The sequence below is a fragment of the Odocoileus virginianus genome, chromosome 6 (assembly GCF_023699985.2).
Source record: "Odocoileus virginianus isolate 20LAN1187 ecotype Illinois chromosome 6, Ovbor_1.2, whole genome shotgun sequence".
Lineage (NCBI taxonomy): Eukaryota > Metazoa > Chordata > Mammalia > Artiodactyla > Cervidae > Odocoileus > Odocoileus virginianus.
This window is the reverse complement of record NC_069679.1, coordinates 75,678,099-75,816,983: the sequence shown is the minus strand read 5'-3', so window position 1 is coordinate 75,816,983 and position 138,885 is coordinate 75,678,099. Positions and strand designations below refer to the sequence as shown.

The 138,885-nt window shown below is 41.9% G+C and overlaps 2 protein-coding genes and 1 pseudogene across 2 annotated transcripts; 1 reads left to right on the top strand and 2 right to left on the bottom strand.

Moving 5' to 3' along the window:
- The first annotated feature begins 32,030 nt into the window (after positions 1-32,030).
- Positions 32,031-138,530, top strand: SPTLC2 (serine palmitoyltransferase long chain base subunit 2). Its single transcript, XM_020902653.2, has 12 exons — positions 32,031-32,354; positions 56,116-56,310; positions 70,810-70,964; positions 72,684-72,832; positions 74,542-74,666; positions 75,715-75,808; positions 79,017-79,122; positions 79,818-80,037; positions 83,344-83,470; positions 121,928-122,063; positions 124,047-124,176; positions 133,406-138,530. The coding sequence occupies exons 1-12, from the start codon at positions 32,223-32,225 to the stop codon at positions 133,523-133,525; spliced, it is 1,689 nt and encodes a 562-aa protein (XP_020758312.1). The 5' UTR covers positions 32,031-32,222; the 3' UTR covers positions 133,526-138,530.
- Positions 45,362-50,832, bottom strand: LOC110143100 (protein transport protein Sec24C pseudogene; annotated as a pseudogene).
- LOC139035461 (small ubiquitin-related modifier 1-like) lies at positions 96,571-100,252 on the bottom strand. The gene is made up of 2 exons (XM_070468485.1): positions 99,936-100,252; positions 96,571-96,583 (listed from the first exon to the last, which is right to left on the bottom strand). The coding sequence occupies exons 1-2, from the start codon at positions 100,250-100,252 to the stop codon at positions 96,571-96,573; spliced, it is 330 nt and encodes a 109-aa protein (XP_070324586.1).
- Positions 138,531-138,885: the final 355 nt, after the last annotated feature.

Genomic DNA, 138,885 nt, shown 5'->3' with positions numbered 1-138,885 from the left:
AGTGTGTTTTGTATGTGCACAAAAAGGGCTGGAGGGTTATAATATATCTTAGAAATTTTCTACAGCCAGCATGAATCGCTCTTTTGAAGGAGGCTTTGTGATGCTTTTTGAAAAGGGGCCGGTAAGGCTCACAGTGCACCCAGCAGCAGCAGCTTTGTAAAGTGTCTGCTTGCTAACTGCCCTCATCAGCTCCATTCCAGTCAGGCTCAGATGGATCCATCAGGCTCAGAGGGATCTTCTCACTACTCTTTGCTTATTATTTCAGGAGAGACTCTGTTTCCAGCACCCTTCATCAGGTTTTTCCTGAAGGCGCTCAGGCCCACAGTGAGACAGAGATAAGTTCAACAGACAGACTCAGCAAGACTTGGCTTGCCATGTTCTGATTTTCCCAATTTTTCACTAAAGTGAAAGTGAAAGTGAAAGTCTCTCAGTCATGTCCAACTCTTTGTGACCACACGGACTATACAGTCCATGGAATTCTCCAGGCCAGAATACTGGAGTGGGTAGCCTTTCTCTTCTCCAGCGGATCTTCCTGACCCAAGAATTGAACCAGCATCTACTGCATTGCAGGCGGATTCTTTACCAGCTGAGTTTTCAGGGAAGCCCATTTTTCACTAAGGTGGACGGTAAAGAATCTGCCTGCAATGCAGGAGACCTGGGTTCGCTCCCTGGGTCAGGAAGATCCCCTGGAGAAGGGAATGGTTGCCCACTCCAGTATTGCCTGGAGAATTTCATGGCCAGAGAAACCTGGCAGGCTACAATCCATGGGGTCGTGAAGAGCTGGACACAACTGAGCCAACTAACACTTTGCTTTCAAGCTAGTCTTAAGCCCTTTTCTGTTTTCACTTAATCTAAAAGGTTGGTTTATTAGAGCAGGGGAAAAAAAGAAAAACCCTAATACCCTAGGTATATTCTACTAAGGCAAATTAGACTGGTAATGAGGTGGAAAGGAGTCCGAGGAATGGTTATTGATCTCAGTGTGAGTGAAGGGTTGGCAGACATCAGTAGGAAAGACACCTCACCTGTTTCCTCTGCTTCAAAGATTACAGTGGAAAAAGCAATGCAAATCTAGTTTTTCAGCCTGGGTAGTAAATGTTTATTGACATTGCTTTTGATTAACTATCCTATCCAAACTTGAGCCCTTGTGAAGATGAATTTGTTGGCTGTCAGTTTTATTGGTAAAACAAATTTCTGACTCTATCAGTCAATCCTAAGGGAAATCAGTCCTGAATATTCATTGGAAGGACTGATGCTGAAGCTGAAGCTCCAATACTTTGGCCACCTGACAAGAACTGACTCGTTGGAAAAGACACTGATGCTGGGAAAGATTGAGGGCAGGAGGAGAAGGGGATGACAGAGGATGAGATGGTTGGATGGCATCACCGACTCAATGGACATGAGTCTGAGCAAACTCCGGGAGATGGTGAAGGACAGAGGAACCTGATGTACTGCCTTCCATGGGGTCGCAAAGAGTTGGACACAACTGAGCAACTGAACAATAACAATGAAACCACCTGAGTGAGGCCTGCCTTCACTACCCTATTCAAAGTCTCAGCCCCACTGGTGTTCCTCATTTTCTTTACAACACTCGATAGCATTTATGACATACAACTGCATTATAAGAAATGAGGAAATGATAATATTGCTCCCCCCAGACTAGATTCTGAGCGCCCTGAGCAGACGCGCCCTAGTTCTCTAGAAGAGTGGCTGGCACATAGTAGTTTCTCACTGTGCATCAGTATCTGTTGACTGAATGGATGCCCAGTGTTGACGGGGTGTGTGAGAATGAGCTTGCATACACTGCTGTAGTATAAATTGATAAACCATTATATCATCAGTGTTTCACTCAATTTTGACCCAGCACTTCTAGGTACCTTCCCTAGAGAAATGCCTGTCCAGAACACAAAATGATACATGTAAAAAGATGTTCATTCCAGTGTTCATAATAGTGGAAAACTGGAAACAACCCAAATGTTAATCAGTAGGGAAAGAGTTGTTTGGATTATGGTTCATACACACTATGGAATATTAATACTATGGAGCCCTTTGCAAGAATATACTGACATGAAAAGGGCTCTAAGATACAGTGGATATCTTGGTTATTGAAATTTTCAATAACTTTCAATTGGTTATTGAAAAGCATGAAATGGTAGAATTCTATGTACAGTGCATGAACTAATATGTAAAAACTAAACAAGATTATTATCTGTAGATACATGTACCTGTGTGTAAAGTTGGGGAAAAAAGATACATCGAAATGTAATGGAAGGAGGAGGATGGGAAGGGACTTTTTACTCTCTAGGTTTTGTGTGTAGTCTGATTTTTTTTAATATAAAAACATATTTATGCACGACATATAATTTTTTAAATTATATAGCAAACCCTGTAAAGAATTGTATGCAGTAATTATATGAAAAACAGAGGAAATTCATCTTTTTTTCCCCCAGACTCTCTGTAAGTTTCCTCTTATAAATAAGAACAGGTACTCTGTTAAGTGGGCTTCCCAGGTGGTTCTAGTGGTAAAGAACCTGCCTGCCAATGCAGAGACTCGGGTTCAATCCCTGGGTCGGGAAGATAGATCCCCTGGAGGAGGGCATAGCAACTCACTCCAGTATTCTTGCCTGGGGAATCTCATGAAACAAGGAGCCTTGAGGGCTACAGTCCACAGGGTTGCAGAGAGTCAGACACGACTGAATCGACTTAGCATGCACACACTCTGTTAAGTGATGCAGAAAGCACAGAGTTTCAGCTACTCCCACAAAGCTTTCTGGGTTGGGTTCTCCAGGGGCTGACTAGGGAATGTATGATTCTATCCATCCAGGCAAGAGAACCAGCCTCCACCATGTTTGGGTCTACCCTGAGCTCGGGTGGCTCACTGCACCTGGAGACCTTGTTCTCCATCCACCGTGGAAACACCAACGGGGGCTTCGGTTGCTAGGGCAGTAAATAGTCAGCCTTAAGGTTGAACCAACTGGTGAGGGCCACAGTTATCCTCTGAAAAGGATTACTATATTCTAGGGATGTTACTGGACAGATAAAATTGAAGTCTACAGAGCCCTAAATTTATTATCTGTTAGCTCTGTGGTGAGGGAAAGCAGGAGGAGAGACAAAATCTGTTTGGGGCACACTGGTGCATCCTCATGCATGTCTACTTTTCCTGGGCATAGCACGTGTTCCCTTTTGTTAGGTGTTAACTGTCCTATCCCCAAAGTGACATTAGGCCTGAATGTGTGCCCAGCCGCTGTCAGGCTGTTCCCACTGCTCCCATCAAAAGGAATCAAGCACTTCCTGGGAGTTACCAGTTAGAGGCCCTACACACTTTGCTTCTTCATTTTTCAGAGGTGCTCAACACAAAGGCTGTGGTCTCAACAGCTGGAAAACAGTCAACTAACCACCTTGCCTGGGTTCTGGCCATCGATGATTCTTCTCTTCTCTCTGAAGACAACCATGCCATGTCTGTGTCGTTATCCAACTAGTCCTGCCTTTGGAGGCATCACGTGGTGGCAGAACTGCCTACAGGAGTTGAAGGAACATCAGCATTGCTGCTGTCAGGCAGGCAGCAGCAGCCCTTGTTATTTATTAATCCAGCATCTCTGCAGCGTGAGTCACTGTGTTTTGTGAACGTGATGGGCACTGTTTCTGCCCTCGGGTCTACAGTGAGTGGGAAAAACACCTCCATGAACAGGTAATAAAATATGCTGTGACGAGCCAAGAAAAAGGTGCAGCCGGAGGGGCATCTAACAGAGAGCTGGGAGGAAAAGGCTTCCTACAGAAAGGGACATAATAGCTGGCAAAGAATGAGCTGGCCACAGCTTCACTACCCTCCCGTGTGGCTAAAGACCTTTTATTATCTCTACTGTTTCTTTGGTCTTATGGGAATAAAAGCATCTGGGAACTTTTGAGGATCTTTTCAAATCTTAATAGTTTATGATTCAGTACAATTCATTCATTCTATTCACAGCCCTTAGCAATGTCTGCTCTCATACCTTTTGTTCTATTATGTGGGTCCTCCAAAGAAAAATCTAAGAGCAGGCTTTCCTCTGTGTTGTTCACTGGTAATTCCCCGACATCTAGAATACTGCTTGTCTGTGCATGTGTGCTGAGTCACTTCAGTGGTGTCTGATTCTTTGCCACCCCATGGACTGTAGCCTGCTAGGCTCCTTTGTCCATGGGATTCTCCAGGTAAGAATACTGGAGTGGGTTGCCATGCCCTGCTCCAGGGGATCTTCCCCACATAGGGATGGAACCCAAGTCTCTAAAGAGAGTCCCTTGGACTGCGAGGAGATCCAACCAGTCCATCCTAAAGGAAATCAGTCCTGAATATTCATTGGAAGGACTGATGCTGAAGCTGAAACTACAATACTTTGGCCACCTGATGTGAAGAACTGACTCATTGGAAAAGACCCTGATGCTGGGAAAAATTGAAGGTGGGAGGAGAAGGGGACGACAGAGGATGAGATGGTTGGATGGCATCACCAACTCAATGTTATCATGAGTTTGAGTAAACTCCGGAAGTTGGTGATGGACAGGGAGGCCTGGCATGCCTGCAGTCCATGGTCAAAAAGAGTCGGACATGACTGAGCAACTGAACTGAACTGAACTGAGCACCACCTGGGAAGCCCACTGCTTGTACGCAGCTGCTCAATAAAATACTGTTGAATGATGGAAGAAAATTTTCCCAGGCAGTCTTTTGTGAGGGATTTACTGCTTATCCTGAGCAGAAATGTGGCTAGCAAAGGCACTTCCAGTGTCATCAGCCTAACCCTATCCAAGTGCTCCTCATGCCTTAATGAGGAGCCCTTCCCCTGTAAGACAGAAGCCTATCAAATTACAAAAAGGACCCGTGGGCAGGAAATGCAGAGCCTCCCTGAGAACTAGAGGCCGAAAGTCCCCTGGACCACAGCAGCTCCCATACTTCCCCCACCCCCTCCCTCCCTAGTCTCTGCCTGTGTCTGCTTCCTGGGACTGCAGACCCTTTTCTGATTTTCCTTACACAAAGCTGCTCCTGAAGTTGCCCCTTCAGCCTTCCAGGTCGGGTGCAAATAGGTAATTAACCCGGATCCAAACTGCTGGAAGAAAATCTGCTTGGTAATTCTTCTGGTCCCTCATGTTCCCTGGTCTGGTCAGCAGCGGTCAGAGATGCAAGGACACTTTCCTCATCAAAATCAAAGGAAGGATACAGGACTGCCCTGGTGGCCCAGTGGTTAAAGAACCTGCCTTGTAATGCAGGGGACACGGGTTCAATTCCTGGTCGGGAACTAGGATTCTGCATGCTGAGGAGCAACCAAGCCCATAGGCCACAACTACTAAGCCCGGGCGTCCTAGAGCCCTTGCTCTGCAACGAGAGAAACCGCTGCCATGGGAAGCCCGAACACTGCAACTAGAGAAAGCGCATGCACGCCAAAGAAGAGCCAGCACAGTCAGAGATTAATTAATTAATTTAATACATACACACACACACACACATATATATATATATATATTTTTTTTTTTTTTTAAGAAATCAAAGGAAGGATAATGGGTGGAAGGAAAGGAAATGATTAGTGGAAGAAATGATTGGCATCTCTACTGACATGCATCGTATAAATTTCCTTCTAGAATGAAGTGCTGGAGAAGGTTAACCCCAGATCACTAGACTGGGAGATAATAGAAGGGGGAACCTATCCATGGCTTTGCCCAAGCCCCTTCGCCAGAGGGCATACTCCCAGGGCTCCCCCAGACAACATTCATCAGTTGCCCCTGTGACATCCCCCAGGCTTGTCACCCCTTGGGCTTTGTTGAAAGGTTGGAGATGGGGGTGAGTCATCTGCTTCCCCCGCAGCCCCATTGCTTGGGAGACCAGAGGCGACTGAGGCGCTTTCAGCCAGAAAAATATAATTTAAGGGCTTGGCATCTGGCTGGGAGCAGAGAGCTGTGTTGCCATGGCAATGCCTCGCTTCATTTAACAGCAGCATATCCCTGAGTTTGGTCACATCCACACTTAGGCACATACAGCTCCCTGTCAGCGGCCCCCACGATGTGCACACACATACCTCTGGCAGAAATTCCTCTGCAGAAGCGAAACCCATTCCTGAGCCTGCCTCCCCGTCATAGACACCCACGCCCATACCCTTTCCTGCAACACCTCGGTCAATCGCGTGGGCTGCAAAAGCACCCCCAGACAGCACGGAGCCCCCCAGGGAATTTAGATGAGTGCAGAGCCCATGACAGGTCCACGCAGAAGCCTGCCGGGGTCCATATGCTTTCTGGCCTTCCTAACATACATCCGTCTTCCATTATAAATCTCCTTTATGCATCTACAACACTTTGTAAATCTCTAACCCTTTAATGGTGCCCAAGAGCATAGGAAAGAGAGGAATAGTGGCGTCTGGTGCACAAATGCTTCTTTATTTTCTAAAGAGGAAAGAGGTTAAGCCAAAACCCTGCAAGTACTTATCCAGAGACCCCTAAGCACCTGCTAAGCTTCTGTTTCTGCCCCTCCCTTAACTCAGGCAGCAGTGGACAGGATAGATCAGGGCAGGGAGACCTGGAAGTGCGAGGATGTTCATAGCAATGCTATTTGTGGCAGTGAACAACAGAAACAGACTAAACGTCCTTTCACAAGGAATAGGTAAATAAATTTAGAGAAAGAGCAGAGAAAGAAACTATAGATATTTCACCAGATTCCTAGTGATAAGAAATAAAATGCCATCAGACTTGGAAATAGCTGCAAATGTGAAATACATGTGCATATTATTACTGAGCTATCAAAATGGATGACGAAGATTGTCTGTTCTCTTCTGGATCTCTGCCATTGCTTGCTGATCATTAAGTAATTTTCAGAACCACATTTCCACCCATAAAATGTAATGATTCTCCTTGATGAGGTCTTTGTGAAAAAAATAAAGGGTGATGATTTCACATTTACACAATATTCCTGCAAAGACGGTGTGGTCCAAAGGCATTGATGATTTAATAAAACAGTGCCCACAAAGGCAAAGGAAAAAAAGGTGAACTAAAGAGAAAACAGAACACCTCCGTTTTCACATGGCAAGTTTGAAGCATCACGATTCCCAACGTGTCTTGTTATGTGCAGAGCATGGTGCAAAGTGTCAAGTTCCCGGGACACAACAGGGAAAAGCAGAAAAAGAACTAAGACTATTAGAAAGATGCCAGCGATGAGATGTCACCTGCGGTGCCAAACCCCCAGGGAATAAAGGGATCCCAGGTCACATGCCTGGGATAGGACCACACACAAGTGGAAGGGAAGACTATGGGGAAGGGGACTTCTTCCTCACTCCTGACATTTCCTTCCAGAGAAGGAAGCTTAACTAGTGGAGCTTCTGGAACTCTCTCTGCCCCACTGCTCCAGTGACTTGCTGTTAACTTTGGAAAGAGTACCTGGGCACCCTTGACTCAGCCCACATCTTGTTTCTCTTGGGTAACTCTTCTCCCCACCTTCTTGCTTTTACTCTTTTTTTTTTTTTCTTTAAGGAGTACGCATTTTATTTATTTCAGAACAATAAAGACCTTTATTACATGAACTGAGATTGGAGGGAAGAGGGTTTATTTTTGGGTATTTATTTATTCTGTTTTTTGGCCCCGCCGTGAGACTTGCAGGATCTCAGTTCCCCAACCAGGGACTGAACCTGTGTCCCCTGCATTGGGAGTGCCGAGTCTTAACCACTGGACCACCAGGGGAGTCCTTGCTTTTACCCTTAAAGGGCAGGAGGTCTGTCTCCAGTCAGTGTTGGGACCCAGTGGGCAGGTCTGCTTAAATTCTGGGGCTCGGTATTAGCAAACTCCATTGGCTAAAGAATGATCTCTGACCACCAATAGGGGTACTATTTCACCTTCCATACTTTTGTTTTATTCCTTGACTTATGCAAAACTCAGGTGGAAATAAGAATGCTAACATTTGAGAGCCACTTGAAGCCTGTCGCGGTTATCCGCCGCGGCATAACTCCCTGCAGACTTTGTAACTTAAAATGACAAGTGCGTTTTATCTCACACTGTTTCCCGGGGGCGGCTTAGCGGAATGGTCATGAGGCTGCAGGTCAGGCTGCTGTGGTCTGAAGCTTGTTCAGAGCCAGAGCATTGGCTTCCAGCGTGGCTGTTGGCCGGAGGCCTCAGCTCCTCCCTCCGCGACCTCTCCACAGGGCTCCCTGCAGGGCCCCTGACAGGGGAGGGCTCCTCCAGGGCAGTGATCTAACTGACAAAGGAGGGGATGGCACCCTGCCTGTATAACCTAGCTTCCAAAGTCAAACGCCATCACTTTTCTCTGTATTCTTTAGGAGGGAGTCCAGCCCAGAAGGGGAATTCAGCTCCATCTCTCCAGAAGAGGGTCAAAGAACTCAGGGATCGTTCTTAAAACCACAGAGTCCTGGACAGAGGAAAAGCGACTCTGCTCTCTCACGTAAGAAGCCAGGCAAGAGCTGGAGAAGGAGACGCCATTCATTCAAGCACCATTTTTTTTTTGGGGGGGGGGGGGCGGCTGAGCCTGCCTGGTGGCATGTGGGATCGTTGTTCCCTGACCAGGGATCAAACCTGTGCCCCCGGCACTGGAAGTGCGGAGTCTTCACCACTGGACTGCCAGGGAATTCCCCATTCAAACAGCTTTTATTGCCCATTAGCTTGTGGGCTTCAAGCTGGATATCACGTGGAAAGACCCTTCGCTGAGTATCTGGGTAAAACTGAACACTTCTTTGACTCCCTTCTTTGACCACGTCCCTCCCCGAAAGGCGACTCATTCACAGGCCCTGCGGAGGGGCCTACCTAGCCAGAGCACTAGACCCTTTTCTAGACTATGCTCTGAGCACCCAAGACCCCCAAATGCTCTTCCCAAATGGCCCAAGCCTCCTCCTGCATCTTGCAGCCCTCATCCTCAGGGTCATTTTCCCACCCATGTATTCACCCCCAGCCCACAGGCTACTTGGTGGGGTGTGGATGAAGCTTGGTCATGCAGACTGGGGTGTCCTTTACGCATGGTCTGGAGGTGAGGAAGAGACAAGAAGAGAAAGAGGATGGGCCGGAGGGTGAGGAGCGGTGGCCAGACGAGAGGTCAGTTGCTAGATGCATGCAGGTCAACGTGCCCACAGCACACCAGGGCCGTTCCTTTTCTTCCTAGTTTGCCGGTGGCCTTGTCTATCATCTAGCAAGCTTGTCTCAGCCGAGGGCCGATGTGGGTTGGAGTTTCGCTCCCTCGGAGGCGCCCCTTTGAGGCCAGGGACCAGCAGAGCGTCAACAGGAGCAGCGAGGCGGCACTTCTGAGCCCAGGTCGCCCTCTAGTGACCAGTCCGGGGACAACAGCGAGAGGCTCCTGCTCTCTCTTCTGAGTGGATGCCCCTTCCAGAACCTGCTTTCCAAAAATGCTATCTGATCCTGTGGTGCCTGGCTTAGAAACCTCAAAAACGAAGCAACATTTCTCAAGCTCCCCGGCCCCCGCGTTGGTCTTCGAGGGAAAAGCAAAGCCCACGCCTCTGTCGGGTGGACGAGGTCCTTCCCGACGGTAAGCCGGCCTGCCTTCCCAGAGCCAGCCGCCCCCCGCCGCCTGCCCGCCTTCCACGCCACCACCTCCCCAACCTCTGGGCCCGCGCGGCACGCTCCCCTGCGCGTCGGTCAGGCCCGGGGGCTCGCTTCCCCCGCGCACCTGTGCTTTCGAGCCTCTCTTCCTTTGCTGGCAGTAAACGGCCCACCTCTGCTCGTCAAACAGACTCTTACTCCCCCCAGAAGACCCACTTTGCTTCTCTGCGGCTCCTGGGGGAGGATTCTCGGCCCCTCAGAGGGTCTCTTGGAGCGCTTTTCCACGGAACGACGGCTAACGCGGACTGAGCAGTGATGCAGTCCAGCGCGGAGGCCTCGAGTGACATTGTGGCGTTGGAGCCTCACTAGAGCCCCAAAGCCAGGAGCTGCGAGCACCCGCATTTCACAGACCGGGAAACTGACGGGAGCGGCGTTAATCAGACGCCAGCGGACACACGAGCAGCTCGTGAGGGTCATGTTCCCGTGGACACACCAACAGCCGCAGTGCTCTCTTGAGCTCCAAGCCGCCGCCTCCGACCGTGGCCTGTGCATGGGACGTGAGGGCCCCTGTGACCCGCGCCTGGAAAGGCCTCAACCTAGTTTCTGAACCAGTGGCAGACAGGAAGGGTTGCCTTTGCTTCTCTTTTTCTCAGGTCCTCTGGTTCTCTGAACCTTGATTCTGAATCTCCCATCTTGTTCCGGACTCAGAGCCCGTCACGCATTGTTAATAAGGAAGGGCAGAGTCATGGGCATAGTTTGCAGTCTAAAGATTAACTAAGAATGAGAAACAGGGTGTAACTTTGAGCTGGCTGCCAGAACAACTGAGTCTTAATTCCCATCTCTAAATGAATAAACCCAGCCAGGACCGTCAGGGTTTGTGCAGTCAGTTGCTCCCACGGGAGGGCTGTCCAAGGTCCCCACTGTCCCCCTCCCCTGGCAGGACCAGCCTGTGTCCTGACCCCTCCTGCCCCATCTTCCTCCCAGCGGCCTTCTCTGCTCTCTGTCCTCTAATTTAGGCAACAAGCATTAGAGAAACACTTTTTTGTCCACCCGAAGTACTCAAGTTACTAGGTTGTTACCATGTCTTCCTTTTGTTTCTTCAAAATGAAAACACAGGGTGTTGTTTAAAAATTCTTACTGATTATGAAAGTAATACAGTCTGGTGAAAAATACAAGCACACACATGTTTACAGTAGGAAGTGAAAGTTGTCAGCCATTCCACCAGAACAAGATAATCACTGTTTTCAGTTTAGTTTCTAGCATTCCAGGTGTGTGTGTGTGTGTGTGTGTGTGTGTGTGTGTGATTCCGTATTAATCTGAGTTGTAGATGAAGACTTTTCTCATCACAATTTCATTCCAGCAGTCCTGGGTTGAAGTGATGCTGCTGCTATAAGATCCAGGTCAAGAACCATCCAGATTCACCCAAACAGAATTCTCCAGCTTCCGTCGGGGAGGGTTAAGAAGAGGGAAACTTTGGTTCCAGAAGATTCCTGAGGTCCTTATACCAATTGGTCATAAAAGGTCTGTATATAAAGTGACCTTTACTAAAGCCATAGATAGGAAGGCTTTCTTACACTATTTCCTCCGAGCCAAGCTCCTACTTACTCATACCACCAAAACTAAGGGAGCCCACTGATGCGGTATTTCCCTTCACAGTAGTGAAACTCTGCTCCCCATGGTAATTTGCTCTCTTTTCTTTAGAATTCAGCCTAGGATGGCACAGCTTTCATACATGGTTCCTGCCCAGAGGAGCTCACAAGCTGCGGGAATAGTCCTCCCCCCGCCAGGGCAGGAGGCAAATTTATCTACAAACAGAAAAATGCCAGGCTGTGTAAAGCAGGACTCATGCTCCAATGGCTGACTCACGTCACCAAACCCCAAGAGACCTAAGCCTAAAGCCAGAAAAGCAGTTTAATCATTTTCTAATAAGAAGTAGTCCCTGTAAACGGATTGATAGGCTACTTGTGTTTGCTGACCAGCAGTTTCTCTCCCTGTGAGCTTATGATTACAAATGAAAATAAAAATAGAAAAATGGTCACGATAACAGTTCCATTTACTCTGTTGAGTGCCTACTGCGTGCTAGGTACTGCGCTGAGCACTTTATCTTCATCTTCTTAAATTAGTCTCTCTACAACACTATACAGCATCACCAACTCAATGGGCATGAGTTTGAGTAAGCTCCGGGAGTTGGTGATGGACAGGGAGGCCTGGCGTGCTGCAGTCCATGGGGTCACAAGAGTCAGACGACTGAGCGATTGAACTGAACAGAACAACACTGTACAGTGGGCACTATTTTTATCCCCACATTGCAGCGGGGTTCAGAAATGTTTACAGCAAATAAGTAGTGGACCCACGATTCAAACCCCATTCTTCGTGTTCCTGAGACCCAAGCTCTGAATTTCCCACCCACCTGGCCTCTCCTCCCCTTCTGGGAAACTGGATTGCAATCTGGACTCAGAACAAGAGGGCGTTGTGCACAGACTAGAACACAACTCAAATGTAATGGGCCTCTTCAGAGCCGTCTCAACCCAGTGGTGTACAGGGTCTGCATCCCACATACAGAGCGTCCACTGCACTAGCCATCGTCCATGGAGGACTTGAGCATCCTCGGATTTAGGAACCCACAGGGGTCCTGGAACCAAGGAACCACTGTACAAAGAAAGCACAGATCTGACTCCAAAATCGCCAATGCAGAAGGTCCATTTTCCTGAAAAGAAAAAAGAAAGTGAAGTCGCTCAGTCATGTCCGACTCTTTGCGGCCCCATGGACTGTAGCCTACCAGGTTCCTTCGTCCACGGGATTTTCCAGGCAGGAGTACTGGAGTGGGCTGTTATGTCCTTCCCCAGGGGACCCAGGGTCTCCTGCATTGTAGGCAGACATTTTACCGTCTGAGCCACCAGAGGTTTTATGAAAAGAAGAGCGAAGAGTTTACATACCATGAAACTTTCTAAATATTCCGTCTCAACATCTCTGCCTTTTTTCCATGTGCCTCTCTCTCCCTCTATGGCTTCCCAGGGCTCAGTGGTGAAGAAATGGCCTGCCAAAGCAGGAGAGGCTGGTTTGAACCCTGGGTTGGGAAGATCCCCTTGGAGGAGGGCATGGCAACCCACTCCAGTATTCTTGCCAGGAGAAGCCCATGGACAGAGGAGCCTGGAGGGCTTCAGTCCTCAGGGCTGCAATGAGTCGGACACGACTGAGCAACTGGGCGGGCTCTCCCTCCAGGAGCGGTCCACATCCCTTCCCTCCTGCTCTGCTCCATCCCTCATTCCGTCTCCTGGGACTCCTCCTTGACTTCCCTCCAGATTTCTCCTCCCTCTTCCAAATCTCTATCCTGGTTTCCTACCTCAGAGATGACAGATTGAGCGCTCCAAGCAGAGCCTCCAAAAGTGTTTTGACTGACTCACACAGTTGTTCAAAAGTTTGAATTAGTGAGAAGATTTAAAATTAGCAGGTTTCACACTTAAATTTAATTTGCAACTTTAAAAGAAAAGGTTTGCTCTTTTCTTCCCTATGGAGATACCACTGGTTGGAGCCGAGCAGCAACTATTTTTTCTAGAAGCTCAGATTCTTCCCTTTATCAGTCTCCTTCCTTCCCCCCAGCCTACTGACAATAAGTTTGAAGGTCAAGTGCTCTTTGTCATCATTTCCATCAATTAAGTTATTGCCTGACCTTCTCGGGTATTCAATTTTCAAATCCCATCTATTTGTTTATTTGGATACCACAGCCTGGTAACTAGCACAGCTAGACTTCACAGCAGTCCTTGGGAGGGGTTTTCCTGGCATGTCTATGAGTACGCTTGAGCACCTTGTAAATGGGGCAATGACTGAAGTTCTGTGAGTGTGTGTGCTCAGTCGCTCAGTTGTGTCCAACTCACTGTGACCCCAGGCACTGTAGCCCACCAGGTTCCTCTGTCCATGGCATTTTCCAGGCAAGAATACTGGAGCGAATTGTCATTACCTACCCCCGGGGATCTTCCCAAACCAGGGATCGAACCCACGTCTCTTGTGCCTCCTGCATTGGCGGGTGGATTCTTCACCACTGAGAAGCCCCTCCAAAGACACTCTCCACAGATGAAAAGGCAACCCATAGAACAGGAGAAAACATTTGCAAATTCCTGATAAGGGATTAACGCTCAATATCCAGAGAGCTCCTGCATATTCAACAACAATGTTCAACAACGAAGAGGCAACTAACCGGAATGATAAATGGCCATGGCTGCTCATGGGAAATCATCCAGTGTGTACACCCAAGGAGAACATGCCCTCTGCACTCAATTGAATGCAGAACAAAGGTCAGGCGTATCTCCTAGAGACTTGCTCTTATCACAGGGTAAAAGTCAGTTGGGCAATAAAAAGTGAATGCGTAAGGTACCAGATGGTGATAACATAATATAAAGAGTTTAATATTTGTTCTAAGATGGGTGCTTCTAGTCTGACTTTTATACTGATGATAAGAATAAGCTTAGTGCCTAGTGATTCATCTTTGAAATAAACTTTCTCATTTTTACCTCAAGCTTGGGGATTCATTTAATGATAATCCTTGAAGTTGTCAGTTGAACTTTTATTGTTTCTAATGAATCCAGCTTCTATAGTGTCTTCAGGTGGTAGATTGTATTGTTGTTTCAGAGTACTCACTGTTTCTCCCTTGGATAAGATTGTATTTCCTCGCCTTGTTGACATCAGGCTTGCCCTTGTGATTTGTTTGGGGCAATAAAATGTGAGGGGAAGTGATCTGTGTCACCTCTATAGCTAGCAGTTGCTTGTCATTGTTCTTTCTTCCCTGGACCATAGTGAGGAGAGCCAGGCTCTAGGGTGAGGGCAACATGGAACAGAGCCTACTCCCTGCTGGATAAAGAGCCTGCATGAGAAATAAACCTCTGTCACATGCCACTGAGATGTCAGGACTGCTTGTTACAGCAGCATAATCCAACCTATCCTGACCAAAACATGGGCAAATGAACCAAAAATACTAACTCTGATAACACAATAGATTGCAAAGTTGTCCATTTTTCTCCTATGTATCAAAATGATTTATATTTTCTCATTCATTAAGAAGTAAATACCATAAGTTTAAACTCATAAAGTAATTACATACTCATAAAATGCTCTATATAATGATAAATAAAATTACAGCTATATATATCAGATACACACAAATCACCCTCCCAGGACAAAGCTTAGACAGGAAACTGTCAACATTTGATTTTTTGCAATTCCCCTTTTAAGCACCCATTGCTGAATATACCCCTTTCCAACAGACATATTCTTTCTTGAAAGAGGCCAATGGCTTTAATCAGGCTATTGTGTCAGGTTCTGCTAACTTAGAAGGCATTCTGCCTCTTAAGGTGGCTGTGTATGTCTCAAGTCAAATCCGTTATGATTGAAATATTTTCAAGGTATTGCCATAATACAGGTACCTGGAAAAATAAAATGCTAGAGTAGCAAATGATAAGTAAATTCTCCCCTGCTGCCCCAATCCCCAGTACCACTCTTCAGAAGTAATCCTGTTAGGAGTGTCTTATCAAGGCCAGCTTCCAGGGTATACTATCCCCGTAGTCACCCAGACCTCTATGCTTAGTATTCTGAACTTGGTTTAATGCTCTGCCATTACCATCTGAAATTCCTAATCAGTTTTGAGCAAGGGCCTAGCATTTTCATTTTGCACTGGGCCTCCAAATTATGTTGCTGGTCCTGCTTATGTATATCCTTCAGAAACATTTCCATGAATGTACAAGCATATGTTTGCTTTTTTTTTTTTTTTAAACCCAGTAGTTCATCAAGTCCTTTTCTTCTTCCCAGGCCTGCAGAAAGACCTCATTTCTCAGCCTCACTTGCAGTTAAGTTGGAACTCTGTGACTAAGCTCTGGCCAGTGGAAGGTAGGCGGAAGTAAGGATCACGACCTCCAGAAGGATCCCCTAAAGGGACGTACCCACTCTTCTGCACAGTCCTTCTCTCATGAGGACGGCTCTCGATATTTGCATGGGAATGAAGGACTCTAAAAGCGTACCATCATGTGAGAGGAGGATTCCATCATGAGTCATCCCTGAAGGGCGAGCCACTTGGGAAAACCTCTAACCCACATGAGATTGCTATTCTGTCAGGCTGTGGCCTCTTTGGGGTGGTTTATTACAGCAGTTGTAGTGTTAATTACTGTAAGACATACACAAATAAGATCATGCTCTCTGTGTGTGTACATATTATGTGTGCATGCATGCTAAGTCACTTCAGTTGTGTAAGACTCTTTGAGACCCTATGGACTGTAGCCCACCAGACTCACCTATCCATAGGATTCTCCAAACAAGAATACTGGAATGGTTTCATATGCCCTCCTCCAGGAAATCTTCCTGACCCAGAAATCCAAGCCATATCTCTTATGTCTTCTGCATTGGCAGGCAGGTTCTTTACCATTAATGGCACCTGGAAAGCCCATATATTACATATATATTTTTATTTATATATAAAATATATATCATATACTTATATATATTATATATTTATATATTATATAATATTTTATATTATAAAATATTATATAAAATATTATATAATATTATATAATATATTATATATAATATAAATTTAATATAATGTTTACATAATTAATATTTAATTAATTAATTAATATTTAATTAATATTTAAATATTTAAATATTCTAATAATTAATAAATTTAATATATTTTATAATATAAAATATATATTTATATTTATAAAATATAAAATAATATAAAATATATAAAATATAATTATATGAAATATAATTATATAATTATATATTTAATATATTTTATATAATATCTATATATTTAATATATTTATATTTATTATAAATTATAATTTATAAACATATAAATTTATAATATATTAAAAATAATTTTAATTATAAATAAAATAAAAATATTTTAAAATATTAAAAATTATAAATAAATTTATAAATATATAAATTATATATATTTAATATATATTATATATATAATAAATATATCATTGAAATAAATATATATCTAATATATAAATATTATATATAAATTTATATATTATTATATATAAATTTATATATAATTATATATAAATTATATAAATTATATAATTATATAAAATATATTTATATATTATATATATATTTAAATATATATAACTATCATATGTCTTTAATATATAAATATTTTCAATTTATAATTTAAAATAATTTAATATATAAATATATATGTATATGTAAATGTCTTTGGCACCTTTGGCTTCCCTGGTAGCTCAGCTGGTAAAGAATCCACTTGCAATGAAGGAGACCCTGGTTCAATTCCTGGGTCGGGAAGATCCCCTGGAGAAAGGATAGGCTACCCACTCCAATATTCTTGAGCTTCCCTAGTGACTTAGACGATAAAGAATCTGTGTGAAATGCAGGAGACCTGGGTTTGAGCCCTGGGTTGGGAAGGTCCCTGCAGGAGGGCATGGCAACCCACTCCAGTATCCTTGCCTGGAGAATTCCATGGACAGAGGAGCCTGGTGGGCTACAGTCCATGGGATCGCAAAGAGCTGGACATGACTGAGTGAAGTGCTTCTGTCATATTTATGTAGAATTTATACTAATTCATTGTGAGTTCTTGATAGGCAATTCACCACAGCTCTGAGTAATGACAACCTAAGCGATGTGTGTCAAGCACAGAGCAGGAGAATTTCTACGAAACCCTTTGGTTCAGATCTATTTACCTTTTCTCCTTGCTCTGTGTCAAAGCAGAACTGACACCTGTAGACTGCACTTCTTGAGCCAGCTGGCTTCCCGTTGGGCCTGGCCAATGGAAGACAAGAAATTAGGACATGGGAGAAAGGGAAAGGCCAGAGTGTTTTCTACTTTTCTCATTGCCTCGATGCATCTTTAGCAGCTGCTGCATGTTTTTGGTACCTCTAGCTCTTACTGGACAGGCCCTCCAGAGTTCTGCCTAAAACTAATTGATCCTGGCCCTGGGCTCCATAACACCATCTCCCTTCTTCATTATCGACTGAATGGCTGTGTCCCCACCCACCCACCCAAATCCGTATGTTGAAGCCCTAAACCTCACTGTAGCTGTACTTGGAGATACGTCCTTTACGGAGGTGATTACGGTTAAATATGGTCATCAGGGTCCTGGTCCTTATAAGGAAACACACCAGAGAGCTCTCTCTCTCTCCCTTCCCCCTTTCTCTGCCCCCTCACGCACAGCACAGTGAGATGGCAGCTGCCTAGAGAAGCGACCTCAGAATGAACCCTACCTTGCTGGCACCTTGATCCTGGACTTACTAGCCTCTAGAACTCTGAGAAATAAAGTTCTGTTGTGTGAACCACCCAGTCCACAGTATTTTCTTAGAGCGTCTCGAGCAGAGGAAGACACCGTTCCAGCGGAGCAGCAGGGTAGCTGCCTGGCATCGCTCATTTCTGAGCTGCCTTACTGCTCCCCTTCAGGCCGCTCAGCTTCTGTCACTAGTCGTCTGAGTTGAACTCCCTTTGTCTCAAGGACTCTCCGTGGTTTCCTTTCTCCGGGCCAGACCTTGAATGACTCACTCCCATCCTGCTCAAAGACATTGCGTGGACTCAGACATATCCAACTCCCTTCACTGACAGCACAGTATGCTGCTTAAGAAAGATCTTAGCGGGCCTTCCCCGGTGGCTCAGTGGTAAAGAATCTGCCTGCCAATGCAGGAGATGCGTCTGGGTGGGGAAGACCCCACTTGGCACAGAGCACCTGGCGTGGTGGCCCACAAGTCTTAAACACGTGCTCTGGAGCCCAGGAGCCACAGCTACGAGGCCCACGTGCCTCGCAAAATCCTTGAAATCCTTGTGCCCTGGAGCCCATGCTCCACAAGAGAGGCCCCCACAATGAGGAGCCACACACCCCAATAGAGAGTACCCCCTGCTCACCACAGCTAGAGAAAAGCCTGCCCAAAGCAACGAAGACCCAGGACAGCCAAAAAGGAATTTGAAAAAAAATTTTTTTAAGACAGTATCAAATCCGACTGGCCTGAGTTTGAATCCTGACCCCACCCACTTCCTGGTTTAGTCACCAGTGTCACCTTAGTCTCACTAAGGTTCGGTTTCCTCATCTGCAGAATGGTGATAAAAATACATAGCTAAAGTCTAGCTCATGGAGCTAGACTTTCAAGCTAATGCTTGAAAGGGGCCCGAGCATAGTCGCTGACAAGCAGGACGTGTTCAGTAAGTGTTAGCTAATACAGCCGGAGGAGGGACAGGGCTTGGTGAGAAGCTGACATCGCTGGGCATAATTGCCAAAATCTTCTTGTAATTTGCAATGTGTAGTCAGTCTCCTAATAGCATGGGGAGCCTCTTGTGCAGCATCCTAGGAACTTGTTTATAATCCCTTATTTATAATCAGGGTCCAGAACACATTATGGGAGAGTCTCAGAAAGTCTGGTTGATCCTGATTTCCTAATTACCACAGAGCACCTTACATTGGCCCTGTCTTCTTTCTTGTCCTGCCTACAGCTGGCCCTGAACTTGCCCTGAGTTTCTGGGCCTTTAACCAAAGAACCCCAATATCTGCAGTCCTCTTTCCCTTCACCTCTCACTCCTTCACATACCCCAGTCAGACCCCAGCATCTGAGGCTTCCGAAGTCATGGAAAACCTAAGGAACTGCTGAGAATTCCCAACCTGGAGTCAGCAAGCTTTTTCTGTAAAGAGACAGATAGTAAATATTCCAGGGTTTGTTTGCAGACTGCTTACAGTTTATGTGCTAACTACTCAGTTCCACCTTTTTAGTGTGAATGCAGCTGTAAGTGAATGGGCGTGGCTGTGTACCCACCAAACTATGTTTATAGACACTGACAGTTGGATTTCATATAATTTTTACCTGTCAAAAAATATGATTTTTCTTTTGATAATTATTAAATAAGTTATATTTTTTAACTACCTAAAATATAAAAAAATATTCTCAGCTCCCAAGCTGTACAAAAAACAGACAGCAAGCAGAATTTGGCCTGCAGACCAGAGCTTTCTGATGGCTCTACTCAAACTCCTGTGCCTTTTTAGTCGTGGCCCTCCTTCTTTCCTTCTTTGCTGTGTGACACTGGCTAAGTCACTTAGCCTCTCTGAGCCTCAGTGGTTGTTTTTCTTTGCACTAAATTTATTTTTAAGTTTTATGAGATATAACTGGCCTTCAATACTGTATATGTTTAAGGTGGACAGCAGAATGACTTGACTTACATATGTCTTGAAAGGATTACCACAATAATTTTAGTTCACATCCATCTGGGCTTTAGCTGTTTTATTAGTAAGCAGAGTAGCAGTAGATGAATGTTGATTAAAACCAGTTCTTCACTGAGGATGGGGCAGGAGAGCAGTTGTTGGCTTTGCTGTTACTGTTTTCAACCTTTTTGTTTGTTTAGGCTTCCAGGTAAAAAAATTTCATTTCAACAGAAAGTTCCCCTGGAATTAATCTGGGAAATTACGAAATGATCCAGTGGTTCCAGATCTTTTTCCTACCTCCTCATTCTTTACCCGCACAAAACAAATCCAGATTTCAGAGTAAAGAGGATTTGGCATAAAAGTTTACTTTCCTCCCTTGAGCACTCCCTTATTAGAGGATCGGTATGTTTGTTCATCATGGATGGAGGAGCCTAGCGGGCTGCAGACCGTAGCATCGCACAGTCGGACACGAAGCGACTTAGCACGCACGCATGTTTGTTTATGACCTGTTTATATATTTGTTCTAGGCACAGAGTTCCATACACTCAAAAAAATACGTGTGGATCTCCCCCTATGTGCAGAGCACACACTGGATGTTCTGACTTCTCAGGGAGAAGCCCAGTGATGAAACAGGGGTGGGGAGCGGGGGAGGGGGGCTGAGTGCGGGGCGGACGGACCACGTAGGAATGCGGAGGAACAGGGAGGGGCAGTTAGTCACCCTGGCTTCTGGGTTCCCAGAACCGTCCCCACTCTCACTCCAAACCCCCTGCTATCTTGCCTTCCCGATTTCCTTCCGGTGCTTTTGCCAAACACAGGCTTCAGTCTCCCCGGCCAGCGCATCCCTTCCGCCGCTGGTCCTTTCCCAGAGCGCAGGGGGAGAGGGCAAAGAGCTTGGGCATCACACCCTTCTCCCCCGCGCGCCCCCTCCCTCGCCCTCCTTCTCGGAAACGCCCCCCGCCCGGCTCGCAGCCGCAGCCCCCACCGCTGCCCTTTATCAGTTCAGGACTCGTGGGAGCCCGGCCACCCTCGGACCTCCCCGCAGTGTTCCGATCTCCGTAGGGAAACCGAATCAAGACAGACCCCAATCTGTTTCTGTGACCTTTTCTGCAGAGAAACGCAGCGGCCTGCGATTGCTAGGGAACGCAGGCAAACACACGTTCCCTGTGGGCTTTCGGCCTAGAAAAACCTCCAGTCCGGGCTTTCACTTTTGTGGGGTAGGTGGGGCTGGGGGGTTAGAAGAGACGTCTAACCCCACCTTCTTGGTTTTGTCAGGGACAGCTTTGGTTTTCTCCAGGGCCAGTCCTTTCTGCCCTTCTTAGTTCTTTACTCACCTCTCTTCCCCACTCCTGATTGAAGAAAAGTCCTTACAAGATCGAATTCTGATCCTCTTCTGAGGAATTTTCAGCAACCCCGGGGGAAAGCTGTTACCTCGCTCAGGTTTTCACCTGCTCTTGGAATCTGTTCATTTCTCTCTGGCTGACTGGCCCCTTCTCACCCACTCCTTGACAGACTTAACCTGATTTTTAATCTCCCTTCTTCTCTTCCTGACCCAGTAGGATAGACTACTTCGGGGTGGCTTTTAGCCCATGCCTGTCCCTTCTCTGAGGATTTCACACAGAGAGAGAATTAGATTTCTGGGTGCACCCTCCACAGCCATGTTTGAGTTTAAGCACTTAAACGGGATCTTTACCTCCATGGTGTTAACTGGACCAGAAAGTACGGGACTAACAACTGGGCCAAGCCTATTCTTTCGTCTAGACTTTGGAATTGAGCTGAAGATGCTAACTGCAACCTGAGCTGATTGATCTCTTAGGTGCAGGAGATGCAGGCTTTGCCACGTGAATGTTGAATCAGTGAAAACTGGTCTGTAAAGAAGAAAGGACACAGATTCTCAGAGAGAAGGAGAGATGAAGCTGGAAGAGTAACTCCCTAAGGGTGCGACAGTTTTCTTCTTCCTGCTTCCTGACTTTGGAGAGCAGCTGCCTTTGGCTTCCTGGAGACCCACAATAAATGTGGTATGTAAGTCTGCATGAGATAGGATGCATTGACTGCAAATGGCTTCGATGGTGAAGAATCTGCCAGTATCTACGGTGAAGATAAGGATGTTATTTAGTTGTGGTGCAAGGAAGCCCCCCCCCAAAAGCCATTTTAAAGAAAGTTATTTTGTATAAGAATATGTAGCATTGTCAAGTGAGCATAAAGAGAGTGATGGGAAAGACAGCAAAATCTTTGAAGAGTTCTATATACAAGTGGAAAAGAAATTGCTGCCTCACAGAAACAAATTCTGTTTAAATATGTAAACATCATTGCCCCATAGAATACACATGCCACATTGTCTAGGGATGAATGACTCTTAATTTGTGTCATTTTTCTTTTAACTATTTTTTAAATTGAGGTATGATTTACATAGAGTACAATTCAATTTATGTCATTTAAATCAACAATACGTAGCATTCAGAGCTGGTATGGTCGTCTATGAGTCCTTTGTCACAATTAATGCTCTCTTAAAGAGTAAATTCTATCTGTAGAGATGGTACTTCTATTTTTCTTATACACCTCAAACATTTATTAATTGCTTTGAGATGACAATTTGATAAATACGATATTCATTTTAATCAAACATAAATTTGGGGTAAATTTTGTATGTTAGATTTGATGAAGAGAGAGCATCTAAAACCTGTATGTCTTATAACATTGTCTGAAAGTGTTGAGAGTCTCCTAAGCATCCCTACCTTTCGCTTCTTGTCATTATATTTAACATGAGCAGTATAAGGGACATCTGTCACTTATACATGCCCAACACCCCTTTTTCTGCTAAGAGCACCCATCTCTTCCATTTGGAAAGTTATTGGTCTCTCATTCTTAGATTCTGTGGCTCAGAATTGGAGGAGTGGGTGGGCACAAGATTCTTGCCTGACCAATCAACTCACCATTCACCTGAGACATGTGACCTGAGCTGGGCCAGTGGGAGCTTCGCCAGGAATCTCACTGAGAGCCCGGAAAAGAGGCATTCTCTCTCAGTTGAGATTTTAAAGCCGGTGGAAGGCAAGCTTGCCGTCAGCCATGCACCATCTGTATATCACATGGTGGCCCGCTATCCGGGAATGAAGCCAGCTCAAAGGGACACTAAACCAGAGATGGAGACAGATTCTTGATCACAACAGATCCAGTCGGATCTACTCTTCCTCTTGTCTTTTTGGTTATGTGAGCCAAACCTCCTCTATGCTTAATCGAACTTGAACTCAGTTTCAAAACTCACAAGGCAGAGTCTTGAGTAATACCATCAGCATCATCATAGTTGCTTATATGCAGCACCACCCCTCCTTCCTGGAGCCAGAAGCAAAAGTCCAGGTCCTGAAGCAGAGCCTCAGATGATTATCATAATCAGCGGACTGAGTGCCCTTGGGAAGTGTGTGTGTGGGGCGGCAGTTCAGGTATTGTGGTTGAGAAGTACAGAGGAGACACCAGGCAGAGAATTGCTTCTAGGGCAGAGGAAACACAAGGCAGAGTTCTGCCATTGAGACAGGCTCCAGCTGCCTGCTCCCTGAAATCTCATGTCTCATTTCCGAGTGGTGACTGCAAATGCCTTGTAGCGTGGGTGTTCATTCGGTCAGCTGTTTGACTCTTAGTGACCCAACACACATTTTTTGGTTGGTTGTTTGCCACCACCCCCGTGGACCAATGTGACCCAAACTCAGCCAGTCAGATACTCTCTCCCATGACTGACTCAGGTAAGTGACTCAAGGATGAACAGCTCATTAGAGCTCATTTATCTCAGTGGTGGTACGCTCACCAGCTTCTGTCACAAACCCTTGCTAAGGCCCTTGCTGCCTAGCCCTCTGGCTCTCCTCTGGCTCCTGAGTTTTTCCAAGCCTGGCCCCCCAGTCTTCAGCCAGGTCTCTAAGCTGCAGATAACCTTCCAATGAATTTCCACCTGTGCTAGTCAGTTCAGTTCCGTTCAGTTCAGTCTCTCAGTCGTGTCTGACTCTTTTTGACCCCATGAACTGCAGCATGCCAGACCTCCCTGTCCATCACCAACTCCTGGAGCTTACTCAAACTCATGTCCATTGAGTCAGTGATGTCATCCAACCATCTCATCGTCTGTTGTCCCCTTCTCTTCCCGCCTTCAATCTTTCCCAGCTTCAGGGGCTTTTCAAATGAGTCAGCTCTTCGCATCAGGTGGCCAAAGTATTAGAGTTTCAGCTTTACCATCAGTCCTTCCAATGAACACCCAGGACCGATCTCCTTTAGGATGGACTGGTTGGACCTCCTTGCAGTCCAAGGGACTCTCAAGAGTCTTCTCCAACACCACAGTTCAAAAGCATCAATTCTTTGGTGCTCAGCTTTCTTTATAGTCCAACTCTCAAATCCATCCATGACTACTGGAAAAACCATAGCTTTGACAAGACGGACTTTTGTTGGCAAAGTAATGTCTCTGCTTTTTAATATGCTATCTAGGTTGGTCATAACTTTTCTTCCAAGGAGCAAGCTTCTTTTAATTTCATGGCTGCAGTCAGCATCTGCAGTGATTTTGGAGCCCAGAAAAATAAAGTCAGCCACTGTTTCTACAGTGCAAGTCAGGCAGCATTAACTTGTGTTGTGTGCAAACGAGACACCTCTTTGACATTGCAGGTCAGCTGCTCCTCCAATGATACAGCCTAGTTCCTCTGACTTTATTTCTCTTCCTAGGCTGCAGTCCTGCATGGCCCTTTTTAATGTGCTTTACTGGAGGCCTCCTCCAAACCATTGTTATTTGTCCTTTTCATTCTCATTCCTTGTAGTGGATAATGATAGGGTTATTCTTTCTCTGCAGTGAATCCTCCTCTGTAACTGATTCCTCACCTCCAACAGCTTGAACTTGGGCTTTGGCCATCATTGATTGCTCAAGCATTAGATCTCTTATGCTGGGCCAATCAGGGTTCTGTCTTCCAGGAGTTATAAACATGACCTAGGGAATGTGAAAGTTGTGGGTGACTACAGTTAAGCCTCAGAAGTGAGGTTCTAAGGGAAAGGTCTATAGTTTTTTGCTGCTGAGGTTTGGGAATTTTTTCTGGATCCCAACATTTACTATCTTGAGGAGAGATCTAATAAATATGCACTTCTTGATTTTTGTTGTTCAGTCGCTCAGTGGTGTTCGACTATTTATGATCCCATGGACTGCAGCACGCCAGGCTTCCCTGTTGTTAACCATTTCCCAGAGCTTGCTCAAACTCATGTCCATTGAGTCGGTGATGCCATCCAACCATCTCGCCTTCTGTTGTCCCCTTCTCCTCCTGCCTTCAATTTTCCCAGCATCAGGGTCTTTTCTAGTGAGTCTGCTCTTCACATCAGATGGCCAAAGTATTGGAGCTCAGCTTCAGCATCAGTCCTTCTAATAAATATTCAGGATTGATTTCCTTTAGGGTTGACTGGTTTGATGTCCTTGCAGTCCAGGGGACTCTTAAGAACCTTCTCCACCACCACAATTCAAAAGCATCAGTTCTTTGGTATTCAGCCTTCTTTATGGTCCAACTCTCACATCCATACATGACTACTGGAAAAAACGATACCTTTGACTATATGTTGGTAATGTCTCTGCTTTTTAATACACTGTCAATGTTTGTTACAGCATTTTTTCCAAGGAGTAAGTGTCTTTTAATTTCATGGCTTCAGTCACCATCTGCAATGATTTTGGAGCCCCCCAAAATAAACTCAGCCACTGTTTCCATTGTTTCCCCATCTATTTGCCATGAAGTGATGGGACCAGATGCCATGATCTTAGTTTTCTGAATGTTGAGTTTTGAGCCAAGTTTTTCACTGTCCTCTTTCACCTTCATCAAGAGGCTCTTTAGTTCCTCTTTGCTTTCTGCCATAAGGGTGGTGCCATCTGCATATTTGAGGTTATTGATATTTCTCCTGGCAATCTTGACTCCAGCTTGTCCTTCATCCAGCCCAGCATTTCGCATGACACACTCTGCATATAAGTTAATTAAGCAGGATGATAATATACAGCCTTGACATACTCCTTTCCCAACTTGGAACCAGTCCATTGTTCCATGTCTGGTTCTAACTATTGCTTCTTGACCTGCACACAGATTTCTCAGGAGGCAGGTAAGGTGGTCTGGTGTTCCCGTCTCTTTAAGAATTTTCCACAGTTTGTTGTGATCCATGTGAGGCTGCCAGGGTTAATACCATGACAGGCGGCCTGGACCTAAGTTTTGGCTTCCCCTGAAATGATAAGATTCCCTACCCCCATCAGGTAACCTGGAGCCAGCCAATATGCGCCCAGTAAGAAACAAAGGAAGAGCTGAAAAGCCCGCGAATGCCCAGGTTTGAAAAAGCCCGCGAAAGTTTGTACCAATAAAATTGCTTTGCAAACATGTAACCAATCCGCTTAAGCCAGCTACTAACCGCTTATGCATACCTTATAAATTTGGATAACACTAAAAAAAAAAAAAAAAAAATTTGGATAACAGCCTCTGCTCAAGGCTTTTCTGACCTTGCGCCACTGTGTTGGTTGCAGCAGAAAGCCCTGACTTGAGTCAGTAATAAAACTTCCCTTTTTGTAAATTGCATTGTCTTGGAAGTTCTCTCTTCCCGCTCAGGGATTCGGACATCGGGCAGAACAATCCACACAGTCAAAGACTTTAGTGTGGTCGATGAAGCACAAGTAGATGTTTTACTAGAATTCTCTTGCTTTTTATATGATCCAATGGATGTTGGCAATTTGATCTCTGGTTCCTCTGCCTTTCCTAAATCCACCTTGAACATCTTGAAGTTCTCAGTTCACATACTGTTGAAGCCTCGCTTGAAGAATTTTGAGCATTACTTTGCTAGCGTGTGAAATGAGTGCAATTATGTGATAGTTTGAATATTCTTTAGCATTGCCTTTCTTTGGGATTGGAATGAAAACTGACCTTTTCTAGTCCTGTGGCTACTGCTGCATTTTCCAAACTTGCTGGCATATTCAGTGCAGCATTTTCACAGCATCATCTTTTAGGATTTGAAATAGCTTAGCTGGAATTCCATCATCTCCACTAGCTTTGTTTGTAGTGATGCTTCCTAAGGCCCACTTGACTTCACATTCCAGGATGTCTGACTCTAGGTGAGTGATCACCCCATCGTGGTTATCTGAGTCATTAAGATCTCTTTTGTATAGCTCTTCTGTGTATTCTTGCCACCTCCTCTTAATATCTTCTGCTTCTGTTAGGCCCGTACTTTCTTGATTAAGTTTTCTAATATTGGCTTTGTTTTTGTTGTTTAGTTGCCCAGTTGTGTCGATTCTTTTGCCACCCCATGGACTGTAGCCCCACCAGGCTCCTCTGTCCCTGAGATTTCCTAGGCAAAAATACTTGAGTGAGTTGCCGTTTTCTCCAGGGGATCTTCCCGACTGAGATATTGGACCCAGGGATCAAACCCACATCCCCTGCCCATGTCTTCTGCATGGCAGGTAAATTCTTTACTGCTGAGCTACTGGGGAGGGCCTCTTATCTGCAGTCAAAACAACCTTAATTCATAGTCTCCACGGCATGATATAAGGCTCCTTGGAGGTAGGACCAGGTTTTCATTCATTCATCCATTTATTCATTGATAAAACATTTATTGGACACTTACTGTGTTTCAGGCACTGTGGTAGGTGCTTAGCACACAAAGATAAATTAGACAAATACCTGAATTCAAGGAGCCTGCTCTCTGTGTAGTTTGGGTGTAAATGTCTTCAGTCAATCATTCATTCAGTTAACAAATAGTTCATTTATTCTAATGAACTAATCGTCACCAGCACTTATTTACGTGACAGGCCCGAGTACTAAATGCTTTTCTTTTTTTTCCTTTATATTATAGTCCAAAATATGTTGTCAAAATCAAAATTAATAAAATATCTAAAAAATTTTGGAAGACAATTTTAATGCAAATGTATCTAAATTTTTTGAAAAATATCCTATTACCTTGAACATTCATCTACAGGGAAATGTTTTCCTAGGCTCTGGCTACATGACCACTGGTGAACTGGGTCCAAGGTGAAAAACTAATTGAACAATTCAGCCAGTCTGTTTTGCTGGGGCAGTTTAATACATCACAGTGTCAGGACTAGTACTTCTAGTTCCCTACTGCTGCATACAAGCATATAGATGAGTCATGATGCGTTGTGCCAAGGCAGACTTTTCTGATTCTCAGAAATATAGGCAAATACAGATTGAAAGCAAACACAGTAGCTTCAGAGTCAATGGAAGTGGATTTCCTGTTGTACTTTTTGAGTTAGATTTAGTAATATTTATATTCGGTAGTTTCGGGTGATCATCTTGACACTTTTAAACAAATTTATTTTTTTATAGATAAAAAAAAAAGAAAACAAAGTCTAATGTAATGGGTTTTAGTTGGACCATAAAGCAAGAACATTGCAAAGAAGATTTAATCATCATATCCTAGTATAATATACATAAACTTTGACTGGTATGCTCATGCCTGGCATTCAGCCTCAGGATAGTATCTTAAGAAAAGGACTAAGAGTCCAATAGCACAGATTAATTTCAAATGAATTGCCTAGTAGTAATAGAAACTAATGAAACTCGAACTAAATGCTTGTCTTATTTAATTTTCATAACAACTCTATGAGATATGTCCCAATTTGCAGATGAAGGAACTGAGTCACAGAGAGGTTGTGCAGCTTTGCCAAAGTCATGTAACTTCTAGGTGCTGGAGATGGGTCTCCAATCCTGTCTGACTACAGGGTTCTTGCTTCTAATCATTGTGTAACCTCCCTGTCAAAGAATCCCAAAGCAATGTATCATATATTTACAGAGGTGTGTATAAAGTTCTCAGGGAAGAAAGTGACTAATTTTGCTAGGAGACTGGAGTTCAAGAAAGGTTTCACAGCCGAAGAGATTTGAGCAGTCTTGGAGGATAAAAGAGTTGTAAGCCTGGCTGGTACCTTGCACAGAACTTTGCATATGAACTCAATAAAGTGATGATAAGGCTGCTTAAGCCTGTGGAAGGAGTGGTTTTGCTGTTTGCATAGAGCCTGGGGGTGTTTCCTACTACCTTCTGAGGCATGCTTTTTGTGATTTAGCAATGGTGGGCATGATCATTAGATCATTTGCCTATTATTTCATCCCCTGGTGGCTCAGTGGTGAAAAGGCCTGCCAATACAGGAGACTCAGGAGATACGGGCTTTGATTCCTGGGTGGGGAAGATCCCCTGGAGAAATAAGTGGCAATACATTCCAGTATTCTTGCCTGGGGGAGCCTACAGACGGAGAGGCCTGGTGGGCTCTAGTCCATGGTGTTGCAAAGAGTGAGACACGACTTAGTGACTAAACAACAATAAAGACAAAATCATTTACGCTCACAAAAACTTTGTGAAGTAAGTAGTGTGGGTATTAGCTTTGGGAGATGGATGAGGAAACAAAGGCTGATGTTGCATGTTGCGTAACTTGGTAATGATGTGGCACACATGGTAAGTAAGTGGCAGAACAAGACAAGGACCTGGTGTCTTACCCTCTGGAGGGTGGGACTGGCTAGCAGGATTCCTTAATCTAGCCAGCTTCCTTAACCCTTACTCTCCTGTTCAAGGCTTTGTGTTTCCAACCTCTATACCTGAGCTTCTGAAGGGTCCCTCTTCTAGGAACACCTACTCCTTCCTCCTCACTTGCAGCTCTCCAAATTCTACTCATCTTTCAAGATCAAGCTCCTTTGACTTCTCTGGTGGCCCAGTGGTTAGGAGTTCACCTGCCAATGTGGGGGACAGAGCTTTGATCTCTGGTCTGGGAAGAAACTCCCATACTCTAGCCACCTGATGCAAAGAGCCCAGGCACTGGGAAAGACCCTTATTCTGGGAAAGATTGAGGGCAGGAGAAGGGGGTGACAGAGGGTGAGATGGTTGGATGGCATCACCGATTCAATGGACATGAACTTGAGAAAACTTCACGAGAGAGTAAAGGACAGGCAAGGCTATCACGCTGTAATCCATGGGGTTGCAAAGAGTTGGGCATGACTTAGCCACTGAACAACAACGACAACTGGGAGGATTCCACATGCCTTGGGGCAATTGAGCTCAGAGGCTACAACTAATGAGCCTGCATGCCCTAGAGCCTGTGCTCTGCAACAAGAGAAGTGTGGTGAAGTGAAGGTCGCTCTGTCGTGTCCAACTCTTTGGGACCCCATGGACTGTACTGTCCATGGAATTTTCCAGGCCAGAATACTGGAGTGGGTAGCCTTTCCCTTCTCCAGGGGATCTTTCCAACCCAGGGATCGAACCCAGGTCTCCTACATTGCAGGCGGATTCTTTACCAGCTGAGCCAAAAGGGAAGCCCAAGAATACTGGAGTGGGTAGTCTATCCCTTCTCCCATAGATATACCCAATCCAGGAATTGAACTGGGGTCTCCTGCATTGCAGGTGGATTCTTTATCAACTGAGCTATCAGGGAAGCCAGAAGCCCAGGCACTGTAACTAGAGAGTAGCCCCCGTTCACCACAACTAGAAAAAGCCCAATGAGGCAATGATGACCCAGCACAACCAAAAATAAAAAGTAAAAATTAAAAAATATAACTACCATGTTGTTCAGTTGCTAAGTCATATCTGTCTGCAATCCCATGGACTGTAGCACGTCAGGCTTCCCTGTCCTTCGCTGTCTCCTGGAATTTGCTCAAACTCACGTCCATTGAGTTGGTGATGCCATCCAATAATCTTCTCTGTCGCCCTTTCTCTTCCTGCCTTCAATCTTTCCCAGCATCAGGGTCTTTTCCAGTGAGTCAGCTCGTCGCATCAGGAGGCCAGAGTGTTGGAGCTTTAGCTTCAGCATCAATCCTTCCAATGACTCTTCAGGGTTGATTTGCTTCAGGACTGACTGGTTTGATCTTTTCGCTATCCAAGGGACTCTCAAGAGTCTTTCCCAGCACTACAATTTTAAAGTATCAATTCTTTGGCGCTCAGTTGTCTTTATGGTTCAATTTTGCTCACAAAATTCTGTATAGTCAAAGCTATGGTTTTTCCAGTAGTCATGTACGGATGTGAGAGTTGGACCATAAAGAAGAACCACCACAGGACCCAGCAACTCCACTCATGGTTATACATCTAAACAGACAAAGAAAAGATATATGCACCCCAATGTTCATTAAAAAAGAAAAAAAGATCAAGCTCACTCCACATCTTCCTCCCAAGCCTTCTCCAAGTTTATTCAGCCCACTGTATAAGCTCCAATTAAATCCCTTACCCCTGCTTCCAATCAGATTCCTGCCCTGAAAACTTCCTATATAGAAAGTCTAGACTTGTCACAGCCAACCAGCCTTCCTCATCAGAACTCCTCTTACCTAATCACTCCAGCCTTTGGTCAGCCTTTCGTCTTTGTTTACTTCATGTATGTACATCTTTTCTCTTGTAGAATGTGAGAGGAAAACCATAAACTTTTTTTAGCATCATACATGTATTGACCTCCCTGGTAGCTCAGGTGGTAAAGAACCTCCCTGCAGTGCAGGAGACCTGGGTTTGATCCCCAGGTCAGGAAGATGCCCTGGAGAAGGAAACGGCAAGCCACTCCAGTATGCTTGCCTGGAAAATCCCATGGACAGAGGGATCTGGTAGGCTACAGTCCATCGGGTTGCAAGAGTCCAACACAATTTAGTGACTAAACCACCATTTCCTCTCTAATAACTATGGGGATATAGATGAAAATAGGAGAAAAATAATGTATATAAATATATATAAAATGCTTCTAGTATGAGCTGGGTATTGTGATAGGTGCAAATTGGCTCATTAATAGAATTCTTGGAATGAGTATTAAACAGGACGTATTCACTCCATTTTGAAGAATTTGGCTCCCAAAGTGGTTAAATACTCAAGGTTTAGCTTTTGGTTACTGGCAGACCTGGAACAAGACCAAGTTTCTTGACTCTCTGTACAAAAGAAATTGTACAGAAAACCCTGAAACTGAACAGATGTGAAGGGCAAAGAGACATGTGAATTATTACTTTAAATGTGTTAATGTACGATGAGCATTGAAGAATGGTGAGGGAATGTTAAAAAAAAAAAAGGTATCGTGTAAAAAAATAAATAGATAATTAAATAGAAGGCTGGGGACTCAAACCGACCACTTCCCCGGAGGCAAAGGCAGAGACGGCGCCACCGGTCCAGGAGAACCGGGAACCCGGTCTAGAGACTTGGGCTCAGTCTAGTTCCCAGTTCCAGGCTGTCCGCCTCCGGCAAACCCTTCTGACATACCCGCGGGGGCCGCGCCGTTCTAGCCCGTGATTGGCCAGGCGGAGCGAGGGTACGCCTCCTCTCCCGCTCCTGATTGGCCAGCGGCCCCCTCAGGAGCACGCCACTCCTGCACGCTCCGCCCCCCCCAGGCCGGGTCTCGGGCTCCCGGGGGCCCCGCCTTGGGCGCGCCGCAGGCTTCGGCTGGAGCGGGCCCCGCCCCCGCGTGACGGCCCCGCAGGGAAGCGGCGGCGGCGTGCAGCCATTTCCGGTTTCGGGGAGGCGGGAGGGGCGCGGAGCGGGACTTTGGGGCAGCCGCTCCCTCGGCCGCCGCCTACAGAGAGCGTCTGCCTGTGGCCGCCTAGGTGCCGCTGGGACGATGCGGCCGGATCCCGGAGGCTGCTTCTGCTGCCGTCGCCCGGTGCGGGCGAACAGCTGCGTGGCGAACGGGGAGGTGCGGAACGGGTACGTGAGGAGCAGCGCCGCGGCCGCCGCAGCCGCTGCCGGCCAGGTACGGAGGGACCGGGCGGCCGGGGACCTGGGGGCCCGGTGCCCGCGAGCCGGCGCCCGTCAGAAGAGGCGGCGGGGAGGTCGCGGTGGCCGTCCGCGGGGCTCCGGAGTGTCGGCTGCCGCGTCGTGGCGCTGACCTGGCCTTCCCGCGGCCGGGAAGCTCAAGGGCGGCCGCTGGGGCTCCCCTATCTCTCTGCGCCTGAGGTCTTCCCCCCCACTTCACCCCACCCCACCCTGGAGGTCTGGCTCTGCTTCTGTTACCCGATCCCGCCAGAAGTGGGTGCTGCCGCTCTGGGGAGGCAAGGCGTGCCCCCCCGCCCCTCGAAGCCCGGGAGGGGCCACTCGTGGGCTCTTGGTTTTTTGGTTGTTTTTTTTCCCCCTCTGGAGGCTCCCTCCTCTAGCCCCTTCAGGGGGTTTTGCTTCCTTCTAGAAGCTCTGAAACTCTCTAGGGAAAACCACACTTAGAATCCCCAGGAGGTAAAGAAAAGTAAGGAGGTGGTACCAGTTGGAAACGCACCCAGTCTCTTTCTTACCCCTTTCTGCAGAGCAAGACTTTGGACCACAAACCTGGCAGTGAACCCAGTCCAGAGGCTTAAAATTAAGCACTATGGTCTTGGTCCTAAAAGCACGATTGTCTTGGTCCTAGGTGAGAATCCTACCCGCTCCCTACCATCCCGGGCTCCAGGTTGAGTTAGGTGGTCGTTTTGACCCCGTGCAGGGGTGCTATCACGCAAGGGAATTTTTTAGACTTGTGATGGGGGAAGTTCAGGTGGGTCAGCAGTAGAGTATCCGCCTGCCAATGCAGGAGACACAAGAGACTCGGGCTCCATCCCTGGTTTGGGAAGATCCCCCTGAAGAAGGAAATGGCAACCAAAACCAGTAGTCTTGCCAAAATAATCTCTTGGGACAGAGAAGCCCAGAGGGCTAACAGTCCATGGGGTTGCAAAGAGTCAGACGACATTGAGCCCGAGCACACAACTTGCCATGAGTCTTGTCTAATTCACCAAGGCTGAGTCACCAACCAAGCCCTGGCAGTTCTGAAATATTTTGAAAAGTTCTGAATTCAAAGCAGTAATGACTGTCAGCTTTCTAGTTCTGTGGACTGACAGGTATTCTGAAATGTGTTTTTAAAGAGGAGCTGGTTAAAAAGATGAAAGGTCAGTGTTGGCGGAAGAGTGTTGTGATATTTGCGGTTGACTTTAATACTGAAAAATCTCATTAAGAAATTAAGGAAATCATTTTTTTCCCCCAGAAGTAGTCTGTTCCCCTTAGCAGGAAATGTGACTGTTGTAATTTGGTATTACCATAAATATGTGCCAGCCTTCTCCCCCATTGGTACTATCTGGCGTGAAACAGGAAATAGGTGTTTCTCCAGGTCTTGTTGAGATATTAGCGTTAGAGGGGAAATACATAAAAGAGACTTGACCTCCCCTTATGTCTTTTAAGGCATAAGACAACATGATAGACAGACTCAAAAATTCTGTTTCCATTTTTGAAGAAATAATTGTATGAGACAGGAAGTGATAAGAATCAGCTCATTATAAGCCCATTGAAAAGGTTGTTTTCCTAGCAATGGCTAGTAAGATAAAATTACTGTGGTAGAGACTGTAACAGGGAAACCTAATGGTGGAAATCGGAAAATACATTGCAGGCCAACAAGTGCATGATGATTTCTAAGAGCGAGGAGGAAACCGAGAGAAAAGTGTTCACACGTTAGAGGTGCTTTGTGTCTGAGTGCTCTTTTCGCTTAACACACTTGTGGTCGGAGTCAGTGTTCATAGTAAATAAGATTTCTCCCTCCCATAATCCTGAATTGTTCAGCACTGGTGGGCATGGCATTTCTTCAGAGTTTGCTGACTGATACACTGAAGAAATATTAAGCTGCTGAAATGAAATTTAAAAATCTGTATAACTGGAAACCTTGACTTTTTCTATTTCTAATATATCTTAGGGAAAAATTTCACTCAAGACACACTGGTGGCATTTGGAAGAATGGTTTGGTGGAGTGCGCCCAAAGAATATTTAGGGCTGCACTATCCCTTCTAGAAAACAATTTCTCATGAGTCTTTTTTTTTTTTTTTAAGACAAAGACTTTAGGTACTAACTTTTATACTAATAGGAGGACTTGGCTGTGGAGTGTTGTTTTTCCCCCTTTTTTCTCCACCCCCCCCCTTTTTTCTTAAGCAAAAGAAGTTTCATGAGAGCAAGAATATCTTTAAAATATTTTTAAAGTTGTGTTTAACTAAAGGGATGTGCTATGGTACTCCAGAGGACTCTAGTGCTCTGTGTATTTTCCCCCAGTTTTTAGGGAAATATGGCAAATTATGCCATAAAAATACACCTAAGATGTTAAGTGCACAGGCTTGTGTCTTGCTTTTACTGAAGAGAGAATGTAATGTGGTTTTTAAATCTGAGATACAAGTTCATTTCCTCACATATTCCACTCTTGTTTTTTGGCTGTGCCCTGAGTCATGTGGAATCTTAGTTCCCTGACCAGGAATCGACCTGAGCCCTCTGCATTGGAAGCATGGAATCTTAACCACTGGGCTGTCAGGGACGTCCCCTATTTGTCTTTTAATGAACAGAAGAGAAGTTAGAAACTTTCTAAGATCCCTCTATGCTCTCAGGAGTCTACGTTTCTGTGTTTGAAGGGATGAATGTGTATGCTGGCCTCTTTGTTGGATTTGGGTTTATCGTTTGAATAAATATCAGTAGATGCTGTGGTAGAAAGGGCATTATGAAACAACCAGATATTATTGTTTGGTTTTGTGTTCTGTTTTCCAATGTTTTTTTTTTAACTGTGGTAAAATACACGTAACATAAAATTTACCATCTTAACCATTTATAAGTGTCTCATTCAGTGGACTTAAATACATTCACAGTGTTGTGCAACCATCCACACCATCCATGTCCATAACTCTTCTCATCATGTAAATCTGAAACTCTGTACCCATTAAACAGTATCTCCACATTCTCTCCTCCTTCTAGTCCCTGGTCACCACCATTCCACGTTCCACTTTTTTGTCTTTTGGTGACTGACTTCTCTTTTTAGCATAGCATCCTCATGATTCACGTTTGTTGTAGCATGTATCAGAATTTCCTTTCTTTCTAAAGGCCAGATAGTATTCCGCTGTCTGTACATACACCACATTTTGCATAGCCATTCATCTCTCAGTGTACACTGCAGTTGCTTCCATGCTGCAGTTGTGAATGACGCCATTGTCAGCAAGTAACTCTTAAACCGTGCTTTCAGTTCTTTCAGGTGTAGACGTGAAATTGTTGGATGATATGGTGTGTTTAATTTTTTTGAGGAAACATGCTACTGTCGTACCACTTTTCCTTTCCATCAGCAGTGCGCAAGGGTTCCAGTTTGTCCACATGCTCACCAACACTTGTTATTTTCGTTTTTTTTTTTTTAAACATTATATGTGAGATTTATAGGAGAAAAATACGTATATATCTACCCCCACTCCTGTGTAATTTCCTAAGTGATAAAAGTCCTGGGAGCATCTTTTGTTCTAATATTTGGTCTTTGACCTTCAGTTTCTGACTCAGTTTCACATTTCCTGGATAATAGAAACATCTTTTGTTCTAATGAGCTGACTCTCATTCGGCTCCTAAATGGGAGCCCCGGTCACCAAAAAGATGAAGTCATGATTCGAAGCTTGGGATTTGGGACTTCCCTGGTAGTCCAGTGGTTAACGTCTGCCTTGTAATGCACGGGACACGGGTTCAGTCCCCGGCCGGGGAACTAAGATGCTATATGCAACGGAGCAACTGAGTCCTGGTGCTGTGGCAGGGTCCGAACGCCCCTGCCATGACTGAGACCCGATGCAGCCAAAAATAAATAAATAAAACAAGAAAAGAAGCTTGGAATTCTCAGCCCCACCCCCAGCTCTCCAGATAGGGGAGAGAGGCTGGAAATGGAGTTAATGATCAATCATGCCTGTGTGATGACGCCTTCATAAAAGTCCAGAGAGGCCTGGGTTGCTGACCACGTGGAGGGGCTGGGACCGAGGCGCACCTGGAAGCCTTGTACCCCTCCCCACATTCCTTGCCTGCATCTCTCTTCATCTGTATCCTTTGTTATCTCCTTTTATAACACACTGGTAAACAGTAAGGAAACAGCATTCCTGGGATCTGTGAGCTGCTCTAGTAAATTAATCAAGTGCAAGAAAGGGGTCCCCAGAACCTCTGATTGGTCAGAAGCACAGGTTCTTGATACTGGCATGCGAAGTTGGGGGTGGAGCAGGGCAGGCTTGTGGGACTGAACCCTTACCTGTGGGATCTGATGCTATCTCCTGGTAGTGTAGAAGTGAGTTAAATTGTGGGACCCCTACACTTGAAACTAACAGCATTGTAAATTAGCTATATTCTTTGGGTTTTTTTTTTTTTAAAGGGAAAGAAATTGCAGGACACCCAGCTGTGTCAAAGTATTGCTTGGTGGTATGTAGCAGCCCCCCCTCCCCACCGGTCCCCCCACCCCACCCCCGCACATACATGTGGTCAGAAGTGTTAGTGGTATGGCAGTGTGAGAATTAAGGAGAGATATCACAGAAAAGTTAGGTTTTTTCCTGTACAGGTTTTTTCCTGTAGCCATCCTTAAAGGTGTAGACATTACTGTTTTTTAATATCGACGATAGAGTTTTCACAAGGAAGAGAAGAGGTAATTTTTTCTCTCTGCTGTTCAGAGGGAGTGAGAGAAGAGAGTCAGGATTTTTTGAGGTAAAGGGTGGCAGTTAGCGTTAGGGAAGCTTTGAAAGAGTTAGAATTGGAAGCTTTGGCAGAATTAAGAGCTGGAAGGAACCTTAGGGGTTTATGTAATTCAGTTGCTTTATCTATTTGTAGGACTTGATTAAAACTATATCATTGAAACTAATCTTGATAGATGATTCTATCCTATTTTTAAAGACCTCTAGAGGTTTTGCAGGAAATTTTCTCAGCAGCAATTTGGAGTATTCAGTGATCTTAATTACCAAGAGTTTATTACTGTGGATTTAACATTTGGTTAAATAAATGCCATATTTTAGTTGCACCTGAAATATAGTACTGTTGGTTTCTACTTTTAAAGCCCCTTGTTAACATTACATTTTTTCTGTCTTCCATTTCTTTGAAGAACTTTTGAGATTTGTTTACACATTTAACTTTCCTAAATTAGTTAACAATATAGAAGAAAAAAATGATCTGCCTTTGAGAGAGTTGAACCTAAGTTTTTTCCCATTCAGTATCAGTTCAGTCACTCAGTCATGCCCGACTTTTTGCGACCCCATGAACTGCAGCACGCCAGGCCTCCCTGTCCATCACCAGCCCATTAGGAGTAGTTTTATGAGATATTAGAAGAATGACAGCCTTCTAGCTGCCCCAGTAAATAAGATTTTATCTTAAGGAATTGGGACACAAGTTATGTTCTTATTTAAGTAATAAGATAAAGTAGAAAGAATGAAGTACTGGTTTTGCTACTTAGAAGAAGGCAAATGAATAACTAATGAAAGGTGGTTTACCAAGTAGCTACTAGCTTTTGTTTCCACTGAGAGGAAACACTACCTTCGAAAAGAAGCTAGTTCAGATTCAGGAACTGGAGGAGTAGCTAGAAGGTGAATATACCTGTTCAGGTTTCACAGGGCCTGGTGAGACATCAGAAGACCTCAGAGCTTTGCAGAAATAATGTTGTAACTGTTTACAGCTCATGGGATTAGATGTTTGTTTCAAGTGCTTTTTGTTCCAAGCAGAACATTTCAAGTCTTACTAGTTGGATCTGAAAGATTCCAGAGTCATTTGAGGAACTCAGAAATTCTCATTAATAAAAATTCTTGGGACATGAGACCAGTATTTAACATATAAATCACTGTATTCTTCTCCTCCCACCCCCCCCCCCCCCCCCCACTGTATTCTTAATATAGTATCTTAGAACTTGGATATTCAGGGCAGACAGGCTTGCCCATTTTTTAAGGTTGGCCTAGGTGGCCTAGAAACTTCATAGTGTTCTGAGCAAGTAGTTAATTGGTTGAGATTCAATTAGATTCCATTTTTGAAAGAAAGAAGCAGTGTTTATTGGCAGAATAGGCAATTGAGAGGGGGATGGGTAGAGGCTGTGTTTGCATTCTGAGTGGGTGTGCCTTACTTGATTAAATACATGGTTTGTGGCCTCAAAAGCCAGTTGCCTTCTGAATAGCTTCTAAGAAGACTTCTATAATATAATTTGTAACTTGTGACTTAATGTGGATTAAGCAAATAAACCCTTTGCTCTTGCCTGATTCAAGCTCAGAAAATGTAACGTTTGTTGTCTCTAAGACTACCTTGAAGACCCATTATGAAGGTTAAGGTGGTGATTTTTCCTTTTGTTTTAAAATGGCTTTTCCTTCTGACTGTAGAAATTATACATGTGTGCTGTAAGACTCTAAAGGGCAGGGATAACCCCTGTGTTGGGGGCTCATTTTTGAATGTGATCTGTTGTAAATCAGCCTGCTGTTTTCTGATATTTCTTAAGTAGAGTAAAAAACATGCAGTTATACTAAGACTATGCATGTGATCCAGTGTTACTCTACATGTTGAGGTTGGGGAAAATAGTCAATAATTTTTATGATTTGGAAAGCTTTAGAAACTACAGATAAAGTACTGACCTGTCCAGTGTGGTGGTTTTGAATTATTCTAAATAATAAGCCTCTTTCTGCTTAGTAAGTAAGCCCCTTCAGCAAACAGCTGAGCTTTTACTATTTGAATTGTGCCTGGTTTGTGATAGAAACTAAGGAGATCTTAGATGAAGGAATGAAGGGGTGGTGGTTGAAACCATGGAAGTTGGTAAAGTCGATAGGAAAGGGCATTAAGCAAGCAGAGGACGCACCAAGGATGTAATTTTGGGGAATCCTGGTGTTCTTGGGAGAAGATACACACACACCATTGTTGAAGAAGGTTGATTGGGAAAGAAGAGAAGTGTTGGGAAGTGGTGTGAGAAAGCCCAAGGAAATGGAGGGTGTTTAAGTAAGGAGGAGTAAGCAACAATCTTGGTGGTGAGAAGCTAAGGATAATAATAGCCACACGGGGCTTCCCTGGTGGCTCAGCATTGTGGAGTCCCCTGCCGATGCTGGAGCTCAGGTTTGATCCCTGGTCCAGGAAGCACATGCCGAGAAGCAACTAAGCTTCCGTGCGCCACAACTGCTACTGCGCCTGTGCTTCCGAGGCCGGGAGCCACAGCTGCTGAAGCCTGCAGGCCCTGGAGCCTGTGCTGCGCCGTACGAGCAGCCCACAGAGAGAAGTCCTCGCACTGCGGTGACGAGTAGCCCTGCCTGCCACACCTGGAGAAGAGTCTGTGCGGCGGCGAAGACCCAGACAGCCAAGGAGGAGTTTTAGAGACTTTTATTAAAGTGATGGAAATAGGTGCCATTTCCCCTGGTCAGAGCCTCTCCCCAGCTTTTCTACCTACCTGATCTTCACGAGAGCTTGGGTAGGTGAATATCACCTCCGTTTTACAAGTCAGGCTGAATTCCAGACCATTTACATAACTGGCCCAGGTAGTAAGTTAGCAGAACCAGGTTGTATTCAGGTTTGTCTTAATCTGTCATATCACTGGATTTAACAGTTCAGAAGTTACTCAAAAAAATTAATTTTTGAGGAGTTTACGTATTAGGAATAACAGTAAATTTCATCTCTTGAGAGTTGGTTATAGAGGCTGATCTTCCCTTGGATTTTTCCTGAAGTGACCTAGCCTCTCACTACTGCCTACCACACATAACTAGAAAAAAATAGTTTGGAGCTTTACTCCCATCACACAAGCTATGCCACATTCTGAACATATATTTCCAGAAGTGTCCTCTTTCTTTTGTCAGGCACCTTTAGAAAAGAAGGGAATCCACATGTTTTCCTTGCCATCAGGATAAGTTCCTGATTTTTTGGTGAAGTTTCCTCATATGGAATGGGCTAAGAAGTGCTCCCAAAGCCAGCGGTAAAACAGGTCTGCATTTTGACGTTCCCACACTCCCACTGATAACTCAGAAGTGCGGGCCTCCGAGTGTGCGCGCACCACTTGGTTCCCGTCAGCCGCACGCTGGGCGGTGATGCTCTGCGCGGGAGGTGCTATTGTGCCTCACCACCCACATCTCTGCAGCACTTTCCTGTCTCTTAGATAAGCCCCAAGGTACGACAGACGGATGCTGCAGGAAGCCTGTGTGCCAGTGCAGCTCTGCCACAAAGTCTGCATTTTCTCATGAGCTCTCTTCCACCTCTAACATGTTCTGGGCCTGTGCCCTCGCCTCTGCCTTTGTAGTGGGCACCAACTGGAAGGGCAACCAGGTCCGCATCACTCTCCATAAAGCCAGTAAAGCACAGCTTTTGCACACATAGCATCAAACAGAATTAAATGTTTAGGAAAAATGCAACAGGAAAATTGCAGGACTTGGATACTGAAAACTACAAAAACATTCTGAAAGAAATTAAAGATCTAAATAAGTGCAAAGACATCCAAATGTTCAGGGATTGAAAGACTTAAGATTGGTCTACAAATTCAGTGCAACTCCTGTCAAATAATCAGCTGGATTTTTTGGTAATACGTAAATCTGGTCCTAAAATTCATATGAAAACATAAAGGACCGAGAATAGACAAAGCCTTGAAAAAGAACAAAGTTGGAGGACTCACCCTTTCCTATTTAAAAACTTTCTGTAGGGACTTCCCTGATATTCCAGTGGCTAAGACTGCACTGCAAATGCAGGGATCCCAGATTGGGGCAGAACTAAAATGCTTACATTTGTGGTCAACTGATTTTTCTACAAGAGTAGATAATTCAAGGGGAGAGAGAATGACCTTTTTAAAAAGTGGTGTGGGGGCAGCTGGCACATGCATAAGATCAAAGATCTAAATGTAAGTGTTACAACTACGAAATTCTTAGGAAAAAACATAGGGATAAACCTTTGCAGACTTTGATCAGGCCACGTTTTTTTTTGTCCATGACTCCAAAAGTATCAGCAACCAAAGGAAAAAAAGATAAATTGTCCTGAATCAACATTAAGAACTGCATTTCAAAGGAGACCATGAGGAAAGTGAAATGAGAATCCATAGAATGGGAGAAAGTATTTGAAAATCAAATCATATAGCCTGATATAGATAAGAGGCCTGTTATCTAGGATGTATAAAGCACTCTTCTAACTCAATAATGAAAAGACAACCCAAGGAAGTTCCCTCGCGGTCCAGTGCTTAGGACTTGGCATCTTCACTGTCGTAGCCTGGGTTCAATCCCACCATGCAGCATGGCCAAAAAAAAAAAAAAAAAAGACAAACCAGTGTTAAAACGGACACATGATTGTGATAGAAGTACCCGTTAGAGACCTCTGCTCTACACACTAAAGGGTGGTATCTTTATCGCCTCCTGTACAGGCATGGTTTGTATGTAGGAAAAGGAAGCAGATTATTTTCAGGATAGCTAAGTTAATTAGTGTTGGTTCCGGTTTCCTAGAAACAGACATTTTCTTAGTAGGGGAAATGAAACTCAGATAACCTCTGTCTCAATTGATGTATAGCTGATAATATGAATAGCAAAAATAGCTAATTATATGAATAGCAAAAAATGAGCACAAAGATTGAGTTTAAAGTGAAAGTCTCATTTTAAGCCACTGATAATTTCTAAACAATCAGATTAAGTTATATTATCTCTGAAATAATTAAAAGTAAATTTGATTCATAGAATATCTCAGGAATATAACTGAAAGTGAAAGAAAGTGTTAGTCGCTCAGTCATGGCCAACTCTTTGGGATCCCATGAACTTTCGCTCACCAGGCTCCTCTGCCCATGGAATTCTCCAGGCAAGAATACTGGAGTGAGTGGGTAGCCATTTCCTTCTCAGGGAAATCTTCCCAACCCAGGGTTTGAACCTGGGTCTCCTGCGTTGCAGGCAGGTTCTTTACCATCTGGCCAGGGAATAAGACTAAATGGCAGTAAGTGGAAAATGTAGAAACTTGCATTCTCATCTTGACTTTCAATCCAGCTTTCTTGTAACTGGACAGATTGCTTGAATTTTCCTTGGTTTTGTTGTTAGTCATGTGAAGAGGAAAAGTGAGACAACTTGAGAAACACTTGTGCTCAAAATGCAGCTCTCATTCTGTGTATTTATAGGTAAACCCCTTTAGGTAGTATCCTTTAAAAAAGTCTCCCTGTTCTCTTTTATCTCAAAAATCATGATGATCTTTGTCTTCTTTTTCTCAAAAAAAAAAAAAAATTGCAGAATTCTTGAGGACTTGAAAAAGGACTACCTTTTATTTGTATTGTCAAGTACATATGAATAGGAATGAAATACTTGCTGAATGAGTGAAAAGAATGAGATAATCATGATGATTTTGAGCTCGTTGGTAGAAAGGGATCTCTGGGTTCCTAGGAGAATCTGATGTCCAAAAATTATTTTTGCAATTTTAGAAATGTTTAAAAAAATTAAACAGGAGGATTCTATACGTATGGGGACATAAAATTAAAGGGAGAGATCAAGGTGTGAGAGATACTCCAAGACTTTGTTGTTGTTTAGTCACTAAGTTGTGTCCTACTCTTTTGCAACCCCATGGACTCTAGCCCTCCAGACACTTCTGTCCATGGGATTTCCCAGGCAAGAATCCTGGAGTGGGTTGCCATTTCCTTTTTCAGGAGGGAGACCTTCCCAACCCACGTCTCACACATTAGCAGGCAGAATCTTTACCAGTGGGCCACCAGGGAAACACATACCAACAATACTGAAATATAAGGCTGCTGTATACTGTGCCTTCTCTATTTTAGTCGTACTGCTGTTCTCTCCCAGCCTCCTGGGAAAGCAGGGGTTTTTGATTGGTTGCTGGATGTTATGAATAAAAGACTGGCAGAGACTAAAGTCAATTTTTTTTGGCCTTTTGCCATTTGCTCTCTTAGAGATATGGGAAGGGCCTGAGCACCTCCATCTAACCAGGTCTTGAGTTTGGTGGGCTGGGCAGAGTTTTTAGGTAGATTCAGTTCACTGTAGTGAGTACAGTGTCACAAGGATGGGATCTGTTGTGTGTTTGTTGCAGGCTCCTCCCTCTAATATGACCTTATCTCCTAAGCGTGGTAAGATTGTGGTTGACTTCACATCACCTTTCTAGTCCATCTCCCTAGCTTCTCCAGCACTTGATAAATGTCCTATGCAGAAAACTGGTCTCATATCCAGGACTCTTCACACCAACCTATATAGCTCTTATAAACTCTGTTGGTTTTTATTTTCCTTGGTAGAGCTCTTCTGCCCATGGCAAGTCTAGTTGTGATCTGTTCATGATCAGATTCTGTGAATACCGTGAGGAGAGAAAATGACCAACGATTTTAGCTCACTAAAGAAAGGCTCTTCCCTCTCTGGAATCTTAATTCACCTTGTCCTCTTTGCATGGAAAACAGTTTCTCATTGTCTTTAAAACTACTTCTTGTTTTGAGTAGCCTGTATAGTTTTATCTAGGTTTTCTGTGAAAGTGATGGCTTGGCTCTACCTATTAACTCCAACTTGGAAGCAAAAGTCTCGGTGTTATTTTTGATTGTTTTATTTTTGTTGCTATATAAAGTGACATTTAAATAAATAAGGTAGAGACGATCTCTTTGTAAAATCGGGAGATAGGTGGTCCTGAGTAGGTAGGGTGTGAGATCTGATCTTCTTTGTTGTCTTGCAGTCTTTGAGGATGCTGTCTTCAGTTAACATCCTCAGCCACATCCACATGCTAGGCCACAGGCAGAGAGGCGGGAAAGTGGAGGGAGAGCAGCCTTGCTGTTCTAAAGGATGCAGTCCAGCCCCGGCATACCCGTCACTTCTGTTCACTTCCTGTTGGCCCAGATTTCTCCCACGGCTGTCTTTTGCTGTAAGAGAGACTGGGGAATGTGGTATGTAGCTGGGTAGCCTTGTACCCAAAGAAAACTGAAGAGCGCCTGTCGCTAAAGGGAATTTAAAGAGAATATATACAGGGGGCCACTTAGCTGTTTCTTCCACAGTATGGTAGGAGGAAAAGCTCTAACTGGAGTGTCTCCCCCCCCACCCCAAACAATCAGTTTTCTTAAAATCTCTTTTTTTTTTTTTTTAATTTTATTTTTTTAGCTTCTCTGCAGCCCCTGGACCACCAGGGAATTCCCTACATCATAATCTTATTTCTTTACAAATTGAGGATGCATTGAAAAATAAACTAATGAAGAGAAATGGGAGGTCCAGAGCAGGAGTAGCCTAGGCTGGGAGCAGGCAAACCTGGTCACCGTCAAGCCCAGCCCTTGTCCTGCCCCAGCCAGGTCAGGTTGGAAGATAACCATCAGGCACTCTGTCAGTGCCGAAACCTGTGGAGAGACTGTGTCCTGGCAGGAAAGACTAGCTGCCTCTGCTTTTCTCCCCATCAGCCTCCAGCTTGGAGAGCCAGGTTTCCAGCAGGAGCTCAGAGTGAGGCTCCGTGAGGTGTTGCAAGCTGATGACTAGGTTCCCTGCAGAAGCGTCCAGTGTCCTGCAGCTGAAAAGGAGGCTGATACCTCTCCCAGGTCTCAATACACTTTGCAGCTCTGTGCCCAGGCCCATTCGTCTCTGATAATGTGCCTCTGTCCACCAAGGGATCACCAGTCCCTGCAGGAGAGAGAACGAGCTGTGGAAGCAGAGCGAGAAAGCTAATCAACCCCTCTCAGTGACTGAGTTGGCTGTCGACTTCTAGAAGACTGACCACTTTTCTCTCCACTGTCTGTGGTTTATACCCTGCTCTTGTGCATCTGTATGTGTTTATCTCAAGCATAGTAAGTTGTTGATGAAACATAGCTGAATTAGCAGCCCTTCTCCTTGGGGTCCCCACTTCTCCTTGCCTGCCCTTCTCTTCTTGGAGGCTGGTCCAAAGGGACATGTAATATTGCAAGGGTCTGGGTGGCTCCAAATCCCCCAACACCAGATCACATACAGTGAGCTGAGAAACTGCATTGCTCACAACAGGATTAGCAGGAAAAGGAGGGTAATGTCAGGGGATAAGGGCCCCTTCCAACAGCAGGGCATGACAGAGTGGTCAGGTACTTGAGCCCGGAAAGGTGTCCCTTATGCTTCATTTAAGGTCAGCTCATATGACTTGCCAGCTGTGGAGCTGCCCCAGTTTCTCTGCTGTCCTGGGGTACTTTGTGGAGGCTGGCCTGGACCCTGTGCTGTTTACTCACATGCTCTAGCCTAGTCACTGTCCGAACCTCCTTGTGCCTGTGACAGAGAAGGTCCCCATGGGATCCTCCCCCGCTTAGGCTCGTGTCTTTCACCTGGAGGTGTTTGCACTGCATCTCCAGCTTGTCCTCTCATTCCACCATGATAAACTTCATGTACTGTCATCTCTGTGCATCAGTGATGGACCATCAGTGAGGCCTCGCACCTTCTTGGACAGTAGATTATCCGAAACTGGCAGAACATCCGACCACTGGCGGTCTGACTGAAGGAGGTGATGCTCTGGACAACACCCTGCTGGACAGTCACCCCCACCAGGGAAGAAGTTGAGGTCATTCTCCAGCAAATACATACCGCCATTGCTTAGACACTCTTTAGATGCTTCAGCTGCTGGTGGTTCAGTGGTATTCTCAACGGGAGACTTTGTCAACAGTAGGAGCTGAGGATAGAAGACATCGGTCTCAGCCACATCCATGGAGGTAACCCGCTGTCGGACTTAGGCATGGTCAGCAGTAGGACAGCTGACCTCAGCTCCAGGACATCACTCTTCTACAGAGTTCAGCTATACTGGGAGCAGCTTCCTGCCCTCGGGAAGGATCAGCTGTCGTCCAGAGGAGGAGCTCGCACCGTTATTTCTGTAACAGGCCAACATCTGGGCACACCGAGTGATGAGAGCATCTTGAATAATCTTCACAGGGCTGTTCAGAATCCCCCCCACCGCGCCCCAGGCTGTGGATGCAGAGCTGTGGCTGCCCTGCACAGCCGGGGTAGAGCAGAGCACCCTGCAGGGCTCCACTCTCCTTGTGGAGCCAGACGTAATGCTTAAACTCCCCAGTCACCGTCTTTGTCCCCATCCAGCCCCACCTCTGTTGTGTCACATGTAGAAAGCCACAAAGAAATCTACAGCGCGGACATGAGTGCTTGTCTGGACCCGCAGCACAGCATCAAAGCCAATGACCTGTAGATCCTGGCTGTGGTCACTGAGGAACCGTTGCTGGTCATGCTCCCGCTGAAAGCAAGCGTGTTTACAGAGAGCCACCAGTGAGCTGGGTACTGCAGAGAGCATCGCCATAGCCACACACAGGCTCCAGAAGAAGCCGAGATCTGCACTGTAGCCGTGGGCCACACATTCTTTGGCCAGGATCTGATAGACACCCTCCTGAGGCTGAGACAGAGTGGTCTTATCTACGCTGATCGGCTTCCTGTTGCCTCTGTTCTTCAGTCTCCCCAGGGCCTCTGCAGTGGGCAGGGAGGAGTGGAACAGAAACAGCTTCCTTGGACACTCAGCAGCCTTCAGAGCCTCCATCCTGGCCTGGATAATTGGAGCAAATACTGTCTCTCTCTCCCTCATGTCTGCAGATTTTTCTGGAATCTGACCCAATAAGCTGGTGATAACTGCCCAAGACTCACTGACATTGACCAGGAAGCCATCCAGCATGTTACCCACATCAGGTCCAACCATCATCTGTGGCTGGGCCAGTGAGCTCTCCGCATGGTACAGGTGGAGCACCTTAGTACAGGTGACAAAGCCAGCGGGGATTGCTGACTCTTCTGCCCCACCCTCCCGAGGCAGAAAGTCTAACAGTAACTTGAGCTGCTCACAGGAGCCTAACAAGACCACTCCTGATGCCGTTATAGGAGACGTCAGTCATGAAGATGAAGGCAAGAGTCCCGGGGAACTTGCTGTTCTTGCAGTCTTCTACAGCGGCCAAGAATTCCTAAGAGCCCGGGGAGAGCTCTGGACCATCGTAAGCATCCACATAAGCCGGATGTTGAAAACACTGGGGGTGGGGTGGGGAACATCATTGATAACAGCTGCAAAAGCAGCACTGGAAGCTTTTCCCTCCCTTGAGGAACCGCATGAAGGGGCACATACATGGTTTGCAGTGATTGCAGTGCAAAGGGCCAGGTTGCCCGTGGTCAGTGATACACAGTGAAGCCTCCTCTGGGGGCAGCCTTGCCAGCGGCCTGATGACAGCTGCTGGGGCAGCTGAGCCTTCCCCACGTCAGATGGACATGGGGTAGTATAGGCTGTGCATCGGATGTATTGGGGGCTTGTGTTCCCTTGGTCATTCTCCAGGAGGTTGGTGGTGACCAGGGGTGGCACCTGGCCCCGTACTCCAGTAACAGATGGCTCGGAACCCCAGTTGTTCCTGTCATCCTTAGTAACCTCGGTAGGGCTTGGGATGGCATCAGGGTCCAGGCACTTAGGAGGTAGTGGCTGGGAATCCCTGGCCGACTGACGCAAGTGGCTGCTCCCGGGTAGGGACTTCCGTAATTGGTCCGAGGCCCCTGGCTGGTCCACAGGAACCGTTTTGTTGCACCTGGTAGCCTAGCTTCTGGGAGGAGTGCATGGGTGGTTGTGGTCCTGGGGGCCAGTCGTTTGGATGCTAGGGGCAGAGCTTGAGGAGGGAGAGGACATGTGACTGGGCTGGCTCTGGCTCCCTGGCCCCTCCCCCCAACTCTGTGCAGCTTGGAGCGTGAAGCTGGAGGCCCGTGGTGGGACAGATCGCTGGGGAGGCTGGGCCCCAGGGTGGGCCTGGGTCTGGCCAAGGGGAGGAGGCTAGCCCTGAGGATAGGAGCCATACACACCAGGGTTAGGGAGCCTTGCTGATGTTGGGGGGCCATAGCCTAGCCTCACAGTGGGAGGCCCTGGGGCCACAGCCCTGCCGACCTACATTCCAGCCAGGTGAGCAGTCACCTGTGCCTTTGTTGGGGGGGGAGGGCAGAGGGCAGAAGTGAGGTGGCTGGCTGACCACCAGTGTCCTTGGGGCTGACCTGGATGACCGAGACCCAGGGCGCCTGTGCATCTGTACAGTGGAGCTTGGCCCATTCTGTGCATCTTCTTGGCCAAACTGGCCGTAGGCTGTCTGTCCTCAAGGGCTCTGTGCTGTTGAGGCTGGAGGTGCTCCCGGGGAAGGTGGGGGGAGGGGTTGGCAGGAAGCCTGGTACTGGGCCATTGTCGGCTCCATGGGGCGTAGGGGCGGCTGTGGGTCCTGGTTGCCCACCATAGCTGGGTGGTAACCCTGAGTAGTTGGGCTGGGGCTACCCAGATGGCGGCCCTGGTAGAGCTGACCGGTTAACCAGTGAGCCCGACTTGGGCTCACCCAGCTCCAGATCCAGGCTTGACTTCATTGCTAACGTCAAGGCTCCCAGGCTCCACTTCCAGTTTCCTTAAAATCTTGTATTAAATAACCTATTACTTGCCCTTTGTTTTGTGATTTTTCTTCTTTGAAAAATTAGTCTTATTTAATGGTGATGAGCATGTTCTCTATAGTTAGACAAACTTCAGCTCAGTCACTCAGTCGTGTCTGACTCTTTGTGACCCCATGGACTGCAGCATGCCAGGCCTCCCTGTCCATCACCAACTCCTGGAGTTTACTCAAACTCATGTCCATTGAGTCGGTGATGCCATCCAACCATCTCATCCTCTGTCGTCCCCTTCTCCTCCCACCTTCAATCTTTCCCAGCATCAAGGTCTTCTCAAGTGAGTCAGCTCTTGGCATTAGATGGCCAAAGTATTGGACTTTGAGCTTCAGCATCAGTCCTTCCAATGAATACCTAGGACTGATCTCCTTTAGGATGGACTGGTTGGATCTCCTTGCAGTCCAAGGGACTCTCAAGAATCTTCTCCAACACCACAGTTTGAAAGCATCAATTCTTCGCTGCTCAGCCCTCTTTCTACCCCAACTCTCGCATCCATACATGACTCCTGGAAAAACCATAGCCTTGACTAGACAGACCTTTGTTGGCAAAGTAATATCTCTGCTTTTTAATATGCTGTCTAGGTTGGTCATAGCTTTTCTTCCAAGATGCAAGCGTCTTTTAATTTCATGGCTGCAATCACCATCTGCAATGATTTTGGAGCCCCCCAAAATAAAGTCAGCCACTGTTTCCACTGTCTTCCCATCTATTTTCCATGAAGTGATGGGACCAGATGCCATGATCTTAGTTTTCTGAATGTTGAGCTTTAAGCTAACTTGTTCACTCTCTTCTTTCATTTTCATCAAGAGGCTCTTTAGTTCTCACTTTCTGCCATAAGGGTGGTGTCATCTGCATATCTGAGGTTATTGATATTTCTCCTGGCAATCTTGATTCCAGCTTGTGCTTCATCCAGCCCAGCGTTTCTCATGATGTACTCTGCATATAAGTTAAATAAACAGAGTGACAGTTACAGCCTTGACATACTCCTTTTCCTATTTGGAACCAGTCTGTTGTTCCATGTCTAATTCTAACTGTTGCTTCCTGACCTGTATACAGATTTCTTAAGATACAGGTCAGGTAGTCTGGTATTCCCATCTCTTTCAGAAACTGAGGAATAAATATTACCTGAATTTTGATTTATGACCTCTTTAATTTGTTGCCCTTTAAAAAAAATGGCTAGTTCTGGCTTTCCCCCCTCCTTTTTTTGGGTATGTTGTCATGTGTATTAATGAGAATGTGGGAGGAGGTTACTTATAGCAGGCAGTTAGAATCTATGTCCCTTAATATAGAGAAGTAAGTACTTATAATGTTGAGCAGGTATCCCTTATCCTAGATAAGATCATATACAGTATTCCAAATGCACAGAATTGATAAAGCGGGGAGCCAGTTTTTAAAATTTACTAAAGCCCTAAAAGTTTTCAGGCTGTGCCAACATATAAAAAACTATTTTAGTAAGCGCAGAAAAATAGTTCTAAAATATTTTTAACACAGAGTCTGTGTCTGTTAAATTTCTTTCAGTTGATATCATCTGACTCTCACTGAACAGCAAGGCGATTTATTGTAAGGATGATGGGTATACAAGCAAAAGGAGAGAGTGGGGAGGTATTGATGAGCCGGTCAGAAAAGGTAAAATGACAGGAAATAACAGGGCTTGGGAGTTACTCCCTGCAGCAGGTTGTGGACCTTTCCCCCAGGACATTGGTGGTCCAGTGCCCTTCAGACTCCTTCCCCACTGAAATTTTAAATCCCTGCACGAGAGAGTTAACTGGGTTCATTTTGGCAGAGGTGCTTACCCCTGTGCCAGCCAGTTATGAGCCAGGAAATGGGGCCTACTGCACAGGTGTGACCACCAGGCACCCTCCCCTGGTGTGAGGGAATATTCCCAGAAAAGGGAGACTGACGTGAATCCGGTGGCGTTTGCAGTTTGCGCCCACTACAGCCACGGTGGCGAGCTCTGTGTTACAGGCCGAGAACACGTTAGAGGCAGGAGAGACCTCAGAGGAAGATGTGGAATTTGTGCAGACCCGCCCTGGCACACGATCTCCTGTTACATTCGTCTGTCATACCTTGATGCTTATCTGGAGACAGAGGAGTGCTACAGAGATGTGGGTGGTGGGTGACGATAGTGGCTCCCGTGGAGAGCAGCATCGCCCAGAGCACACAGGGAGCCGCAGACTGAAAGCATGCGGAGCTTACGTACTTGGAGTTTGCAAGAGGAATATGGTCATGTGAAAATACAGCTGGCTCTGGAAGCATTTCTTAGTCCATTCCATCTGAGATACTAACCAGCAAGAAATCAGGAATTTATCCTGATTGCAAAGAAAAAAATGTGGACCCCCTGCTTTTCAAAATCAGGACACTTCTGGAAATAACACATTCAGAGTGTGGCATAGCTTGTGTGATGGGCGTAAAGCTCCAAACTATTTTCTCTAGTATGTGTGGTAGGCAGTAGAGAGAGGCTAATACATTGCAGGAAAATTCCAAGAAAAGACCATTTCAGCAGAACTGATTTTTAAGGAACAACACAGCATATCACTGGAAATGAATAGGGTTCATTTAAAAGAAAAGACATAACAGTCCTTTGATTGCTGAGGCATAATGGGTGGTTCATACTGAACTTTAGTTTTTAAAATAATATCTGTCCTGAACTCTCCTCCAGGTGGGCACATTCTGTGGTGATAGGTCCTATCATCCTGCTGTCACGTTCAGTGGGAATGTGTTTGTTTGCTTTGAAAGAAATCATGCCTCTGTGATTTTGTGTTTATGTCAGAAATGTAAGGTTCCATTTTCCAATAATTGCTTCCTCATTATTGCTTCTTTGCATAGTTGCTGTGTTTCCTTTCACGGGATTCTTGAAACCTCTGCTCAGGATTATTCCTTCTAATTATTTTATTTTATAATAAAACCTTCTCCCTTGGCCCCCCCCTCCTTTTTTTTTTCTATTCTGAAAGGAAAGAGAATGCAATACATTATCCAGATCTTTCTTTTGCTACAAAAGACACTCAGGACAATTAGCAAAATCTAATAAAGTCCATATTAGTATTCTAGCAATTTCCTGATTTTGATAATTGTCCTGTAGTTAGGTAAGAAGATGTCTTTGTTTTTAGAAGTATGCACTGAAGTACTAAAAAATAAAGGTACATTATAACTGCTGCTGACTCACAAATGGTTTGTGAAGAAAATTCTTCATCATTCTCTCTCTCCACACACACACACACACACACACACACACACACACACACACACACACACACACTCACTCACTCACTCTTTTTTCCTGTACCAGTTGAGAGTAGGTTATATGCATTATGTCCCTTTACCTCTCTCTTAGCTCAAGCTTCTCTAACAAAATACCATAGATAGGGTGGCTTAAACACCAGATGATTGTTTCTCACTGTTCTGGAGACTGGGAAGTCCAAGATCAAGGTGCTGGCAGGTTCAGTTCTTGGGGAGGACCCTCTTCCTGAGGACCCTCTTCCTGGCTTGTAGACAGGCACTTTCTCATAGTATGCTCACATGCCCTTTCCTCAGTGGAGATCTCTGCCTGCCCTTCTTCTGAGATCACATGGGCTTCCCTGGTGGTAAAGAATCTGCCTGCAATGCAGAAGATGTAGGTTCAATCCTTGGGTTGGGAAGATCCCCTGGAGAAGGAAATGGCAACCCACTCCAGTATTCTTGGGATTACTGGGACATCCCATGGACAGAGGAGCCTGGCAGGCTATAGTCCATGGGGTTGCTAAAGAGTCAGACATGACTTAGTGACTAAACAACAGTCACATCAAGGGCCTCCCAGGTGGTGCAGTGGTAAAAAATCCACCTGCCAGTGCAGGAGACACAAGAGTCTCGGGTTCAGTCCCTGGTCTGGGAAGATCCCCTGGAGGAGGAAATGGCAACCTGCTCCAGTACTCTTGCCTGGAAAACCCCATGGACAGAGGAGCCTGGTGGGCTCCCATCCATGGAGTCTCAAAGAGTTGGAAACAACACTGTCACATCAAGAGGGCCCCACCCTTGGGACCTAAACAGAATTATCCCCCAAAGGCCCAGCCCTCAGATACCTTCACACAGAAAGGCTTACTTAGGGCTTTAACATCTGAATGGGGGCAGAGACGCAAATGCTCAGCCCCTGACGTTCTGCCCAAGGCCCTCCTGTGTGCTCAGTCTGTAAGTCACACCCAGCTCTGCGCAGTCCCACAGACTGGAGCCCACCAGGCACCTCTGTTCTAAAGGTCATGTTTCTTCAGTTCAGGAGCTCAGTCATGTCTGACTGCGACCCCATGGACACCAGGCCTCCCTGTCCATCACCAGCTCCCAGAGCTTACTCAAACTCGTGTCCATTGAGTCGGTGATGCCATTCAACCATCTCATCCTCTGTCGTCCCCTTCTCCCACCTTCAATCTTTCCAGGCATCAGGGTCTTTTCAAATGAGTCGATTGTTCACAACAGGTGGCCAAATTATTAGAGTTTCAGCTTCAGCATCAGTCTTTCCAATGAATATTCAGGACTGATTTCCTTTAGGATAGACTGGTTGGATCTCCTTGCAGTCCACGGGACTCTCAACAGTCTTCTCCAACACCACAGTTCAAAAGCATCAATGCTTCAGCACTCTACTTTCTTTATAGTCCAACTCTCACATCCATACATGACTACTGGAAAAGCTATAGCTTTGACTAGATGAACCTTTGTTGTCAAAGTAATGTTTCTGCTTTTTAGTATGCTGTCTAGATTGGTCATAAGTTTTCTTCCAAGGAGCAAGTGTCTTTTAATTTCATGGTTGCAGTCACCATCTGCAGTGATTTTGGAGCCCCAAAAAATAAAGCCTGTCACTGTTTCCATTGTTTCCCCATCTATTTGCCATGAAGTGATGGGACCAGATGCCATGATCTTAGTTTTCTGAATGTTGTTAGCAGTTAGTAAATCCTATCCTGAGTGCTAGTTGTACAGTGAACAGAAATCAACCTGATGCTTTCCCTTATGGAATATTATACACATACAGGGTGATAGCACCATTATTTTTATTTGAATCACGTCAGAGTTCAGATTTAGCATTTAGATGGTAAAGAATCTGCCTGCAGTGTGGGAGACCTGGGTTGGGAAGATCCACTGGACAAGGAACTGGCAACCTACTCCAGTATTCTTGCCTTTATAATCTTGCCTGGAGAATCCCATGGACAGAGGAGCCTGGCAGGCTGCAGTCCACGAGGTCACAAAGAGTTGGGCGCATCTGAGCAACTCACACACAGAGGCTTTGACTGAGGCCACATTATAGAAGTTGCTTCACAGTTGAATCTCAGTTCGTTAAAATGCATTTAATTTTATGAAATGAAGCTATGAGAGAATCACACAATATTTCAAAGCAAACTAAGGGTTAAACTTCCTGCTTCCTGGTGAATCCAGCCAACTGTGTAAATTTACATGGTCTTGCTGGTTTGGGTGTGTCTGAAAATAAAGGCAAATATCTTTTTTAAAGAGATCCACCCACAGCGTTCCTGGCATATGTGTCTCTACACATTTGTTAGAGACGTAGGAGCTCTGAAAATTGCCTTACATTTTATTCGTATGTTCTATTGAGAGAAAACAGATAATTTCAGAGTTAAAAGGTGAGTTAGGTACTGGTGTTCAAACACAGTGTTCTTATGGCAAAATATATATATATATTTTTGTTAGTCTTGTTTATCTCACAAGACCTACAAAAATTATGGGGGAAGTGCTCTATAGCCCTCCGCAAGGGTGGAGAGCGGGGGAGAATGACCCTAACTCTTATATTTTTATGGTTTTTTTTTTTTTTTAAGATCAGGATGTTATTTTTCTTGTGTTTTAAGTGCTCTTGATTGTGCTTTGTCCAGCTTAATAGCTTGCTTACATGTTACTAGTTTTAAACAATTTTTTTATCTTCAGATATTGACTTTTTTTTTTCATTTATTTTTATTAGTTGGAGGCTAATTACTTTACAGATATTGACTTATTTTTTAACTATTCTGTTCTAAACACATTACAGCTTTGCTCCTGCATAAAAGTTTACTATGCAGTAAATGTTAACACAGACTTCCACCTCTGGGGAAGAGATTGATAAAGACTTAAGTTAGTTTTAAGAATAGTTTTCAGAAGTTCTTTAGGTACCAAATTGAATTAATACCAACAGATTCCATGTATCATGCCTATGCAAATGTCTTTCCTCCATCACATACAGTAATTTCTTCCGAAACTGTTCTGACTTGTAGCATTCTAGTAGCTTTCTCAAGCTAACATTCCCAGGATACAGTAATCTAAAATATATTTAGTCCTTGGATCAGGTTGCCTGAGAGGCCAAGGAAGAGTCTTCTGTTCCTTTTCTTAACTCTTGTACAGTGCTCAATTGAAAATATATGTTCCTGGTAAATTGTGATTATAAGTTGTGATGGACAGGGAAGCTTGGTGTGCTGCAGTCCATGGGGTTGCAAAGAGTCGGACATGACTGAGCGACTGAACTGAACTGAAATTGTGATTGACTATCCTCACAGTAGTTGGTTGTTTCAGAGTTAAGATTAAAAGTACGTACAAACTACTTCAGTGAAATTTTACTCTAAAGTAACATTTCCATTAAAATTGAACAAAGAGTAAAAAGTTTTCACCTATGTGATCAAAAGTACAGTACCTTGTTGTTGATGTGTTAAAATTTGGATATCCCTAGAAAAGGAAACTAGACATAATCTTACAGTGTTTGGGAAGTCACTCGGTCAGGACGAAGGAGAGCAGAATGATTTCAGGACTGTTACTGAACACTCTTTGTAGTTTTTCCCCTTGTGTGAGATTTCACTTTCTTTTTGCTTTATGCAGTGCTGGGTCACTCTTATGTAAAGATTTTACTCCTGCACATAATGTATTTGTGTTAGCACTAACAACAAAGGCCAGTATAGACTATGTGTTCTCATAGGGCCTCGTGGTGATAATTATTTGAACTGCTGTGTCATGATGACTTTAAGAATATATGCTAGTAAAACATTTATGAATTGTTTATTTTATTCTAAAACTGAATTTACTTTTGATTATTTGTAAGCTAATATGCTATTTTCAGAACAGGCTTTCTCTTTGTCCATTTCTGTTTTCTTCATTAGAAAAGATAATTTTCAAAGAAAATTGTGCATTCTCCAACTATACCATTTTAGGATCTCTTTCATGAAATCAAACGATAGAAATCAGTGTTAAGCATTTTTCTTAGACAGCCTTCCCTTGTTTGTCTTTGTTCATGTGAAGTATATATAACTTAAAACTTATTTCCATTGAAAAAAATTATGCCTTGCTTAGAACTTAGTGAATGTTTGGGTTTTGTTTTTTTTCTCTTTTTGACAGTTACTTAGAGAATTCTGAAGGTTGCGCATCTGTAGGGACTCAGATTTTAAGTAGTAATCTTTTTCTTCCCATGACTGAAATAAACATTGTGAACTTCCCTTTTAGATACATCATGTTACGCAAAACGGAGGACTGTATAAAAGGCCCTTTAATGAAGGTTTTGAAGAAACACCAATGCTGGTTGCTGTGCTTACTTATGTGGGATATGGTGTCCTCACTCTCTTTGGATATCTTCGAGATTTCCTGAGGCATTGGAGAATCGAAAAGTGTCACCATGCCACCGAAAGAGAGGAACAAAAGGTAATGGTCAGTCTTCGATTCTGTAAATGGAAGCCTCTTATCTTGCCGTTCTCACTCTTTTTTTTTTTCTTTAGGCATTTGGGTATACATTAAAATAAAAAAGGTAATAATAATCTAGATGCAGTTAAATGAAAACATTCCACAGGGAAAGTGAGGACAAAGGTAAAGTCACAGAGAAATCAAAGCATTCAACATAATTTCATCATCACAAGAATCTATACTTACTTAATGGATAAGAAAGCTGCAGTTCACTGGTTAAGTAGTGTTTCCCAAGATGTGTGATGTTGGAACTGGTTTGTGGAGACGGGCCTGTGAAGAGCCAGAATCCATGACCTTTCTGTTCACGATACCATATGGTGTCCCAAGTTGTGTCTACAGTCTTCAGGAAAGATCGTGTTCTTCAGAACACATGTTGTGTTTTGTCATAGACGTGTTATACACTCGTGTCTTGTTCACAGATCGCCTCTACTCCCCAAAAACACAAACCCTAAAGCAGAATGTGACTGAGCTACTCTGTTTCCATGGAAAGCAGTCTTGTTTTAGTCTTGGTAAACAGAGATGTAATGATTGTCTCTGGGGAGGAGACCCTCTTTCCCCTCACTTCACTTTTCTCTGCATACTTCTTTGTGCCTCTGTAGTTAAGTATAATATACATGTATTATCTACTCTTTAAAAAATTGTTGTAAATCAACTATACTCCCATAAAATACAAACAAACAAGCACAGCCTAAGTTGTCTTGTACTAAGGAACAACACCGTGTTCTTTTCCAAACCAAAATTTTCATTATGGGCATTTTTAAAGTTTTTCAGTTTTATTATTTAAAATGATAAAAGATTTCTTTTTCCCCATAATAAAGGCTTTTTTCCCCTTTTTCCATTGAAAAAATAAATAGAGTCAGAGTGAAATAATGCCTGGTCTTGCAGAAAGCAAACTTGAGTGTTCTCGCACGTGGACTATGGAGAGGGTGGCCCGCCAGGCCAGGGCATGTACTCGATCAGAGAAGGGATTCGGAAGTTGGGCGCTTGTGGCCCAGCGAACCTCTCACTTTGATGGGGCGTAAGAGGAGAGAGGCAGATGTGGTGGTGGTGAGACCCCACTGAGAGGGTCAGTGATGCTGGGAGTGGATGGCGAGACGCAGAAGGGGGGAGTAAAGCGCTGGGAAACACGGGGAAGGAAGGGGAGTCCTCGGCTCCTAGGAGGCGGAAACCAGTCAGCATGGGGATTGAGGATCCTGAAACTGGGAGAGCTGAGGAGCCAGGCCCTCTTCTCTCAGCTCAACCATGCTGTCCCCTCCCCAGCCCCAGAACCACAAGCTGCCCTTCCTCGTTGCCCTATCTAATGCAAGCAAAACCCTGCCTTCTGAACTCTAGAACTCATTCTGAACGCCAAACTAATTTTCATCATTAAAGCTAGAACAAATTAAATTTCTTTCATTGACTTTTTTTCTTTTTCCCTCTATTCCTGTATATCCCTGTAAATAGGCTTTCTGGCAGGGTGCATCCACACGACTGATTTTTCATGCCCCCCAGGTTTGGTTTACCTGCTATAGGTTATTAGCTTACTATCTACTTTCTGTGTTGTTACAGTACCACAGTGACTATAATGTACAAACCAGTATCATCCTTATTAGACTGAGTTGGTGGTGCTGGTGGTGACTGATGGGAACTAAAGTTTTATTCACATATTCAGACTAGAAAATCTTTATCTACAGGGACCTCTCATAGTGTCTGCACACCATGGTAACCTAATGATTAGCATGTACAGGTCGGGGTGGGGGCAGCGCCGATTGTGGTGTAGAGAGCTTTGCTGCTGAGGGGGTAGAAGTGTAGACAGGGGCACGGGGAATGTTTGGGAGAGCCTAGAAAGTGCGCGTGTGAGAAGTTGTGTCTGAGTGTTTGGTAGGCAGTGAGAGGTCCTAGGCAGTTCTGAGCAGGGGAGTGACCGGAGAGTGTGCACAGCTGCCGCGCTCTCTCCCAGTGTGAGGAACGAACGAGTGAGCCCATGGGGATGCGTCTGAACTCCTCTGTGAAGGAGGACATTGTCTTTGGAACTTGTTTCTCGTCTCCAGAGGGTAAATTGACTGTTTCGAAGCGTTGGGCCTGCCGGTGTGTACTTCACTTCGTGTAGAAGGGTTGGCACACGTAGATTCTTCTCTTAAATCTGATTTTGTTGAGGAAACATAAACACTTCAAAATCATGGGCCTTTGCAAAGCACCATATAGATAAATAGTACTTGGACTGTATGCAGATGTAGAACAAAAAAGAACCTGAGTAGCACAGAGTGAATCAGGAAATAATTCTTGAAGGAAGTAACGGGAGGAAGTATGTAGAACAGAGGGGACGTTTACCTATAGAGTTTGTTCATGGGAGGACCCTACTCAGTCATTCAAATCCATTTCAGTAGGATTTTCATAGTAGATGGCATTAGCAGCTAACACCTGAATTCTGCCATTTTCTTGTAACAGTTCAGCTTTTAGAAGGGAAGGAAGGCTTCTTCGGCTTTATGTCAGATCGTGTGTGTTTTCTGATGCTGGATTAGATATAGTGAGAGGAATAGGCCATTTTTAAAGTGTTGCACCGGAAAGGGGAGGGAAGGTGCTTGCTTAGGATTGTAAAATGCAAATATAACGTTGTTACTTTCTCATTTCCCTGAGTGAGTGGTGCTTGTAACCACATCCGTATTTTTCCCCTCATTCCATTACAAAAGAGAGCCTGCTTAAACTATTTATGTTAGTTCTTCTTTCTATGTTGCTTTGGGTAGAAATGAACCACACAGTCATGCTAGTAAAGGTGAGTTTTGCATAAGTGGGTTCTGTTTTACATAACTTGCATAAAATTGTTGGAATTCTTTACTGCTTGATTCTCTGTTATTGGTGGTGTTTTGGATGAAAATATTTTTTTCTCAGTCTGGTTTCTTTATTATGTGAGGTGAAGCTAGCAGTTCAGAAACATGTATGTGATAGATGCAGTGAAAACTTGAGTTAATAAAAATGTCCCAACATCTAAATAGGAAATACCTAGAAGTCAGGAGCAAATTATGGTGGGTAGTTACCACACGGGCTCCCCTGGTGACTCAGTAGTGAAGAATCTGCCTACAATGCTGGAGACACAGGTTCAGTCCCTGCATCAGGAAGATTACCTGGAGAAAGCAGTGGCAACCACTCCAGTATTGTCTGGAGAATCCCCATGGACAGAGGAGCCTGGCGGGCTGCAGTCCACGGGTTCGCAAAGAATCGGCCACAGCTGAGCGACCAAGCACAGCACAACACCAGTTAATGGTGTTGTGAGAGTCGAAAGTAAACAGCCAAGGGACTCAGCCACATGTATCCTTTCTCCCCCAAACTCCCCTCCCGTCCAGGCTGCCACGTAACGCTGGGCCAGAGTTCCGTGTGCTCCACAGTAGGTCCTTGTTGGTTAGCCAACAGTCTTTTTTTTAAATGCTTATTTATTCATTTAATTTTGTCTGTGCTGGGTCTTCATTACCGCGAGGACGCCTCTCTAGCTGCAGTGCGTGAGCCTCTCATTGCGTGGCTTTTCTGTTGGGGAGCACAGGCTCTGGGGCTTCAGGGCTTCAGTGGCTGTGGCACGTGGGCTCAGTAGCTGCAGCTCACGCCCCAGAGCACGGCTCGGTTGCCCCGCAGCGTGTGGGATCTTCTCGCATCAGGGGCCGAACCTGTGTCTCCTGCATTGGCAGGCGGGTACTTCACCACTGACCCACCAGGCAAGTCCCCTGCCTGTGTGTTGTTGTTTTTTTAACAGCTTTATTGAGATATAATTTATATACCATGAAGGGCACCTGTTTGAAATGTACAGTTGAATGATTTTTGTTACTAGTTACAGAAAATGTACAGTCAGCACCATAAGCTAATCTTAGAGTGTTTTCTTTGTCTGAAAAAGGAACCCATATTCAATAACAATCTCCCTTCCTCCCTCACCCCATGCTCAGTAGCCGCTAATCTACTTTCCATCTCTAGACATTTTATATAAATGGGATCATACAGTGTATGATTTTTTGTCTGGCTTCTTTCACGTGGAATGTTTTTGAAATCCATCCAGGTGTAAAAAGTGAAAAAAAGTGAAAGTGTTAGTCGCTCCATCCTGTCTGACTCTGTGTGACCCTGTGGACTGTGCCTATCAGGCTCCTCTGTCCATGGGGTCCTCCAGCCAGGAGCACTGGAGTGGGGCGTCATTCTCTTCTCTTGGGGATCTTCCCGACCCAGAGATCAAACCCGCGTCTCCTGCATCTCAGGTGGATTCTTTACTGTCTGAACCTCCAGGGAAGCCCCATGGTGTAGTATTTCAGTTATTCATTCTTTTTATTGCTAAATCATATTTCATTGTATAGAGTAGTTGTCTGTTTTTCTATTTTCTAGGGATTTCTCACTGGGAATCTAAATCCAAAATAAACCTTCTTAGAGTTTTATTAAATGTTACCACTTTCCCCTTTTGCACTAGTGATGTTGCTAGATTTGCAAGAGTTTCCCCGTCACCTGTTAGGCTTTTTTGTTTATAGCAACAAGGTAACTTTAAGGAAGTTTTTTTTGACTTTAGAATCTTGAGGTCTCTGTTTCTTTATTTAGCTGTTCTGTGCATTCAGCAGTTTGGAACTGTTTCTTACTATTAACTCAGAATGTGGAAGTTTAAAAAACAGGTCTCCTATCCCCTATCCTAAGTCATTCCAAGTTTAAATTGAGTACTGTTGCAGTGTCAAATTGGCAAACCGATTTCAAAATGCTTATTAAGATAAAGTTTTAAAACAGTAATTCATAGGTCCCAGAGACTACCAGCAAGCCCCTCAGCAGCTGTTAGATCCTAGTTTAAGACACTGTGCTGAGGTTTCCTTAGGTTTCAAACTGTATTTTGGTTTTGTTGCTTCTCACTAAAGCATTTGGAAAATGCCATGACATCTTTGGTAATAGCTGACTGAAAATGTAAAAAAACGATCTTCACTACCTAAGTGTGGCTGTCCAGTAGAACTTGTCACAGCTAGCACATGCCAGTGCCCTGCTCCTGTTCACTACACAGTTAGTGCTGACTTCTGGTGAGTCAGCTTTGCCTCAGTTTTTCCTATATCACATCATTGCAGGTAGCATAGATGGTTATTTCCCCCATCTCAGGAAAAACCTTCCCTCGATCCTTTCTCCTCATTTACGGCTCCTTTCATTTTTCAAAGCAGAGTTCTTCGATGTAGCAAAGTCTTGCTTTCCACTCTCCACTGAACCCACTCCAGTCCAAATTTTGCCCCCACCACTTTCAACTAAAACAATTCCTGTATTGCAAAATCTGATCGTCCTTTCTCAGTCTTTGTCTTTTTTTTTTTTTTCTTTCTTTTTTTTTTTTTTTTTTATTTGTTGGAGGCTAATTATTTACAACATTGCAGTGGTTTTTGTCATACGTTGAAATGAATTAGCCATGGATTTACATGTATTCCCCATCCCGGTCCCCCCTCCCACCTCCCTCTCCACCCCATCCCTCTGGGTCTTCCCAGTGCACCAGGCCTGAGCACTTGTCCCATGCATCCAACCTGGGCTGGTGATCTGTTTCACCCTAGATATACATGTTTCGATGCTGTTCTCTTGAAACATCCCGCCCTCGCCTTCTCCCACAGAGTCCACAAGTCTGTTCTATACATCTGAGTCTCTTTTTTCTTTTTTTTGCATATAAGGTTATCGTTACCATCTTTCTAGATTCCATATATATGTGTTAGTATACTGTAATGGTCTTTATCTTTCTGGCTTACTTCGCTCTGTATAATGGGTTCCAGTTTCACCCATCTCATTAGAACTGATTCAAATGAATTCTTTTTGATGGCTGAGTAATATTCCATGGTGTATATGTACCACAGCTTCCTCATCCATTCGTCTGCTGATGGGCATCTAGGTTGCTTCCATGACCTGGCTATTATAAACAGTGCTGCGATGAACATTGGGGTGCACGTGTCTCTTTCAGATCTGGTTTCCTCAGTGTATATGCCTAGAAGTGGTATTGCTGGGTCATATGGCAGATCTATTTCCAGCTTTTTAAGGAATCTCCACACTGTTTTCCATAGTGGCTGTACTAATTTGCATTCCCACCAACAGTGTAAGAGGGTTCCCTTTTCTCCACACCCTCTCCAGCATTTATTGCTTGTAGACTTTTGCATAGCAGCCATCCTGACTGGTGTATAATGGTACCTCATTGTGGTTTTGATTTGCATTTCTCTGATAATGAGTGATGTTGAGCATCTTTTCATGTATTTTTTTGCCATCTGTATGTCTTCCTTGGAGAAATGTCTGTTTAGTTCTTTGGCCCATTTTTTGATTGGGTCATTTATTTTTCTGGAGTTGAGCTGGAGGAGTTGCTTGTATATATTTGAGATTAATCCTTTGTCTGTTGCTTCATTTGCTATTATTTTCTCCCAATCTGAGGGCTGTCTTTTCACCTTGCTTATAGTATCCTTTGTTGTGCAAAAGCTTTTAAGTTTCATTAGGTCCCATTTGTTTATTTTTGCTTTTATTTCTAAAATTCTGGGGTGTGGGTCATAGAGGATCCTGCTGTGATTTATGTCAGAGAGTGTTTTGCCTATGTTCTCCTCCAGGAGTTTTATAGTTTCTGGTCTTACATTTAGATCTTTAATCCATTTTGAGTTTATTTTTGTGTATGGTGTTAGAAAGTGTTCTAGTCTCATTCTTTTACAGGTGGTTGACCAGTTTTCCCAGCACCACTTGTTAAAGAGGTTGTCTTTTTTCCATTGTATATCCTTGCCTCCTTTGTCGAAGATAAGGTGACCATAGGTTCGCGGATTTATCTCTGGGCTTTCTATTCTGTTCCATTGATCTATATTTCTGTCTTTGTGCCAGTACCATACTGTCTTGATGACTGTGGCTTTGTAGTATAGTCCGAAGTCAGGCAGGTTGATTCCTCCAGTTCCATTCTTCTTTCTCAGGGTTACTTTGGCTATTCGAGGTTTTTTGTATTTCCATACAAACTGTGAAATTATTTGTTCTAGTTCTGTAAAAAATACCTTTGGTAGTTTGATAGGGATTGCATTGAATTTATAGATTGCTTTGGGTAGCTCAGTCTTTGTCTCGTTTGACCTCTCAGCAGTATTTGACCCAGTTGATCACCCCCTCCTTCTAGAAGCATTTTGCTCACTTGGTTTCCAGGACCTGATTGCCTGTTTTTCCTCCTGTCCTTCTGGCTGTTTTTCCTCATCCTCTCCTGCTGCATCCTTGTCATTGGCCCAACTTCTCAATGTGGATGTAGGTTGTGGTACAGGCTTAATGCTTAGTCCTCTTCTCATCTGTACTCACACCCTTGATGATTTCATCCATTGTTCTGGTTTTCAGTGCCCCTCTGTATTATGATAATGTCTAAATACATGTCTCTAGCATTGTCTTCCTCACTGGACTCTACACTGTGTAGGTAGCTGCGCACTTGGCATCTCCACATATGCCCCTCCAACTCTGGATGTCAAAACGAAGCTGACATTCCCTTCCCCTGTCAGCTAGCTGTCTTCCCCATCTCTGTGAATAACAGTTCTCTTCTTCTAGTTGCTTAGGCATAAAACTTTGGAGTTATCCTTGGTTCTTCTTTTGGGCATATGCCATATGTGGTCCATTAGGAAATTCAGACTTCACCCCTTTTTTATCAATCTTAATGATCACCTAGGCATGATTTATTGCTTACTTAGCCTCTCACTCTGCTCCAGGCACACTGGTCTCTCTACATTTCCTTCATGGCTCTAAGTAAGTACACTCTTGCCTGGATGCCATTGCACTTGCTATTCACCTGCCAGGAAAGCTCTGCCCAGGCAGTCTTGTGAATGGTTCCCTTGCTTTCTCTTCCTCATTGTACCCTGGCCACCTTAGCTAGGTCTCAGCATGACGCAGCATTTTACATCCTGCTTCTCTGTTTGATTTTTGTTTTCGTTAGCACTTTTCATTACCGACATACTTTATATTTTATGCATGTGTCTTGTTTCGTATCTGTTTCTTCCACCAAAATATAAATTCCCCAAGGGCAGAAGAGTATCATTTTCTTTTTGTTCACTGTATAATCGGTGCCTGAAAGACTGCTTGGCACTTGTTAATGTATCATATCACACATTCCATATAAGTGTTTAAGATGTGAGTGCTAAGATGTGAGTGGTGGTAATAATTACAGTGAAAAGTTTTGGGCTTTGAATTGATGTATATACAGTCCTGTGTGTGTGTTTGTGTGTGAGTACATATTCAGGTGCAAACACACAGATGACCCACTTAGATTTAGAGAAAACAAATGTCTGTAGTCTTGAAATCTCATTTTATGCCTTCACTAATGTTACAGAAACAGCAAGGAAGCAACCTCCTATAACATTAAAAACATGAAAGAACACACAGTAAGTAGTATGACTTACATGAATAGTAGGAAAAGCTCTTGACCACAGTTCAAAGATTTTAAAGTCACCAGCTTAATAACTTTTCTCAGATTATTTCACCTGATTGTCTTCATTAAGTAGAGCTAGAGATGACATTGTTAGTCTATAATACTCCTAGCCACATAATGCTTTTTTTAATGAATTTTTATTGAGGTTTAGCTCTTTTACGATATTGTGTTAGTTTCTGCTGTACGGCAAAGTGAGCCAGCTATACATGTACATATATGCCCTCTTTTTTGGATTGCTTTTCACTTTCATTGCTTCTTCAGGTGGGAATTATAGGATTTTCAAATTCTCTTAAGTATTGAAACAATTTTGTCATGTTTCAGGTATATCTGGACATACCTTATGAGGTTATTTCCTTCTCTAAAAAAGGTATTGCCAAAATAAAAATTTAGACCATTAAAGACTTTTCTTCATTAGCCTATCTTTGATATGCAGTATCCTCTTTATCAGACTTCCTAGGTGGCTCAGTGGTGAAGAACCCACTTGCTAATGCAGGACCTGCAGGGATTTGATCCCTGAGCTGGGAAGATCCCCTGGAGGAGGAAATAGCAAACTCACTCCAGTGTTCTTGTCTGGATAAATTCCATGGACAGAGGGGCCTAGTGGGGTAGTCCATGGGGTCTCAAAGAGTCAGACACGACTGAGCACACAGTCAGTCATCCTGTTTATCACCATGAAATGTCTCAACAGTACTGTTGTAACCTGTAAACAGCGTTAGAGCGTTTTTAAAGTAAAGGTTTCAGGTGTGGAGCCTTCCGTTTCAGTGGCCGAAGGTTCGGAAGCACCCTGATGCTTCCTGAATAGATATGTGCCTTGGTGCCAGCAGACACAGTGGGTTTTTGTGTGGTCAGATGTTAAAGCAAATTGGGTAGCACACTGTTGAGCCATGCAGTTCAACCGACTCTGTCACGTAAAACTTCGATTTGAGATTTATTGGAAAATGCTCTTTCCTTTACTTTTTAACCTCTTCATTGGTTATATAACCAATATATACATGTGTATAACCCACATCTTGGAAGGTTAATAAAAAAATGGATGTGGATGTAATGAGTGCTTATATAAGTAAGTGAGCAGTGATGAAACTACCACCTTAGAGGTAGCACATTGCTGTCACCTCAGAAACCACACTCCGACTGTCCCTTCTCTGTCCTGCCTTTTCCCTCTCCCCCAGGCTAACAGTTGTCCTGACTTTTCTTTATGGTTTTATCACCTGCACGTGTATCTGTAAGCAGCAACGTTGAGTTAAGCCCGGTTTTGAGCATTGTATAAATGGATTTGCTTGTGTATGTGTTTGTGCCTTGGTCTGTGTATTCAGCGTAGGAGTCAGCTTTTTAGGGTGCACTTCTGCCTTGTCTGTTTCCATTGCTCTGTAGAATCCCAGTGTAGGAGCGTGCTACTAGAATGTATCTACTCTAGTAGCAGAGGATATGGACCCTTTTTTTTTCTTCAGTTTTTGTCAGTGACTAATAAAACTGCTATAAACTTTCTGATATATGTTTCCTGAACATGTATCTATGAATTTCTCAAGTCTTGGAAGACATGGGTTATACAATATGCAGGTCTTCAACTTTACTAGATAGTGACAAACTGTTTTTCAAAGTGATTGAACTATTTTTTGCACCTACCAGCTGTGTTTGAGAGTTCTCATTGTTCCACATCCTACCCAACAATTACTATTGTCAGAGTTAAATTTTTTTGCCAGTCCTGGTGTATTTATGTCTAGTATCTCATCGTAGTTTTAATTTGCATTTCTCAATTGCCCAATTAAGCTAAACACCTTTGCATTATGATCATTTGATGTTTTTATTTCATGAAGTGCCAATTAAACGCTTTGGCCGCTTTATCTATTGGGTTTCTGTTTTGTTTTTTCTCAGCAGTTTATAGGAAATTTTTATGTCTTCTAGAAGACATTTTACAACTGTCTAAGCCCATTTTGTGACTTGTCTTGCCACTCTGTGTGTATCTGTTTTTAAAAGTTATTTGTTTTTGATTGAAGAATAATTGCTTTACAGTGTTGTGTTGGTTTCTACCAAACATCAGCATGAATCAGCCATAGGTTTTCTGTGTCTTTTAATGAAGAGAAGTTCTTTTAAATTTATCAGTCTTCCTTTATGAATAGTGCCTTTGTATTTGTTTAAGGTATTTTCTCTTAAGTTTGTGAATTTTCCTGTTTTCATTGCATTTTAAATAATAAATATACATCAAATCACATGAAAATACCAATATTTGACCATTTTTGAACTGCTGACACAATTTCATGTGACTCAATCTAATAAAATAAGATAAAGAAGGAAAGGCATATATCTGGACATAGTATAGTTGTATAAAGGTATATAATATGGCTGTATATAATATGGTTGGTAAGTTCAACTTAGGTTGTGATAGAAATTATTAATAGAAATTATTAAATCTTCTGAGAAAATTGCTTCCCTGCACTATAATTAGTACCTATTTTTACATGAGAGGAATAGATGTCAGAAAGTGGGCCCCTGGCTTTCAGCCTCTGCAGTTCAAGTAAAACATTCCCTCAGGGATTCTTGTCTGTGTCACTTACCTCCTGTGGCTGAAAGACTAGTCAGAATGCAGAATAAGCACAGGCTTGTTCAGCCATTTTTCTGTGTGGATGTATGTACCCCCACATGGCCCCATTATTCGGCTTTTCAGAGAAAGCTTCTTTGTCATGGGGGCCAAAATCCTTTTATACAGTAGTTGGTAGAGTTTTATCTTATTTATTTATTTGTTTTTTAGCCGCATTGTGCATCTTATGGGGTCTTAGTTCCCCAACCAAGGACTGAACCCAGGCCCAACAGCAGTGAAACTCCATGTCTTAACCCCTGGGCCACCAGGGAATTCCCTGGAGTTTTGTCTTTAGGCATTTGGGAAATGCTAGCTTTGCAGCCATCGCTTATTGTAGCCTGTCTCTCACACTGCCAATGAACTACAAGCTCAGCTTTTACTCCTCTATCCCTAATGCAACTCTTATTTATTGGGCTGGAGAAAATGTTTGTTTGGTTTTTCCTGGCTCTGGTAGCACTTAGTTGTCTTTAACTTCATTAAAAAACTTTGTTAGATTGTATTGTAACAGGTGTTATATCAGTGTTAATTTAAAAAAATGTATCAAAATTGTTGAATTTTTGTGTAGCTATTTAAATACTGAAAATGGAAGAGAAAAAAATTTTTTTTCTCTATATTGAAAAAAGAAAGTGAAAGTGTTAGTTGTTTAGTTGTGTCCGACTCTGCAACCCTTGGACTGTAGCCCACCAGGCTCCTTTGTCCATGGAATTTTCCAGGCACGAATAGTGGAGTGGGTAGCCATTCCCTTCTCCAAGGGATCTTCCCAACCCAGGGATCAAACCCGGGTCTCTTGCATTGCGGGCAGATTCTGTGCTTTATTATTTCAAGAAAGGTAAAAATGGAGCTGAACACACAAAAAAAGATTTGTATGGTGTATGGAGAAGGTACCATGACTTATCTATCAGAAGTGGTTTGTGAAGTTTCATGCTGGAGATTTTTTGCCGGACGATGCTTTACCATCAGGGAGACCAGTTGAAGTTGATTAACTAATGTGTCAAATCAAGACATTAATTGAGAATGATCAGCATTATATCACACAGGAGATAGCTAACATATTCAAAATATCCAGATAAAGCATAGAAAATAATTTACACCTGCTTGGTTATGTTAATCACTTTGGTGTTTGGGTTCCACATAAGTGAATAAATACCTTGACCGTATTTCCACATGTGATTCTCTACTGAAATATAATGAAAAAGTTCTCTTTTTAAAGCAAGCTGTGATGGGCAATGAAAAGTGGATACTGTACAATAATTTTGGAACAGAAGAGATCATGGGGCAAGCGAAATGAACCACCACCAACTGAACCAAAGGCTTCGTTGGTCTTCATCCAACGAAGGGGATGTTGTGTATGTGGTGGGATTGGAAGGGAGTCCTCTATTATGAGCTCCTTCCGGAAAACCAATTAATTCCAACAAGTACTGCTTCCGCTTAGAGCAACTGAAAGCACTTGACAAAAAGCATCTGGAATTAGTCAACAGAAAATTCATGATCTTCCATCAGGATACTGCAAGACTGCATGTTTCTTTAATGACCAGGCAAAAAACTGTTACAGCTTGGCTGGGAAGTTCTGACTCATCTACCGTATTCACCAGACATCGTGCCTTTGGATTTCCACTTATTTTGAACTTTACAAAATGCTCTTAATGGGAAAAATTTTAATTCCCTGGAAGATTGTAAAAGGCACCTGAAACAGTTCTTTGCTCAAAAAGATATAAAGTTTAGGGAAGGTGGAATTATGAAGTTGCCTGTAAAATAGCAGAAAGTAGTGGAACAAAATGGTGAATACATTGTTCAGTAAAGTTCTTGGTGAAAATGAAAAATGCTTTTTATCTTTAAGAATCTGCCTGCAATGCAGGAGACCCCAGTTTGATTCCTGGGTCAGGAAGTTTGGTGGCTCAGATGGTGAAGAATCTACCTGCAATGCAAGAGACCTGGGTTCGATGCCTGGGTTGGGAAGATCCCCTGGAGAAGGGAAAGGCTATGCACTCCAGTATTCTTGCCTGGAGAATCCCCATGGACAGAAGAACCTGGCGGGCCACAGCCCACGGTGTCACAAAGAGTCAGACACAACTGAGTGACTAAGCACAGCACAGCACCCACTCCAGCATTCTTGGGCTTCCTGGTGGCTCAGACGGTAAAGAATCCACCTGCAATACAGGAGACCTGGGTTCGATCCCTGGGTTGGGAAGATCCCCTGGGGAAGGGCATGGCAACCCACTCCAGTATTGTTGCCTGGAGAATCCCCAAGGACAGAGGAGCCTGGCGGGATACAGTCCATGGGGTCGCAAAGAGTCAGACACGACTGACCAACGAAGCACACACAAAACTGAAGAAACTTTTTGGTCCACCGAACATTTGAGTAGTAAGTTTCCAGTTGTGACAGAGTACCTGTGGATATTTTCTCTTAAGGAAATGTAAATGGTAGAACCAATTGCAGGAAAGATGGTATCAGGTACCACAAATTCCTGAGAACTTTGTGACTCTGCTTTAGCTTTATTTAACGAGATTTTATCTACTGTGAGGCTTATTTAGTAGGCACTTTAAGAGTCCAATGTCCTAGAAGGTTGTTAATTTTAAAGTTTTATGTTGAGCCTTCTCTAGCAGTGAAAATCTTTTACAGAATAAGGTTTAAACTTTTAATATTTTTGATTAGCTTATTTAAAAGATTAACTTGGGTTGGCACCAAGCCCAGATCTGAGGGCTAGAAACCTACTGAGTAGTTTGCTGACTGTTGTAAAGCTCTGGTACAGTTTTCTTCTGTTTTGTTTACCTTCAAGTAGACCTCATGTGGTCTGGTCACCTGTTCTGAGCAAACATTATGCCTTAATCAAAGCTCCACTGTGACTGTATTTTTTACAGACTTAGATTTTAGCATAACTTATAATGGAGAGCTTTAAAGTCTAAAGTCTTGATCATGGAAATTCATTTTGAGATTTTTTAAAAAACTCCCATCCAAGGAAAGAAACCTAAGATAGGTGTCTTTCTATTACCTACCTTTTAGTTTTTCTTATTTATAATTCTTCTTTGGATTAATTTCCTTTTGATCCTTGAAAATATGCAGAGAATGGCATCTTAATTTTGGAATTATTTTTCTTGGTTGAAACTGAAATTACAGGGTTTTATGGCATTTCCCCTAATACATTATGGGGGCAGAGATGGAGCAGAGAGCAGTGTTTCTAGGGTTATTAGGAAGGAAAACCATTTATTGACAGAACTGTACAACTAAGTTTTATTTTTATGAGGCCTGCTTTATGAAGTTAAATTCTTTGACCCTACTTTTGTAGTCAGGTAGTTACCTGCAACCATTTTCTTAGAGCTCGCTGGTCCAAGCTAAGTGATTTTTGTCTGGTTGAGTTGTTTCAAAACAACAGAAAGAATGGATACCTTCCCAAATGTTTTCCATATCAGTTAATTCTGAATAACTGACCTCTCCTTCTAAAGTGCTCTTGTAATATGAAAAGAGAAATTGTGCAGAAAAACTTAGCTAAACGTATAGCATCTCACCATTCGTTGGCAGGATTTCGTGTCATTGTACCAGGATTTTGAGAACTTCTACACGAGGAATCTGTACATGAGGATCAGAGACAATTGGAACCGGCCCATCTGCAGTGTGCCTGGAGCCAGGGTGGACATTATGGAGAGACAGTCTCATGACTACAATTGGTCCTTCAAGTGAGTCTTGATTGGGAAGTTATTTCAGAGGATTTCTTCACCTCAGAAGATTTTCTATTGCAGTTAGAGTATTCTGTCAAAGCAGGAGTAGATGTATTGAGAGTACAGTATAGCGTGATTAACTTTCTTGCATGTTGTTCATTGTTTTGGAGATTTTTTAAAATGCATCTCTCTATTACATCTGCCACTGTTGGATTATAGCTGAAAAAAATTTTATTTCCTTAAAAAACACACACAAATAAAAATCGTCCTTTTTGTTAGGCCATTTACTAGAATCAAGTGTCTGAATTTATTTATGAATATTTTTATTTCTCAGATGATTCAAGAAGTGTTTTTACTTAAATGTTTTAAACTGTTTAGAAAACTAATTTTTTTAATTGGAGGATAATTAGTTTCTGCCATACATCAACATGAATCAGCCATAGGTATACATATGTCCGCTCCCTCTTGAATCTCCCTCCATCTCGCACCCATGCCAGCCCTCTAGGTTGTCACAGAACACAGATTAGAAGATGTTATATATTCATAAAATTTTGTTTATGTTGTACAAGCACTATGTGGTTGTATGGTCATTATTTATTTTTTTTAAAAGATAATACAAATAAAGTGAAGGTCCCCTATGAGAACTAACCACTGTCCTTTTGCAAATCCACTTCTCCACAAATGCTCACTTCCTAGAGGTGACCATTATTGTCAGTTGATTGTATATTATTCCTCCAGATATTTTCTGTGGCGTATGTATGTAGTGTATTATTGGGGTTGCACACAGTGTTTTGATTTACACAAATGGGATCTTACTATAGAAATTATTTTACACCTTGGTTTTTTGCTTGCTAACATATCAGTAACATCTTTCTTGTGCCTATTCACAGCAAGCTCATTATTTGCAGTGGTTACCTAGTATTCTACAGTATAGATACATGTAATGTAAAACACACTGGGCTGCCTCATCCTATCTTAAAAACCCCAGTCTCTGAGTTAAGACAGCAGCAGTTTATTCTTTGTCTATACTTCATGACCGTCTTAGACCAGTAAAGCCTCTGAACTGTGATATCTTTATTCTGGGGTCCAGCACTGGCTGCGCTTCCACCATGTGGAATGTCACTGGTCCATGTGCCCAAGAAAGGGACATGGTAGATGAATTGTGTATTGACTTGAACGATCCTTATGCATATATCCTTTTATATGTGTGTAGGAATTGCTCAGTCAAACGAACTTTTTGGCCAACCCAATGTATCTTTTGATAGGTAAGTACTGCCAAACTGCCCTCCAAAAGGAAAAGATATTCTTATCTAGAGCTTACGAAAGTGTCCTGGCCAACACTGAATGTGGTTAGTTTTTTTCTTTTTTTTTTTTTTTTTAATTAAAAATTTTGGGGGAGTCATGCTGCGTGGCTTGTGGGATCTTAGAGTTCCCTGGCCAGGAATTGAACCCAGGCTACAACAGTGAACACATCAAGTCCTAGTCACTGGACCACCAGGGAATTCCCATGATATAGTTAGTTTTTAAACATCCCTATTGATAAGTGAAAATTGGTATTTTGTTTTAATGTCCACCTTCCTAATTGGTAGTGAGTCTGAGCTGCTTTTCATGGAGACCATATTCTCTCTCAATTCCTACAGATGGTGCTTCCTTTTGTATTATCAATAAGTTTATTATCACATGTAAGTATTTGACTTGTTACTGAGTTTCATGAACTTTTATGCTGTTGAAATACAGGTACACAGGGAATGTAATTAAAGATGTTATAAACATGGGTTCCTACAACTATCTCGGATTTGCGAGGAACACTGGACCATGTCAGGAGGCAGCTGCCAGAGTCCTAGAGGAGTATGGAGTTGGAGTGTGCAGCACTCGGCAGGAAATTGGTAAGCATAGGCTATTAGTTTGGTCAGCTAATGTTCTTAACTTTTTGTCTCAGGAGGGACTAATACTGATACAGAGCTAGAATGTGAATGTCCAAATACATACTTTGCAGTGGAGTTTAGATCAAGTAAAGAATGCTTTATTTTTCTGAAGTGATGGATGATTTTAATGCTTCAGTGTGTTTTGAGATATTTTTATCTTTTCCATTATGTTTTACATACAGACTATCTCTAGAAAAGTTCCATTAGGTATTTGTTTCATTTATAGCTTCAATGTTGACTGTATTGCTTAAATGATAGTGGTTGAGAAACTTTTTACTGGTATACTGAGCCCGTGGGCAGATGAGGGTTAATCTGATTCCATACTGGTAAATTGAGGCTAATAATAATAATAATTCCTACCTTATAGGGCTGTTTCAAGAATTAAATAGGCTAATTCATGTAAAGTGTTTATACCGTGGTAAACCCATCAATAAATGTTAACTCTCTTATTATTATTACAAGTCTGTAAAACATAAAAGCAAACAGGTGTCTACAAAGAGATTTCATTTATTTAAGCTCAAAGGAAGAGTCTTAATTTTTCCATCTTGTTCAAGAGAACTGATAACCATAAAAGTTAAAAGACACCTTTCTGGATATTTATTCCTGTGAATCACCCCAAGACTTGGTAGGTTAAAGCAGTCGTTCATTATGGTTTCTCGTGGGTCTAGAGAATGGCAAGTGCCACTGGGTCATTCTTCCCTGGGGTCCCCAGTGATGCGCTTAAAGGAGCCTTATGCGGTGATGACACAGAGTAACCACACCTTGTGTCTTTATGGCCCTGTATAGATTGCTCGAACATCTTATCTCTTTTGATCTTTATAACAATGTCATGAGGTAGATAGAGCAGATATTATTATTGGTATAAACAGATAAGAAACAGAGGCCCAGAGAGGATAAATCACTTGCTTGAGCTTTAAAGAACACACAGCATCCTAACTGATCGGTCTTCTTTCTCAGCATCTTTTCTCTTCTGCGTGTAGCCAGTATCACTGATGAACGTTGTTCGGTCCTTATGGATTTGAGCACTGATTTAAAATCATAATACAAAGCTAGGGAAGGTGTTTTTTAACTCACCTTTTGCTACGTAACAAACCATTCCAAAACTTAGTGGCTCAAAACAGAAACGTATATTTCTTTGCTTGTGATTCTGTCATTTGGAAAGGACTTGACATTTTTTGCAGCTCCATGTGGGGTCAGGTGGGGTATTATGACTGAGGATAGCATATCCACAATAGCGTCACTTGCGAGTCTGGCACCTCAGCTGATAGTGAGCCCTGCCCCTTCCTTCATTAGTCTCTAAGAGCCCCTCCCTGTCCACGTGATCTTTCTTTACAAAGGCTTTCTAGACTGTTTTACATGGCAGCTGACTTCAAATGTATAAAAGCAGGTGCTGCCAGTCCTCTTAAGGCATAGACTTGGAAACAGCATGTGTGAACAGCAATGGGAGACATTGTTGGCAACCCTCTTTACAGAAATGCCACCACAGGTGCTGCATCTGACTTTATCCCACTATTGTATCTGTCTGAGCCTTGACTCTCCATGACACTGACTCCTTCGTTAGACTTTAGTCTGAAAAGGTTATAACATAGGCTGTGGCTTCTTTTTCTAAAGTAAGGAGCCACTCTTAAATTTGAACTTTGGTGACTGACTTCATTAACTTCTTCACACAGGGAACTTGGACAAGCATGAAGGACTGGAGAAGCTTGTGGCAAGTTTCTTGGGAGTAGAAGCTGCTATGGCATATGGCATGGGATTTGCAACAAATTCAATGAACATTCCTGCTCTTGTTAGCAAAGTAAGATTTAGTCTGTCACGTATGAAAGCTCCCTCATGTATATCTTCTTTTGTTTTGTAAAACATTCAGACAAGTCTGAAAAATTTTGTAAAAGTGTATCCCGTGGAAACTTACATCAGTTGAAGCTTTTTTTACTGGAACCCATGATCTTTTCTCTATTGTCTTTAGATGACTCTTTCTTTCTTCATTTCATTTTAAAGGAATTCTTGTAAATAAAATCTCAGAAAAGACTAAAATTATGGAAGAAGGGATGTTTAGTTTGGAAATTATTAATTAGGTTGTTTCTTCTAGTAGAAAAATATGAAAATATATAGGTCCCTAATACTTGTTGTTACTGTAATGCACATTGTTCAGAGATATATGGGCAAGGGGTGTGTGTGTGTGAATAGAGCTTCCCAGGTGTCACTAGTGGTAAAGAACCTGCCTGCCAATGCAGGATACATAAGAGACTCAGGTTTGATCCCTGGGTCAGGAAGATTGTCTGTTGGAGGGCATGGCAACCCACTTCTGTATTCTTGCCTGGGGAATCTCTGTGGACAGAAGATCCTGGCAGGCTATGGTCTATAGGGTTGCAAAGAGTCAGACTTGACTGAAGCGACTTGGCACTCACATATACTTATATATCTATATCTATATATATATATATATATGCATATATATATATATATTTGCACAAGAGGAGATTTAAGCACAACTATATTGATAGCACATTAAACATAAATGGTTTGTATTTCTAATTAGAAGACAGATTGTCAGGTTAGATTAAAATGTTTTTTAAAAATTATAGACACAGGCTAAAAGTAAAAGGATAGAAAAAGTTATAGCATGTAAACAATAATATGATTTATATAATATAGTATATAATAAGCTAATAAATATTTTATAATATCAGTATTATAAACAAAGACTTCAGAGCAAACTGATACCTTTGCCATTGTGCATGCTTTCCTTAATGAGATATAATTATTCATGGTTTTAGCGTTTTGTAGTTCATCTAACTAAACCTTTCCCCTCAGATTCTTATCTTCCTCTCCTGGTGGTTTTGCAGGGTTGCCTGATTCTGAGTGATGAACTGAACCATGCTTCACTGGTTCTGGGAGCCAGACTCTCAGGAGCAACCATTCGAGTCTTCAAACACAACAGTGAGTTTGTTGCGAAATCTACTCTGGCTTTAGGGTTTAGGATTCTTTGTATTAGTGGCAGTGGTAACAATTAGTTACATTAACAGTAGAAACTGTAAATGAAACTGAAGTACCAATACCTAAAATGTAAGTTCTGGTCCTGTGTTTTAAAAGTTACTGTCTTTCTCATTGGAATAAAAGTAAAGGCTGAAGGAAGCCTTTCGGTACAAAGTAAAACATTGTTCTTTTTCTGACTTTGAACTTTTTCATCTTCCTTGCACTTGTTCAGTATGCATTTATACTAGATGCCTGTCTTGCCATAACATTGTGGGTGTTAAAGCAAATAAAGCAGGCTTCCTGATCTCAAGGATCTCTGACTGGTTGCTAAAGAGACTGTAGACAAACCAGTAGTTCGAATACAACAGACGAATACTGAAATGCAGATATGAACAAGTGCCATAAAGCAGAGAAAAGTGGCACTAAGCCAAGATATTCTCCCTAAATGGAAATATCTTAGTGCATTAAAATATTAAATATTAAATATTAAAATAATCGTAATAAGAATGCATAACTTTCCAGTTTAAAATGCTCTCATGTAGCGAAGAGATATGACCAAACTGTTTAATATCATGTTGTACCAAAATGTGTACACAAAGGTCTAAAAGACAGAAGTCTTTTAGACAAACGTCAGACAAAAGTCTGAAAGGAGGTACACTCAAATACTAGATGTGTGCCTCTGGATGGAAGGTTTATGGATGGTAATAACCTTCCTTTCGTTTTTGTTTTGTCTGAAATGCTTTACAATGAGAATGATGTATACAGTATTTTGTTTTATGTAAATGGGGGTTATGAAGCACTGTTGTATGACTTGTTGTTTTCTTAGAACACATTGGGAACTATGGCAGTACATGTGCCTGCCCTCCTTCCGTAAGAGCAAGGTGGCAGGCAGTGCTCTGGTTCAGTCCTGCCTTCCGTTTTAACATCCAGGTTGTTTCTGAGTTTTTCTGCTAGAAGAGGTACCACCTACATTTATATTTTCCTCACTAGGCTGATTAGTTGGAGAGGGCAATGGCAACCCATTCCAGTACTCTTCGCCTGGAAAATCCCATGGACGGAGGAGCCTGGTAGGCTGCAGTCCATGGGGTTGTGAAGAGTCGGACAAGACTGAGCGACTTCACTTTCACTTTTCACTTTTCATGCATTGGAGAAGTAAATAGCAACCCACTCCATTGTTCTTTCCTGGAGAATCCCATGAACAGGGGAGCCTGGTGGGCTGCCGTCTATGGGGTCGCACAGAGTCAGACACGACTGAAGCGACTTAGCAGCAGCACCAGCAGTCTGATTAGTGCCTTAGGGTAAATTCCCAGCAGTCTTTAGAATGCATGGTTAAAATGATATAAATTTGCTATACTTTTCCAGATTGCCTCCAAGCACTGTACAGATTTTTCCTCAGCAACACCTGAAATCAAAAACAGTGACTGTTTCTGCTCACAGGCCCACATGCATCATTTGAAACCTTTCCTAATCTAATAAATCCAGCAACATTAATTTTTACTTGATTATTAGGTGCTGAGCAACTTTTTATACAGTTACTGTCTTTGTGTTTGTTTGTAAATTGGCGATTTTTCAAACTGTTTCTCTTTTACTGATTATAAGAGCCCTTTGAGATGCAGTATTTTTATTTTTAACTTCGTTTTCAGTGTCTTGCTGTGTGGACTTACTGAAATGCTGATGTTGTCACACTCACTGTCTTACAACTTTCGTTTGGATTCTGTGTCATGGCCTTTCTCTTTTCAGATTATTCTCTTACCTTTTCTTCTGGTCATTTTGTGGTATATTTTTTGTCTAAATCTCTCATTTACATGAGATTTGGAGATTATACTATGAGAGAAGTATTGAATTTTGTTTCCCAAATAGATAATATGGTCAAGAATTCCGTAGATATTTTCTTTCATGTAAAAGTTTGAATCAGCGTTTTATTTTTCTCTTCCTTTCTCTGTATAAACAGAGGAAGCTGAAACAATGAGTCCATTTTTACTTGTCTTCTGCTAATTACCACACATTGCCCTCTGTAGCAAGACTCGCAGCTTCAGTTCAGATTTTTTACTTTGTGGGAGCATCTCCTTTTTCTGGGTTAGATAGCAGATAAGATTGCTTTGTTATGAATAACTGAAGGTGTAAATAGTCAACTTTTAGCCATTTTATTTGTGTTTATAGTGTGTATTTTTATTACCTTACCTCTTTTTTCTACTGGTTATTTTGTAAAAAGAGCAAATTTGTGTAACTTTGTAACCCCTTCCTTCTGTGGTGAACAGTAAAGAATCAGATTTATGTTGGGGGTGTCTCCCACCCCTGATAAGTATACCCTAAACTTGATGTTGCGTACATTTTTGGGCGGAGGACTCTCAAGGGCCTTGTTTCAGGGCATATATTTTAAGTGTGAAGTCTGTAGTGGTACTAACAGTGATCTTCCAAGTGTTTATCTTTAACAAGAAAGTTATGCTTCTCCTTAAAGGCAGCACACCCCGAGTGTTTCCTAGGCCTGTTAATTGCATAACAGCAGAGCCCCAAGAACTTGGTTGTAGACAGACAGCTGGTGAAATCAAACATGGAACAGTCTCTACTGATTGCCAGGCTTGTTTAACGTATAGATTCAGGCCTGTCCAGACTGGTGTTATTTTTAACCACTGCCAAGATAAAACTATTTAACAAGCTTTTATTGAATATATCCTAGGTGAAAGGAAGTGGGGTATGCACTTTGAAGTCTTTCTCCCATATTTGCTATTTAGAAGGTGTATGTGTTTATAGTAGTTTATTCTCATTTTCTTACTCAGCTTTCTTTATGCATTTACTTCTGAATGGCTCACTGGGATTAAAGATACATTTGATTGTTTATATACAAAAAAAGCTAACTGAATGGCAAGGTATTTCATGAAAAAAATTGGTCATTTCATAAGCATGCTAACCAATTGAGGCAACTTTACCACACTCATTTAATTGAGTTTATGGTGTTTTTGAACACTTGTTACATTTTAAATGAGATTTTAATTCAAGCTATCAGTAACCTGCCCATTTTGCCCTGTTTTTGTTCTGTCCGATTCTAATTATGTTAATGTCCTTTGCTATCTGAGACATGCTTCCTGAATAAGAAATGTATATTTGCATTTTAGGAATAAAGTTAGACAAGAGGAAGGTACTGTGTGCTGAAATTCTTTTTTGTGTGCTACAGATATGCAAAGCCTAGAGAAGCTGTTGAAAGATGCCATTGTTTATGGTCAGCCTCGGACACGAAGGCCCTGGAAGAAAATTCTAATTCTTGTGGAGGGAATATATAGGTAATCCTGCTATATTTATTCTGATGTCTGATTTGCCGCATTAAGTCATAAAAGTTTTAAGTTGAAGGGGACGCTAATCTAGACCCCTCTGAAAACGAAGGAGACAGAGTTTCTGACTTGTTAAAATACCTGGGTCTTCTTTACTCTTTTCATCATGCTATATATATCATCTCCAAGTTTCCTTTCTATTTGGGTCCATTATTTTTCCACTGTTTGTATAGGGAGTTTATACATAAGGAAAAGAGTTAGAATATGTTTTCTAATGTGTCAGAACAAATTACATGCTGTTTAATTTTAAGAAATATTTTATATTGTTTACCTATTTGCAGCCCTTGCATTTATTCTCCCACCTCCTAATGTTTTTTATTCTTTCATGTAACTTTAATTACACATGCAATATATGCAAAGTCAAATGTTGCCTGATTACAAACTTTAGAAGAATCTACTGTGACCTCTCTCCCTCCGTGGTGAATTAAGGTCATTTGTATTCTGGTGTTTGTTTTAAAAGATCCAATCTCCTTTCCTCTGGATATCTGCCTACCCATGGCATTGTCTGTCATTGCCAGTTTAAAACCACAAGCAGCATTGTCAGATCATTTAAAAAAGCAGTGAACTTAATAATAATGAAGTGGCCACCTCCTGGTTTTGAGAGTTGAAAAGTCTCAGTGTGTGTGTATTTTGCCCTGTTTTGCTAGCATGGAGGGGTCTATTGTTCGCCTTCCTGAAGTGATTGCCCTGAAGAAGAAATACAAGGCATATTTGTATCTAGATGAAGCTCACAGCATCGGGGCTCTGGGCCCTACAGGACGAGGCGTGGTGGACTACTTTGGCCTGGATCCTGAGGATGTGGACATCATGATGGGAACATTTACAAAAAGCTTTGGTGCTTCTGGAGGATACATCGGAGGCAAGAAGGTAAACAGGGCCCTGACAATCGAGCAGTTGAGGTGCACTAAGGCACTGGCTACTAGATTTCGGTTTTGAAGAGACAGAGTCCCAAACTTGGATGTGGAGATCCTAAATTTGTGTGCGGATCAAGCACCTGATGCCAGCAGGCTTCACACTTCAGCTCCCCTCTGAGTGCCTCCGATAAACCAAAGGCGGGTTCTGTTCATTGTTTGTTGTTTTCCTATTGGAGCTTCGTTCTAAACTACATCCTGGTCTGAGGACAGAATACCCTCTTATATGAAAGAAGACAGTGGTGCTGCCCATTCGCACAGTCTTCTGTTGGGTCTGAGTTGTGCTCACTATTTCAGACATAGCAGGGATGTCATGGGAGCCAGTGGGGACAGACCAGCTTCTTTCCCTACCCTTGGTCTCAAATGCGTCTTGGGTGAGCATCGAGACAGGAGGGAGAGAATTACTTTGCTGGCTCTGGTGTACTGTAAGGCATTGTCTTTGCCAATCCAAAAACTGCATAATGAACTCTGGGGTATTTGAAAATCAGTGTAGCATGGTGGAAATGGTTGAGCCATGGAGACAGAACCCTAGGTTCAGGTTTGAGTATTTTCCTAACTTTGTGAGACCTTGGGCAAAGTACTTAATGTTTAAGTTTCCCTTATCAGTAAAACAGAGATAAGTGTGCCTGGCTGACATTTGTAGCAAGGGCTTAACAAATAATATATGTCCGTGCTATAACATGGAAATAACCTTGAAAGCATTATGTTACAGAAGTCAGTCAAAAAGGCTCACCAGTTACAGTATTTCTTTTAGATGATATATCCAGAATAGGCAAATCATAGAGGCAGAAATAGGTTAGTGGTTGCTGAGGCAGAGGAGATAGGGGAAGTGGAAAGTGACTACTAACGGATATGAGGTTTCTTTTTGAGGTAATGAAGATGTTCTAAAATTAGATAGTGATGAAAGTTGGAAAGCTCTGTGAATATACTGAAAGCCACTATATTATACACTGTGAAAAAGGGAAAACTATAGTATGTGAATTGTATATCAATAAAACAGTTATTTTTAAAATCTATACACAGTGTTAGGAAAAAAGCAATGTATATCAAGTATTTGTACATGGTACTCTAAATGTACTTTAATTCCTCTTTAAAATTTGACCCTGAGAATCTTAAAGTAGGGACTTTCTCTTCATCATTGATTCCTTTTAGAGAAACGCCATTTGCAGTGGTTTTGGTCAGGTTCGATAGATTTTTGCCCTAAATTTTTGTCACTAGGAAAAGGCTATCCCCAGGCTTACTTTGGAGAATTGATTGCTTTTTGGTAAGATGTGTTGCTAAACCAAAAGATAGAAAAATAATACTCTGGGGGATCATCAAGATACAATATATTTACCTTTTTATTATTGGATTTTGTACAATATTTCATATTTTCGAAGTAACACACTACACTGTTTCCTGGTTGCATTTTGTGTTTCCTGGTTTGGTTCTGGAACATAAGCTTCTTGGTGGGCACATTTTATTTAAAGACTTAGTGAAGTTAAAAGGCATCAGAGAATAGGGATATGTAATTGACTGACTGGAAATTTTTCTTACTGGCAGACAGGGTTTGTTTGTTTGTTTGTTTTTTCACTCAGTGAGATAGCTTTAATGTTCTTGTGAAAAACCCAGTAAATTTCTGTTTAATTTCTGCCACATTTATATCATTTTATAAATCTCTATGTATCGGGAGGATGTTTAATGTCTTTAAAGTTGATCTGTTTATAATATTAAATGATGTGTTTTCTAAATTTGAGGTCTTTTTTAAAACTAGTTTTTCATCCTTCCATGTTGTGGCATGTTTGAAAAACAAAACAGGAGATTCCCTAGTGGTTCAGTGGTTAGGACTCCACGCTTTCACTGCTGAGGGTGTGGGTTCAGTCCCTGGTTGGGAACTGAGGTCCCACAAGCTGTGCAGCATGGCCAAAATAACAAACCAGACAAAGCCTAAGGACGTGGCATGTTGTTCAGTCGCTCGTCATGTCCAGCTCTGCATCGCATGGTCTGCAGCATGCCAGGCTTCCCTGTCCTTCACTGTCTTCCAGAATTTATCCTCAGGCTCATGTTCATTGAGTCAGTGATGCCGTCCAACCATCTCATCCTCTGTTGCCCCCTTCTACTCCTGCCCTCAGTCTTTCCCAGCATCAGGGTCTCTTCCAGTGAGTTGGCTCTGCACATCAGGTGGCCAAAATATTGAAGCTTCAACTTCAGCATCAGTCCTTCCAATGAATATTCAGGACTGATTTCCTTTAGAATTGACTCGTTTGATCTCCTTGGTATCTAAGGGACTCTGAAGAGTCTCCTCAAAAAAAAAAAAAGTCTCCTCCAGCACTACAGTCTGAAAGCATCAGTTCTTTGGCAGCCAGCCTTCTTTGTGATGTAACTCTCACATCCATACATGACTATTGGAAAAACCATAGCTTTGACTATACTGACCTTTGTTGACAAAGTGATGTCTCTGCTCTTTAATACACTGTCTATGTTTGTCATAGCTTTTCTTCCAAGGAGCAAGCACCTGATAATTTCATGGCTGCAGTCACTGTCCACAGTGATTTTGGAGCCCAGGAAAATAAAATCTGCCACTGTTTCCATTTTTTCCCTATCTATATGCCATGAAATGATGGGACCGGATGCCATCACCTTAATTTTTTGAATGTTGAATTTTAAGCCAGCTTTTTCACTCTACTTTTCCACTTTCATCAAGAGGCTCTTTAGTTCCTCTTTGCTTCCTTTCGTTAGGATGGTATCATCTCCATATCTGAGTTTGTTAATATTTCTCCCAGCAATCTTGATTCCAGCTTGTGCTTCTTCCAGCCCAGCGTTTCTCATGATGGACTCTGCGTATAAGTTAAGTAAGCAGGGTGACAACATACAGCCTTGACGTACTCCTTTCCCAATTTAGAACTAGTCCATTGTTCCATGTCCAGTTCTAGCTGTGACTTCTTGACCTGCACACGGGTTTCTCAGGAGGCAGGTCAGGTGGTAGTCCCACCTCTTTAAGAATTTTCCACATTCCAACAAATGTGGATCCTTTTGTTGTGACCTGCACAGTCAGAGGCTTTCGTGCGTCAGTGAAGCAGGGGTAGGTGTTCTTCTGGAGCGCTCTTGCTTTTTCCTCTAACCCAGCTGTTGCTGACAGTGTGCTCTGCCCATGTTGATGGGCCCTGTGTCTCAGACTGACGTCCCCAGTCAGTGCTGTGGAAGGGAGGAGAGGCGGAAGGCAGAGAGGTTGCCAGTGCACCCACCAACGGCCTCTAATGACTTGCCTCTGTGCCCTCCCCAGGCGCTGATCGACTACCTGCGGACACATTCCCACAGCGCGGTGTACGCCACGTCGCTGTCCCCGCCTGTGGTGGAGCAGATCGTCACTTCTATGAAGTGCATCATGGGGCAGGATGGCACCACCCTCGGTAAGGCCTCCTTTTCCTGGACCCAGTCAGTGCTCGACGGCCAGACGTGCTCTTTTTTCTTGAGTTTTTTCCTAAAATGAGAAGTCGGGCATACTTCTGGGCGCAGCTGACGGGCGTGTGAGGTCTGGGTTTCTGTGACCACTTCTCGGTGTGTTTACACGTGCCATGACAACTAGCCTGGCTCACTTCCTGCCGCGTTGTCTTGTCTCCAGATGGTGAGGCTTTAATCTCACTGTCTTACGTATTCTCGGTGAGTCTTAGGTGATGAGTCTTCAGGGTCTTGACTTGGATAATTTCGTGTGAAGATGTAAATTAATTCACTGGGTAGTGATGTTTCATTTCCATAGTATGTAAAAGCTGCTGTTTCTGTGAATTAGTGTCCTTTATTTAATGCCTTTTAAAAGATTTTTACTTTAACATACAATAATTAATAAAGGTCATCCTGAATCTATTTGTTCTGTCTTTGGTAGGATTTGTAGTCCGAACTAGATACCCTGACTTAAAACATCCTCAAGTGAACAATAGAGTGATGTTCACTTATTGACACTTGGCTTTTATTTTATATCACTAGAGGGCAGCGTTGACTATAGAAACATTATAATAAAAGGGGAGCATTTGGGTTTTTTGTTTTTTCACTTTGAAAAGAATTTCCATTGTGAGTATGAGACATACATTTGCTTGTTGCTTTTTTAATGCTTCTAAAATCAGTTTTACTCTTGTAAAACATTATCAGCCTTGATAATGTCCACTCTTCAACTATGTAATATTTTGTGGTACAGTTGATCTCGCTTTCATTGCGAAACAGGAAGAAAGCAGTGCATCTCATTTTCATTGATTTGAGCCTGTTTTCTTAAATCAGAATTTCACCTTAATAATTTTTCTGATCTGTGGTACATACACTGTTGTTAGCTCTTGGAAGTGTTGATCACTTTCAGCTTCATAAACCGATTCCTTGGGGAAGAAAGTAATTTAGTAATGTTGTGAACACTGCATGTAGCTTTGTGAAAAGCTCCCTGTTAATAGAACTACAACGTTATCTTCTTTCTTTCTTGTGAGGTATTGCTGGAAATAGTGTGCTTTGACCTGAGTATACATATATGCTTGTATATGTAACTGTATGTGTATCTATGCTAAGACGCACACATATATATACATAGCTATCGTTTATCTAGTTATTTGACATAGGTTTAGGTGACTGAAAAACAAATGTTAACAGTTATAAAAGTTACCTTGGATAATCTTTGCCTGATCCTAGAGCATGGATCTGAGTGATGTGTGACCTCTGTATAAATGACTCATCTGTGCTAAATGACGAAATCTAGGCTCTACTGGTAGAGAGAAAATGAATTGTGATAATTAGATATAGGCTTTGGGTTAGCACTTGTTTTCCAGTTTATCTGTTGCCTCTGTAACCACCCTCTAAGCTTAGTGGTGTGACACAGCAGCTGTCTTAACTATGCTCACAGATTCTGCGGGTCCAGAGTTTGGTCAGGGATGGCTTGTCTTTGCTCCATAGTGTCTGGGGCTTGAGCTTGGAAGACAGATGATTGGGGGCTGGGAACACCTGGAGACTTCTTCCCTCACACATCACCTGGGCTGGCATGACTTGAAGGTTGGACTCAGCTGGGCTGTCCTCTCCACGTGGTGTGAGTCCTCATGGCCTGGTGACCAGATAGGATGCTGCAAAGAGCATGCATTCCCAAAGGACGTGCCAAAACCCCATGACATTCTCTGATCTGCTGTTAGGAGCATGTCACCAAGGCCAGTCCAGATTGCAGGGCATGGGGGACCAGACTCCACCAGGTTGAAGAATTTGTGGCCATTTTTAAAACTTGCCACCACCAGCTTTTAGATAATGTATTTAAAAATTAGTCCCTAAAACTTCTAATTAGTATGACAGGCTTCTGTTGGCTACATTGTTTCTCTCAAAATATAGGATAATAAAAATCTAACCAAAAGGAGTTAGATTTTTTTGGGGGGGCACTCCATGGACTATAGCTCTCCAGGTTCCTCTGTCCACGGAATTCTCCATGCAAGAACGCTGTAGTGAATAGCTATTCCCTTCTCCAGGGGATGTTCCCAACTCAGGGATTGAACCCAGATCTTCTGCATCATAGGCAGATTCTTAATTGTCTGGGCCACCAGGGAAGCCCCACTAAAAAATACCATGTCTTATAAAGCCTGCTACATCATCCTATTTAAGTTTGGCCTGATTTTTTTTTTTTTTTAGATTTGAGTTGGTTAGGGAAATACTTACTTTTATGACATTATTGAACGCATCTTTTCATTGTCCTTGAAGAAGAAAAGGTGGAATCTGGCAGTAGCCTTTTGACTGTGCTTTAAGGTGACCTTTAAAAAAGAGGTATCTGCAATTAATTACCTGATATGATTTTATAATAGAAGTCACCTGCCTTGAGAGAAGCTTAATTTCATGTGTTCAGAACATTGAATCCAATTAACTCAGCAAACACTGAGTATCTCACTACATATTAGTATTAAACGGTAAGTCAGAACCCGCAGACAGTGGACATCCAGGCAGACCGCTTGAACGAGCTGCGTGCTTGGGGGCCACTGGGGATGTAGAGGGTAGCGGGCTGCTGTACTAACCCCAGGGGTGACCATGTCATAGAAAAATGGAAGTTTTATTAATCGTTCACCAAATACTTGGTGCCCACAGTGTGTGGTAGGTGCTGTTTTAGGCACTCCTGACTCATCAAAGAATAAAATACCCCTTGATTCCTGCCTTGTGGGGTTCTAATAAGGGAAATAAATTACACAGTTGCCAAAAAAGTGGTAAGTGCTCTGGAAAGAAACAGGAAAGTATGTGTTGGGTTCTGGAGACACAATATGCAGTTTTAAATAGGGTGGTCCTTGAGAAGGTAAGATTTTATCGAGCCCTTGAAGGAGGTGGAACTTTAGCCCTGAGAATCCAGGGCAAGAAGGTCCTGAGGTACAGATGACTGTGTTCAGCAGTAGCGTGGAGGCCACTGTGGCAGGAGCATAGTAGTGTAGGTGGAGTGTGTGAGGGTGGGTGAGCAAGGTGGGTCACAGGTAGAGTCACAGGAGTGTTCGGTTGATATGAAAACACAGGTGTACTGGTTCTCTTGCCTTGTATAGTACCAAACTCAAGTTCTTGGACAGTTTCTGTGGGCTGCTTAATACGGACAGACCTGTGGCCTGTTTCCCAGAGGTTAGGAATTTTATAGCCCCTTCAGATTTCATGAAAAGGACAGAATATAATATATCCATGCTTGTCTTTTGAAGGAATTTGTCTGGAGATCAGATTTGCGTAAGAGCTATACTGATACTTTTCTTTGAGTGAATTTCAGTAGTGCAGTGAACTGGAAATGGGGGAAGCAAAGCGTGACCCATATATGAACAGAAGAGACTGTTACATAATATTGATGTTGCAAATAAAAGAACTCTTTCTTTACTTAATGGTAAATACCTTACATGTGAATGTGTAAGTCACTTAGTCCTGTCCGACTCTTTGTGACCCCATGGACTGTACAGTCCATGGAATTCTCCAGGCCAGAATACTGCAGTAGGTAGCCTTTCCCTTCTCCAGGGGATCTTTCCAACCCAGGGATCGAACCCAGGTCTCCCATGTTGCAGGAGGATTCTTTACCACCTGAGCCGCCAGGGAGGCTCAGATACTTCACATGGGGTTTCTGTTTCAGAATAAGAGGGGCAGAGAGAACGTACTGTCACTGCTTAGTCCTGGATTGAATGTTGGTTTAAGGGAATATTAGGAATTAGAAACTGGCTTTCTTTTTGTGTCCTTAATATAGTTTTCTGACTTTGTTATCAGACATGCAGATATTGAGCATTATTTTAAATAGCTTATTTTTGACATAATATTTTCTCCATTTTGTAAGATGTAATAGTTTTATATACTTGTGCACCTTTAATTTCTCTGTTGTGTAAACTTATTTCACTGTGAGCAGTCCTTCTTGTGGGGCCTCTCTAGAGGTTTTTCCTCACCAAAGAGGATGCTAAACCAACAGAATTCCGTTGTAGACAGGACTGAAGACAGAGAAGAGTCAACAGGAACTTGATTTCCTTTTTTATTATTTTTTCCTCCTGTTCCAGCTTCAAATAATTCAGAGAATTGTAGGACTAGAGGCTTTAAGTAAGCTGCAGTTAGCACAGCATTTTTTCCTTTGTTTTTACCCTGGGCCACTTGTACTACCACTGTGTGTTCTAGTTTCTTTGCCACACCCTTACTTTGAGACCCAGATTCACTTTTTTGAAAACATTTTGTTCACAATGTGTGTGTGTGTGTGTGTGTGTGTGTGTGTGTGTGTGTTTTAAGATTATGAATTTGTTATCTCTTCCATAAGCTACTCTCTTATTGGAATTGTTAGCATTATATATATGATCATAAATTTGTGGCAGAATTTCATTTTTGAGACTGATTTAGCAACTTAAGGGGCGCATACATTATCTCTCCTAAAGTATTTATTTTCTTTCTTGGCCCAGTATGGACCCTTGTTCATTTGCAGGTCTCTTGTTTCCATTCAAAGATCATCTTTGGTTATGTCTTTCATTTTTAAATGTATATGTTGTTTTGTTTTTTGAAACTTCCTACAACTTCTGGGGAAAAAATGGAAATTGTAGGAGAAAATAGGAGCATCTTATCTTCCTTGGTGTTCCTGCTTTTTCCAATTGGTATTAAGAAATCGGGAGCAAGGGAAGAGAACTAAAAATTATGAAAAAAAAGTCACAATAGTTTAAAATGTTTGTCCCTAAATTTCAGGATGTAGACCTGTAGTCATATGGCAGAGTTAATGTCTGTCATCATGTTTTGAAATCTTTTTCTTATCTGTAGAACAGTCGCCGACTTACATAAAAGTTGGAAGTGCAGCCTACAGAAATACTTTTTTCTCCTGAATCATCGCTGATCTTATGCTCCATCATCCCAGGTGCTTTAGTGTGTACTTCCTACAAAGGTGTTTTCCTCCATGACCATAATACAGCCAATCAAAGGAAGAAATTTGCACTAATACATGAATATTACTTAATTCATTAATACGAACTTGCTGTCACTGAATCATAGTGGTGTGCTGATACTGCCTGTTCCTCAGGCCGGCATCCCGAAGATGTGGGATGTGACTCAGGGTCACCTGTTGCACTGAGGTGTCTCGTCTCTCTCGTCTTCTTCAGCCACAGGTGCTCAGTCTTTCTTTGACTTCCGTGGTGTTGACACTTTAACAATTACAGGCCAGTTATTATACAGAATATCCCTCAATTCAGGTTCCTCTGGTGTTTCCTTGTGATTAAGATTCAGCCTGCCTGCCTTTTAACAGGAAAAAGGCAGAAGTATGCTGCTTTTTCTCATTGTATCCCCTCTACATCTTCTCAACTAAATATAGTATAGAGCTGTCTTCAAGTTCTGTAGGCCTGAAATCATAGCTGCCTTTCCCCATATCTGAGTCAGAGTCTGTTGCTTCTGTCTGTCACTTCTGCTTACTCCCTCTGCCACATGACTGTTTTCAGGCCCTGACTCAGGCCCTGTTCCTTAAACAGTTCCGCCACCCGTAACTGACTTCTTCTCTCCAGTCTCTCCTGTACCATCTGTTAATCTTCCTGACACACAGCTCTGTTGTCTGAAGATGCTGAAGCAGAGGATAACGGCGTTCAGTAACTCCTAGGTGCTCATAGAATAAAGCCAAATTCTTTGTAGGATGTTTGAGATCCTCTTTAGTTTGATTTTTAAGCTTATCTTTTCCTGTTTGTAGTCTTATTTAAACCAGTTTGGTGCCTATGACAGTGCTGATCCTCCTGTCACCCAAATGCTATTCATTTTCACAACAAACTGAAATGCTGTCTTTTATGATGGCTCTGTGCTGAAACATGTTTTTCTCCCAAAAGCCTTGTTTCACACATTTATTGTCTCACAGAACTCATGCTTAATGTTTGAACACAGTGTTTTCTTCAAAGTATATAAATCAATAGACTTACTTGCCAGATGTTATTGTTGGTGCCCCAGTCCTAAAATACTAAACATATAGTGAAATCTCTGAGCTTTTTCATTGCAGTTTTTAAAGGCAAATGTTTTTACTTAAGATGTTTTTCATTTTTTGTGCAATTTTTAAGTTACTTTCCATTTACAGTTATTACTAAATACTGGCTCTATTGCCCATGTTGTGCAACACACACTGAGCCTACCTTACTCAACAGTTTGTGCCACCCACTCCCTACCCCTATATTGCACCCTCTTTCATTATAATTTTGACTGTATATCTCAAATATTTTATGTTACTCAATTTTTTTTCTCTTTAACACACAGCTAATTATGCTTGTAATAGCATAATTCCAATGAGTATATGAAGTTTATTATTGCCACATTGAGCACGTCTAATAATTTTTGGTTTTGTCTTGAATGACGTTTCCAAGTCCTCTGTATCTTGATAGTATTCACACTATTTTTTCTCTTCAGCAAACATTTTTGGTAATACAAGGGTGAAATTTAGTAAGGTATTAGAATAATGCTGTTGTAGAAAGATGGAGACTTTACCAAAAATGAACTTGTAGTTAATAGGCAATATTATTGGGCAGTAACTCCAAAGGCTTGTTGGTCAGTTGAGGCAGATAGATTGACAGCTTAGTATTTCATAGTATAAGGTGTGAAAATATGAGTTATTCCAAAGCTATAGATATGAAATTTGACTAACCCGTTCCTGTAGTTTTTCTGTGTATATGTCATCTTCCTCTTTAGATTATTAGTTCTTTAAGGGCAGGAAGGTATGTCTTGCACCTCCTTTGCATGTTAAATACTGCCTGCTTCAAGACCTTAGAGTAAATAATTGTTTGACTTGATTTTTCTCAAAATTGTTGTCTGTCTTCCCCAAGTAGAATGTAAATCCCATGAAAATAGGGAGTTTGGGACCGGCCTGTTTGCTTTACTCCTTCTGTTTAGAACCGTGTTTGGCGCAGTTGTTGTTGAGTCGCTGAGTCGTGACCAGCTCTTTGCAAGGCCCTGGACTGCAGTGTGCCAGCTCCCCTGTCCTTCGCTGTCTCCAGGAGTTTGCTCAGATTCAGGTCCATTGCGTCAGTGATGCTATTTCAACCTTCTCATCCTCTGCCGCCCCCTTCTCCTTTTGCACATAGTAGGCATGCAGTACACACTTGGCGAATGATTAAATGATTAATACTTTGGTGCCTTGAAGACAGGCAACATAAGACCTAATGACTTACAATTTCGCCCATTATTTGTATTCTCAAACTCTGAGAACTTATGAAATCTAGACACCTAACTAGAGGATAAGATAGATCATTCACTCAAACACGATTATTCTTGAAACTTCTTGTATACTGACCACTGTTCTTAGAATTATAGGACTTAGGGAAATTAATATTTTAATATGAATATAATCTTTGATGTGATGCTGTCACTGCTTTTCTCTTAGTGGGATCGATCTTCATGCTTTATGATACAGTTAGCTTGAGCAAGAAGCAGCCATTTGTAAGCTAGTTTTCAGAGCCAGAGAAGGAAACATTTGTCCTATTATAACTGGCTGGTGTTGTAGCTCATTAATGATAGAGGTACGGAGACTAGTAACCATTGGAAGAACATTAAGAATCAAGTAGGACAGAGAAGTATCTTATAAACAGGACTTATAGATTGGTGACTCTAAAGCAAATTACACAAAATGTAAATACTTGCTTGCCATTAAACACTGCAGTTTTCCTTTAGCATCTATTTTATTCCAAGTGAAGATATGACCTGTGTCAGATGGTAGGATTTATGGCACTGTATGTTCACACAGTGTTTCTGTTCCTTCTTTGACTGTGTATTGGGTTAATATGATTTTTCTCTTTTTTTTCCCCTCCAAACCAGAATTAGTGGATCTGAAATAGTTGTTCATAATGATAATACTGTGAGCTGTGAAATGTTGAACTATTCTCTCAACTTAAGATCAAAACTAAAATAAATTGTTGAGTTGTTGGGGGTCAAAAAAGAGAAAACACTTAGCCTTGACACTTGGAAAACTTTCTTTTGTTTAACACAAGTGTAGTGAAGTATTAGTGCTTTTAATTAGTGTCTCATCTCGGGGTTCAGTTATAGGTAGGGCATGGAAAGTTTAGCTGTGGTTATAAATCAGAAGCACCAAGAACCTTGACAATATGAACGTAGCTGACAGAAGGCAGGAGACACAGAAAGAGGGTAAAGAAGGTCAGGGGCATACAAGTGTATCAGTTTCTTTTTACCGTACTTAGTGGAACCAGTAGATGCCGCCTTAAATTTACAAACAATGCGTTTTGACACTAAGAAATCATCTTCAGGGCATTCCCTGGTGGTTCAGCACTTGGGACTTGGTGCTTTCACTTCTGTGACCTGGGTCCCATCCCTGGTGGGGGAACGAACTCACAAGCTGTGTAGTGTGCCCTCCCGAAGAAGATAGTCTTTAAATTTATGAAGATAACTAGCCATTACAAGAATTTTTAAATGAGTAATATTACAAAAAAGTAGTGGTGATTAGTGGACAAAACATGGAAAGGAGGAGTCCAGATAGATACCTTACCTAGATCCAAGATTGACGGAAGCGGCAGAGGGGTGAGGACACCGTTCGGCATTTCTGTACCAGCCACGAGGAAAGCCAGGAACAGAACCTGCAGCCTCTCGCTGGGAGCGGGAGTGGAGGTGACTGGGTGGAGGAGTGAATTTTATTTTACCAGAGTGAATATGTTACTTTTATGATTAAAACTTTTTTGTTTTAGATTCCAGAGTACATTAATAACTTCCATGGAAATAAATCCTGCTTAAAGTTGAAAGTAAGGCTTAACCATGCACACAAGTAGTCTGTGATTGATTATTGATAAATGTTTTCATCTTTCTCGTGGAAAGATGTGTTATTCTTCGGTGACAGGAGTGCAGAGCCTTCAGAAAAGCTGCAGCACGCAGGGCAAGTTGCGATCCTTTCCCTCCCCTACATCGTGAGCATGCCTTTCTTCTTTCTCCCAGGTTTTTCCTCACTTCCTCTCCAATCCCTGTCCTTTTCTTGAAGAGAGGGCCGTAAGACCAGAATGATGAGTCAATCCTGAGAGCCGTGTTCCCTAGGAACCACAGTAGGGTAACAGTGGCTGGAAATTGTACTCTGAGTGGACCTGTGAAGTTAAAACAGGCTGGTGAGTAAGAAAGAAATGAAGCTAGGAAATTCTGACAAATTACACAAGACATCTGAAATTCTAGATTTTATTTCACACATCACTAATCCACATCCAGTAATGGAAATTTAGCTGTAAGATCTATTCATGAATCAAGGTAAAATGTCTGGCCGAAGCAACTAGATTTGTGCTTTTCCACTTTCCAGAGCTGTGCTTTTATGTGTTTTGATGTCCAGAGACATAGTCCATAACAGCGTAGCACCTAGCTTAGTGTCTGAAATCTAGTAGCCTGTCGATAAACTTGCTGAACAAATGAATACACACATGATCCAGAAATATTAGAAGATGGATGGGTAGGTTCTTAAAGTACTTTGTGTGAAAGTGAAGTCACTCAGTCATGTCCGACTCTTTGCTGCTCTGTGGACTATACAGTTCCTGGAATTCTCCAGGCCAGAATACTGGAGTGGGCAGCCTTTCCTTTCTCCAGGGGATCTTCCCAACCCAGGGATCGAACCCAGGTCTCTCGCATTGCAGGCAGATTCTTTACCAGCTGAGCCACAAGGGATAGCTGAATGGCAAAATTATGGAATCCGCTAGTTAGGTGCATCTTACTGGTAGACTGTAAGATGACAGAAATGACTTTCTTTGCAGAAACTGTACTTTTTGTACTTCTTAGTATTGAGGGTAACTGAGAGTCCCTTGGGCAGATTGAGGCTTAATTAAAATCTGGTTCGGCTCATTTGGATTAATTCCTTTAATAGACTTGTTAATGAAGTGTTAAACGATCACCTTGAGAATCCCAGTTCAGTTCAGTCCAGTCACTCAGTTGTGTCCAACTCTTTGCAACCCCATGAATCGCAGCACGCCAGGGCTCCCTGTCCATCACCAACTCCCGGAGTCTACCCAAACCCATGTCCATCAAGTCGGTGACGCCATCCAGCCATCTCATCCTCTATCATCCCCTTCTCCTGCCTCCAATCCTTCCCAGCATCAGGGTCTTATTAACAAGTCTATTATAGGAATGAGAGTCCCAGGAACTGTCCAAAGCTAATTTAGAACTGAGAAGGTAAAAAAAAAAAAAAGAACTGAGAAGGTTTTTTTTTACAAAAAGCCTTCCAGGGGCCCCCACACTGAGGGGGCAGGACTATTACAGAAAACAGTCTTTGAGGGGGAGAGAGTGGTCATAAAGAGAACTTCCGACACTCACTGGTTATGTTTGGCAGGCAGACTTCTCCTTTGGTTGAGCCTGGGTCCTTTCTTTCTGATTCCTATGCTTTCTGAGGCTAGGAGTGCTTGAGTTCCACTTTTTTTCTGTATTATTACATATCTGCTTTTATGTAATTTGTTTATTTTACTATTAGATTCATTTAAGTAAAAGTCAAGTTTTCTAGTGAACCCAGTTTTGTTCTTAGCCACAATACAGTTTAGCAGTATATCTAATACTGAGAGTAAGATTAGATCCCTTTTGTAATTTACTGCCTAGAACAATGTTAAGAAATATTTAATTCTTCATTTATCAAACATTTCTCAAGCATTTACTCTCTACCCTGTGGTGGCTGTGCTGTTGAGGAGTATAGAATGAACAATACATGATCCTCACCTTTGAAAATGCTCATAGTCTAGTGGTAGGGGTGGGATTCTGAGAAGGACTGGTTTCAGAGCCACAAATAAATTCCTCTTGGTTCAGCTTCCCCCTTTCTTCGTTTTCCTACTTCCTTCTCCCCCTTCACTACCCCGCCAAAGAAAATCCATAAACTTCCTTAAATCCAGCTAACCATTCGAAGCAAATTAAGATCTTACTGATTTTATATTTCTTACTAATCTATCTACGTGGATTTTTCCTATGGAATATATTACTTTAGAAAAATAACCAGCAATCAAAGAAAAATCTTCCTTCCTTCTGTAAACTAGGCTATTATGTTGCAAAAAGCCATTTTTAGCTCATAGTTTAAGCCTTCTGAAATTAGCAAGCAGCATAACCACTTTATAGGTGGAGAAATTTGAGCTCACACATACAACAGGTATTCTCAATATCTGAGTAGAATGTGGGTTTCCTGAACCCTATCCACTTCTACTTCTGAAGTTCCTTTAGTGATATTTAACATCTTATTAAAATAGACTACTATTTTATAACCTATTTCTAATTTTCCTTTCTCTGGTCTGCAAATCAAAAAAAAAACCACTAAGTTTAGTTATAATCACCGTGACAAATGAAAGCCTACTACCTCTTTCCTCCCCATGGATCAGTAACCCCTTTAACCTCCCTCTTTGCTTCAGAAATCTATCCTGAATGCTCAGGAGCTTTGTAGCATGGTTTGTCTATTTCTTCTTCCACTCCCATTTCTTTTTTCCAAATCCAAGGACTAATAAGCATGTCTTGCCACACAAGTGGTCTCTCCTTGTTTCAGAGTTTGTTTGAAGCTGGCTATTAAGATGTCCACAGGCAGCAACAGGCTGGAAGCTAATCTCTGAACAAATGTAGACTTGTTCATTTAGTAGAATATTGTTATTAATGCACAGCATAAATAAAGAGTTTGAAGATGTTCCCCTGGGACAGGAAAAGAGCCTTGAACTATTTTGGAGAAGATGTGGTAAGATGACATGAGGGAACTAAATTTTTTTTTTAATAATTTTATTGATTGATTTATTTTTGGCTACGCTGGATCTTCATTGCTCTATGGGCTTCATCTATTTGCAGTGAGCAGGGGCGACTCTTCTTTGAGGTGCATGGGCTGCTGCTTGCAGAGGCTTCTCTAGTTGTGGAGCTTGGGCTCTTGGGCGCGACGGTCAGCAGTTGTGGTTCCCAGGCTCCGTTGTTGTGCCACACAGGCTTAATTGCTCCTTGGCCTGTGGGATCTTCCTGGATTGGGGCTTGAACCTGTGTCCTCTGCGTTGGCAGGCAGATTCTTTACCTCTCAGACACCAGGGAAGCCTGGGAACTAAACTCTTAATTAAAGTACTGTGAGTCCCATCATTATTAAGATTGAAGTAGATGAACTACTTCAGTTTCATTTCATAATAAAATTAATTTAAAAGATTTTTCCATGATTTGATTTGTTCAGTTACTGTTTAGCTGAGATGAATGACCATTTCTTCTCATCACTTATGATTTGGCAACTTTATAGCCTAGTCTCTGTTCTCTTTGTTGAAGAAGAATAACTTTCTCAACCTTAATATGGCTGGAATTGCTCTTTTCCCCCCCAGAATTGTTTTTGAGGGCTTTGTCCAGGAGACTTTATCCTAGATTTTCATCAACTTTATTATAGTCTATTGCCATGGGAATACTTACTATGTATAAATAAGTGACAAGATAGATGGACTCTTCTCATTTAAGAACCAAGATATTCTCCTTAAGGCTTTCCTTAAGATTGGAGAGGTTTTTGAAGAGGAATTGATTTTTTTTTTAATTGTCACCTGTGGTTTAGGAAAAAATAAATGATCTAAATACTTGTATCTGCCTACCATCTACTTTGACAGTGGAATGCGTTTCAGAAGGACCTCATTAAGGTATATTCTTTTCAGCCCCTGTTTCAGACTGTGTCCATGGACTACCTGCATCAAAGTCACTTTTAGTGTGGTGGTTTCTAACCTTATTCACACACAGTGATAGTATTTAGTAACAATGCCTAATACCTAATTACCATGGCCCCTTTGCAGACCTAGTGAATATCTGGGGGTGAGGCTCTTATAAGTTTTTATTTAAAAGCATCCCAAAGGATTCTAATGTGTGGCACCACTGCTGTAGAGTTTGTTAAAAATGAGGATTCAAGGACATCCCTGGTGGTACAGTGGATAAAAGTCCGCCTGCTAATGTAGGGGACACCAGTCTGATCTCTGGTCTGGGAAGATACCATACGCCGCAGAGCAGCTAAGCCTGTGCGCCACAGCTACTGAGCCCTTGTTCTAGAGCCTGCGAGCTGCAACTACTGAAAACCGAGTGTCTAGGGCCCTTGTTCTGCAACAAGAAAAGCCACAGCAATGAGAAGCCCTCACTCGCTGCAGCTAGAGAAAAGCCCACACAGAAACGAAGACCCAGCACAACCAAAAAATTAGTTAATTAATTAATTAAAACAATAAGAGACCCCTGGAAAAAAACGAGGATTCGGGTCCACTCCACCAGACCATGAGTCTTGGTGGACAAGGCCCTAGACGATGCATTTTAAAGAAAACCTAACTTAATAATGCAAACTAACTTTTAAGAGATTTGAAAGTTGTCTTTTTCTCTCTTTTTTCTTGAGCTTGTTTACATCAGTGAGAACCAAAAGCAACTATTCTGATTGGTGGTAATTGGAGAAAGGAAAGGAAATTAGAGGACAAGATATTTGATCTGTTTCTTTAAAAAGAAAAATAAGAGAAATATTGGCGTGTGGAACAGGAGTTTGGTGTTGATGCTAAGTTGTCTGTCTTCGCTGTGTTTGGAACTGAATGCATTGATGCATCCTTCCAAAGAGCTGAGGGTCCTTGCTGAATGAATCAGCAGTAAAGGTGAAAATTAGAACCAGTTAGGGGAGAGAAAAGAGACAACAGGGATCAGGGGCCTATGATCAAGCCTCTACAGGCTGGTTGGAATTCTTTTGTTTTAATGCTACTTATATTTTTATAGCCTATTAATTCAGAATCTCAAATTCTTTTGTACCTAACCTACAAAAGCCTTGCCCACTATATACTCTTTTTTTTCCCCTAAGTGTTCCATACTTGCTTATTGCCTTGCCTTCTGCCTCTGAAACTCTAGTTTAATTCCAGGCCTCGCTTTATTTGCTGACCCCCTTCACCTGCCCATGAGTGCTTGACCACAGTAGTCGTGTTTCCTCGTCACTTCATTTCTGTCTAAAAGTAGCCATGATACATTCCAGTACCAAAGGAGGACAGTAGGACAGTCTTTGGACAAATTAAGCCTTTCTGTCCTAGTTATGGGCTGGCACCCTTTAAAACTCCTTAATTTTCCTTAATTTCTGAGGCACTTGGCCTGTTTTCTTCCTTTTGTTTAGGGCCTCCTGTTCCTGGCTTCGCGTTAGTAACCATTCTTTTAAATTCTTGATTACAGTGAATCAACAACTTCAGGCCTTGGCCCCGCTGCCTGTCGCACAGCAGTCCTGCAGCAGTCCTTGTTCCTGCGGCAGTCCTCAGGAAATCCTAGTTTTGGGCATTGACACTGATTGATTAAAGGATTAAGCTGCTGCTAGGGAGAGGGTGATAAACCATGCTCGTGAAAGGAATTCACCTACGGTGCTTGGTGTTCACAGAGCTCCTCTAGTTGCCGAGAAAAGAAATAGAAATAGTGTCGTTAACACTATTCAGATATTTAGATGCATGTGGTCGCAAAGAACTGGACACGACTGAGCGCACTCACACATACACATGCACTCTTGTAGGGAGGGGAAGAGCTGAAGGCCTGCTTTAGAACAGCATCCCTAGGCTAAGGAGAGGCAAGCCGTCTGCTTTGACATTCATTAATTTGACAGTCGCCCAGGCTGAACACTCAGATATTTGTCGACAATCTAGCAAAACAGGGGCTGCGTCTAGAGCATGGAAAACTCATTTTGCTTCAGTGTTCCAAAGTTACTGAATTCTTGCTTCCTGAAAGTCCCTTATAAATATCCATTTTACAAGACTGTTCACTATATTTATTTTTCTATTCCCTTGGTCTCTTAACAGCCCAATGGGAAGATTTCCTAGTGCCCTTTAACTGGGGCTTAAGTGTTATTAAAATCAGTCTGTCCTGCCTTTTGGCTAATATTTCTTTTACTTTTGTTTTAGGTAACATTTTTAAATAGTATATTTCATCCTTTGTTCTCTCAAATCATGTGAAAAACATGAACAGGTTAATTCAAGTTCCAGCATAGTGTGGTTTTAGAAATAGCTTCATTGATGTTTTTCTTTAGGTCCTATGCTCTTCTCTCTTTCACCGCTACTGCCTTCTCTATTCCCTTCTGATATTTTAAGATATTTTTGGATATAGTGATGCTAATTTTTCACCTACATCTCTGCAGGTGTTCATGTAGAAGTTAAATAACTGATGACCTTAAAGGTCAATTGACTTGCTTTGTTTGCTGACATTCTTTTGTCCCTCTTGCTCTCTTTTCCAGGAGGACATGAGATTCCATTTTTCACAAGGCATCTTGTCTGGATACTTGTGACAAGTATATCATTTATTGATCTAGAAAGTGCTGTGATGAGAGTTGAAAAGTGTTGTCTGCTGCCTCCCTGGCCCCGCCCACTTTAGAGCTTATCAAAGAATGATCATTAGTGATTAAGAAAGTTGAGTCAAGAAGAGACTGCTTCTTCAACAAAGAAAGCTTGATGACCTGGTTAAGAATGAATCCCTATTCTGCCCAATTCACATACTATGGTATCATCTAAATATGAATATATATATGTTATATATATATATGTAATATATATATTATCATAAAATAGAAGTTCCTCCATGATTTAACCTTGATGATTATCAATATTATTTCTGTTGATATGAAAATCAACTTAAGTATCTATGGATTTATAAGATTCATAGATTAAGCAAAAATTATCAAAACTTTAACAAGTACAAAATATTTGCTACAACTTGTAGAAAAGGTTCCTCCCCCATTTTTACCTTTACTTATTCAAGTTTTTTTTTAAGCAAATATTTTGTTTATTTTAATGAAGCTGATACAGACAGTATCCATTTAAAACCACTACCCCAGGCCAAAAAGTAGCAAAAAGAGCAGTGTTCTGTTGTAATCACATCTACATGAATAACTTTACTGCTAATGATTATTAGAACTTTTCTGGGATCTTCTAACAAGGTTTTTCTTTCATCTTAAAACACTTTCTCTTCAGTGAAGCCAGCTTTGGAATTAGTTATTGTTCTCACCGTCTCTGTCACCATGACTCCAACCTGATACTGCTCTTCTTTTGGTCCTGACCCTCAGATTTTAAAATTAGCTTCAAGCTAAGGAAAGGTCATTTTTCATAGTTCAGTTCTCTGAAAAACGTCCATCTCCCACTGAAAATCCTTGTCCAGGAGTGAAGTGATCATATGCCTAAGAACTAGAAAGTCATTAGAAACACTCACATTAATCACAAGCCTGCAAATACACAGTCCTGGAAAAGGTGGCCTCTTTGTGCACCCATGTTATTTTTAAAACAGAGAGAGTGATATAACGAGGGCTGAGGTTGGATCACCAAAATTCAGCACAATGAAAACAGACAATAGTGAATCATGTGCACAAGAATCCAAATTACAAGGGTTTTTAAAGAGATGGGGTGCCAGTTTTCAATTCTGTTTTGAACACCTCATTACAAAAGAGTTTTTTTTTTTTTTTAAAGGATTAAGGAAAAGAAAAAGAAACAAGAGTCTAAACTGTTGACTGACCGTCTTTGTCCCTGACAAACTTTAATCACATCTTCTTCCTCCATTCCTAGTTCTTGTGGAGTGTGATTATCAGCAATTTCCTGACCTTCAAAGAGAAACCTGGATGAATTCATGGGAGCTCCCTGTTTTTGACAGTGTGATTCTTTGAGTTTCTTGAAATATGTCATCATTTTTACTTGGAAGTGAATCTCACTGCTCTCCTGTACAGTGACCTTGAGTTTAGAATATTCTCCTTCCTTCTTACCCATGAAATCCTCAGTTGAAGGTTTTGCCTCCTGGTCAGACCTGGTGACGGTGGCTTCCCCAGGGGACTCCATACAGCAGCAGCCTTGGGTAGGCAGAACTTCACTTTGGGGTTTACAGATTCATGTCTGTACCCCACAGCACAGCACCAGGACTAAAGAGACTTCACTGCACCTCCTGCTTGTTCAGTTTTTAATTATTTAGCAAGCCCTTCTCTTGTAGTGATATATAGAGAGCATGGTTACAAGATTTTTTTATTCTAAAATAATTTGCTGCTGTATGTAATTTTGAGTAATGTCTACCATTCAGTTTTTGTCTGAGCCACACCTCTTCAGTGATAGGTGCTCTATTCCCAGAGACTTAGAGAGCTGTTTGTTTTTGCAATTGATAAAGGATAAAAGTGCTAAAGAATCCTCCTGCCAATGCAGGAGACATAAGAGACTCGGGTTCAATCACTGGGTTGCAAAGATCCCATGGAGGAGGAAATGGAAACCCACTCAGTATTCTTGCCTGGGAAATCCCATGGACAGAGGCACCTGGTGGGCTTACAGTCCATGGGGTTGCAAAGAGTTGGACATGATTGAGCACGTGTGTATGCACACACACACACACACACAAAGGGTAAAAGAAGCACTTGGTCAGTTTAGTATTTGATGTGGAAAGTGGTTCTTATCTCTTCTTTATAACAAAAACCTTTTAAGTGAAGTACAGTAATTATATGGGTTAGCATTCTTTCCAGTTCTATGCTTGTACTTCAAATGGTAGAACTGGGGATTGCAGCCGTAAGTGGAGCGTAGTAGAAAAGAGAATAGAAGATAAGTGGCTCTAACAGCAGAATTTATTTTTAACTTCTAAGTAAACGTATGGCCATTACTCAAGAAAATATTCTATTAAGTATCTTCTAAGTCCCACAGCACCTGGAATAACTTGGTCAAATGAATAGATTGTTGTCTCTTGGAGAGATTCCAAGCTTTCTAAGACATCCATGCCACAGTCGTCATCATAAAACATCTGCTGAACTGTTCCTGTGCAGTATTTTTATAGGGAGGGTAGAGGGAAAGAGGAACAGAAAGAGAAAGAATTGCCTCCATAGTTACAGGGACTGAAAGACTCCAGTTCTACAGCAGGCAAGCTGGAGACCCAGATGATTTAGTCCAAATGCCGTCAGTCTCACAATCCGGGAAGCACTGGTGCTTCAGTTCAAGTATGAAGACAGGAAAAATAATAATGTCCCACCTTAGCAGGCAGACTGCCTGGCAGGTCTTATTTTGTCCTATTTAGGCTTTTAGCTGATTGATTGTGGCCCACACACACAGGGTAGTCAGCCAACTTAAATGTTACTCTCATTCAAAACACCCTCACAGACATAAACAGAATGTTTGATTAAACATCTGAGGCCCATGGAGCCCAGTCAGAGTGACACATAAGATTAGCCAGCACAGTATTCTCAGTTAATTAGTCCACTCTTTTGAATACTAAAAAATTTTTTTCTCCCTCCCACCTTTCCCCTCCCCTTCTCCTGAATACTAAAATTTGCGTTTAATGTTTCTCAGCTTCAGTCGAAGTAAATAAGTGAGTAAACTCTTGTCTAAGCTTGTCAGCTATTCCCCCCTCCATATTGGGCTTGGCAGTGAAGACCCAACTTTGGATTCTAAACTCTGATTTCCTTGGAATGTTGACAGTTTTACAACATTAAATTCAGTTACCTTTGTATTTTAGTTTCTGCTCATTAATTGATTTTTAGTTGGTCCCACACATAATGTTTATATCCTTGTCAACTTGCTAGAAAGTAGATCATCAGTAACAGCCAAGAACAAACTGATTTGGGAACTTTGTTATATGATTCTAATTAATGAAAGTAGGAGACTAACAAGGAAAACTCTGGATGTGGAGTTTATGTTTATTTGTACAAATAAGATGTGTTTTCATGTTCTGATTTAAGTTCTGATTTTGAAATTCTTTTTTGTATATTTTTTTTGAGTCCTCTTGCCGCATAAGTATATGGAATTTGGGGATCAGTCTGTTAAGGATCCCAAGTGTGGAATTTTTAATACTACCTTTTTTTTTTTCGGCTGCATTGCATGGCTTACAGGATCTTATTAATTGTTCCCCAACAACAGGTTGAACCCAGGCCCACAGCAGTGAAAATGCTGAGTCCTAACCACTGGACTGCCAGGGAAATCCCTTTAGTAGTACATTTAAATGTATACTCCTATTCATTCATTCTTATTTTGTTTATAGAAGCAATACCTGCTCATTTTCAAAAACTCAAAACATATATCACATAAACAGGAGTAACCAGTGTCAATTGTTTGGCATATAGTCTACACTCTTCTACATGGACACGTGTATACATATAACGCTTCCCTGGGGGCTCAGACGGTAAAGAGTCCGCCTACAGTACGGGAGTCCCAGGTTCTGGGTTGGGAGGATCCCCTGGAGGAGGAGATGGCAACCCAGTCCAGTATTCTTGCTGGGAAATCCCATGGACAGAGGAGCCTGGTGGGCTACAGTCCTTGAGGTCAAAAGAGTCGAACACGACTGAGCAACTTAACACCACATATATACATATATACGAATAGTATACACATATACCGGAGAAGGCAACATCAACCCACTCCAGTACTCTTGCCTGGAAAATCCCATGGACAGAGGAGCCTGGTGGGCTGCAGTCCATGGGGTCGCTAAGAGTCAGACATGACTGAGTGACTTCACTTTCACTTTTCACTTTCATGCTTTGGAGAAGGACATGGCAACCCACTCCAGTGTTCTTGTCTGGAGAATCCCAGGGACAGGGGAGCCTGGTGGGCTGCCATCTCTGGGGTCTCACAGAGTCGGCCACGACTGAAGCAACTTAGCAGCAGCAGCATACACATATACAAATAATAATTTTATTAGTGTTATTTTTAGCATAGCATATACATAGCACCAAAAGATTAGAAGAGTTTGACTAGTTTGACCACCTAAAAATCAGTGAACAGAAAGAGTCATTTAAGGGAGGGAAGAAAATGAGGGTATTGATTGCCTTTTTAGTAGTTTGGGTGGACAATTTCATTCTAAGGTTATTAGAATTTACTCCATAATTTTGACAAGAACAAAAATCAGATGAGTTCTGCTAGGATGCAGATGGTGCTTATGAATAACAACACATAAGGAAGTCCATCCTCAAGGAAATCAGTCTTGAATGTTCATCGGAAGGACTGATGTTGAAGCTGAAACACCAATACTTTGGCCACCTAATGCAAAGAACTGACTCACTAGAAAAGACCCTGATGCTGGGAATGATTGAGGGAGAGAGGAGAAGGGGACGACAGAGGATGAAATAATTGGATGGACATGAGTTTGAGTAAACTCTGGGAGTTGGTGATGGACAGGGCTGCCTGGCGTGCTGTAATCCATGAGGTTGCAAAGAGTTGGACACAACTGAACTGAACTGAGGGGCATTTTTGATTGTCATAGACTGGCCTATGGAGAGGTGCTATTGGCATTTATTGCCAAGAGGCCAGTGGTTCTGAATGTTCTGCAAGGCATTGGACAGCCTTAACAACCAAGAATTGTCATGCCCTAAATGCTAATAGCAGTCTTTTTGAGAAACACTGGCAATAGTTGACCAAAATTTTGCATGATGCCCCCCTTTGGAAGGTGGTGGATGACAGAAATCTTACAGTAGAAATTGGAAAGAATGCAGGATGAGAGGAAGTCTCTGGGCACCATGTCTTTTCCTGGGAGCAGAGCCAGACAACCAGTGTGACATGGTGTGTGCCCCCTGGGCTGGGGTGTCAGGGGCAGTGTAATGACAGACTGCTTGGAGGCAGGTGAGTCTCCAGGGGATGGGTGGGCGGTGACCAGCAGTAACTTGTAATTAAACATGGTTACTCTGTTTTCCTTTTACATTCCTGTTACCTCATATTTCTTTAGAATTAAAAAAAATTTTTTATCTTGGGGTATAGTTGATTTACAATATTGTGTTAGTTTCAAGTATACGGCAAAGTGATTTATTTAGTTGTACATAGTGTTTCAAGTATACAAACTTTTAAGTTTAATTAGGTCTCATTGTTTCTTTTTTGTTTTTATTTTCATTTCTCTAGGAGATTGATCCCAAAAGATGCTGCTGTGATTTATGTCAGAGTGTTCTGTTTCTGTTTTTCCTCTAAGTTTTACAGTATCCAGACTTACATTTAGATCTTTAACCCATTTTGAGTTTACTTTTGTGTATAGTGTTAGAAAATGTTCTTATTGCTTTTACATGTAGCTGTTCAGTTTTCCCAGCACCGCTTATTGAACAGATTGTCTTTTCTCCATTCTATAGTCTTGCCTCCTTTTTACAGATCAATTGACCATAGGTGTGTGGCTCTATTTCTGGTCTTTCCATCTTGTTCCATTGATCGATGTTTGTCTTTCTGCCAGTACCATACTGTTTTGATTACTGTAGCTTTATAGTATAGTTTGAAGTCAAGGATCCTGATTCCAGGTCCATTTTTCTTTTTCAGGATTGCTTTAGCTGTTCAGGGGTCTTTTATGTCTCTATACACATTTTAAGATTTTTTTGTTCTATATCTGCAAAAAATGCCCAATACCAGATTGCATCTGGTATTGGTAGTTTGATAGGTTGACTCTGTAGACTTCCTACATAGTATAGTCGTTTTGACAATATTGATTTTTCCAATCCAAGAACATGGTGTATCTTTCCATCTGTCATTGATTTCTTTCATCAGCATCTTGGAGTACAGGTCTTCTGCCTCCTTTGGTAGGTTTATTCCTAGCTGTTTTGCTCCTAATATTTCCTTTCAGTCAGTCCTATTAACAGAGAAACTAGAGTAGATCAGTGAGTGGTTAAAAATACAGTCTGGAACCAGAAGAATCAGTTCAGATCCTGTTTCTTCCACTTGATTTACATAACCTCTCTGGATGTTACTTTAGTTTTTTCAGCTGCAAAATAATTTTTAAAGTTGTTTCTAAAAGGAAGAGGTGAGAAAACCTTTTTTCTCTCAGAAGTTATTGATGTGGTGTATAAAAGATGCTGTGGTTTAAGTATTGAGCATAAAAGGAATTTGAATTCATTTTCTTGGCCTGAGCTTACTTTGTTTCTTTTGAAAGTATCATTGTGATTGCATCCTGAGATTTTTCTGCCAAGCCAGCTATTTACAGTTCTTGTCATTAATGTAACAGCAATAGTTACCGCACACCTAACTCCTCCTTCACATAACCCCAGAGTACTTTCAGCTGAGAGGGAGATGGAGCTGTTGTCCTAATATTGGATTTAGATATCGCAACACTAGTGAGAGAGAGTGCTAGGTTGATTTTTTTTTTTTTTCATATTTTATTTATTTATGGCTGTAGGGCTTCCCTTGTGGTTCAGATGGTAAAGAATCTGCCTTCAATGTAGGAGACCTGGGTTCGCTCCCTGGGTTGGAAAGGTTCCCTGGAGGAGGACATGGCAACCCACGCCAGTATTGCCTGGAGATTCCCACAGACAGAGGAGTCCGTGGGGTCGAAGAGAGTCGGGCATGACTGAGCGACTGAGCACACACACTTATGGCTGTGCTGGGTCTTTGTTGCTGTGTGGACTTTTCTCTAGTTGCAACAAGCAGGGGCTACTGTCTAGTTGCAGTGTGCGGGCTTCTCATTACAGTGACTTCTCGTGGCAGAGCACAGGCTCTAGAGCATGTGGGCTTCAATAGTTGCAGTTTCCACGCTCTGGATCATAGGTTCAGTAGTTGTGGCTCACCAGCTTGGTTGCTCCACAGCACGTGGGATCTTACTGGACCAGGGATCGAACCCATATCTCTTGGATTGACAGGCAGACTCTTTACCACTGAAGTACCAGGAAAGCCCCCAAGTTTATTTAAATCAATACAAATCAATATGTTCATCCATTCACTTACGGAAGACTATGAAGTAGTATCTTATCCGGAAGTAAGGCTGGTTAGTAGTTGACTTTGTAATATTTAGACATACAATAACTAAAGCTAGATATAATTTTTCCTTGATTAGAAATTACTTAACTGCCAAAGGGAAAGGGAGGAAGCATTTATTCAGCCTGGCACTGTGCTTGCTCTGTTATGCAGTTTCTTTCTTTTAAAGGGAGTTAGTACTAGAAGCTTCCAAGATTTGGAAATAACCTTTGAAAACAAAGTCTGCATGTGATTTGAGTTACCTGATATTGTAAAGACTTGTTTAAGAAGTCTATAAGATATAAACTCCAGTTTTAGATACCAATGAAGACACGTGTTTAACATAGGCAGAGTAAACACTCAGGATGACTGAGTTTATCCTATTTTTTTTATTTTTTAATTTTTTTTTAATTTTTTTTTTCCATTTTTATTAGTTGGAGGCTAATTACTTTACATCATTACAGTAGTTTTTGTCATACATTGAAATGAATTAGCCATGGATTTACATGTATTCCCCATCCCGGTCCCCCCTCCCATCTCCCTCTCCACCCGATCCCTCTGGGTCTTCCCAGTGCACCAGGCCCGAGCACTTGTCTCATGCACCCAACCTGGGCTGGTGATCTGTTTCACCCTAGATAATATACATGTTTCGATGCTGTTCAATTGAAACATCCCACCCTCGCCTTCTCCCAGAGTCCACAAGTCTGTTCTATACATCTGTGTCTCTTTTTCTGTTTTGCATATAGGGTTATCGTTACCATCTTTCTAAATTCCATATATATGTGTTAGTATACTGTAATGGTCTTTATCTTTCTGGCTTACTTCACTCTGTATAATGGGCTCCAGTTTCATCCATCTCATTAGAACTGATTCAAATGAATTCTTTTTAACGGCTGAGTAATATTCCATGGTGTATATGTACCACAGCTTCCTCATCCATTCGTCTGCCGATGGGCATCTAGGTTGCTTCCATGTCCTGGCTATTATAAACAGTGCTGTGATAAACATTGGGGTGCACGTGTCTCTTTCAGATCTGGTTTCCTCGGTGTGTATGCCCAGAAGTGGGATTGCTGGGTCATATGGCAGTTCTATTTCCAGCTTTTTAAGAAATCTCCACACTGTTTTCCATAGCGGCTGTACTAATTTGCATTCCCACCAACAGTGTAAGAAGGTTCCCTTTTCGCCACACCCTCTCCAGCATTTATTGCTTGTAGACTTTTGGATAGCAGCCATCCTGACTGGCGTATAGTGGTACCTCATTGTGGTTTTGATTTGCATTTCTCTGATAATGAGTGATGTTGAGCATCTTTTCATGTGTTTGTTAGCCATCTGTATGTCTTCCTTGGAGAAATGTCTGTTGAGTTCTTTGGCCCATTTTTGGATTGGGTCATTTATTTTTCTGGAGTTGAGCTGGAGGAGTTGCTTGTATATTTTTGAGATTAATCCTTTGTCTGTTGCTTCGTTTGCTATTATTTTCTCCCAATCTGAGGGCTGTCTTTTCACCTTGCTTATAGTTTCCTTTGTTGTGCAAAAGCTTTTAAGTTTCATTAGGTCCCATTTGTTTATTTTTGCTTTTATTTCTAAAATTCTGGGATGTGGGTCATAGAGGATCCTGCTGTGATTTATGTTGGAGAGTGTTTTGCCTATGTTCTCCTCTAGGAGTTTTATAGTTTCTGGTCTTACATTTAGATCTTTAATCCATTTTGAGTTTATTTTTGTGTATGGTGTTAGAAAGTGTTCTAGTTTCATTCTTTTACAGGTGGTTGACCAGTTTTCCCAGCACCACTTGTTAAAGAGGTTGTCTTTTTTCCATTGTATATCCTTGTCTCCTTTGTCGAAGATAAGGTGACCATAGGTTCGTGGATTTATCTCTGGGCTTTCTATTCTGTTCCATTGATCTATATTTCTGTCTTTGTGCCAGTACCATACTGTCTTGATGACTGTGGCTTTGTAGTATAGTCTGAAGTCAGGCAGATTGATTCCTCCAGTTCCATTCCTTCTTTCTCAGGATTACTTTGGCTATTCGAGGTTTTTTGTATTTCCATACAAATTGTGAAATTATTTGTTCTAGTTCTGTGAAAACTACCATTGGTAGTTTGATAGGGATTGCATTGAATCTATAGATTGCTTTGGGTAGTATAGCCATTTTGACAATATTGATTCTTCCAATCTATGAACACGGTATATTTCTCCATCTGTTTGTGTCCTCTTTGATTTCTTTCATCAGTGTTTTATAGTTTTCTATGTATAGGTCTTTTGTTTCTTTAGGTAGATATACTCCTAAGTATTTTATTCTTTTCATTGCAATGGTGAATGGTATTGTTTCCTTAATTTCTCTTTCTGTTTTCTCATTATTAGTGTATAGGAATGCAAGAGATTTCTGTGTGTTAATTTTATATCCTGCACCTTTACTGTATTCGTTGATTAGCTCTAGTAATTTTCTGGTAGAGTCTTTAGGGTTTTCTATGTAGAGGATCATGTCATCTGCAAACAGAGTTTCACTTCTTCTTTTCCTATCTGGATTCCTTTTACTTCTTTTTCTGCCCTGATTGCTGTGGCCAACACCTCCAAAACTATGTTGAATAGTAGTGGTGAGAGTGGGCACCCTTGTCTTGTTCCTGATTTCAGGGGAAATGCTTTCAATTTTTCACCATTGAGGGTGATGCTTGCTGTGGGTTTGTCATATATAGCTTTTATTATGTTGACGTATGTTCCTTCTATTCCTGCTTTCTGGAGAGTTTTAATCATAAATGGGTTTTGAATTTTGTCAAAGGCTTTCTCTGCATCTATTGAGATAATCATATGGTTTTTATCTTTCAATTTGTTAATGTGGTGTATTACATTGATTGATTTGCGGATATTAAAGTATCCTTGCATTCCTGGGATAAAGCCCACTTGGTCATGATGTATGATTTTTTTAATATGTTGTTGGATTCTGTTTGTTAGAATTTTGTTAAGGATTTTTGCATCTATGTTCATCAGTGATATTGGCCTGTAGTTTTCTTTTTTTGTGGCATCTTTGTCTAGTTTTGGAATTAGGGTGATGGTGGCCTCATAGAATGAGTTTGGAAGTTTACCTTCTTCTGCAATTTTCTGGAAGAGTTTGAGTAAGATAGGTGTTAGCTCTTCTCTAAATTTTTGATAGAATTCAGCTGTGAAGCCATCTGGTCCTGGGCTTTTGTTTGCTGGAAGATTTCTGATTACAGTTTCGATTTCCTTGCTTGTGATGGTTTTGTTAAGATCTTCTATTTCTTCCTGGTTCAGTTTTGGAAACTTATACTTCTCTAAGAATTTGTCCATTTCTTCCAAGTTGTCCATTTTATTGGCATAGAGCTGCTGGTAGTAGTCTCTTATGATCCTTTGTATTTCAGTGTTGTCTGTTGTGATCTCTCCATTTTCGTTTCTAATTTTGTTAATTTGGTTCTTCTCCCTTTGTTTCTTAATGAGTCTTGCTAATGGTTTGTCAATTTTGTTTATTTTTTCAAAAAAACAGCTTTTAGCTTTGTTAATTTTTGCTATGATCTCTTTAGTTTCTTTTGCATTTATTTCTGCCCTAATTTTTAAGATTTCTTTCCTTCTACTAACCCTGGGGTTCTTCATTTCTTCCTCCTCTAGTTGCTTTAGGTGTAGAGTTAGGTTATTTATTTGACTTTCTTCTTGTTTCTTGAGGTAGGCCTGTAATGCTATGAATCTTCCCCTTAGCACTGCTTTTACAGTGTCCCATAGGTTTTGGGTTGTTGTGTTTTCATTTTCATTCATTTCTATGCATATTTTGATTTCTTTTTTGATTTCTTCTATGATTTGTTGGTTATTCAGAAGTGTGTTGTTTAGCCTCCATATGTTTGAATTTTTAATAATTTTTTTCCTGTAATTGAGATCTAATCTTACTGCACTGTGGTCAGAAAAGATGACTGGAATGATTTCAATCTTTTTGAATTTACCAAGACTAGATTTATGGCCCAGGATGTGATCTATTCTGGAGAAGGTTCCGTGTGCACTTGAGAAAAAGGTGAAGTTGATTGTTTTGGGGTGAAACGTCCTATAGATGTCAATTAGGTCTAGCTGGTCCATTGTGTCCTTTAAAGTTTGTGTTTCCTTGTTCATTTTCTGTTTAGTTGATCTATCCATAGTTGTGAGTGGGGTATTAAAGTCTCCTACTATTATTGTGTTACTATTAATTTCCTCTTTCATACTCGTTAGCGTTTGCCTTACATATTGCGGTGCTCCTATGTTGGGTGCATATATATTTATAATTGTTATATCTTCTTCTTGGATTGATCCTTTGATCATTATGTAGTGTCCATCTTTGTCTCTTTTCACAGCCTTTATTTGAAAGTCTATTTTATCTGATATGAGTATTGCGACTCCTGCTTTCTTTTGGTCTCCGTTTGCATGGAATATTTTTTTCCAGCCCTTCACTTTTAGTCTGTATGTGTCCCTTGCTTTGAGGTGGGTCTCTTGTAGACAGCATATATAGGGGTCTTGCTTTTGTATCCATTCAGCTTTGTCTTTTGGTTGGGGCATTCAACCCATTTACATTTAAGGTAATTATTGATAGGTATGGTCCCGTTGCCATTTATTTTGTTGTTTGGGGTTCACGTTTATACCACCTTTCTGTGTTTCCTGTCTAGAGAAGATCCTTTAGTATGTGTTGAAGGGCTGGTTTGGTGGTGCTGAATTCTCTCAGCTTTTGCTTGTCTGTAAAACTTTTGAGTTCTCCTTCATATCTGAATGAGATCCTTGCTGGGTAGAGTAATCTAGGTTGTAGGTTATTCTCTTTCATTACTCTAAGTATGTCTTGCCATTCCCTTCTGGCCTGAAGGGTTTCTATTGATAGATCAGCTGTTATCCTTATGGGAATCCCTTTGTGTGTTATTTGTTGTTTCTCCCTTGCTGCTTTTAATATTTGTTCTTTGTGTTTGATCTTTGTTAATTTGATTAATATGTGTCTTGGGGTGTTTCACCTTGGGTTTATCCTGTTTGGGACTCTCTGGGTTTCTTGGACTTGGGTGGCTATTTCCTTCCCCATTTTAGGGAAGTTTTCAGCCATTATCTCCTCGAGTATCTTCTCATGGCCTTTCTTTTTGTCTTCTTCTTCTGGGACTCCTATGATTCGAATGTTGGGGCGTTTCACATTGTCCCAGAGGTCCCCGAGGTTGTCCTCATTTCTTTTGATTCTTTTTTCTTTTTTCCTCTCTGCTTCATTTATTTCCACCATTTTATCTTCTACCTCACTTATCCTATCTTCTGTCTCTGTTATTCTACTCATGGTTCCCTCCAGAGTGTTTTTGATCTCATTTATTTCATTATTAATTTTTAATTGACTTTTTTTTATTTCTTCTAGGTCCTTGTTAAACATTTCTTGCATCTTAATCTTTGTCTCCAGGCTATTTATTTGTAACTCCATTTTGTTTTCAAGATTTTGGATCATTTTTATTATCATTATTCTAAATTCTTTTTCAGATAGATTCCCTATTTCCTCCTCTTTTGTTTGACTTGGTGGGCTTTTTTCATGTTCCTTTAGCTGTTGGGTATTTCTCTGCCTTTTCATCTTGTTTAGATTGCTGTGTCTGGAGTGGGCTTTCTGTATTCTTGTGGTCTGAGGTTCCTTTTTATTGTGGAGGTTTCACCCAGTGGGTGGGGTTGGACGATTGGTTTGTCAAGGTTTCCTGGTTAGGGAAGCTTGTGTCAGCGTTCTGGTGCGTGGAATTGGATTTCTTCTCTCTGGAGTGCAATGGAGTGTCCAGTAATGAGTTTTGCGATGGGTCTGTGTGTTAGGTGTGACTTTGGACAGCCTGTATGTTGACACTCAGGTCTATGTTCCTGCGTTGCTAAAGAATTTGCGTGGTATGTCTTGTACTGGAGCTTATTGGCTCTTGGGTGGTGGTTGGTTTTGGTGTAGGTATGGAAGCTTTTGGATGGTCTCTTATTCCTTAATGTTCCATGTAGTCAGGAGTTTTCTGGTTTTCTCAGGATTTGGGCTTAAGTCTCCTGCCTCTGGATTTCAGTTTTATTCTTCCAATAGTCTCAAGACTTCTCCAACTATACAGCACTGATAATAAAACTTCTAGGTTAATGGTGAAAAGATTCTCCACCGTGAGAGACAACCAGAAAGGTTCACAGAGTTACATGAAGAACAGGAGAGGGAGGAAGGAGATAGAGGTGAGCAGGAGGAGAAAAAGGGGACTCAAGAGGAGAGAGACAGATCTACGCAGTTATCTGTTCCCAAAGTGTTCTCCGTAGCCCAGACACCCACAAAGATTCACAGAGTTGGATTGGGAAGAGAAGGGGAAAGGAGGAAATAGAGGTGTTCTGAGGTAGAAAACAGAGAGTCAAAAGTGGGAGAGTAATCACCACACTCCTGAATAGAAATGGGAACTGAATATTGGATTCTTAAATGACCAAAATTTATATCACATACTACTGGAAAACAAAGATTAAAAATCTAGTGTAGAGGTTAGACTCTTTGAAATACAATATTTAAAAACAAAAACACACAAAAAATTTAGAAATGTATATGAAGTTTGGTTTAAAAATAGGGTTTCTCTCTCTTTTTTTTTGGCAAGGTTATAGTGAAATGAAAATGAAAATTAAGGAATAATAGAGGAGTATTAGAGGACTTTAAAAGGAAATAGGAGAGAAAAACAAGAAAAAAAAATTGTTTTTTCCCTAATTAAAAAAATCATAAAAATATATGAAAATGAAAGTTGAGGAGTAATGGGGGAGTAATAGGGAATTTTAAAAGAAAATAAAAGAGAAAAAATTAAGGAAAGAAAAAAAATTTTTTTTTTTAATTAAAAAAATATATATACATATATATCTAGGAATTTCTCTGGAGTTGTTGCGGTCAGCGTAGGTTCAGTTCAATTTCAGATAGCTCCTCTTTCCAGCTTAAACTTCTCAATATCTGTAGGCCCCTTCCGGTGTAGTCAGTGTTACCTTCAGGGATTTTAATCTGTTGCACCGGTCCTTTCTGAATCGGTTCCCTTTGTTTATTTGGCTTCTGTTTGCCGTCTCTTTGGTGTCTAATTTCGCCCTGACACAGGCGTGCGGAGGTGATCTCTTATTTAGGTTCGTGATCTCTTATTTAGGTTCGCTAGTTCAGTTCAGTCCTGCTACGGGGAGGGCGGGGCGCTGCAGACAGATACCGCTCTGTGTGGATAGAACTCACCGTGTTCCGGCCACACTGGGTTTGCCCCGCTCACGGGTGTCAGTGCTTTCCCCGTCTACACTGCTCAGGCTCCCGGCTGCTCTATATGGAGCGCGCCCTGCGTTGAGTGCGGTTCCAGTTTTCGGGTACTCCACAAAAGCGCGGATTCGGTTGCGCCTGCGTTTTGTGCCTTCCCCAGCCTGAGCGGTTCAGGCAGCCAGAGGCTTGGGCGCAATCTCCCCGGATGCGGCGCGCTTTTTCCCTCCGCGGCCCCAGCGCGCACCGCCAGTCGGGTCTCAGGAAGTCTTTAGATAGGAACCCTGGGCATGAGTCCCTATTTTTTTTATTTTAAAGAAAATGGTTTTCAAGAGAAAAACCGCAGGAGTGAAACATGTTCCTTTTCACTCTGGATTACATAGTCCAACCAAAGTAAAATATTTTAAAAAGTAACCTTCCAAATAGCAAAAGTAAGACTTTGGACAGATGGTAAACTGAAAGATAGATAGTAAAGTTCAATTCTAGACAAAAAATATTAAAGAGATATTATGTGAAATACCCATAATGTATTGACCCATTGACCCCTAATGTAATGTTTTGGTAGTATAGATTAGAAGGCGATAGGTAGTATTTTTTCATATTTTATCCTGACTTATGTCCCATAACTCCTAATGCTGAAAGCTAACTGAAACCATTCTTGGGTCTATATGTTCTGTTTGAGGGACCCTAAACTGGGAAAACCCTCATCTGCTTTGACATTATTACCTTTAAGAAGAAGTGGGGAAGGGAGAAGTTCTTCAATTTCAATTTCTTCCAGCCCATTATAATTAATTGGAAAGTATGCACCTAAGGAAGAGCAGTACTTTCATTTTTCCCAGGAAGGTAGATTATGTCAGCATAACCTGTAAATCTAAGAAGATTAGGAGCTGTGTAGTGGGGTATAATGTGACTTAGGGGATCAACTCTGAACATCACTTGTTGATGTCCTTTATTTTGGAAGATTTCAGTTAATACTGAAAATGTTATTTCAGTATTCAGTTATTCAGTATTCAGAAGTTGCAGACTCAAACTCCTTTGGTTGATTATAAGTTATATTAAAAAGTTCGTCAGCTAAGTTGAAAGTTGTATTGCTGTGTAAGCAGGTGTGATGTGTTCATCGCTCAGTCGTGTCCATCTCTTTGAGACCCCATGGACTGTATGTAGCCTGCTAGGCTCCTCTGTCCATGGGATTTCTCCAGGCAGGAATACTGGAATGGGTAGCCATTCCCTGTTCTATAGGATCTTCCAGAGATCGAACCTGGGTCTCCCGCATTGCAGGCAGGTTCTTTTCTATCTGAGCTACCAGGAAGCCTTGTAAACAGGTTTTAGATACTTGCTATATTTTTTGAAGCCTAAGTTCTGAGTAGTTAGCACTAATGGCCATTGAAGACAAAATGTCTGCTCCCTTTTGAATTCCTTACTTTGTACATTGAGGTTATCTTTTTTTGTTTGTTTGCTTTTTAACCAGTCCTCAGACTTCAGAAAATTTGTAGCCGCATAGAACACTGTTCTGATTGATAAACTGTCTGGAAGGGGTGTCTGGAATGCAGTTGCACAACTGCAAAATCTGTTTAGCAATAGTTAATAATGTAACTAAATCTGACTCGGTTTTGTAAAAGTGACTTAAGGTTATCAATGTACAGTGGTTGTCAATACATAGACAGTTGTGAAGCTCCTTCTAGTCTATCTTCCTCCCTTTTTAGGCTTTCAGTTTCCTTTAAAGAATTAAATCTAATGATGCCGTCACAACCCACTGATCAGTCATATTCATTTTACTTCGCTCCTTAGCCTAAAATGTATTATAAAAAATTGAGGAGTAAAAAAGGACCAATTATCTACTACATTTTCTGCAATATTAACTACACATACATATTTATTCTCTCTCTTTCATGCCAAGCTGTAGATGTTTACTGAAAAGATCCTAAAAATGGCTTCATTCTAACAAATTGCCCAAAAGGACAGCCAGCACAGTAAGGTTCACTTGTAAAGTTCAAGAGAATCAGAAGAGGGGTTCTCTCTAAACTGCCTTTTTGCTTTTTGTCACCCTAAAGTAAAGATTTATGTTTGAAAAATAGAGAAGAGTGCTGATTTCTTATATTACCATCTGTGTTCTCTTTGAGGCAAAGATCAAGACCTTTTAAGAGGTTTTTTTTTTTAAACAATGCTCACCTTTTTTGTTTTCAAATTCACATTTGACCCTATACTTGCTATAGCTTTGCAGCGAGAAAATTCTTTAGAAGTGAACTTGGAGGTTGAACTTAAATACCATGCTTCTTGTATGAATATTAACTGGTATTTTATGTTTAATTCAAAATGGATAGCTGTGTTGTCTTTAAAATTCATTATCACCTCATAAGAGATAACCACTTTCCTAATATGTATAACTGCAAAGGTTTACTGATTTGTAAGTAACTTGGCTGCTTTTCCTATTCTTATCTTTGAAATTATTAGGTTGACTCAGAAGAAATTGCCTTTTTAAGGTCAAAAATAGTCAAATATTGGCATCTTCTTGGTTCAGCCTAGTAGTTTTTGTTGGATAAACAGACCACTTAATTTCTGGGTTTCTCTGTGACCGCCATTTCTAGTTTAGTTCACTTCCTTCTCCAGCGCTGGTCTTGATTCTTCCCCTCAGTCTTTACTCTCTGCTCACCACTGATGATTGCAGTTTGCTGTTGCATATGAGTTTGTTGGAAGAACTACTCTGCTTGTCTCATCCTTGCCCGGTGTCTTCTTAGGCTCCCTCACCCGTGCATCCCTGTCCCATTCATTTGCTAGTAAGTGCCATTTAAAACGTAAAATACAGATGTGCATGTACATGCGTGCTCAGTTGCTTCAGTCGTGTCCAACTCTTTGCAGCCCTATGGACTGTAGCCTGCCAGCCTGCTCTGTCCTCGGGATTCTTCTGGCAAGAATACTGGAGTGGGTTGCCAAGCCCTCCTCCAGGGGATCTTCCTGACCAAAGGGAGCAAACCCGCAGCTCCTGCATCGCAGGGAGATTGCTTACTGCTGAGCCACCGGGGAAGCCCAAAATACAGATACTGTTACCCAATAAGGGGATAAACACTTTAGAGTTTGAAACAGACATAATTTCTGACTGTGGTGTGAAAGCAAAAGCACTGAACTGGCATCAGAAAACCTTGATCTTCCTCCTACTGTATGAAAGGCCTTGCAGAAAATAGTTTAACATCTATGGGCCTATTTTGTTGTGTATAAAGTGTAAATACAGTTGACCTGTGTGCAGTGCAGATATGAACTGCCTGGATCCACTTATATGTGGATATTTTTCAATAATAAATACTACAGTACTACATGGTCCCTAGTTGGTTGAATCTGTGGATTCAGAGACACCTCCAGCTACTGAGTCTTGACTATAAATTATATGTGGATTAATCCCTGTGTTATTAATGGTCAACTGTAGTTAGTACATATTTTTACCATATCCTCCTAAAGTAAGTTAGAATCAAGTGAAATTGAACTGTTAGTTGCTTATTATAGTAATTCTTTCCTTATTTGGGCATGATTAAGATGCTTAAATATATATTTAGGAGGTAATTTTTTATTGAAGTATAGTTGATTAACATTGTTTTAGTTTCAGATTATAGCATGGTGATTCATTATTTTTGCAGATTATATTCCATTATAAGTTATTACAAGATAAAGAGTATAATTCTCTGTTGTTGTTCAGTCCCTCAGTCATGTCCAACTCTTTGCAACCCCGTAGACTACAGCACACCAGACTTCCCTGTCCTTCACTGTTTCCTGAAGTTTGCTCAAACTCATGTCCATTGAGTCGATGATGCCATCCAACCATCTCATCCTCTGTCATCCCCTTTTCCTCCTGCCTTCAGCCTTTCCCAGCATTAGGGTCTTTTCCAATGAGTCAGCTGTTTGCATCAGGTGGCCAAAGTATTGGAACTTCAACATCAGTCCTTCCTGATAAATATTCTGGGTTGATTTCCTTTAGGGTTGACTGGTTTGATCTCCTTGCTGTCCATGGGACTCTAAACAGTCTTCTCTAGCACCACAGTTTGAAAGCATCAGTTCTTTGGCATTCAGCCTTCTCTATAATCCGACTCTCACATCCATACATGACTACTGGAAAAACCAGAGCTTTGACTATACAGAGCTTTGTCCACAAAGTGATGTCTGCTTTTTATTTATTTATTTATTTATTTTTGATGTCTGCTTTTTAATACACTGTCAAGATTTGTCTTAGCTTTTCTTCCCAAGAGCAAGTGTCTTTTAAAACAGTAAATTCTCTTGCTTATCTATTTTATATGTAGTAGTTTATATCTGTTAATCCCATAGCTTTAATTTGTTCCTCTCCCCTTTGGTAACTGTAAGTTTGTTTTCTAAGTCTGTTATCATTTTGTAAATAAGTTCATTTGTATCATTTTTTAGGTTCTACATGTAAATGATATCATATAATGTTTGTCTTTCTGATTTACTTCACTTAGTATGATAATCTCTAGGTCTATCCATGTTGCTGCAGATGGCATCATTTCTTTTTTTTTATAGCTGAGTCATTTTCAGGTGTGTGTGTGTGTGTGTGTGTGTGTGTGTATCATCTTCATCCATTCATTTCTCAATGGACTATTATGTTACTTCCATGTCTTAGTTATTGTAAATTAGTGCTACTGTGAATATTGGAATGCGTATCTTTTCAAATTAGGCTTTTCATCTTTTCCAAATATATGCCCATATAAGTGATATCATATAATATTTTTGTCTCTCTGACTTGTTTCACTAAGTATAATACTCTCTAGGTCCATCCCTGTTGCCACAAATATTATTATTTCATTCTTTTTGGGAGTGATATTCCACATACATATATATATATATATCACATCTTCTTAATTCAGTCATCTGTGTTTGGACACTTGTGTTGCTTCTGTATCTTGGCTGTTGTAAATAGTGCTGTTACGAACACTGGGTGCATGTATCATTTCGAATTAGTCTCTCCTTTTTTTTCCACATCCCCAGGAGTGGAATAGTCGGACGATATAGTAGTTGTATTTTTACTTTTTTAAGGAACCTCCATACTTTGCCTAGTGGCTGTGTCACTTTACATTCCCACCAGCAGTGTACAGGGGTTCCCTTTTATACATATCCTCTATTTAGGAGAGAATTCTTCTAAATCTGAACTTTATAGATGCCAAAATGAAAGTTGGTAATCTCAGCTCTGATGTTCATTAATGTGTAAATAGGTAAACAAATTGTGGTGTATCTTTGGTAAGGAATACTATTCTACAATAATAAGGATATATAAGTTGGGAATTTTAACTGCCTATTCCCAGTATCTTCCAGTTATGCATGTGAGTGTTGTTTTAGATGTATTTTCTTCTGGGACTCTTCTTGTCAGGGAACAGATGACAGTGAATGGCGAGACTGAACTGTCCACTTCCTTTCATTACAGAAAACGTGCTTAGAATGACATAGTAATAAGTGGAAGTGGTGAGGTCTAAATCTCTTGGCATTTCTTCTTTTCCTTGATAATTTTTCTAACAGAAGGTAATTTGTGGTAAGAAAAAGGTAGCAAGTTGTAAAATAATACAGGAAAAATAATGTATACGGAACTTAGCAAATGTGTCAGTTTCTTTCAAAATCTTTAATAAGATATTTATATACAGTAAAATTCACCAATGTGTAATTCCGTGAGTTTTAACAAATGTATGTGATCATGTAACCATACCATAAAGTACAGAATATTTTCATCACCCCTGAAAAGACCCCTCATACCCCTCTTCCGTCAATCATCTCTCCATTCCCTGGCAACCGCTGAGCTATTCTGTCACTGTGTCTTTTTAAGAATTTCCTATAATTGGATTCACAAAGAGTGTAATCTTTTGTGTCTAGCTTATTTCATTTAACATAATACTCTGTGATTCATAATCATTTTTGTATGTGTCAGTTATTTTATCTCTCTTGATCATGTTTCCTCTATTTTTCTGAATGGATGGAACATTTCTGTAATAGCATTTTTCATCCTTGTCTGCTAATACTCTGTCATTTCTGGTCTGTTTCTCTTGATAGACCTTTCTCCTAGTTGGTGGGTCATATTGCCCTGTATCTTTGAATGCCTAGATTCTTTTACTACACATCATGACATTGTGAATTTCACATTATTAGGGACTGCATTTTGTTACATTCATTTAGGTATTAATATTGGACTTTGTTCTTGGAATCAGTTGGATCCTCTCAGGATCTGCTGTTTAGGAGGGTTTGGGTGGGCCAGAACAGCTTTTAGTCTAGGGCAAACTTAGCTCCTCTACTGGTGTGGTTCTGAGGTCTTTCCGTTTCAGTTGGTGAAAATAGAAATTATTCCCAGTTCCGTGTGCGTGCTGGGAATTGCATAGCCTGCTGCTTTCTGGTGGATCTCCCCAGCCTTTTTCATGGTTTCTTCTCCTGTATGTGCAGGTCAGCCCTTTGCCAAAGGCTCTTCTGCAGGCCCCAAAGCTCTCTTGGTGCACTTTCCTCCTCTCCTTTTGTGCTGCCCAGTAAATTCTAGCCACCTTAGCCTCCCCAGCTTCAAAATCTGTTGTCTTCACCGGACAAGACGAGGCCCCTGCTTCCAGAGCCGCCTGGGAGCTGTCTCTAGGTGGTATGAAGGCAATTGCAAGACTCGCTTCTGGTTTCCTTTCCCTCCAGCAGCACAGTTGTGCACTGCCTGTGGCCCAAAGTCTGGAAACCATTCTTTAATACACCCTGTCAAGCTTTCTGTTGGTTATAAGCAGTATAGTAAATCCAGTTCCTGGTACTCTTTATCACGGCTGGAACTGGAAGTCTCTTATTCTAAATGTAGAGTAAGTGTGTGTTGGTATTTCTAGGGGGGGAATTAGAGTATGTCACTCATCAATTATCAACATAAATGTAACATACTTTAATGTCTGTTTTAATATTTGTAAGATATATGTCGTAACTTAAGTGATGTTCTTCAGTGTTCACACTAATCTAATCTACACTTGTGTTTGCTTCTCTGGTCAACTTAAAATTATTTACATAGAGTATTAATTTCAGGTTATTTGTAGCAAACTTATCTAGAGTAGTTTCCCATCAATGATGGATATGTTCGTGTTTTGAGTCTAAGAACATTTGTTTTTTTGTTGTTGTAGGTTATTCTCCTTCATTACTTTAAGTATATCCTGCCATTCCCTTCTGGCCTGAAGGGTTTCTATTGATAGATCAGCTGTTATCCTTATGGGAATCCCTTTGTATATTATTTGTTGTTTCTCCCTTGCTGCTTTTAATATTTGTTCTTCGTGTTTGATCTTTGTTAATTTGATTAATATGTGTCTTGGGGTGTTTCGCCTTGGGTTTATCCTGTTTGGGACTCTCTGGGTTTCTTGGACCTGTGTAACTATTTCCTTTCCCATTTTAGGGAAGTTTTCAGCTATTACCTCCTCAAGTATTTTCTCATGGCCTTTCTTTTTGTCTTCTTCTTCTGGGACTCCTATGATTCAAATGTTGGGGCATTTCACATTGTCCCAGAGGTCCCTGAGGTTGTCCTCATTTCTTTTTATTCTTTTTTCTTTTTTCCTCCCTGCTTCATTTATTTCTACCATTTTATCTTCTACCTCACTTATCCTATCTTCTGTCTCTGTTATTCTACTGTTGGTTCCCTCCAGAGTGTTTTTGATCTCATTTATTGCATTATTCATTAGAACATTTGTTAATCATCTCTATTTTCAGTTGATTGATTTATCTTTGAGCTGTATATTTTTTAAAATATAAATCTGCGGGATTTCTCATATATGTGAAAAAATAACCGCAACCTTCCTTATTTGTGAGTAAATTTTGAAAACTGTTGAACAGTTCTTGGCCCTTACAAGCTGATCTTTTGAGTTTGTGTCTCGCTCTCTGTAACAGAACGATTGTTTTGGGACATCTGTTTGTAGATCGACGTCCCATAAAGTCAAAACCAGGTCAAATATCTAGTCAGTTAGCATTTAGAAAAATCTATGCCTTAATCTGTTTGTGTTTAGGAAAGATGAACAAAGTAGGGTTAAAAATGTGATTTTTACATTACATGGATATGCTGCTGCTGTTTGGTAGGAGTTTTAGGAAAATGGTAATACAAACTCAAAACTCAAGAAGAAACTGTGGGACTCTGAATGGCTCTCTCTCTGGTCTTATGTGTAAAATCATTTGCAGCAAGGTTTTTGGAATGAATGTTGAATTTGAGAGACGTTAATTCTAGTCAGCTGTGCCACTCATTATCATGACTGTAGGCCAGTCACAACCTCGTGTCTCCTAATATAAATATATATATTTGTATATTATATACTGTATAAATATTTATATAAATGAAAATGATAGTATCTTACCTGCTGCAGAGGGCGGCAGGGTGTTAAATGAGACGGCATCAGTGAACATGCTTGAGGCTGCTAGTGTGCCACTAGTAGCAGTGGAAACACTACTCATTAAACTTGATTTTGTACATTACTGTGAAATCTGCTCTCAGCACTTACCATGACAGAATTTACTAAAGCAAGATATATTTGTTTCTTTTTATATTCCATACAGTTTACTGTGCACAAATATTTTATGTTGGAAAGGAAGAAACAAAATGTAGAATTTATTGATAGAATAGAGATAGGAGAACTTGCTATCTTTTTCTGCTTCTCGTTTTTCTTAGTATTATTTTGTTTCCCCTCCCCATGATTTTCCAGGCAAAGAGTGTATTCAGCAATTAGCCGAAAACGTCAGGTATTTCAGGAGACGTCTGAAAAGCATGGGCTTCATCATCTATGGAAATGAAGATTCTCCAGTGGTGCCTCTGATGCTTTACATGCCAGCCAAAATTGGGTACCTTTTTGTTGTTGTTCTGTTTTAAATGTATTTATTTATTTTGGCTGCGTGCGTGGGCTTTCTCTCTTGACAGCGAGCAGGATGTGCTCTCTGCTTGTGGTCCATGGGCTTTTCACGGCATTGGCTCTTGTCACGGAGCAAGGGCTCTGGAGTGCGCAGGCTTCAGCAGTTGTGGCACACGGGCTCCGTGGTCTCGGCTCGCAGGCTCCGAGCCAGGCTCTGTAGTTGGGTTGCATGGGCTTACTTGCTCCGCTGCATGTGGGGTCTACGTGAACCAGGGATCAAACCCATGTCCCCTGCATTGGCAGGTGGATCCTTAACCATTGTACCACCAGGGAAGTCTCCAAAATTGGGTACCCTTTTGCAGATGACAGATCAGCCTCTTATTAGACTTAAGATCTCCCATGATGTGAGACCAGGGTTATATGTTCTGTTAGGTAAAACTGTCTTGGTCACATTATGTTAACCTTCATTTGCTGGATGTGCCATAGAGTAAACAGTGGATTCCAGTTTGTAAAATACATTAACTTGTTAGTTTTTCATTAAGCAAACATTTGAGTTAAATGCACTCTTCTAGGGGGTTAAGATAGATCAGTTAACAAACCACAGAAATAAAAATCCCTGTCCTTGTGGAGTTTATGCTCTACTGGGACACGAGTAAGACAAACAGAATAAATAAGGAAATTTGTAATATGTATGTTAGAAGGTTTTAAGTGCCATGGGAAAAAACAGTAAGATAGGGGGTGAGAGAGTGCCTTGAGGGTGGGCAGATTACAGAATTAAATGGGATGGTCATCCCTGGGTGAGCCTCAGTGGGAAGGGAAGATGATATACGAACTGGAACTCATAGCTGAGCAAGTTAGCTACTTGGAGAATGAAGCTTCTGTGCAAAGGCCACAGTGCAGGAACATAGTTATAGTTAGCCAGTGGGAGACTAGCAGGAGGTGAGTGGGGCTGAAGCGCGGTGCCCAAGGGGGAGCAGTGAGCTGTGAGGTCAGCCGTGTAATTGCACAGTTACCAGATGTACACAGTGCACCAGCCCCTTTGGCTTGTGCAAGGCACACATAATGGAAATCTTTGCCTTGAAATAGCTTTTGGTGTATTTGAGAAGCACCAATGTGTAACAAAACCAAAATATATTTGAAAAGTCCATATGGAGTGGATAAAGGAGTCACCTGCTTAGTCAGTGAAAAAGGCACATCTTTTCAGAGTTATGAGTTTGACTGGGTCTTAAATATAAATTTGAATAAAAATCATTTCTCAGGTTTAAGTGAACTCATCAGAGGAGCAAGTTTTTTCTTCACTTTTGAATATCCAGTGCCCACCATAGCTCCTGGCACTCAGCAAATGTTTATTCAAGTGAAACTATTATAGGAGGGGAAATTAAATCAGGGAACCTGGAAGTACGGTGGTCTGGGTGGTCATCTGAAGCCTGGGGATGAACTGGCCTCACACACACCTATGGAAATCCTGAATGCCAATGGCAGCTCAACACCTAAATCGATCCAGAAAATGCATGGTCTGGAAGGGTAATGCTTGGTCTTTCTACCAGCAGGAAAATGTCCATGTTATAGCAGATCCTCCATATCGTTAATCTGAAAAGTATTTTATACTGCCAAACCTAACATTTCAAGGACCAGGCTTAAACTCAAGTTCATTTTGAAACCTCTGAGCCACTGTTACGTGTCAGGGACACCTTAAAGCTACAACTGCAAATTACTTTAGACAAGCCTTATTAAAAGTTGGTGTCTGCCAACACTTGTCCTTTGACCTTTCTGAAGGAAACCGTTTGGGAGAAGACCACTTTAGAATTAATTAAATAGAGTCTTTGTAAACTGTCAGTTTTAACTTTCACAGAAGTTAGAAGAAATTCCTAATAGAAATCTCTAGTGCCTCTAAGAGTTTAAATCGCTCAGGACGGCAAGACCTTTGTACTTTGTGCTTTATTACTCTTCCTGGTTTCTTGTTTTCCCTTTGCAGCGCCTTTGGACGGGAGATGCTGAAACGAAATATTGGTGTAGTTGTGGTAGGATTTCCTGCTACCCCAATCATTGAGTCCAGAGCCAGATTTTGCCTGTCTGCAGCTCATACCAGAGAAATGCTTGACACTGTAAGTAGACACTTTCACTTTGGTATAAGTATACCTTATACAAAGAAGGCCTGTGTATCAGGTGAAGTCAATCACCTGTTGAGCCTCATGGTCATTGAGCACCTGAGATAGACAGTTGCTGGTAGAGGAGGGGGCACACAGTGCTGTTTAATACACAGCTGTTAGCAAAAAATTGCAAAACTGTTAGCATCGCCCACCAGATCCTGTGTGATCAGGGCTCTTGGGAAATTTCTGGCTTCATCTTGTTCCACTCTCTCCCTCATTATAGTCACTACAACTCTTTATTCTCTTTCTAGTCTAGCCTTCTCTTGTAAGCTTTCCCACCTGTTTTTCTGTGTGTGGAAGTTTCTCTCTTGACCCTTCTCTCCCCTTTGTCTTGCTGACTGTTACTCATTCATCACATCTCCATGTAGACTTGCTCGAGGGTTTTCCCAAACCCTCTTACTGGATGTTTCTGGAAATCCTAAGACTCCCGCCTAGAAAATTCTTTACACCTGTAGTTATTTAATAGCAGTCTTTTCCATTAGGTAAGTCTTAAGCAGGAACTAAGTCTATTTTTTTCATTCTGTGTGCCAAGCATATAATAGGAACTCATAATTATTACTGACTAAAAAAATTTATGGTCTCTTAATATGTTCTCATCTCTTGGTATTTCCTTAATATGCTGTTACCTCACATGTAAGACTTCAGACTTTTTAAAGCATTAAGGTGTTCCTATGTTGGGTGCATTCACTTCAGTTCAGTTCAGTCGCCCAGTCATGTCTGACTCTCTGCGACCCCACGGACTGCAGCACCCCAGGCCTCCCTATCCATCACCAACTCCAGGAGTCTAGTCAAACTCATGTCCATTGAGTTGGTGATGCCATCCATCCATCTCATCCTCTGTCATCCCCTTCTCCTCCCGCCTTCAATCTTTCCCAGCACTACAGTCTTTTCTAATGAGTCACTTCTTTGCATCAGGTGGCCAAAGTATTGGAGTTTCAGCTTCAACATCAGTCCTTCCAATGAATATTCAGAACTGGTTTCCTTTAGGATAGACTGGTTGGATCTCCTTGCAGTCCAAGGGACTCTCAAGAGTCTTCTCCAACACCACAGTTCAAAAGCATCAATTCTTGAGCGCTTAGCTTTCTTTATAGCCCAACTCTCACATCTGTATATGACTACTGGAAAAACCATAGCCTTGACTAGACGGACCTTTGTTGGCAATGTCTCTGCTTTTTAATACGCTGTCTAAGCTAGTCATAACTTTTCTTCCAAGGAGTAAGTGTCTTTTAATTTCCTGGCTGTAGTCACCATCTGCAGTGATTTGGAGCCCAAAAAAATAGTCTGTCACTGTTTCCATTGTTTCCCCATCTATTTGCCATGAAGTGATGGGACCAGATGCCATGATCTTAGTTTTCTGAATGTTGAGTTTTAAGCCAACTTTTTCACTCTCCTCTTTCACTTTCAAGAGGTTCTTTAGTTCTTCTTCACTTTCTGCCATAAGGGTAGTGTCATCTGCATATCTGAGGTTATTGATATTTCTCCTGGCAATCTTGATTCCAGCTTGTGCTTCCTCCAGCCCAGAGTTTCTCATGATGTACTCTGCATATAAGTTAAATAAGCAGGGTGACAATATACAACCTTGACGTACTCCTTTCCCAACTTGGAACCAGTCTGTTTTTCCATGTCCAGTTCTAACTGTTGCTTCCTGACCTGCATATAGATTTCTCAGGCAGGTCACATGGTCTGGTATTCCCATCACTTTATGAATTTTCCACAGTTTGTTGTGATCCACAGTCAAAGCATTACATCTTCTTCTTTGATTAATCCCTTGATCATTGTATAGTATCCTTCTTTGTCTCTTGTAACAGTCTTTATTTTAAAGTCTATTTTGTCCGATAGGAGTACTGCTTCAGCTTTCTTTTGAATCCCATTTACATGGATACCTTTTCTATCCCCTCACTTTCAGTCTGTATGTATTCCTAGATCTGAAGTGGGTCTCTTACAGGCAGCATATATATGGACCTTGTTTTTTTTTTTTTTTTTTTTTTTTAATTTTTATTAGTTGGAGGCTAATTACTTTACATCATTACAGTAGTTTTTGTTATACATTGATATGAATTAGCCATGGATTTACATGTACTCCCCATCCCAGTCCCCCCTCCCACCTCCCTCTCCACCCGATCCCTCTGGGTCTTCCCAGTGCACCAGGCCCGAGCACTTGTCTCATGTACCCAACCTGAGCGGGTTATCCGTTTCACCCTAGATAATATACATGTTTCAATGCTGTTCTCCTGAAACATCCCACCCTCGCCTTCTCCCAGAGTCCACAAGTCTGTTCTATACATCTGAGTCTCTTTTTCTGTTTTGCATATAGGGTTATCGTTACCATCTTTCTAAAGTCCATATATATGTGTTAGTATACTGTAATGGTCTTTATCTTTCTGGCTTACTTCGCTCTGTATAATGGGCTCCAGTTTCATCCATCTCATTAGAACTGATTCAAATGAATTCTTTTTAATGGCTGAGTAATATTCCATGGTGTATATGTACCACAGCTTCCTCATCCATTCGTCTGCTGATGGGCATCTGGGTTGCTTCCATGTCCTGGCTATTATAAACAGTGCTGCGATGAACATTGGGGTGCATGTGTCTCTTTCAGATCTGGTTTCCTTGGTGTGTATGCCCAGAAGTGGGATTGCTGGGTCATACGGCAGTTCTATTTCCAGCTTTTTAAGAAATCTCCACACTGTTTTCCATAGTGGCTGTACTAATTTGCATTCCCACCAACAGTGTAAGAGGGTTCCCTTTTCTCCACACCCTCTCCAGCATTTATTGCTTGTAGACTTTTGGATAGCAGCCATCCTGACTGGTGTATAGTGGTACCTCATTGTGGTTTTGATTTGCATTTCTCTGATAATGAGTGATGTTGAGCATCTTTTCATGTGTTTGTTAGCCATCTGTATGTCTTCCTTGGAGAAATGTCTGTTGAGTTCTTTGGCCCATTTTTGGATTGGGTCATTTATTTTTCTGGAGTTGAGCTGGAGGAGTTGCTTGTATATTTTTGAGATTAATCCTTTGTCTGTTGCTTCGTTTGCTATTATTTTCTCCCAATCTGAGGGCTGTCTTTTCACCTTGCTTATAGTTTCCTTTGTTGTGCAAAAGCTTTTAAGTTTCATTAGGTCCCATTTGTTTATTTTTGCTTTTATTTCTGAAATTCTGGGATGTGGGTCATAGAGGATCCTGCTGTGATTTATGTCGGAGAGTGTTTTGCCTATGTTCTCCTCTAGGAGTTTGATAGTTTCTGGTCTTACATTTAGATCTTTAATCCATTTTGAGTTTATTTTTGTGTATGGTGTGTTTTTATATCCATTTAGCCAGTCTGTCTTTAGGTTGAAGCATTTAATCCATTTATGTTTAAGGTAATTACCTCTATGTATGTTCTTACTGCAATTTTGTTAACTGTATGTTTGCCTTTACCAGTGAACTTTCCCACTTGTAATTTTCTTGTTTCTAATTGTGGCCTTTTCTTTCCAGCATAGAGAAGTTCCTTTAGCAATTGTTGTAAAGCTGGTTTAGTGGTGCTGAATTCTCTCATCCTCTGCTTGTTTGTGAAGCTTTTGATTTCTCCATCAAATCTGAATGAGAGCCTAGCTGGGTAGAGTATTCTTGGTAGTAGGATTTTTGCTCTCATCGCTTTAAATTTATCATGCCTTTCCCTTCTGACCTGCATAGTTTCTGCTTAAGCAATCAACTGAAAGCCTTATGGGGATTCCCTTGTATGTTATTTGTTGCTTTTCCCTTGCTGCTTTTAATATTTTATCTTTGTCTTTAATTTTTGTTTGTTTGGTTAATTTGTGTCTTGGTGTGTTCCTCCTTGGGTATATGCTGTATGGCCTCTGCACTTCCTGGACTTGGGTGGCTGTTTCTTATCCTATCTTAGGGAAGTTTTCCGCTATTATCTCCCTATATTTTCTTAGGCCCTTTCTCTGTCTCTCTTCTCCTTCTGGGTCTCTTATCATGTGAATGTTTGTGTGGTTAATGTTGTCCTAAAGGTCTCTAAAACTGTCCTCATTTCTTTTAAATCTTTTTTCCTTATTCTGTTCCACTCCAGTGATTTCTCTCATTTTATCTTCAAGTCACTTATCTGTTCTTCTTATTCGTTTAATTCTGTTGATTTCTTCTAGTAGAATCACTAATAATAAAAATATTCCTTCTATTTTGCATTTCAGTTATTGTGCTGTTGAACTCTGTTGTTCATATTTTCTAGCTCTTTGTTATACATTTCTTGTACCTGCTTGGTCTGTGCCTCCTTTTTTTTTTTTCCCCTGAGTTCATCTTTATTATCATTACCGTGAATACTTTTTCAGGTCGATTTTCTATCTCCACTTCACTGATTTGTCTTCTGGGGTTTTATCTTGATCCTTTGTCTGGAACATATTCCTCTGCTGTCTCATTTTGTCTAACTTTCTGTGTTTGCAGTCTCCATTATGCAGGCTGCAGGGTTGAAGTTCCTCGTCCTTCTGGTATCTGGCCCCTGGTGGGTGAGGCTGGTCTAGAGGCTTGTGCAGGCTTCCTGGTGGGAGGGATTGGTGCCTGCCCACTGGAGGGTAGAACTAGGACTTGTCCCTCTAGTGGACAGGGCCATATCAGGGGATGTGTTTAGAGGCAGCTGTGGGCTCAGGAAGTCTTTAGGCAGCCTGTCTGGTGATGAGTGGGCCTGTGTTCCCACCGTGTTGCTTGTTTGGGCTGCGGCATCCAAGCACTGGGTGTTGGTGGGGCTGTTAGGTGGGGCCGGGTCTTGGTGTCAAAGTAGCAGTCTCCAGAGTACTCACTCCAATGAGTACTCCCCCATACCTACACCGCCAGTGTGAGCCACAGCCACCCCTGCCTTCCCTTGGGGACCCTACCAAGACCAGCATGAAGGTCTGGCCCAGGCTTCTATGAAGTCACGGCTTTTCCCTGGGATCCTGGTGCACACAAGACAGTGTGCATCTTCCAAAATGGAGTTTCTGTTTCCCCCAGTCCTGTGGAGGATTGTAATCAAGCCCCACTGGCCTTCAAAGCCGAATGCTGCTCCTCCCATTGCCAAACGCCCCCAAACTGGGATGCCTGAGACGGGGCTCAGAACTCCTTCCTGTAGGAGAAACTCTCCAGTGTTCATTATTTTCCGGTCGGTGGGTATGAGATTTGATTGTACTGCAAATGTGCCCTTCCTCCCATCTTGTTGTGACTCCTTCTTTGTCTTTGGATGTAGAATATCTTTTATGGTAGGTTCCAGTCTTTTTTGTCAGTGGTTGTTCAGCAGGTGGTTGTGATTTAGAGAGAGGGTGAACTCAAGTCCTTCTTCTCCACTGTCTTGTCTCCAGCCTCTTTAAGATTTCAGACTTCTTAAAGAAAAAAGGATTTCAGACTTTAAATAGATCCTACTTTCTGAGAGTTTATAGAGCTCTAGAACATGATATTTCCATAAAATTAGTTGATAGAAAAAAAATTAGGTGATAGAAATATCAGAATATTAGTTCATTGGAGAGCTTCTAATCTTATAGAATATTATGAATGCATGTTTTAAAAAGCTTAATTTTTAAAAACAGCTTAATTGACATTTTAATTTTAACTGTGAAAGATTTTGATTTTTTGTCCCTATTTCTTCATAGCAAATCTTCTACAATTATGGTATATTCTTAATCATCTGATACTGAAATTGGACTCAATTTATTGATATTGTATCTTTGTTTTTCTTTGTTTCGATTATACCTTTTGAGATTTTTCCCGTAGATTTTCCCTTTACTCAAAAATCTTACTGATGAATTTCTTCATTGATTATTTTTTAACCTAGTGATACCAGCTTCTCTTCCACCTTGTTTGGGTATTTAGGAGTTTCAACACACCTTTTAAAAAAATAACTGTCTTTAAAAGCAATGACTGAAGTTATTCACTATGTCTTGTAAAAGTTTTTACTCCTGATAACTAAACAAACACATTAATGAACTAACTTAGCTGTAACCAGGTATCTTGGTAGATTTCTGTTGCCAGTAGCATGTTTACCAGTTGACAGTTTTGATGTTTTTCTCATAATATCCACTTGAAGGATTATTTGACTTTGCCTTCCATTTAGGTTTTTTAAGCATAAAGTATTTTTTTGAAACTGCAGGTTTGTTTAAGTCATTTTGTCTTAATGATTTTTTATGGAAGTAAACATGAACATTACAAGATACAAATGAAGTTTCATTTATTAATTGGCCCTGAGACATGATTCTATATATAGGAAATGCTCTACAATTCACACTAAAAAACTAATCTACTACAGCTAATAAATATATTCAGCAAAGTTGCAGAATAAAAAGCACAAAAATTAGTGTATTTCTATACACTGGCAGTGAATACATGAAAAGGAGATTAATATTTCATTTATGATAGCATTCAAAAGAATAAAATACCTAGGAATAAATTTAACCAGGGAGGTGGAAGATTTGCATATTAAGCTGTAAAACATTGCTAGAAGAAATGAAGGAAGACTTAAATAAATGTAAAGATACCCCATATCCATGGACTGGAAGATTTAAGTTTATTAAAATGTCAGTTCAGCAAGATCTGTAGATTCACTGCCGTCCCTATCAAAATTACAATGGCCATTTTTGCAGAAATAGGAAAACTGATCCTTAAATTCGTGTGGAACTGTAGGAGGCCCCAGATCAGCAAAACAATATAGAAAAGGAAAATAGAAGTTGGAGAACTCAAACTTCCTGATTTCAAAACTTACTACAATGCTACAGTAATTGGAACAGTGGAGTACTAGCATAAAGATAGATTTGTAGACCAATGGGGTAGAATCAAAAGTCAAGAAATAAACCCAGACATCTATGGCTAACTGATTTTCAACACGGAAGCCTAAGACTGGTTAATGGAGAAGGTATAGTGTCTTCAATTAATGGTATTGAACAGCTGGATAACTGCATGCCAAAGAATGAAGTTATACCCTTACAACATGGATGAGCCTTGAAAATGGTATGCAAAGTGAAAGAAGACACAATAGACCATTCCTATGCAGTGTCTGAAACAAGCAGACTCACGGGGCCAGAAAACAGACTGGTGGTTGCCAGGACCTAGGGAAAGGAGGAGTGAGGATTTGAGTATGGGGTTTATTTTTTGAAGTGATAATGTTTTAAAATTAGATAGTGATGAAAGTTGCACAACTCTGAATATACTCAGAAGCACTGAATTGTGAACTTCTAAGAGGTGAATTTTGTGAATTGTGTCTCAGTAAAGCTATTATTTTTAAAAAGGAGAAGAGCAAAATTGTCAGCTCAGGGATTCACAGCTATTCTAGTATTTTCTCTTATCAAAGACCATATTCAACCCTATAATTAACATGTTTTTCCCCTAAGAACTCATCTTATCCTGTCATCCAGAAGTTCAGTGTAGACTATTTAAGTTCAGTGTTAACAAACTGTGATACTTGTAATGGTTCCTTATTCTTAATCTAATCAGGTAATGTCACATCATGGCCGACAATTTGTAGTTACAGTTTTCTCTTTTATGTCAGTAAAAATCTGTTCATCTGAGAGATATTTGTTATAGTATCAGTCTACATCCCTTTGGGCTGCGGTGGCTTGCTTTCTCATTTTCTTTTTTAGTTGATGAACAATGTCATGTTCTCCTGAATATCCTTTACTTTGTGATTTAGTAAGTCACGTGTTGTTTTAAATTAATAAGTCCTATATCAGCAGTTGGGAGAATAAATGGTTTAAGAGATTCTCTCAGCTAAAATTCAGTCTTAAATTGTTTCCATATGGAACTTTTAATTAAACCTCTCCTCAGAGATACCACTGTTCTGATAGCATATTGAAGTCCAGCTCTTACTTGCTTTTTATATTTTTCACATTTGGAGTGAAGAGTATTTTTTTTTTTTAATGTTAGAATAAATATGCAATACTATTTATTAGTGTTCCTCCCCACCATTGTAAATACTGATTTCTTAAAGGCAAAACTTAAGAACAGTTGTATGTGTCAATTAACTAATAATTAACTGATTCTTTTTTCTGAGCTAGATGGTATACATTTTCCTATGGAATTATAACCCTGAGTGGACAGATGATTTATATGACGTGATGGAGATTTGGAGAGCCACACTCAGGCAGCAGGGCTTCTACCTGTTCTTAGTCTAATGAGGTGGTGTCCCAGATAGACCCATTCTCACCAAAGCCAAGGCCTATTAGACGCACATCCACAGATTCCTGTGGAGTGAACGACAGTGCTGGAGAGCTGCCTTGAACTGAAAATGCAGTCTGTGACCTGTACCAGATGCTTTTATTAGAAAGCCTTAGAATCTAGGATTTCAGCATTTTGGCTGTCTTCAATGGATTGCTCTGAGAAATTCTGATCACATATATCACACATCCCTTTCTTACATTGTGATTCTCTGTTCTGACTCTCTGTGTGCTCCTTTTTGGAAAGTTAACTGTGTGAACTATGATCTGTGTGTGATCTGTGCTGTATGTTTGTATGTATACTTCAGCCAGGAGTTGGGTTTTGTTTGTTTTTAAGTACATATAGGAAAACCATACACAGATTATGAGGTAAAACTGGTGTAGCAATCAGGAAGAGATTTTTCACTTCATCACTTGTCTTAGTGTTTTAACTTTTATAAAGAACATATTATCTTTGAAAAATAAAAGAGCAAACTTTACAGAAAAGAAAGTTATATTGAGAGTTTTGCTGGAAAGACAAGATAATCTGTCCATGTTAGGATTTGGGGGTTTAAAATCAAACCTGAGTTTAAATGCTGACTCTGTTCTTTCCTTTTTCTTACTAAGTCTGCACAACAGTGCATTTGGGGACTTCATCTCTCATCTAGGAAGCATCCCAGTGCCCGCTTCTTATCGCTTTTCTGGTAGTGTGATAACAGAACGTGTACTGGAGGATAAAAGTAGAGGGGACAAGGTGTAGCCATCCTGGCCAATTCAGGGTACACACTCCTTCTTCTAGCAAGCATGTCATACATTGGTTAATCATACCCTTCATCCTGAATCGCTGCTCTTCACAGCCTGTTCTTCATGGTCAGCCTGAAGTCCTTGCTCAAAAACCAGCTCTTTGCACTGCCGGACTCTAGTCTGCTCAGAGTAAATGCACGGGGTGCAGCCCCACCACAGGATAACCGTGCCGTGATTGTTTTTAGAAAGGTAAAGCAGCAAGTGTGCCTTCTCCTCCCGGCTCTGACTGACTCCCGCTGTGTCTTGTGTACTAGGCTTTAAAGGAGATAGACGAAGTCGGGGACCTGCTGCACCTGAAGTATTCGCGCCACCGGTCAGTACCCCTCCTGGACAGGCCCTTCGATGAGACGACATACGAAGAAACAGAAGACTGAGCCTTTTTGGTGCTCCGCTGCAGGAACTCTCACTCACCCAGGAACTGCGTGTGGCCTCTCCGAGCCAGTGGCAGGAACCACACTTCCGTGGCCATCTCGCGTGCAAGACATTTCCTCAACTACTGACGGCGGCCACCTCCACTCTCAGCGGCATTTTGTAAATAGTGAGAAACTGCTGCACATCCTTCCTTCGCTACATTTCACCTTTAAAAAAAAAAAGAGGGTGACTCACTTTGCTTTTTTTTGTCTATTAAAAAAAATGTTTTATAACTATTCTACTTGTGAAATCACGCTGACCCTAGCCCATCTCTGGCTGACCACACAGGCCGTTTCGCTTTTGCAGCCCCCTCCCAATCCTGGCCAGAGCTCCTGCTGTCCCTGGCCCTCCTTCCTGGGGAGCAGGTGCCTCCCACTCACCTCCAGTCCAGGTCTCAGAGGCTGCCAGCCTTGGAATCCCTACTGAGCCAGTCACAACACAGTCCACCAGTGTTTTAAAGGTGGCTGAAGTCTAGCCATGTAAGAAAGGCAGTCAAGACTACCATTGCCAAAACTGCCCCCCTCCACCTGGAACTCTCTCTGGCCAGGAGCCTCTGAGGCTTGGTCTTCGTCCATCTTGTTCTGGTCACCAGAGGATAATCCTTCACCATCAAATGTTTCTCCATAATGGTCACCCTCTGAAGGTTATGTCCAGTTTCTGGGTGTTTCCCAAGCTGCGATCTGACAGTCCTGCCCCCTCTTTAAGACACGGAGATTGTGGCCACGTACCACCCTGGTCAGACCTTGGTGCTGAAGCTGATGCCCAAGCTGTCTGCTCTCTGTGCAGGGTGGCCTCTCGGTGATCCTTCCTCCTGCCGGCACAAGAGGGCAGGGGTGGTATGGAAAGAGGTGCTGGCTCCTCGTATCCACAGAACGTCTGGTTTGGCTATTACTGCTTTCTACTTTTCAAAATTATGACAGCCTCTGCCTGGGTCCAGATTAGGATTGAAACTGATAAAGGAAAATGTGGGTAAACCCTCTACTCAGAAATCATTTGTCACGTTCCCGAGTGTATTAGCTCACCCCTTCTAGAGGATGACCTGTGTAAGTAGCACTGTCCGAGTGATGTTGCTCTTTCGTCCTCACTGTCCTAGTGCAGTTCTCAGCTGGCCTCTGGGCCTCAGGGGCTCCATCTCCTTCTGTTACCTCCTTGTTTCTCCCTGAGAAATTCTGAACAGAGTTTTTCGCTAGCCTGAGATCCTCTTTTGACTGTTTTCATACCAGGTAAGGGAACGTCTTTCAGTGAGCTTTATACTGCTTGACCAAAGAACAAATCTGAAAATCACCATGTTAAAGTTCTTACTTTTTTTTTCCCATTGACCAAAGCTTAAGTGAAGAGAACTTTGGACTGTTTGGTACGCAAGATCAGCTGTCTTTTAGTAGCCATCAAGTGTTACAAGGGAAGGAGTGGAAACAGAATGGAAGAACTTTGTGTGAAAGCAGTTTTGTGCATTTTTTAAATCACTCCTTTTATTGGAAAAAAAACTCTCAGTCCAAGTTCTTTCTAGGCATCTTGTCATCAGATGTGGTATTTTTGTGCTGATATGTTTAGTGAAGGACATAAACGATGCTATTGCTGGTGAAGTTTTGTTCTCACGTCTTAAGTTATCATAGGTCATTCTCAGCATCTGAGAACCTTAAGCCCTTGAAATAGTCTGAGGTTTTATTATACTTTTTTAAAGAATTTAAAAAAAAAATTAACCAGGTAGAGATGCAGGGACTGCATTTAGCATGTACAAGTTGGAGTAAAAAAGACTGTGGTAAACTAAGTAATTAGTCATGTAAAATAAAATACATTACTAACATTTCCTGCACATCTAGGTCCTCACCGTAGAACCCCATTAGAATACCAGAGAGCTTTTGCTGGTATAGAGTTTGCAAAAGTCACGAACTTTAAACAATGAACTTAATGGCCAGTCTTTTATTTTGACTTGCATGAAGTCACTGCAACTTAAAATGTCAGTTATGGGCATTTAATATATATATATGTATCACTTTGCTATGCAGTTATTTCAGGATAAATGCAGTTAAGTTATAGGTTTATTTTGAAATGATAAAACTGTGATCTCGCCAGGAACTCTACTTTCTAGAGGATAAAACATTATGCACACTGGTTGTCTCTTCCTGAAACTGTAATGTAAATCTAGGGTCCAGTCATATCACAAACACCATTACTTAACCACATACTTGGGAAAATACAAATGTATATAAATGAAGTCATTGGGAATGAGTAGAAACAAACCTGGAACAAATAAGTGTTGTTCAGTACATGGTTTAACACAGCCTGCTTCAGGAATCTGATGGGATTCAAACAGGTATCTGCTAACCATTCCTACCAAAGCTGATCCATCAGAGTTAGTTGATAGAGGTGTGGCTAATCCTTACTACTTTTTCTCATCCCTCTTTTCATGTAGCATTGTCTTCATCCATTTCAGGTTTATATGACCGCTTTGTGCAGATCGCATCAGAAACCAGGAAGTGTATAACTAGGGGACATCAAAATCACATCCAAAGAATGGATCAAGTGGCAATGTCAGATTCTCCTCCCGTCTTTAGTAAAAGCTTTGCCCTAGAATATGGCATGTGTTTTAGAACAAGTAAATATTGAAAGGGAAGGTCCAGGGTTAAGGTCTTTGGAGCACCAAGCTTTTTGCTTTGCTTTGGAACATTTTTTGCCTTTAAAAAACATTCTGGTCTCTGGAGCCCAGAGTACTGCTCCCTCGTTTGAGGAACTCGACACCTTTAGTCTTTTCCTCACTGTGTTAAACTTTTGTGATGGGGTATTTCAGTTGGTCAAACAGGCTTCTTTCTTATGTGCTCATGGAAGGTGAACAGAAGTAAGGGACACAGCTGCTGAGGGCTGTGTGTCTGCCTGGTGCCTTTTCAGAAGCCAAGGCCATGTTTATTCCCTCATGCCTCCCTTTCCAAATTGATGAGGATCTCTGGCAACCTGTCATACTGGGTTAGGCAGCAGCACGGAACTGCTAGTCACGTGAAGAAAGAGGATTCGGGTTCTTCTTGCTTTGTATGAATTTGTGGCAAAACCACTTTCAGAAGGTTGAATATAATTGACTGTTGCCCAGTTTTCTCTTTTTTTTTTTTTTGCCACTCCACATGGCATGCAGAAGTCTAGTTCCCCAGTCATGGATCAAACCCGCGCCTCCTGCAGTGGAAGCGTGGAGTCTTAACCACTGGACTGCCAGGAAAGTCCCTCCTGGTTCTCTTATAATAATACAAAGAGTTGCTGTGACCGCATTCCCAGGGTGTCTCTTGATGTTCTAGGTAAGCCAGAATAGGTTTTAATCTCTACTTGCTATAACCTATGTGGTTCGAAAAGATGAGAGTTTTCCTCTGTCCACTGTCAGGAACGTCAAGAATTGTTGAGCACTTCACAGAGGCAAAATCAGTGTGGCCCCAAGGGGTAGTGAAGGGGGAATTATGAAAATCACAGGATTCGTCTTGGCTGTTGTCTGCTTCAATGCACCCTCAGCCTATAGACTGATATGCTGCTACCTGCCTAACATGGAAGCTCAGTGCCCAGTAAGCATCTTAATCCGTGAAGCCAGTTAATCAAAATACCTTCCATTCTCTCCTCAGCGTTACCTCCATGAAACACAGTGTTCAGACTCCTAGCCAGTTGCCGTGTGCCCAGATAGCTAAGTTAGACGGCTGGCTTCCTTCCTTATCATACAGAAGAAATGTCGGGACTCGCCAATAATCCTTTTGCTCTTAATGTGTAAAAATTTCATTGCCCCTTTAGCCATTTCCAATACTTCTAAGCATCTTTTCCTATAGATTGAGCCTTTTCTAGGGAGGAAACTGAAGGGGCTAGCTCGAGCCCTCATTGGAAATGTTTTTTCTAGTCTCTGCTGAGTCTGGAGTTAACACATTCCCAGTCATTCTTGGGGAGGACATGGGGGAGCTGTGGTCAAGGTCTCTTTTACTATGGAGTACACATGATAAATGGCCTTATAAACTGAGATTCTTTGTGGTATGATGAGTTTATTCAACTGACCGTAAAGAATTCAGTGGTTATCTTAAACTGCCGTTACTATGTTTTTAATGAAGCATACCCAAAGCTCTGTTCTTTTGGAGCAGTTGTGGGGAGGTTGAATGAAAGGTAAAAGTTATTGCAGCGCCCTGACATTGTGCCAAGTGTTCTGCCTTGTTGCCGTCTGCATGGATAGTGGATCCTCCCATAGACGAGGGGCCTGGAGCCCACTCAGTGTCTGCTTTTTCCACCACGGTTCCGGAGTTCGTTGTGCACAGCTTTGTCGCTTGGCCCAGGTCTTCCTCAGAAGTGTGGGACATATCCCTGGCTAGGGTGGAATGTCTTCACCCTTAGCATTAGGTCTTGTTCCCTCAGATGTTAAGGGTTGGAACAGTAAAAAGCATCCTCAGTGGTTCTTCAGAGGAAACTAGTGAGGTCACCAAGTCAGCCAGCATGCCCACACAGTCTTAATGATCCCTCTCTGGATAAAGGCAGCTAACATTAAGAGAAGGGGGAAAGATAAATGAAGACTAGAGACGTAGCTTATGGGGAGCTGAGCTCTTTATTTTGTTGGCCTGTATATTTTTCATTCCTGAAAAACTGGAATATGCAAGAGGTGCTGTGATAACCCTTCTCCAGCCCTGTAATGCTCATATAATCTGAGAAAGAGAAGGGAAATATATAAATTAATTTTTTAAAGATTTAGTATTGTGTTAAAATGTCACCCTGTCTCCCTTCTTTGCTGAATGATTTTTTTGTTGGTTTGTTTTTTGTTAGATGATGGTTGAGCTATAAATAATGGCTTGGGGGAGGTATATCCATTCTGAGAGTGTATGTTAAGAGCTGAAGGGGAGCTACTTGAGATGACTTAAGAATCATCCCATGCAAATACATTGTTTTGCTCCAATAAAATACTCGAAAAGCTGTATCTGCCTTTATTCATTCAACCAATAAATACTGAATACTGTTTCCATGCCAGGCACTGTGCTGTGTGTCACTCAGTCGTGTCCAACTCTTTGCAGCTCCATAGGCTGCAGCCCACCAAGTTCCTCTGTCCATGGGGTTCTCCCAGCAAGAATACTGGAGTGGGTTGCCATTTCCTTCTCCAGGGGGTCTTCCTGACCCAGGGATCGAACCCAGATCCCCTCTACTGGCAGGCAGATTCTTTACCACTGAGCCACTTGCGAAGCCTGAGAGGAATTCATACAGGGAGTCAAAAGGAGGAAGGGAGAGACTTTTGGGTTCACAGTAGCTGGAACAGTAATAGAACCAAGCTAAGATTTTGACAACATAACACCCCCTCTTCCTACGTCGTACTTTGAGTCATCACAGC

What these genes read in the sequence shown, in the direction of transcription:
- SPTLC2 (XM_020902653.2), top strand. Translation starts at nt 32,223, where the DNA reads ATGCGGCCGGATCCCGGAGGCTGCTTCTGCTGCCGTCGCCCGGTGCGG. An exon ending in CCGAAAGAGAGGAACAAAAG is followed by an intron (nt 56,311 to 70,809) that starts GTAATGGTCAGT and finishes ATTCGTTGGCAG; the next exon opens with GATTTCGTGTCATTGTACCA. An exon ending in GATACATCGGAGGCAAGAAG is followed by an intron (nt 80,038 to 83,343) that starts GTAAACAGGGCC and finishes TGCCCTCCCCAG; the next exon opens with GCGCTGATCGACTACCTGCG.
- LOC139035461 (XM_070468485.1), bottom strand. Translation starts at nt 100,252, where the DNA reads ATGGAGTCCCCTGGGGAAGCCACCGTCACCAGGTCTGACCAGGAGGCA.